This window comes from Lucilia sericata, unplaced genomic scaffold (assembly GCF_015586225.1).
Source record: "Lucilia sericata isolate MDLA Ls3-8-SP2 unplaced genomic scaffold, ASM1558622v1 Contig000638F_arrow, whole genome shotgun sequence".
NCBI lineage: Eukaryota > Metazoa > Arthropoda > Insecta > Diptera > Calliphoridae > Lucilia > Lucilia sericata.
In genome coordinates, this window is record NW_023994644.1 from 7782 (window position 1) to 151960 (window position 144179).

At 32.2% G+C, this 144179-nt stretch overlaps 6 protein-coding genes across 7 annotated transcripts; 4 read left to right on the forward strand and 2 right to left on the reverse strand.

The window, feature by feature from the left end:
• Positions 1 to 3095: 3095 nt before the first annotated feature.
• On the reverse strand, positions 3096 to 4775 carry LOC119606934. The gene is made up of 2 exons (XM_037960607.1): positions 4387 to 4775; positions 3096 to 4315 (listed from the first exon to the last, which is right to left on the reverse strand). Exons 1-2 carry the CDS (start codon positions 4621 to 4623, stop codon positions 3293 to 3295), a joined length of 1260 nt encoding a protein of 419 aa, XP_037816535.1. The 5' UTR covers positions 4624 to 4775; the 3' UTR covers positions 3096 to 3292.
• Positions 4776 to 5698: 923 nt separating this feature from the next.
• Positions 5699 to 8871, reverse strand: LOC119606933 (probable ATP-dependent RNA helicase DDX27). The gene is made up of 4 exons (XM_037960606.1): positions 8609 to 8871; positions 7700 to 8539; positions 6552 to 7284; positions 5699 to 6496 (listed from the first exon to the last, which is right to left on the reverse strand). The coding sequence occupies exons 1-4, from the start codon at positions 8699 to 8701 to the stop codon at positions 5802 to 5804; spliced, it is 2361 nt and encodes a 786-aa protein (XP_037816534.1). The 5' UTR covers positions 8702 to 8871; the 3' UTR covers positions 5699 to 5801.
• Positions 8872 to 9221: 350 nt separating this feature from the next.
• LOC119606932 (serine-rich adhesin for platelets-like) lies at positions 9222 to 28490 on the forward strand. Of its 2 annotated transcripts, XM_037960603.1 has the most exons (14): positions 9222 to 9682; positions 9792 to 10007; positions 11505 to 11582; positions 11660 to 11743; positions 11808 to 12299; positions 12364 to 12585; positions 13102 to 13458; positions 13535 to 20149; positions 20221 to 20421; positions 21227 to 23268; positions 23333 to 23456; positions 23541 to 23678; positions 25530 to 27352; positions 27615 to 28490. In XM_037960603.1, the coding sequence occupies exons 1-14, from the start codon at positions 9634 to 9636 to the stop codon at positions 27867 to 27869; spliced, it is 12696 nt and encodes a 4231-aa protein (XP_037816531.1). In that variant the 5' UTR covers positions 9222 to 9633; the 3' UTR covers positions 27870 to 28490. The 2 variants fall into 2 exon arrangements, with proteins under 2 accessions (XP_037816531.1, XP_037816533.1); XM_037960605.1 differs by lacking the exon at positions 11505 to 11582.
• A 1740-nt stretch (positions 28491 to 30230) lies between these two features.
• LOC119606935 (long-chain-fatty-acid--CoA ligase 4) lies at positions 30231 to 82933 on the forward strand. The gene is given in 14 exon segments (XM_037960608.1): positions 30231 to 30347; positions 58221 to 58601; positions 66639 to 66774; positions 74841 to 75486; positions 75555 to 75714; positions 75780 to 75954; positions 76026 to 76165; positions 78460 to 78479; positions 78482 to 78631; positions 78698 to 78807; positions 78892 to 79045; positions 79116 to 79391; positions 82458 to 82552; positions 82554 to 82933. Coding segments are annotated over 13 exon segments (2145 nt in total). The 5' UTR covers positions 30231 to 30347; positions 58221 to 58578; the 3' UTR covers positions 82614 to 82933.
• A 19897-nt stretch (positions 82934 to 102830) lies between these two features.
• LOC119606936 (sarcotoxin-2A-like) lies at positions 102831 to 104013 on the forward strand. Its single transcript, XM_037960609.1, has 2 exons — positions 102831 to 103249; positions 103313 to 104013. The coding sequence occupies exons 1-2, from the start codon at positions 102930 to 102932 to the stop codon at positions 103908 to 103910; spliced, it is 918 nt and encodes a 305-aa protein (XP_037816537.1). The 5' UTR covers positions 102831 to 102929; the 3' UTR covers positions 103911 to 104013.
• A 3393-nt stretch (positions 104014 to 107406) lies between these two features.
• LOC119606937 (sarcotoxin-2A-like) lies at positions 107407 to 108491 on the forward strand. Its single transcript, XM_037960610.1, has 2 exons — positions 107407 to 107752; positions 107809 to 108491. Exons 1-2 carry the CDS (start codon positions 107460 to 107462, stop codon positions 108404 to 108406), a joined length of 891 nt encoding a protein of 296 aa, XP_037816538.1. The 5' UTR covers positions 107407 to 107459; the 3' UTR covers positions 108407 to 108491.
• Positions 108492 to 144179: the final 35688 nt, after the last annotated feature.

The window sequence follows — 144179 nt, forward strand, 5'->3', positions numbered from 1 at the left end:
AAAATAATCGTTAATTAATCATTAATTTCACCTTTATAATAAAAATAATCTAATTAATAATGATTACGATTATTAATCATTATTTTACAGCTATGCTTTAAATTAATCTTATTCGGCGGGCATGGGTATATTTTGAAATTTAACGGCCTATCATTTCAAAAATGGGCAGTGTCATATATGCAATTTTACTGTTATTTGTATATTTGCCGTAGTGATGCGCTAAATATACCAAATCAGAAGGTCCATTTGTATGGGGGCTAGGTGAAATAATAGAATATCAAGCACATTTAATATTCTTCGTTCTTGTGCCAAAAAACATAAAATCTTGAAAATTCCGGCCTGTTCTTTGCTCACAGATTTTACATGGATAGTCAGCTAGCCGGACAGACTGACGGACATGACTTTGAAGGCTCAAAAAGTGATTTTAAGTCGATCAGTGCCAATATTTTTGTGCCTTATAAACATCATCAGCTCAAACGCATTATACCCTCCCCATATTTAATTAAAGTGAACTTTAGAATCTTTTCGATGTTGAAGTTTACTAGAAAGGGAGGAGGTTTAGAAGCTATCATTAAGCAAATGGTTTATTAAAAAATAAGTATGTACAGAAGGAATAATGAATGTTCATTTATTAAATTCAATTATGGGATAAGCCAACTACTCCAGGAAATCGTTCGTACTAAACATGGTTAAAAATAGGAACTTCTTTTTGAAACATTTCATTTATTGTGTTTTTATCAAAGCCTAGTAAAATAGCCCTTAATTTTCTAAGGCCTTAGCTTGTTGCATTGAATTTTTGTTTACGGTGCCTATTATTACACAAATTTATAAGGCAATGACATCATTTTTTAAATATAACCAATATTTTGAAAACATTTGCTAACTGTTGACACAAAAACTAAAGCAAACCAATTTAAGCCCAAAATCTTCAAAAGAACTTATTAATTGTTTGGACTTGGTTGTTCCAACAATAATAACAATAAATTTTAAACAATAAAACTAAAAATACCGAACCACCATAAAACCAATAACATATTTTACACAACTTTTCTCATTTTCCCTACAGACGCCACAGAAAATCCACTAATTTGTAACTTATCTCTTAATATTAATAATATTCTTAATAATTAATTAATTTTAAACATATTATTTACTAATTTACACAAAAACTTGCATAAATTATATAACTTTTTAATATAAAAGTGAAAATATTTCCAAAAAATCACTTTACCTTCTGCAGTACACGAGACTTTTTTGTACAGGGCAGCCTCACGTTTTTTACAATTTTTTTAATTCGTTAAAAATAATAGCCGCTACAAAAATTGTTTGTGTAACTAAACGCACATTAAAACTTTTAATTTAATACTTTAGTATTTTGTTTAAATTAATTTAAATATGTAAGAAAAACACACAAATATTTTTTTTAGATTTTTTTTTGTTTTTTAGTTATAACACACGCACAACACGAACAAAGTTTTATCGTAAACTGTCAAAAAAATGGAGTCAGCTGTATAAAGAGTTGCCAACTGTGTTGGGTTATACACAGACAAAAAGCTATTTGATTACAATTATCACTGCTGACGTTAAGCGACTATCGACAAAACGGTCTATTTTAATAATACAATATTAAAATTTTTAAAAATTCAATTTTTTACAGTTTATAGCTTTTAAATATAAAAAAATCGAATTGTATATTGTAAAATAAAATATATTTTTATACAAATTAATTTTTTTATTAAAAAATTCTTTATTCTGTTCTCAATTCATTTCATTCCGTAACTAAAACTCCCAGACTTTTATAAAAACAAAAACACGAGTATGGCAAAAAATAAAATCGAGTATGGCAAACAAAAAAAACGTCACTGAAATTTGCATATAAAAACTTTTAAAAATGTTTCCTAGGAAAACATTTCCAATCGAAAATAGATGAAAAGAAAAGTATGAAAATATTCATTGAAACTTGAACTTTTATGAAGTACGAATATGTTAAAAAACATGTCTGCAATAAAACTTACTTACTTAATATTATGTAAAAGAAACTCCGTATTTCGAAAATTACGAAAACTGTTAATTTGGAAAACTCTTTTAAATACTGAGAAATAAAACTGTTCGAAAAATTTTGGATGTCAATTCATGTTTTAGAACTTGAAAACTTATCTATAAAGTTCAAAAATATCACAAGGAAAGAAAATCATTAAAAACTCGTCGAAAACTTTTCTGTGAAAGAATGTTGAAAAAATCCAAAATAATTGGTGAAAATCAAATTTAAAAATCTTCGAAAAGTCAAGTAATGAAAAAAAAAACAAAGCTAACTGTTCAATTCATAAAGCTTGAAACTCATAGAAAAAATACTAGTAAAATGCTAGTATTTATTTTAAGCGTCAAAAATATGTATATTCTATGGAAAACTGATCAAAAATGTTTTTCTCGAAATATTGCTTTTTGAAAACTACTCGAAAATTTCTCAAATTAAAATATATACATTTATTAGGTTAATAATAAAGTTAACTAAAGCCTAGGATTTTATTATTTGTTATTTAAAAGTTACAAAGATTTATGGAAATTTTATTTTAATTATGACTTTTCATACAAAATTTTAATATAAAATTTTCGTCCGAGAAACTGAATAAAGGGGTTAATTTTTGCAAAACTAATAATAAAAAAGTAACTTAGACTTTTTTAGAAGAATTTTTGTAAGAAAATTCTTTAAAAAAAACGCTTTGTGGGGAGCCAAGGCTCAAAAGATTACTTGATAAATGCAACACTAAATCATTATTTCTAAAACATTTTCGAATTTTGTATTCTTTAAATTTGTTAAAGCTCTCATCTTAATTTACAAACCGATTATTTAATTAAGAAAAAACAACTTCTTTTTTTCCTATTTTTCCTAAAAAATAAACAAAGCCATGAATACATTTAAGTTAAGCTTTTTTCCCGCCATTTTCTACAATATAAACAAAGTTTTGGCAACACTTTTTCTTAACTTTGACAAATAAAATGTCAAATTTTGATAACAAAAAAACTTTAGCAAAGAGGAGGCTGCCATATTTGCCAAGGAGGAGCAAGCATTTCTTTAAACATTAAAAGCAGCATGATTAGTTTTTGTTTTGTTTTATATTATTGAGTGACTTATAATTTTGTTTATTGCTTAAATATTAAGCCTTACAATATTTCCGATAACTTTTCGAGTTACTGCAATTGCAAATTTCTTGTGTGTGAGTGAAAAAAACTTAATATAAAGTGTGTTGGAGTTTTGTTGAGAGGTAAGTACAACACAACAGAGATTATTATATTAGTTAACTTTTCTTATAATTAAATTCTTATTTAAATTCTGCTTAATGGCCATATCCGCAGCTGGGTTACGTATGACACTTATGGTTTTTTGGGCAGGATTTGGTACTAGTCCTGTTACTACTGGCTTGGCCATGGTTGCCGTCGCTGTCTGTTGTTGTTTATTTAGAATTTTCACTTTCATGCCTTTCGACTGTAGTTTCTGTAGAATTTCTAAGGTCTTGGTGTCGGTTTTATTAGTTGCCGCCGCATTAGCAGCTGCCGGTGGAGGCATTGTTTGTGTGCGCTTTACTTGAAGGCCTAAATTTTGTAATTTATTTAGTATTTGGGCTGTTTGTTTTTCCTTTGTCGGTTCTTGTTTTATAATGGTAGTGGGTATGGTTGTTGTTGTTGTGATGGTTTTGCGGGCTATGGGATTTAGTACGATATTTGTTGGTATATTAGTGGGGGGTAGGGTGTTTGGTGTATTTTGTGTGTTAATGGGTATAGGAAGTTTATCTGTTGTTTTGTTGGTAAAACCATTTGTTGTTATAGGTTCTGTCTTGCGTTTTTTACAGGCATAGGTTTTGGCAGTATTGTTGGGGGTTGTAGTAACATCTATTTGTTTGTTATCTGTTGTTGAGGCAAGGGTAAAGTGTATTGGCACTGCTTTGGGTAGGCTTAGTTTTCTCTTGGCAGTGGGTCTAACCTTATTGGCCGTCAAATCAAATTGCACACTTTTGGGGCTTTTAAGGCTTTCTTTAGCCTTTAATTCCGTGCTAGATTTAGCATTATTGCTGCCATTATTATTTGTTTTAAGATTTTCTTTAAATTGCACAAATGGAGTTACCGCTTCCACTAATTCGTCATATTGTTTGGCTGATTTCTGTGCTGTGGTTGTGGCACTATTTGCTGTAACATCATTATTTAAATCGGAATACCATTTAGGATCCAACAATTCTTCCTCTATATTTATCAAATCTATAAAATTTTCCTCCGTTTTGGTGTAAGTTACTTCCACATCTGTGTAATCGTATATTAAAAACTGCCCAACAAGAGACAGTGGAATGGTAAAAATCGATTCTTTACTAAAACATAAATACAAAGAAAACTCACCTCCTTGATTCCTTTTAGAGTTTTACCAAATAATTGTGTAGCTTTATCACAATTATATTTGATATTTTGCTGTCCTTTCTGGAAAAGATTCTCCAAGCCATCACATTTTTCCAAATGTTGCCGAAAATCTTGTAAATTTCGCAAGTCTGTGTGACAATTGTTGCAGAGTATAAATAATTGTAGATTTTCATCTAAAAGTACCTCTCCCATACGTATGCAATTTAATGTTTGCAACATTTTTTTGTTATAATTTTGAAAATTTAAAATTTATGTTTAATTATTGTTTAATTTTTCGGTTAGTTTGTTTATGTATTTTTTATGTTGTAGAACTTTGAAAATGTTGATAAAAATTTTGTTTACAAACTAATGGCAGACGCGAAAAATAATTTGACAGCCAGAGGTGTTGCCAGATCAGATTTTTGTTGTGATAGTGGGATATTTTTTTAAAAAAGGATATTTATTTTGGTATTTAAAAGGCGAATTTATAAGAAATGAGGCAAATTCAGTTAATTTCACAATTCAAAGGCGAACTAGTTAAAAGGTGAAAGGGTGAAGGTGAAAAGACAAATTTAATAAGATGCTAGCAATGAAGATGTAAAGAGAACAATTCATTTTTTTTTCATAGGGAATCTAGATATGTTTAAAGATTTATAACTAATCAAAACTAGGATATAACTGTTTGTTCATAGAACAAACAATACTCTAAGGGCGGGTTTCTTACTACTCAGTTAAACTAGGCTTAACTTGCTGTTAGATTAAACTCGAAACAAATTTAGGCGGACTTTAATCGATGATTGTGTTTTTCAGTTATGGATTTATGTTCAGTTAACTTTGTTAGTATTGCCAACTTTTCACTCAAAAACGTAAACAATGAACAGCTGTTTTTTGCAAATAATACTTTTGTAAAATGAAAAATTTTGGAAAATTGTTAAATAAACATTTAAAACAATAATAAATAAAACAAAACAAATCAGAATATTGCAATTTACTTAAAATATTAAGTTTTTGTTCTTCCGAAATCATTGTTTTATTGTTTTTGTTAATTGTGTCTTCTCACTTATAACTTAAGTTTAATTGGCCAATAATACTCAGTTAAACTAAGATAATAAGTAACGTTACTGTTTACTGAAAAACACAAAACATATATTAAACTAGGTTTAAACAAAGAATGTAGATTATCTTTATCTGAAAAACCCGCCCTAATTTAGTGAAATTCTACGTACTTCTCTTCATAATGAAGAATTGTCTAATCATTTGAATTTAGTCTGAACCACCTATACTTTTTTAATAGATAAATATGAAGAAAAAACAATTTTCATTTATTTAAAAACATTTTATTAAACTTTTTTTTTAAATTTTAACTCATAAAAAGTCTTAAAGTCTAAAATCTGTATTTACATTTAAGAAAATCCCATCTATTTCTTTTTATTTTTATCCTTTTTGGCAAATCTGGGACCACCAAAACTCTTGCCCTTGTTGAATTTATTCTTACCCGCCTTGTTAATCAATTTAACATTACTAGTCTTCTTTTTGGCCGAAATCTTAGACATTTTCTGATGACGATTAGCTTCCGAACGCAAACGTAAAGCTCCGCTGCGGCTAACATCGGTTAAATCATTAGTGAAAGCTGAATTACCGCCACGTCTGGGTTTATTTGTATTACCACCTTTCGAGAAGGAGGAGACATCCGAAACGGCTGACAGTTTACCAGGACGTTTACGCAATTTAGAAATTTTAGCTCTTACCAAAGAAACCTTTTCGATTTCTTTCATGGCTCTTTCTTTAGCCAACTGTTCGGGTGTTTTAACTCTTTTAGCCGCTTCTTCCTTCTTTTTCTTTTTGGCACTTAATTCCTTGACGGGGGGACCATCCTCACCATCACCACCATACTCAGGACGTTTACGTTTTTTATTTTTATCTTCCGACTTTTTAGTTTTAGGATCATCAGGGTTAAGTGACAGACGTTGTTTTTCTTCTTCACGTTGTTTTTTAGTTTGGAACCAATCACGATGTTCATTTTTAGCACCCAACAATTTACGTTCAGTTTTCGATAATTGTTGCTCCATTTTGGCTATTTGTCGTTCTGCCTGCTCTTCATCCAAAATGTTTTCTGTAAATACAATTATTAAAACTTGTGCCTATCAGTTAAAGAAAACAAAACTTACGTATTTCCGGTTCTAAGGCTGTTAATTTATTGCGATATTTTTCTATAATCTCGGGGGGAATAATACGATTCTTTACTGAACCCTCAGCATTCTTTATAATATCCTTAACAATCTTTCTTTCCTTTTCACCGGCCAACGACACCGATATACCAGCTCTGCCAGCACGAGCTGTACGACCCACACGATGTATATAATGTTCAGTGGTTATGGGCATAACAAAGTTAATAACTGTCTTAACACCCACAATATCCAAACCTCTGGCAGCTACATCGGTAGCTATGAGAACATCTATTTGCTCTTCCTTAAACTTTTTCAAAGATTCCAAACGTTGTTGTTGCGTTAGATTACCATGCAATTCACCAGCCTTAATGCCCAACAAACCCAAGAGTATGTGAAGGCGATGAGCTTGTTTCTTTGTCTGTACAAAGACCATGCAATGATCATGGAAAGTACGACATATTAAACTAGCCAAAATTGGTTCACGATCACCTTCTTTATCCTCACGAATACGTATAAATTCCTGACGCAAATTAAAGGCTACTTGCTGATTGTTATTAACGAAAACTTTGACGGGTTTATTAAGAGAAACGGCAGCTAAATCTTTAACTTGTTCACTCATGGTGGCCGAGAAAAGCATAGTCTGTCTGGTTTTCGAACAAGAATTAATAATTTCTTTCATTTGTTCGGCAAAGTATTCGTCCAACATACGATCGGCTTCATCGAGTATAAGAACCTGTTACAGGAGTTAATAGATTTCATGAATATTTTGTATTCTATTTGGAAGTTTTTAAATCTGGAACACGTTTTTTAATCAGGTTATATAGACCTCGCTATACAACAGTTTTATATGATTTCCTCTTGAATAAAGGAAAAGTAAAATTTTCCTAAATTTCAGAGCGCAAGGATTAGTCATCATTTTAGGGTTTATATTTTAATAATATTAGCCACTCAAAAATTTTAAACGATCTAGTTTTAACTGACTCGAGTCTATAGACCAGAATAGAGTCTATTCCATACATCAGACTAGAGTCCAGCATGTCCTATAGTTATGAATCAAACCATAACAAAATCGTTCCCATATTTTGGTGGTGAATATATAAAACATCCCACATTGCCGAATAAATAACTTATTCTTTTCATAAACTTACCTCAATTGAATCCAAACTAAAACTGGGTGTATTCTTAATATGATCAATCAAACGACCAGGTGTAGCAATAACAATATCAGGATTTTGACGTAAAACCATTTCTTGAGCCTTAACATCTAAACCACCAATGGCCAGACCCACATCAATAGTAGTAAATTGACACAGCTGTTTAGTGACCTGATAGACCTGAGCACCCAATTCACGAGTGGGTACTAAAACCAACACTCTGGTTACCGTTTTATTATTCATAGGACGATAAAGTAAACGTTCCACGGTAGGTAACATATAAGCAGCCGTTTTACCGGTACCCGTAGCAGCACAACCACAAATATCTCTACCCAAGAGAGCTATAGGTATTGTGGAGGCTTGAATGGGAGTGGGATAGATATAACCCAAAACTCCGATGGCTCTCATTAAAGGTCGGGAAAGATTCATTTGGTAGAAAGAAGTAATGGCTTCATTTGATTCAATGGCCTCATCGAATTGCATTTTTTCACCCTCTTCTTCGGATTCATCATCACTGCCTCCCTTGTTTTTCTTCTTTTTCTTGGACAATTTTTTCTCTCTCAAACGTAAATTGTCATGTTTCAATTCGTCCTCGGACAAATCAATTTCATCACCACTATCCTCATCTTTGGGATTAATAGCTTCACCACTCTCTCCCTCTCTTTGCTTAAGACGTGCTGCAATTTTATCATCGGTCTTTGTGCGTGCCTTACGCTTAACATATTTCATCAAATCATCCCAAGTGTCTTGATTGTATTCCTTCACGGAACTAACAAATTCGAAATTTTTTTCAAACTCGGTTACTTTTTTGTGTTTTAGTTTGGTGGGTTGATACTTTTTCAAGAAAATATAAGAAAATTTATAAATATTTTATAAAATACCAAAAACGAGGTTTCCACTTACCTCCACTTCTGCATCGGAATCTTCTGATAGATTTTCTACTTCCGCATCATCTTCTATAGTGGTAATTAAATCCATATTTCTGACCACTACCATTTTATTTTTCTTTTTTAATAGTTTTATTTATAATTTAATTTATATATCATATATTTTTTAAATAATTTTATCATAAAATTTTAAAGAATATCAAAAACACTTTAACACGTGAAGCAAGAAAGAAAAACAATTTGTTGACAGCTAAAGAGTTGCCACTACACGAAAGCTACACAAAACTTGGTAGCACTTTTTATTTAAACGCAAAGTAAAATCCCAGTATTCTTAATAAGGTGGCCAAACGAAAACAAAGAAAATTTATAAACAAAAATTATTTAAAAATAAACACGATTTTATATAAGAAATAAAAGTCGCGTACAAATTTATAATTATTTATGCCGAAACTAACTATAGTCTTTAAATAAAAACAGTTTTTCTTTTCACTGCTTACAAGAAACCTACATTTCTTGGTAAATTAGTTATTTTCCCAACTCTGCTGTCTTTGCTTATTGTATACACAAATACAACACTGACACCTGTACGGTACTCGGAATTATTGAGTACTCCTCAAAAAACTACGATTACTCTCACAACACTATTTAATATGCATCGGCTAAAAAAATTTGTTCAGAAAAAGCGCGTTAGTGCAAAAAATAATTAATTTTCCTTTAAAAACTCTGCAATTAATGAAGAAAAACTATTAAATTACTTTCTATAAAACATAAGTGAAGTTTTTAAAGTGTCAATTTATAGAAAAAATATAATTTTGAAAGGAAAAAATAGCTAACGCAAAGTTTCTGTAAAATTCCAAAACAACACACACACTTTGCTCGTTCGTTGTGAAAATAACTTGGTACAGCCTTTAGAAAAGTTTGTGTTTTGGGACATTAATGGAAAAAATGCGACAACAACTTTTCTAAAAAAGAACAAAAAAAGTGAAAATTCCCATAAACGACCAAAGTATAAAACTTGACCTTGTGTGTGGATATAAAAAAATGGAAGACATTGAATATCTGGAAGAGTACGAAGATTTAGTGTTACCTGGTAAATTATAATTATTGCAAATGCAATTAATTGCTTTGCTGCCTCTGCGTTCTGACTCGTATGTTAGTAATTTTGTGCTTTTTTCCTACTTCTTGTTTCCCTTTTTAAGCGTTAAATTCAGCGGCTGCAGCTGCGGCCGCCGCATCGTCGGCCTCCACTTCATCAAAATCGAATAATAACAATAATAAAAATTCACAAAATCCAAAAGCTAATAATGACGACGGTGATGATTCTTCATCATCTTTAGATCAGGATATATTTAATTGTTTATTCGATGATAATTCAGAAGATGATGAGGATGATTTGAATGATTATCAAAGAAGTGGTAAGTAAAAGATGTTTATGGGGCGAAAATACATATTGCTATGGGTAGGGCTGAATGAAGTGAACTTATAGGCCTCAACATACTATACTTATTGTCTTGTTAGAGACTGTTAGAGTTGGAGACTCTGAAAGAGACTGATTATAATTTGATTTTACACAATCTGAATCTGTTACTGGTTGGGACTTAAATCCCGATTTTTTTAATCTATTTTTTATTAAATGTTTTAATTTTTAGAAAAAATTTAATTTTGTACTAAGTTTGTGTTTTTAGGAAAAATTTGGAATTTCTTAAAGAAAACTCCCCATTATCCTCTAGAACTGAACTAGAACTGAACTAGAACTGAACTAGAACTGTACTAGAACTGAACTAGAACTGAACTAGAACTGAACTAGAACTGAACTAGAACTGAACTAGAACTGAACTAGAACTGAACTAGAACTGAACTAGAACTGAACTAGAACTGAACTAGAACTGAACTAGAACCGAAATAGAACTGAACTAGAACTGAACTAGAACTGAACTAGAACTGAACTAGAACTGAACTAGAACTGAACTAGAACTGAACTAGAACTGAACTAGAACTGAACTAGAACTGAACTAGAACTGAACTAGAACTGAACTAGAACTGAACTAGAACTGAACTAGAACTGAACTAGAACTGAACTAGAACTGAACTAGAACTGAACTAGAACTGAACTAGAACTGAACTAGAACTGAACTAGAACTGAACTAGAACTGAACTAGAACTGAACTAAAACTGAACTAGAACTGAACTAGAACTGAACTAGAACTGAACTAGAACTGAACTAGAACTGAACTAGAAATGAAATAGAACTGAACTAGAACTGAACTAGAACTGAACTAGAACCGAACTAGAACTGAACTAGAACTGAACTAGAACTGAACTAGAACTGAACTAGAACTGAACTAGAACTGAACTAGAACTGAACTAGAACTGAACTAGAACTGAACTAGAACTGAACTAGAACTGAACTAGAACTGAACTAGAACTGAACTAGAACTGAACTAGAACTGAACTAGAACTGAACTAGAACTGAACTAGAACTGAACTAGAACTGAACTAGAACTGAACTAGAACTGAACTAGAACTGAACTAGAACTGAACTAGAACTGAACTAGAACTGAACTAGAACTGAACTAGAACTGAACTAGAACTGAACTAGAACTGAACTAGAACTGAACTAGAACTGAACTAGAACTGAACTAGAACTGAACTAGAACTGAACTAGATCTGAACTAGAACTGAACTAGAACTGAACTAGAACTGAACTAGAACTGAACTAGAACTGAACTAGAACTGAACTAGGACTGATCTAGAACTGAACTAATACTGAAGTAAAATTTTAAATTCTAATAAAAATAGGTTTATTTAATTTTTAGTGAAATTTTTCATTTCGCATTTGGAAAATTTTTCTTTTTTTTTTGTTTCTTTATTTTTTATTTCATTTACTTTTATTTCTGATTCTTTTCGTCTAGAAAACGAAACTGCTTTAAGAAGAAATTCAGCATCTTTTGATTCCTATGACTCTTTAGATGATAAAATTGATGAACTAGGTATTAATATTAATACATATTTTAAAGTTTTTTTTTAACTTAATTATTAATAAATGTTAATTATATTTATATTCCAGGAGCAAAAATTATACAAAAAGTAGAAATATCAAGACAAGAAATCACAACTAATTTTAATACAGATGAGAAAACAGCTAATAAAAGTAAGTTTTTTTCGGTTAAAATGATTAAAACGATTTTAAAAAGTAAACTTTTACCGTTCTCTAGTAACTTCTTCAACACCCAAACCTAAAACTTTCCCAACAAAAACCAGTGGCGTTAATACGCAAACCACACCTAACCCTAGAACTCAAACAACACTTGCCAATAAACCCAAATCAATAGCTACTGTTAGACCAACAGTACAGAATCAACAACAGAATTTACAAAATAAAACAAATTTATTACAAAGAACAGCAGCAGCACGTTCAACTTCCTCTATATCAACAACCACATCATCATCCATAAGCCAACGACAAAAACCTACCACCTCCACCTCTTCTACATCAGCAGCAACATCTTCACGACCAGTGCAATTGCCAGCATTAGCACGTAAACCTTTAGCATCAGCAGCCAGCACATCAGGATCAGTTAAACAAGCTTCTTCCTCAAACAATCCTAAAGCTACAACCACAGTTGTAAAAAAGGTAACCAAACGTCCTGCTACTATAGTAAGACCTGAGAAGATTATTACAAAAGATCCTGCCAATGATCCTTTAGGTAAAGTTAAAAAAAAAACTTCTTTTTAAACAAATTTCTATTTATAATTACTTGAACTTTCTAGATCTAGACGATCTATCGGAAGCAGGCTCTGATAACTATTCTTTATCAGACATTTCTGGAGAAACTTATAATTCAATTAGTGAGTTTGATGATGATGATAGCAATGATGAATACTATTCCGGTGACGATTACTATGATGATGAAGACGATGAAGATGTCTTAAGTCATAGTTCACAAGTTATAGAATTATCTAATGATTCCAGTGGTACGACTTCTAATTTGGGTAAGTAACAAAAATGTATTTTATCGTATTTTGTAAAACATTTCGAAGCTAGGCTATAGACTAGACTATAGTCCAAACTATGGCCCAGACTACAGACTAGAGTCCAGACTATAAAGTAGAATATAGTCCAGACTATAGATTAGACTACAGTCCAGACTATGGACTATACTATAGTCTTAACTATAGACTATACTACAGTCCAGACTTTAGACTAGGCTATAGTCCAGACTTTAGACTTGTCTATAGACCAGACTATATGCTAAATTAGATTATAGACTAGAATTTTTTGAATTGTATTACAATTGTTAATGTGTTGTCTTGAGAATAAATTTGCGTAATTATAGATTTTGTTTCTTTAAAATCATTAACAATTGTAATGAAATTGTTGTTATTATTGATCGATGTTTATGTCCCACATCGATCAAATGTTTAGTTATTTATTTAAATAAAAAAAATCAAAAAATTTATAAACGTTTGACTTGTAAAACAAAAACATAAAATACAACACATATTTAGAAGATTATCGCGCCTCAACACCTTCACCCGTTATATCAGACGATAGTGCTACACCCAGCAGTTCTTCTGGTTTTAAACTACGCAAAACTAAAGCCATCAAGCCATACGAGCATCCACTAATAATCGAAAGTGTTTTAACAAAGGGAGAAAAACCAAAATTATTGGAACTCCTACAAACATACAATTTACTCGAAGATACTGGAGAAGAGGAAGAAGAAGTTAATATTGTTATTGATATAACAGCCTCCAGAGAAAATTTAGTAGATAGTTTTGAACAAGCACCCACCACCACGGCCACAACCACAACGAACCCGTCATTAACAAATCCAACTACACCAAAGCACTCCAATAAAACGAGTAAGTTGTTAAAGTTTGTTTGTTTTATACTGGAGTTATGCATTAATTATTAATCTTCTATTTTGTCTTTTATTAGATAAGAAAAGAACTAAAAAGAAAAGTGTTAAGAATATGGATTACAGAGGCATAAGTTCGCCCGGAGGTGCATCGACTGATTCGGATTTATCGGCGGTAGAAGAACTGCTGGAAGAATCGTATGCTGAGGCCATGAAACATAAAGTTAAATACAATCCAGAGATAACACTGGCAGATATTGAATTGGAAGGCGAAGAAGAGGTTACAGCGGAGGTGGAAATTATTCAAAAACAGGAGGAAAATAAATATAAATTAGCAAAAACTGGTGTTGTAATTGATTATGACGATAATGCTGTAGAGGAAGTTAGTGAAGATAAAGGAAGTAACGAAAAGCAACAGGAACAGAAAGTTAGGGAAGAAAGTGTCAGGGAAGCAAAGGAAGTGGAAAATAAGGAACAAGAGAAATTAACAAAAGAAACAAAGGAGTTGGAAGAGTCGAAAGAAATGGAAGTTAATAATGAAAAATTAACGGAAGGTGGTTTAGAAACTAAAGAAATACCAGCAACTGCTGCTGAACAGAGTGCTATTATAAGCGAATGCTTTTTGCCTGCAGAAACCCAAGATAGCCAGGAAGCTACAAATTTAAAACAAAATATCACGGACTCACCACAAACACGCAAAAAGAAACGTTTTAGAAATTTAAACACACCAGAAACCAATGAAGAAACGCCTGCACCATTGCTTAGCTTAGATGATGTAGATGATTTTAAAGGCTTTGAAGAGCAACCCACTACTACGGATAACAAAACTGATTTGGAAACAAAAGTCCTGGAGACACCCAAAAAATCTTCAAACACTAGTTCTGTAACAGAAAAAGCTTCTAGCTCCTCCTCAGCTTCATTTAAAAGTCCTACAAATTCTCATAAATCTTTAAAGGATAAAACAAAAGAATCTAGTGAAAAAAGCTCCCGCGATAAAGATACAAAAGATAAAAGTTCCAAACATTCTTCAAGTAAAAGTTCTCGAGACAATTCAAAAGATAAAAGTTCAAGGGAAAGTTCTCGTGATAAAAGTTCACGAGAAAGTTCTAAAGATCGTTCACGCGAAAGCTCTAAAGATCGTTCTAGACATAGTCATGATAAGGAAAGCAAACGTCATCATCATCATAAGGAACATAGAAGATCTAGTGATTCTAAGGATCATAGAAAATCTAGTGATTCTAAAGAATCTTCTAAATCTCGAGAATCTAGCAAATCTAGAGAGCACAAAGAAACAAAAGACACCCACAAAAGTTCAAGTGCTAAAAGAGAACACTCAACAGAGGGAGGGAAAGAAAAGACAAAGGAAAAACAGGATATAAAAGAAACAAAACCTATAAAAACAGAAACAAAAGATTCTAGTAAAAGTTCTGACATTAAAAAAGAAAACTCACAGGAGGGAACGAAAGAAAAGTCTGCAGAAAAGAAGGATATAAAACCGAAAGAAGTGGAAAATGATACAGCTAAAACCAGTAACGACAGCAAGATTCCCAAAGATTCAGATAATAATAAGAAGGAGTCCAAAGATCTCAACAAAACTTTGGAGAAAAAGGATATGGAAAAACCTAAAGAAAAAGTAGCTGAAAAATCCCTTAATACAGCTAAGGATAAAACCAAAGATCCTCCTGCTAAAACAACAACATCTTCAAGCAAAATTACAACTACTTCTTCAACCCCTACTAGTTCACGTGATTCTTCAAAAGAACGTAAAAATTTGAGTAAAACACCCAATTTAAATAAAAGTAGCTCGAGTAGCAGTATTAGTAGTAATAAAACTGATAAGTCTGATTTCTCTAAGAAACCTAAACCTACCGCAGATCTAAATAAATCTTTAAATACTAAAACTGATACAAATAAACCCAATAATCCTACTACAACAACGGCAAATAAATCTACAACCAAGACTGCTTCCCCCGTTAAAGTGTCTAATACAAATGAAAAACCAAAAGTTGAAACTAAAACTTTGTCAGAACAAAAGGAGGGAACTAATACAAAGGAGTTGCCGAAATCTAAGGAATCGGTTAAAGAACAAACATCGGCTATCTCTGCTAAAGAACAGAAATCAGATAAATCTGAAACTAAAACGACGACTGAAACAACTAAAGTTGCAACACAGAATCCAGTTGTTGCTAAAACTCCTAAAGTTGATTTAAATACTTCAAAGACTTCATCAACTGCTGCCTCATCCTCTAAAACTAATACTACTGAAGGACCTAAAAAGGATTCCAGTTCTGACTCTAAAAAAACTAGTGCTGAGACCAACAAAGAGAAAAAAGACTCAAATCAAGCACCATCCAAAGCAGTGGAAGTTAAAAATACTGACAAACCTACTGCTGAGGAAAGCAAAACAACTAAAGAGAAAAAAGAAGATCCTCCTGCAACTAAAGATACTAAAAATACCAACAACCAAACGCCTTTAAAAACAACATCTAAAGAAACTATTGTTACACAAACCAGCAACAAACAAACTCCACTTAAAACGCCGGCTAAAGGAACCAGTATTTCGGGAACCAATACAAAAAACACAGAAACAAAACCTCAAACTTCTGGAATATCGAAAACGCCCATAAAAACACCAGCTAAAGAAACTTCTGTTACACAAACCAGTAATAAACAAACTCCAATTAAAACACCTGCTAAAGGAATTTCGGGCAGCAATACAAAATCCACTGAAACAAAACCTCAAGCTACTGGAAAACCAGAAACTAAGGAAACTAAAGATGTCAATGCTTCGAATGCGGGAAAACCCGAGGATCTCAAAGCTCAAGAAAAGTCGGCAGATTTCAAGAAACCAATACAAAGTTCCAAGAATACTACAGCCACGGAACAAGCAAAAAGTTCGGAAGCTAAGACTAAGGATAATAAAAGCATACCAATGTCACCGAAAGCAAAACCTAAACTGAACCAGGTACAGACACAGAAAACTAAATTAGATGCAACAACAAATAAAAAAGTTGAAACTACAACTGAAAAAGAAAAGCAGGAAGTGGTTAACAAACAGCAAGCTACTAAGACCATCAGTAATGTAAAGTCCGAGAAGCCTAAAGATATAAAAACAATAGAAACTATAACTCCACAAAATCCTAAAACGGAAACTAGCAAAACAAAAGATGCTACAGTTACTGAGAGTACAAGTCAGCCACTAAAGAAATCTCAAAGTGAAAAGGAGATAAAAATGATGACAAGAACTAATACAGACACTTCTAAAGATACTAATAAAGAGATCTCAGTTCCCGAAACTAAAGAAGCAGTCCCACAAGAGACCCCCAGCTCTTCTGCTAAGCAGCCTCTTAAAGAAACTGCAGCAACTAAAACCGATCTAAAAGAGACTGAAAAGGCAACAGACAAAAAACAAGCCATACAATCAAAGACAGACGAATCAAAGGCAGACAAAACTAAACTTCCACAAAATACCAATAAAGAGCAAACGGAAAAAGAGCAGAAAGTTAATGTTAAAGAAACAACTCAAAGCAAACAAAGTATAAATCCCAATGATTCAAAAACTGCAGCAAAAACTCAAACTCCACAAAGCACAAATAAAGATGCAAAACCAATAGCAAAAGATAAACCTACAAATACAAACATAAAATCCACACAATCTCCCAAACCCACTAAAAAAGTCATAAAAGTTGTGAGTAAAACTGTAGAAAATAAAACGCCGCAGATTACAAAGGCCTCCAACATGAAAAAGGAAGATGTTAAGGCTGAAAAAGAAACAAAGGATTCAAAAGAGTCAACAGAAAATGCAAAAGAAGTCACCAGCAAAGATCAGAAAATGGAAGATTCTAACATCAAGGAAGCAACAATAAAAGATGGTCAAAAGGAGGTGGCTACAACCAAGAATGAAGCAAATATAAAAGAGGAAACAATTGGAAAAGTTAAGGAGGCGACAAAGCTCCAGGATGCCATAATAAAAGAGACTGAGACTGCAACAAAGATAGAAGAAAAGGATGTTAAAGATACCAAGGAAACTAAAGTAACTTCAGATGTTTCTTCAACTAAAGAAGTAACAAAAGTTGAATTATCTAAAAAAGAAACAAAAGTTGAATCATCTAAAGAACAAACAAACTCTGAACAAGCTAATGATACTAAACAATCCGTAACGGACACAACAGAAGAAGATAAGAGTGAAGTGGCAATTACACCAAGAATAACTAGAAGTCGTTTGGAAAATATCAAATCAAATGAAGAATCTAAGGAGGGAAAAACTGAAAGAACACAATCACCAAAAGCTAAAAAATCTAGTGAATCTCAAGCAGAAAAATTGGAGAAAAGCAAAGTTGAGAAAACAACTAGTGAAGAAGAGAATTTGCAAAAACTAGAAACAAAAAAGAAGGTGGGATTGAAAGAAGTTGTTAAAACTGAAAGTAAAACTAAAGAGAAAGAAACTGCGGAAAAGTCTCAAAAAACTGAAGAACTTGAGGATAAAACTTTAAAAACTGAAACTACAAAAGAGGAGAAGCTAGAGAAGGAACATGTGGATAAAGCACAAGTTAAAGAAGAGAATAAAACTTCAAAGGCTAAAGCTACAAAACAGGAAGAGGAGGAGCAAAAGTCAACCAGTGAAGTTTTAGAAAGTGAAAAGGAAGAGAAGCACTTTGAACCAAGAAAAACTAGAAGCCATGGTGAACAGAAAACTGAGGTAGACAAAGAAAAAACTGAATCATCCGCCTCAAAGGAAGATTTAACCAAACAAAAGGAAGATAAAGATCATGTTAAACCTAGAATAACCAGAAGTCGTGCAGAACCTAAACAAGAAGATGAAGCGACACAACTTCAAATCGACGAAAAAAGTTTAGATAAAGAGAAAAAAGACTCAAAGGAAACAACTCAACAATCTGAAGAAAAATTGACAAAACAAAAGGATTCTGATAATCAAGTGGAAGAAGAAAAGTCTGAGACAAGAACAACTAGAAAACGAGGAGAACTTAAAGCTGAATTGGGAAAAGATACTAAGGAGACTGAAGCTAAAATTACAGAAGAAACAAGTGCAACACTAGATGATTCTAAAACTCAAACGGATGAAGGAAAATTAGAGACAAGAACTACAAGAAAACATACTGAATTAAAGAAAGAAACAAAGGAAACGCAAGCTGAAGTTACAGAAGAAAATGATGCAACACTTGATGAGACAAAAACACAAACGGATGAAGAACAATTTGAACCGAGAAAAACTAGGAAACGTGGTGAAGTTAAAGCTGAATTAGAAAAAGAAACAAATGCAACTCCAGCTGAAATTATAGAAGAAAAGGCAGCAACACTAGATGAATCAAAAACACAAACAGATGAAGAACAGTTGGAACCCAGAAAAACTAGAAAGCGTGGAGAACTTAAAGAAACAAAGGAACAAACACAAGCTGAACTATCGGATGAAAAAGGTGCAACACTCGATAAAACACAAACGGAGGAAGATATTAATGAATCCAAAAAGACTAGAAAGGGGGGTGAACTTAAAGAAACAAAGGAACAACCACAAGCTGAACTATCTCAAGAAAAAGGTGCAACACAAGAAAAAACTCAAATAGAGGAAGAACTAAGCGAACCCAGGAAAACTAGAAAACGGGGAGCACATAAAGAAACAAATGAAGAGTCTCAAACTGAAGATGAAGAACATTTGGAACCCCGTAAAACTAGAAAACGAGTAGAGCATAATGAAACAAAGAACATAACACAAAGTGAAGTTTCCAAAGAAAAAATTTCATCTCAAGATGATAGTAAAATACTCACAGATGAAGAACATTTTGAGCCGAGAACCACTAGGAAACGTGTGGCCCAAAAAGATGAACAAGTCAAAGAAACAACTAAAACAACACAAATTGAATCTTCTGAGGAGAAATTATCACAGCAAGAACAAACCAAAGAGGAAACTCTTGAACCTAGAAAAACAAGAAGTCGTGCTGAAATTAAAGAAACAGCAGAGAAAGAAACAACTGCTGAAGTTAAAGAACAAGCTGAAAATAAAACAACTGAAAAGATTGCAGCAGCAATACAAGAAGAGAAAGATAATTCTGCAAAACAAACAGAAAAACCAACAAACCATGATGATAATAAAACACAAACAGATGAAGAACATGCCGAACCGAGAAAAACTAGGAGTCGTGCAGATATTAAAGCAACTCAAGCTGTAAACCCAGAAAATGAACTTAAAGAAGGAAAAGAAACAACAAAAATATCTTCGGTTGAACCGTCTACGGAAAAAACTTCAACACAAGATGCGGCAAAACCAGAAAAAGATACCCCAGAAACTTCTACTGTTGAATCGAGTTCAACACTAGAGGATTCAAAACTTTCCACAGAAGAGCAAGATAAAAAGCCCTCGAATACCAAAAAACGTACAGAAATTAAACAAAAACTCTCAAATGCCGATGAAAAAACTGAAATATCTCAATCAGAGGACATAACCTCTAACGTCGACAAAAAACCTGCCGAAGAATCGCAATTGGAAAATGAAGACGTGATCGCAGAACAAGCAGAGTCTTCAATGTTTGATACACTCTCAAAATCCCAACAAGACAGTATCAGTTTAGATGCTGATATGTCTGGCAGTGAATGCTCCTCTATCACATCATCCAACTCGGACAATACAATACGACGAACTTTAAGAAAACGGGCAACGGAAACGCCATTATCGGAAAATGGTGAAGATTTAATTAGTTGTATAATTATATTAACAGAAAGTAATATTATATTTGTTTTCTTACATTTACAGATAAAAAGAAGAAACTTTTTAAAGAGCCACCACCATTGAAGACTACACCAACACCAGTGGCAGCGCAAAAGATTGGTAAATTTGATAAGCCTACGGTTATAGGAAGTACTACTATAAAACGGGTTTTACGTTCACCAGCCTTGGAGGAGAATCAAAGTTCTGGCAAAAAACCAAAATTGGATAATACATCAAAGAAATCAAGTAAGTAACTAGAACTGAATTAGAAGTGAACTAGAACTGAACTAGAAATGAACTAGAAATGAACTAGAACTGAACTAGAACTGAACTAGAACTGAACTAGAACTGAACTAGAACTGAACTAGAACTGAACTAGAACTGAACTAGAACTGAACTAGAACTGAACTAGAACTGAACTAGAACTGAACTAGAACTGAACTAGAACTGAACTAGAACTGAACTAGAACTGAACTAGAACTGAACTAGAACTGAACTAGAACTGAACTAGAACTGAACTAGAAATGAACTAGGACAGAACTAGAACTAGAACTGAACTAGAACTGAACTAGAACTGAACTAGAACTGAACTAGAACTGAACTAGAACTGAACTAGAACTGAACTAGAACTGAACTAGAACTGAACTTGAACTGAACTAGAACTGAACTAGAACTGAACTAGAACTGAACTAGAACTGAACTAGAACTGAACTAGAACTGAATTAGAACTGAACTAGAACTGAACTCGAACTGAACTAGAACTGAACTAGAACTGAACTAGAACTGAACTAGAACTGAACTAGAACTGAACTAGAACTGAACTAGAACTGAACTAGAACTGAACTAGAACTGAACTAGAACTGAACTAGAACTGAACTAGAACTGAACTAGAACTGAACTAGAACTGAACTAGAACTGAACTAGAACTGAACTAGAACTGAACTAGAACTAAACTAGAACTGAACTAAAACTGAACTACTTAACTGGAACAAGAACCGTTCTCTCTAAACTATTTTTTTTTAATTTATTCGTATTTCATTTATAATTTCAGCACGTTTTCGTAATTTAAATGACGATTGTCTGGTAGAAGAAGAGTTGCCCGTTGTTACAGCGGATGTTGTTACAAAAGAACAGGATTATTTGCATGAGCCACAAGAAGTACCAGCAACAAAACAACAACTGCCTGAAACTTCACAAAACAAAAATACTGAATCAAGCAAGGAGCCCTTAAATAATACTGGCGTCCAAGAGAAAAATACAGAAGAGAAACCAAGAAATGCTAAAGGAAAATTCGCACCGATAAAAGAGCCTGAAAAAGTACTTCAGAAGGAAGTATTGGGCTCTAAACAAACAACAAAAACTACTAATAAAGTAGCTTTACAAGTAATAAAACAACAATCAGTTAATAAAGATCCTTTGAGCATAAAGTCGAATGTAAACATCAAGAAAAGTTTACCCACAGAAGCTAAAGCAGTCATTTCAAATGTCTCCAAAGTACAAGAGACACCGGAACGTGTTAAAGGTAATAAAACAAACATTAATGTTTCACCTACTAAAACTCCTGGAGGCGGCTCTACTACGGTGTTAACGGATAAAACTAAAACTATTAAGGGAAAAGTTAATGTTTCCCCTACCAAATCACCAGGCTCTTCTGCGGTGATGTCATTTTCAGATTGGCTAAAAAGTAAGAAACAAAATGTGGAAGTTGAATCAACAGAGACTACTAGCACTACAAAAGATACGACACAAGCAACATCTGTCAACCCAATTAAAGTAAAAGATAAGCCAGTAACAAAAACATCAGAAATAAAGCCTACTGAAGATAAAGACGAAAAGGAAGAAGTAGCTGAGATTACGACAAAGGAAGACAACAATATGATGTGTCAGAATAAGGAAAAAGAATTGCAGCCGGCAGCAAGACGTCCAGGGCGTCCACCTAAAGTCAAGCCAGCAGCGAAAATCTCGGAAACAAAACCAGCAGAAGACAAAGACAAAACGCTAGAAATGGCTGACACCACAACACAAGCAGACAACAAAATATTAAGCCAAATTAAGGAAAAAGACTTGCAGTCAACTGTGCAACCTCAGCAGGATTCTAAAGCTACAGATGACAAAGAAACTTCGGAAAATATAACGGATACCACACAACAGTTGGATAATAGTTTATTACAACCTTCGGATAATCAGTTGCAAAATGTGTTACAGCAGCAGAGCAGAAAAAGTAGTAGTAAAAAAGCTGTAAAACGGCTTTCTAACTCGATTAGAAAATCTACCCAAAAACGAGCCAGTCCAATAGTAATGGGAAAATCAAATACTCCCAAGGTCAGTCCACCCAAATTGAAACCTAAAAAACGAGAAATTGACTTGCTTATAGAGTCCATGTCTAAGGAAATGAAAGAGGGTGGCATAAATGATCTTCTAAACACACCCACACATGTTAAGCGTCAACGCTTATCAGTCAAAAGAAATGTAAATGACAGTATGGAACAATTAAATACCAGCCAAGAGCCATCTATGGCAAATGTCACGGCTGAAATACCCAAAGTTATGGAATTTTCCGAAAATTCAGACACCTCAACAACCACTAACACGCCTACAACTAAAGACATAAACAAATCGCCCACAAAACGTAAGACTCAGCAAATTGCTGCTAAAACTAAAAGATCCTCTTTACTACCCAGAGATATGCTTAAAACTCCTGACATTATGGCAAATACAGAACAAAGAATGTTCTCAACTCCTCCATCCAAAGTATTGTCTACCAAATCACGCAAATCTCTAAACATTAAAGAGTTAGCTGGAACCGAAGCGGCAAAAACCACTGAAATTGTTGCTGCTACTGAAAGCGTAGCAAAATCTAGAAAATCTATGCCTCTTCTCACTCCAAAAGATTCCATGGATAAAGTTGTTATAGCTTCTGCTAGAAAATCTTTAGTAATACCTAAACAACAGCCCGCTATACAAGCAAGTAATGTTGTATTTAAAACACCTAAACAACCGGCGGCAGGACATCCTTCAACTTTACTAAATCTAATACCAAGTGCTGATAATATAAAGAAATTATATGTTGATGATCATAATAAACGTCTTAAGGTAAGTTTTTATAAAGTTTGTATTCCCTCTATTTGAACTAACTTTAACTAACTTTATCTTGCAGATAACTCCCACAGCAAGTACTTTAAAAACTTACAAATGCCGTAAGCTAAGAGTTCGTCTTAATCGTTCCATGGTAAAGAAATATTTCAATGCTTTGAATAAGAATAAAAAGCAAGGTGCTGAAGGTAATTATATATTTTTACTTACTGCTCTTTATAGAATTTCAAATATTAACATTCTAAATTTTATTTTTTTATTTTTATTTTTAGTGCCCGTAGCAACAACCACAAAAGAGTCTTTACCAGTTATACAAAATAATTCTGAAACTAATTTACGTATACAATCGGTAGTTGACGCCGGCACCCTACTAAGTGCAACACCAACTTCCTCTACGGCGGATGTACACGGTAATATTTACTTTTTTTACATATATTTCTACTCATTCCAAGGTTATTTTCTGAAGAAAACTATCCCACGAGTTTCTAGAATAATATTGAATTTCTAGAACTAACTGAACTAGAACTGAACTAGAACTGAACTAACTAGAACTGAAACTAGAACTGAACTAGAACTGAACTAGAACTGAACTAGAACTGAACTAGACTGAACTAGCAACTGAACTAGAACCTGAACTAGAACTGAACTAGAACTGAACTAGAACTGAACTAGAACTGAACTAGAACTGAACTAGACTGAACTAGAACTGAACTAGAACTGAAACTAGAACTGAACTAGAACTGAACTAGAACTGAACTAGAACTGAACTAGAGACTGAACTAGAACTGGAACTAGAACTGAACTAGAACTGAACTAGAACTGAACTAGAACTGAACTAGAACTGAACTAGAACTGACTAGAACTTGAACTAGAACTGAACTAGAACTGAACTAGAATGAAACTAGAACTGAACTAGAATTGAACAAGAACTGAACTAGAACTGAACTAGAACTGAACTAGAATGAACTAGAAATGAACGAAACTAGAACTGAACTAGAACTGAACTAGAACTGAACTAGAACTGAACTAGAACTGAACTAGAACTGACTAGAACTGAACTAGAACTGAACTAGAACTGAACTAGAACTGAACTAGAACTGAACTAGAACTGAACTAGAACTGAACTAGAACTGAACTAGAACTAAACTAGAACTGAACTAGAACTGAACTAGAACTTGAACTAGAATTGAACTAGAACTGAACTAGACTGAACTAGAACTGAACTAGAACTGAACTAGAACTGAACTAGAAACTGAACTAGAACTGAACTAGAACTGAACTAGAAACTGAACTAGAACTGAACTAGAACTGAACTAGAACTGAACTAGAACTGAACTAGAACTGAACTAGAACTGAACTAGAACTGAACTAGAAACTGAACTAGAACTGAACTAGAACTGAACTAGAATTGAACTAGAACTGAACTAGAACTGAACTAGAACTGAACTAGAACTGAACTAGAACTGAACTAGAACTAGAACTAGAACTAGAACTGAACTAGAACTGAACTAGAACTAGAACTGAACTAGAACTGAACTAGAACTGAACTAGAACTGAACTAGAACTGAACTAGAACTGAACTGAACTAGAACTGAACTAGAACTGAACTAGAACTGAACTAGAACTGAACTAGAACTGAACTAGAACTGAACTAGAACTGAACTAGAATTGAACAAGAACTGAACTAGAACTGAACTAGAACTGAACTAGAACTGAACTAGAACTGAACTAGAACTGAACTAGAACTGAACTAGAACTGAACTAGAACTGAACTAGAACTGAACTAGAACTGAACTAGAACTGAACTAGAACTGAACTAGAACTGAACTAGAACTGAACTAGAACTGATCTAGAACTGAACTAGAACTGAACTAGAACTGAACTAGAACTGAACTAGAACTGAACTAGAACTGAACTAGAACTGAACTAGAACTGAACTAAAACTGAACTAGAACTGAACTAGAACTGAACTAGAATTGAACTAGAACTGAACTAAAACTGAACTAGAACTAAACTAGAACTAAACTAGAACTGAACTAGAACTGAACTAGAACTGAACTAGAATTGAACTAGAACTGAACTAGAACTGAACTAGAACTGAACTAGAACTGAACTAGATTAGAATCAGAACTGAACTAGAACTGAACTAGAACTAAAGTAGGTCCTAAACTATAACAGAAATTTATATTTTTAAGGAGTAATCTATTTAAAATTTAATTCTAAAATAATTTTTTTTAATAAATTTTACAATTTAATTTCAGAACCAGCAGCACTTATTGATCAAACTCAACCGCATATGATACCCAATACAAACACCCTGCTAACACCTATGCCAGTCATTGAACCGGTACAACAACCATATATCTTACCGACCACCACCCGCGCGCCATCCACAGTGGCTCCCTTAACTACCACAACCCTAATAAATGTTCCTGACACAAATGAAACTATTGAGCTTAAAAATGAATTTGTAGATGAAAATCCCATGGGATTAATAAATGACGCCATACTACCCGATACACCAACACTATTGGCCCGTGCTCAAACTATAACAGAAGCAGCTCAACATGCTCTCTCCAGTTCTGTTACACCCACAGATATACGTCTATTGACTACAGACTCTAGCAGCAGCAACTATGTGCCGTCGTTTGGAGTAACACCCACGGCTTTGGATAATAGAGGCACCTGTATGTACACTTTCTTGCATCCTGCCAAATATAATCGTAATCACAGCAATGTTTTGCTGGACTATTGTTGTCCAAATTTGGATGGTCCTATGCCGGCCATTGATCCGACACGCATACATGCTCAGGTGCAAGTGCCGATTATAGAATTACCCGCCTCTATAGTTTTGACAACTAAGGTGGTAACGAGAGCCGATTTGGAAAGTGGCAATAGCTCTATACCGGCTATTATACGTAAAAAGGCCGAAAAAATAAGAAAAAATCTTGCTACACATCATAAAATGGCCACGGCTGCCACGACAATAACAGCACCGCCGCCTGCGGTAATACCCACAATGGCACCAACACCCCGACCAGCCTTAACAGCCACCATAAATGCTTTGACCAAACAATTACCACCCACCACAACTATAACGGCGAAAATAAGACACTCACTACCGGCGGAATCACAAATTTTGCCTACCCAGCCACCAGCTCCAACACCGCAAGCAGCACCCTCAGCAGCTACGCTTCCGAGAAACATAATTTCTATTATGCCCAAAGGAGCCGGACATATGACTGCAATGAGTAATGTGCAAAATTCTTCATTACGCTGCAATTTAAGACGCTTTGATGTGCTACTTAAACAGTTGGTACAACCTTTTGAAAGTTTAAGTTTTGTGGATCGACATCGTATAATAGAAGCTTTAATAGGAACAGGCAAGTTTAGCGCTAAAGATTTGGATCAAACGTTAGTGTTAATGGAAGAGTACATAAAACAAACCCTGCTATTGCAAAATGAAACGCTTGATCATCCCACGCAACCACCCACTTCAGCAATTTTAAATACAAACAGTTATATAACAACACAACCAGCTATTGCGGCCGCCAACACCTTGTCCGCCGGGCCCATGCCCCAGCTGCAACCCTCACCCACTATATTGGCTTCCAGTCAACACCATAAAGCGGTGAGAAAAGTACAAACGAGTCGTAATAGAAATACCACATTAACTACAACCGCAACATCAGCAGCAGGAGCTGGTGCTGGAAGTTCTGTTATGGTCAAACAACGTCAAGTGCCTATCTACGATACAGATCGTAATATCATAGGCTATCAAATGCAAATGATGACACCTCTATCAACAATACCAGCTTATACCAAGTCTACCATGTCTACACATACCGGTGCCATAATGTCCACATCCATGGACTCTAGCAATAATAAGATAACCACCACAACGTACAGTGTGAATAAACGACCCATAAAAAGACCGGCACAGGAATCACCGCGTGTCTTTTATACAACCCCGCCTTTGAAAACTTCCACACCGAAAGCCTTAACAAATCCTCATCAGTACCCAACAGCAGCGACTTCAACACAACATGGAAAGAATACCAACACCATAGCGAAGAAAACTCAGGTAAAGGAGTCGAAGAAGTAAGAGAGTTGTTTACTTAGATACATTTTATGCAGTTGCCAACAAAATATTTTAGAACTGTACAAGAACTGAACTAGAACTGACTGTAACTACACTCGAACTAAACTAGAACTGACCTAGAACGAGAACTTAAACAGAACTAGACTATAGTGGGACTACGACAAATCTTTAGATGGAGTTTTATAAAAAAAATTTAAATTTTTAAAATTTTAATAAAAATATTTTCAAAAACTTACCTCATTAGGGTTCCATAGTAACAACTGTACGTTCTGGAGGCTCGTCTGCAAGTGGTAGTTCAGAGACCATAACCACTACCACAATGGCCACAGTGAAACGTGTTACACGCAGTACTGCTACCGGTTCAAAAATCATTATAGTCTCCAAATCGAATCAATCCAGTGAAGAAACCATACTGCCCGACAGTAACAATCAACAGCTGCCGACAGAGCCGCATGCTGAAATTAAAAATGAAGATGATATTGAAGATTACCTAGCCTGACATGAGGTGAAAAAAAGATAAAATTGCTGCAGAAACATGCGTTTAAATACTATTATCTAAAGTAATGAAAAAACTTTTGTTAAATGTATTAAAACACATAATGTCATTTAAATCAGTGGTAGCCGATCCCAATTAATAGGAGCCGAAATCGAGATCCCCCCCCGTGACCTTTCAATTTTTTTGGGAAACATATTCTGCGCTACATTATCTGTACAGAGCCGATCACACTGCTTCAATTTAAAATGTCTTTTATAAATAGATTTTAATTTAAAAAAAGTCTAAGTTTGCATATTTTATCATTTAAAATTAACTAAATTAAAGAAAACATATTATTTTTTTATTAAATTTATTTTTAGTTTTATATCAAGACTAATAATCATTTTTGAATATTTTTTTATTAATTTCTCTCTAACAAAAAAAGAAAACACAACCAACTGTTAATTACAGAAATAATGTATATAATATAACAAAATAAATACGTGTACAATTAATTAATTTTTAATAATTAATAACTCTATACATATAAAACATAAGTTTAGCATTTAAGTTTTTCGTTATATTGGTTACAAAAATTGCTTATTTTTATATAAAATAATTCTTTAACAAAAAAAAAAAAACTCCAAAAAACTACACAACTTCAAAATGAATTTGAAAATAAAAACAATTTTAATAAAATTTATGTGAAAACTACATGTTGATTAATTCTTTGTTTCATTGCAGTGAAATGGGAGTAAAAACAAATTAAATATTTCATTACTGTGGCCTTTAAAAGTGGCTGATGGGAAAAGGGTTTATGTGTGAGAAATTGCCGCTAGCAGTTCTAGTTCAGTTCTAATGCAATTCAGTTTAGTTCTAGTTCAGTTCTAATTCAGCTCTAGTTCAATTTTAGTTCTGGTTCAATTCTAGTTCAGTTCTGGTTAAGATCTAGTTCAGTTCCAGTACAGTTCTATTTCAGTTCTAGTTCAGTTCAGCATTAGTTCAGTTCTAGATCAGTTCTGGTTCAGTTCTAGTTCAGTTCTAGTTTAGTTCAGTTCTAGTCCAGTTCAAGTCTAGTTCAAGTCTAGTTCAGTTCTAGTTCAGTTCTAGTTCTGTTCTAGTTCAGTTCAGTTCTAATTCAGTTCTAGTTCAGTGCTAGTTCAGTTCTAGTTCAGTTCTAGTTCAGTTCTGGTTCAGTTCTAGTTCAGTTCTGGTTCAGTGCTAGTTCAGTTCTAGTTCAGTTCTGGTTCAGTTCTAGTTCAGTTCTGGTTCAGTGCTAGTTCAGTTCTAGTTCAGTTCTGTTCTGGTTCAGTTCTAGTCCAGTTCTGGTTCAGTTCTAGTTCAGTTCTAGTTCAAGTCTAGTTCAGTTCTAGTTCAGTTCTAGTTCAGTTCTAGTTCAGTTCTAGTTCAGTTCTAGTTCTGTTCTAGTTCAGTCCTAGTTCAGTTCTAGTTCAGTTCTAGTTCAGTTCTAGTTCAGTTCTAGTTCAGTTCTAGTTCAGTTCTAGTTCAGTTCTAGTTCAGTTCTAGTTCAGTTCTAGTTCAGTTCTAGTTCAGTTCTAGTTCAGTTCTAGTTCAGTTCTAGTTCAGTTCTAGTTCAGTTCAAGTTCAGTTCTAGTTCAGTTCTAGTTCAGTTCTAGTTCAGTTCTAGTTCAGATCTAGTTCAGTTCTAGTTCAGTTCTAGTTCAGTTCTAGTACAGTTCTAGTTCAGTTCTAGTTCAGTTCTAGTTCAGTTCTAGTTCTGTTCTAGTTCTGTTCTAGTTCAGTTCTAGTTCAGTTCTAGTTCAGTTCTAGTTCAGTTCTAGTTCAGTTCTAGTTCAGTTCTAGTTCAGTTCTAGTTCAGTTCTAGTTCAGTTATAGTTCAGTTATAGTTCAGTTCTAGTTCAGTTCTGGTTCAATTCTAGTTCAATTCTAGTTCAGTTCTAGTTCAGTTCTAGTTCAATTATAGTTCAATTCTAGTTCAGTTCTAGTTCAGTTCTAGTTCAGTTATAGTTCCGTTCTAATCCGCTCAGTTCTAAGTTAAGTCTAGTTCAGTTCGAGTACTATTCCAATTCATGTCCACTTTTAGTATGATTCTTGTTTAGTTCTATTCGATTTTAGTTAAAGTTTCTTCTCTCATTTAACGGTTATTAAAAAGTTACCACCATTTATATATGACATATACCGGAGCTCATGATTTTTTACACCTATTTTCCGTTAGAAATATGGCAACATAGATATCACGCCACCAGCACAATTTGACAACTAGGCTGTATAGAAAGAGTGAACAAAAAGAAACAAGAAAAAAGGAAACTTCAAAAAGAAGCAACAACAACAATGAAAAAACTAGTTCTCCACGTGAGATTTTCAGCTTGTTTAAGAAAATGTAATAAATAGAGAGCAACAAGAGGGGTAAACAAAACTTAAAATAAATGAGATGATGTTTTATGCAAATTAGACGTCATCAAAAAAGAAAGATGAAAATTACAACAGCAATAAGTATCTGAAGTGTAATATAAATAAAAAGTAAATATTAATTAAAAAGAAAACAATAAACTTATTAAAAAAGTGTTTATTAATTAGGAAATTAAAAAAATATTACGGTATTTTTAAGGAAAATAACAAACAAGCATAAAAATGCAATTAGAAAAGAGGGTATAAAAAAGTAAATAACTAGAGAGCTTTTTAAAGAGTAATTTTTTTTTTTGTATTTGTGTGAGAGAGTGTATGTGTAAGTGCTAATGTATGGCAATGCTGTGTGTTGTCTTATGATTAATTTTTATACTGTTGGAAATATCTTTAAAGTTAAATGTGATTTGAGTGCGTTCGTGTTCACAAATCGATGCGGGCGCTTTAAAATTAAAATAAATTATTTATATTAAAACAACAATAAGTTATTATTATAAAAGAAAATATAAGAAATTTGCTTTTGTTTAAAAAAAATTAAATATTTTACTCAAAAGTGTTAAGTTTAACAATAAGAAAAGTTTTTATTTGAAGAAAAAAAGTAAAACAGGTAAAATAAATTTGTTGAAAAAAAGTGCAATAAGAAAAAAAAAAAAAAAATGTGAAAGTTAAACGATTTTTTTTGCGAAAGAGGAGAAATAAAATAAGACCAAATAATACAAGTTTGTGGTGAAAAAATAAGTAGAGAAAAGCATTTATCTAAATTTAGTTTTGTTTTAAATAGAGTCGGAAAAATATGTAGTTTTTCATAAAGAAAGTTTAAAACGTACAAAGTTAAAAATTAAACATTTTCCATAAATTAAACCGGGTGTGTTAAGTGCTTTTTGTTTTTTGAACATAATTAGGGTGTGTTTGCTTAAATTAGTACAGAATAAAGTTTGAAAAAAAAAACTATTTTGTTATTAATTATAAAATTTTTATTCTTTTTCCCTTTTTTTCTGAAAAAATTTCATCTCGTCTGTGTGTCATTTACAAAACACAAATTGCTGTTGAAAAATTCAAAATTTTCATTAATTTCAAAACAGGTATGTTTATTTTTAGTTTTGTAGTTATTTTTATAAATTTTATGAATATAATTTTAGTTTTTTTCTTCTTTTTTTTGTAAATTTCCTTTTTTTTGTGCATTAAACATTCTCCTTTTTGGGCAACTGACATTTGTCATTTCGTATTCGCGCTGCTCTTTAGTTTTTTTCTGTCTGCAAAATCCCTCTCTTCTTATAGTCTTTTAATATTTTATTTTGTTTATTCTCTTTATTTTCTAACTGCCAAAATAAGTATAAATGAAGTTTACTGCAGGGTTGGGTAATGGGGGATTTTGAAATAGTAAAGAAAACTTAAAAAGGGGTAGAAAATAGAAAATTTTCTTTTCAAGACGCATATTTTTTTAGAAACTTACAAATACTTTAATAGAACATTGTCTACGAAAACAGTTTTCTGTAAAAAATATCTTCTCAATTAAAAATGTTATGAAGTTTCATAAAAAACTTAAAAAAATATTGGGCTTAATGACTTCAAGATCTCTAAATTTACTAAATGTTTCACTATTTTGTTTAATATGGCTTTTTCAAAATAAAAATATGATTTTTTTTAGTAAAATCTGTAATGGTTCCTAATATTACAATTCAGTTAAGTAAATCTGTTTCAAAATAGCAATTCAGCAAGTTTTAACTCTAATTTAGCTGAGTAATTTTAAATAGATTAGTAATTATGATCAAATTTTGATTTCAGCTGTCTTTATTTTGAATTCAGCTAAAGTTTTCTGTACTCACGTAAGTCTAAAACATAAAAGAGTTAATAAAAACTTAATTTAGCTTAAGAATTTACAATTCAGCTAAGTAAATTTCTTCAAAAACACGCGAAAATTAAATTTAATTAATAAAATAACCCACGCAGCTAGTTTTTTTTGCTATTCAGCTAAGTATTTAAGTTTTTAAACAAGACAAAAATATGAAAAAATAAATAAAACTTTTATATTTTTTACAACTATTGTATTCAGTTATTTTTATATGCTATTCAGCTAAGTATTTTTTAGGGAAATGTAAAAAAGCTAAATATTTTAATGCTAAAATCATATGAAATTATTAAAAACATAATGCAGCTAAATAAAATTTGCTATTCAGCTAAGTAAACTTCTTAAAAAATGTGTAAAACTACAATTTTATTTACAAATATTAAATTCAGCTATTTTAAATTATCATTCAGCTCAGTAAATATAAAGAAGATTTAAACAAATATTAATATTATTATAAAATTTTTAATTCAGCTAAATATCTAAGTGTTAAAATAAGACAAAATAATGAGAAGTTATTAAAAACTTCGTTAAGCTAAGGAAAATTTGCAATTCAGCTAAGTAAACTTTATAAAACTTTATTTACAAATATCTAATACAGCTTAATTAATTTGCAATTGAGATCAACAAATGTAAATAATATTTAAAGAAATGTTATTATTATTTATAAAAAAATTTACAAATTATTACAAAATTTCATATTCTGTTAAATATTCTAGCATTAAAATAACAAAAAATCATATGAAGTTATAAAAAACCAAATTCAGCTAAAGAAATTTTACAGATAATAACGAAATAACAAATTCAGCTATCATAATATATAATCCTGCTGAGGAATTTTAAAAGAGAATATAAAAATGGTAAATATTAATAAAATATTACAAATTTAACTGCAACAATTAACAATTCAGCTAAAAATTTAAGTGGCAGAATAAGGCAGAATAAGTTATGAAGTTTTGTAATTCCGAATAAAATCTCTTTTAAAAATAAGTTAAAATTTTATTTTGTTACAAAATATAAAATTCAGCTAGCTGAATAGGCAATTCAGCTGTGTTATGTTATAAAGAAGTTGCAAAAATATCAATTTTCAAATTCAGCAGAATTGTTTTTTAAAAAGTATCTACTTTTGACATATTTTTTAAAAAGTATCTTAAATCAATTTTCACATTTCCATTAGCCAACGAATTTTCCATCCCTGCTCTAAGTTCTTTTCAGTTTATGTTTTATTTTATTGTTATTTACCGCTTTTTTTCTTGTTTGATAAATTGTTGTATTTTCAGACATAAACTTCAACAACTTTATATTCATACTCTGTTTTTTTCTTCTTGAACTCATTACTTCAAACTGAAGTTATTGGAGTTGGTCTGCAAGTTTTCTTTTTTCCCTCTACTTTGTTTTTTTTTCTACTTATTCCGACATTCTTTAAATTCATTGTGCCAGACATGCCTTACATGGTATCTCATTAAAGCTGGATTTTTTCTCCAATGCTTTGGAGTTTTCAACGTGGCTTTTTGGTATTTATGTATGTACAGAAAAGTGTGTGTAAATGTACATAAAAAACATTACTTTTAATGCCCCTAAAAAAATGTGCATTTAAAATTCATTAATTTAAGAATTTTTAACTTGAACAATGTGAAAATGCTTTAAACAACAACTTTTCATGACAGTTGTATGGAATGACCTTTAACCGTTAAAAGTTCGCTAAAGACCCTATGAATTTTTTGACACTTTCTATTAAATTTCTAATTTTAAGTATTATTTTAGCTGAATTGAAAAATTCTTTATATGGATTGAGTTTTTATTGATTGCTTGTTATTAAAATCCTTAAATAAGTTAGCTGAATAACAAATCACTGCAGCTGAATATAAATTTTTATTGTAAAATTCATAATTGAATATATTTTTGATAAAATATCTTAGTTGAATGGTATATTAAGCTAGCTGAATTTGCTATTTTGTAATAAAATGTTAATTTTTATACTTTTGAGTATGTTTATTTAGCTGGATTGCAAAATTTTTTAGCTGAATTGCTAAATTTCTTAGCTGAATTATGTATATTTTTGTAAGTATATATTAAGTATGTTTTTGATAAAATATCTTAGTTGAATGGTATATTAAGCTAGCTGAATTTGCTATTTTATAATAAAATGTTAATTTTTTATACTTTTGAGTATATTTATTTAGCTGAATTGCAAAATTTCTTAGCTGAATTGCTAAATTTCTTAGCTGAATTATGTTTTTATTATATAATCATAATTTTCAGAATTAAATATTAAGCTGTATTGTAAATTATTGTAGTTAAATTTAAAATTTTGCAATAAAATTCACGATTTTCCAATTTTTATTTTAAATTACTCAGCTGAATGGCAAAATTATTCAGCTGAATTAGGTTTTTATTCATTATTTAGAAATATTTCTTATAAAAACACTTTAATATTTAGCTAAAATATAAAATACTGCAGCTGAATTAGAAACTTTTGCAAGAATATCCATAGATTTCTAATTTTTATTTAAAATTACTTATAAACTACTGCAGCTAATTTTCAAATTTGTCTATAAAATTTATAATTTTGTGTATTTTCTTTAAAATTACTTAGCTGAATTGTTTATTAGACTAGCTGAATTTGAAAAATTTCCAAAAATATTTATAATTATCTTTTTTACATAAAATTTACTTAGCTGAATTGTAAAATTACTAAGCTAAATTAGGAATTACTGCTGCTGAATCTAAAAATTTTTAAAAAAAATATTATTTTCTATATATTTTTTTCAAAATTATATGGCTGAATTGCTTATTAATCCAGCTGAATTGCAAAATTTTGGAAAAAAATATAATTTTGAAAATTTCTAAAGAGATAACTTAGCTGAATAGCTATATTCTTTAGCTGAATAGAGTATTTAAACATTTCTACTTTTAATATGGTAAATTTCTGATGGCATTAAACCAGTTGAATTTGCGAAAAATTTTATTCAAAGGAAATGTATCAAAAGAAAACTTTATTTTCATGTGCTTCAAAACTATTATTGTTCCCATTTATTTGAACACCTCTGTACAAAGTCCATTTTATTTAAAACGACCTTAAAAGATTAATACGTTCAGTTCCAAACACACTTGTTTATTTATTGTCATCATTGTTTGTTGTTGCTTCAGTTTTTCTTGTATTTTTTCAACATTCTATTCAGTGTGCGACCTCATTTCTTTCTCTATCTCTAGTACGAAGAAGAAGAAATTGTATTCTTTAAGTACATTTGAACTTAAAAATGTTTATATTGTCTGTTGTCGGATGGACTGTATGACTAAGTGACTGACTGACTACTGAGTGTGAATGACTGCATGAACAGACGCTTGTTGCATTACGCAATGTATTGTCAACGGCGGTAACCAGGCAACATTTTATTTTATTTCATTTTTTTTTGTATTTTTTCGCATACATATTATATTAGACCTCGTCGTATGTTTTACAAATTTCATTTTAAATTTACATTTTATTGATTTGTATACAAATGTTTTTTTTTTCTACTAATTCATGGTAAAGTTTTTGAGTTAGAGCTAAAAAAGAAAGGTGTGTCTCAAGTTCAAATTTAAAAGTTGATATCAAACTTAAACAAATTGTTTAAAATCAAGTACATAATTAATAATTTTTGTCATTGATATTTAACATCAAAATTATTATCTTTCATCTGGCTTTTGTCACAGCTTCTCTCTTTTTACATTGTGTTTTCGCAAGTAAAGTTATTTACAAAAAAATTAAAAAATCATTGAATGAAACTGACCTTCAACAAAAAATCTGTAAATTCTTTTTGAAATTCTCTTTTTTCATAGAGTTTTGTTGTTTTTGTGAAGCTGTTTCATTAGTTGCACTTCTCTTTTATACGGATTTCTTTCACTACTTTCTCTTATGAAAATCCTCTAGGGTATTTTACTGAAAAATGTTAAAGCGCACGTGCTAACACGTGTTTCTTTACAATTGACATTTTCATTAGCTACAGAGTTGCCATGAGATTCAAGCGAAATAGAGACAATTCTAGACTGTAGACTAGAATATTTACTATACAATATACCAAACTTAGAATACAGACTAGTCTAGTCTATAATAGACTATAAACTAGACTATAGACTAGACTATAGACTAGACTAGACTATAGACTAGACTATAGACTAGACTATAGACTAGACTATAGACTAGACTAGACTAGACTATAGACTAGACTAGACATAGACTAGACTATAGACTAGACTATAGACTAGACTACTAGACTATAGACTAGACTATAGACTAGACTATAGACTAGACTATAGACTAGACTATAGACTAGACTATAGACTAGACTATAGACTAGACTATAGACTAGACTATAGACTAGACCTATAGACTAGACTATAGACTAGACTATAGACTAATTAGACTATAGACTACACTATAGACTAGACTATAGACTAGACTATAGACTAGACTATAGACTAGACTATAGACTAGACTATAGACTAGACTATAGACTAGACTATAGACTAGACTATAGACTAGACTATAGACTAGACTATAGACTAGACTATAGACTAGACTATAGACTAGACTATAGACTAGACTATAGACTAGACTATAGACTAGACTATAGACTAGACTATAGACTAGACTATAGACTAGACTATAGACTAGAACTATAGACTAGACTATAGACTAGACTATAGACTAGACTAATAGACTAGACTATAGACTAGACTATAGACGACTAGACTACTAGACTATAGACTAGACTAGAACTAGACTATAGACTAGACTATAGACTAGACTATAGACTGACTATAGACTAGACTATAGACTAGACTATAGACTAGACTATAGACTAGACTATAGACTAGATATAGACTAGATAGACTAGACTAGAGACTAGACTATAGACTAGACTATAGACTAAGACTCATAGACTAGACTATAGACTAGACTATAGACTAGACTATAGACTAGACTATAGACTAGACTATAGACTAGACTATAGACTAGACTATAGACTAGACTATAGACTAGACTATAGACTAGACTATAGACTAGACTATAGACTAGACTATAGACTAGACTATAGACTAGACTATAGACTAGACTATAGACTAGACTATAGACTAGACTATAGACTAGACTATAGACTAGACTATAGACTAGACTATAGACTAGACTATAGAACTAGAACTATAGACTAGACTATAGACTAGACTATAGACTAGACTATAGACTAGACTATAGACTAGATAGAGACTAGACTAGACTATAGACTAGACTATAGACTAGACTATAGACTAGACTATAGACTAGACTATAGACTAGACTATAGACTAGACTATAGACTAGACTATAGACTAGACTAGACTAGACTATAGACTAGACTATAGACTAGACTATAGACTAGACTATAGACTAGACTATAGACTAGACTATAGACTAGACTATAGACTAGACTATAGACTAGACTATAGACTAGACTATAGACTAGACTATAGACTAGACTATAGACTAGACTATAGACTAGACTATAGACTAGACTATAGACTAGACTATAGACTAGACTATAGACTAGACTATAGACTAGACTATAGACTAGACTATAGACTAGACTATAGACTAGACTATAGACTAGACTATAGACTAGACTATAGACTAGACTATAGACTAGACTATAGACTAGACTATAGACTAGACTATAGACTAGACTATAGACTAGACTATAGACTAGACTATAGACTAGACTATAGACTAGACTATAGACTAGACTATAGACTAGACTATAGACTAGACTATAGACTAGACTATAGACTAGACTATAGACTAGACTATAGACTAGACTATAGACTAGACTATAGACTAGACTATAGACTAGACTATAGACTAGACTATAGACTAGACTATGGGCTATACTATAATCCAAACTATGGGCTATAGTGTAGTCAATGGGCTAGACTGTAGACTAGAAAGTCCGTTCTTGTTATGTACATGTATAAAATGTTTATGGCAACTCTTTTCAGTAAACAATATAAACATGCAACACCTCAATAAAAATTTATACCAACTAAAAATCAGGCGAGCAAAATTTCTGCAACAGCCAACAAACGACCAACCAAACCACCCTTTTAGTTTATATAGAAAGAAATTAACAAAAGGCAACAAGCACAACAAGACTCACAGATAAATGACATTTTGTGAATTCAATTGAAAAAAAAAAAAAAATAATAACAAAACCACTCCTTACTTAAAAAAACTAACCCTTATACTTTTTGAAAAAGAACAAAAGTAACGTTTTAATTTACAATTACAATTAATTTTTTACTTTTTATCACAAATTCATTATTCATTCATAAAATTTTTTTGTTTTGTTTTTATTAAAACAAATCAAAATCACAAAATATTTACAAAGCCAACCTAACACCCTAACACCCACTCTTTTTGTCTTACAACTCTTACATTTTAACTGTAAACACTATGTCTCCCTTTAAAATATTCTCTTTAAAAGTTTCATTACATCTTTTTATTCTTCTTTGTTTTTGTTTCTATATATATACTTTTTTTGGTTCATCATGTTTCCCCTCAATCTCATACGATTTCTAGCTTGTACACTAAAATATTGTAAATACAAAATTTCCAAATGAAAATAAAAAATGTTTTGTACCCGAGGTATTTTTCTTTCAAAGTCGTTTTACCACGTTTTCTTCTCTATTGTTTGGTTTTGTTGTTGCTACTCTTTGTCTAGCTTTTAAATGGTAAAAGGTAACAACTCCGTTAGTAAAGGTGGGGAGAGGTCTAGGGTGGTAGAATTTGTGGTTTGTTTTTAAAACACGCGACTCAATTTCCATGAATGGTTTTTCGAGAAAAAATACCAAAACACACATGTATAAAATAGTTTTTTTGCTTTATTATGGTCATTACAGCCGGCTTTTTGTGTCATACTCCCCTATTGAAAACAAAAAGACAAAGAGACTTTGTTGGGTATGTTTTCCCAATGCGAAACCATTCATTGTTAAAATATATAAGTTAAATGGAAAAATTTTTATTTGAATTTTCGAAAATTAAAATTAATTAAAATAGTCTGGACTATAGTCTACTCCATACTCTGGACTAAAGTCTAGTCTATAGTCTGGACTATAGTCTAGTCTATAGTCTGGACTATAGTCTAGTCTATAGTCTGGACTATAGTCTAGTCTATAGTCTATTCTGTAGTCTGGACTAAATTTAGTCTATAGTTCAGTTCTAGTTCAGTTCTAGTTCAGTTCGAGTTCAGTTCTAGTTCAGTTCTAGTTCAGTTCTAGTTCAGTTCTAGTTCAGTTCTAGTTCAGTTCTAGTTTCAGTCGTTCAGTTCTAGTTCAGTTCTAGTTCAGTTCTAGTTCAGTTTCTAGTTCAGTTCTAGTTCAGTTCTAGTTCAGTTCTAGTTCAGTTCTAGTTCAGTTCTGTTCAGTTCTAGTTCAGTTCTAGTTCAGTTCTAGTTTCAGTTTCTAGTTCAGTTCTGTTCAGTTCTAGTTCAGTTCTAGTTCAGTTCTAGTTCAGTTCTAGTTCAGTTCTAGTTCAGTTCTAGTTCAGTTCTAGTTCAGTTCTAGTTCAGTTCTAGTTCAGTTCTAGTTCAGTTCTAGTTCAGTTTCTAGTTCAGTTCTATTCAGTTTCTAGTCAGTTCTAGTTCTAGTTCAGTTCTAGTTCAGTTCTAGTTCAGTTCTAGTTCAGTTCTCGTTCAGTCTAGTTCAGTTTCTAGTTCAGTTCTAGTTCCGTTCTAGTTCAGTTCTAGTTCAGTTCTAGTTCAGTTCTAGTTCAGTTCTAGTTCAGTTCTAGTTCAGTTCTAGTTCAGTTCTAGTTCAGTTCAGTTCTAGTTCAGTTCTAGTTCAGTTCTAGTTCAGTTCTAGTTCAGTTCTAGTTCAGTTCTAGTTCAGTTCTAGTTCAGTTCTAGTTCAGTTCTAGTTCAGTTCTAGTTCAGTTCTAGTTCAGTTCTAGTTCAGTTCTAGTTCAGTTCTAGTTCAGTTCTAGTTCAGTTCTAGTTCAGTTCTAGTTCAGTTCTAGTTCAGTTCTAGTTCAGTTCTAGTTCAGTTCTAGTTCAGTTTAGTTCAGTTCTAGTTCAGTTCTAGTTCAGTTCTAGTTCAGTTCTAGTTCAGTTCTAGTTCAGTTCTAGTTCAGTTCTAGTTCAGTTCTAGTTCAGTTCTAGTTCAGTTCTAGTTCAGTTCTAGTTCAGTTCTAGTTCAGTTCTAGTTCAGTTCTAGTTCAGTTCTAGTTCAGTTCTAGTTCAGTTCTAGTTCAGTTCTAGTTCAGTTCTAGTTCAGTTCTAGTTCAGTTCTAGTTTCAGTTCTTAGTTCAGTTCTAGTCAGTTCTAGTTCAGTTCTAGTTCCAGTTTCTAGTTCAGTTCTAGTTCAGTTCTAGTTCAGTTCTAGTTAGTTCTAGTTCGTTCTAGTTCAGTTCTAGTCAGTTCTAGTTCCGTTCTAGTTCAGTTCTAGTTCAGTTCTAGTTCAGTTCTAGTTCAGTTCTAGTTCAGTTCTAGTTCAGTTCTAGTTCAGTTCTAGTTCAGTTCTAGTTCAGTTCTCTAGTCAGTTCTAGTTCAGTTAGTTCAGTTCTAGTTTCAGTTCTAGTTCATTTCTAGTTCAGTTCTAGTTCAGTTCTAGTCAGTTCTAGTTCCGTTTCTAGTTCAGTCTGTTCAGTCTAGTTCAGTTCTAGTTCAGTTCTAGTTCAGTTCTAGTTCAGTTCTAGTTTCAGTCTAGTCAGTTCTAGTTCAGTTCTAGTTCAGTTCTAGTTCAGTTCTAGTTCAGTTCTAGTCTAGTTCTAGTTCAGTTCTAGTTCAGTTCTTCTAGTTCAGTTCTAGTTCAATTCTAGTTCTAGTTCAGTTCAGTTCTAGTTTCAGTTCTAGTTCAGTTCTAGTTCAGTTCTAGTTCAGTTCTGTCAGTTCTAGTTCAGTTCTAGTTCAGTTCTAGTTCAGTTCTAGTTCAGTTCTAGTTCAGTTCTAGTTCAGTTCTAGTTCAGTTCTGGTTCAGTTCTAGTTCAGTTCTAGTTCAGTTCTAGTTCAGTTCTAGTTCAGTTCTAGTTCAGTTCTAGTTCAGTTCTAGTTCAGTTCTAGTTCAGTTCTAGTTCAGTTCTAGTTCAGTTCTAGTTCAGTTCTAGTTCAGTTCTAGTTCAGTTCTAGTTCAGTTCTAGTTCAGTTCTAGTTCAGTTCTAGTTCAGTTCTGGTTCAGTTCTAGTTCAGTTCTAGTTCAGTTCTAGTTCAGTTCTAGTTCAGTTCTGGTTCAGTTCTAGTTCAGTTCTAGTTCAGTTCTAGTTCAGTTCTAGTTCAGTTCTAGTTCAGTTCTAGTTCAGTTCTAGTTCAGTTCTAGTTCAGTTCTAGTTCAGTTCTAGTTCAGTTCTAGTTCAGTTCTAGTTCAGTTCTAGTTCAGTTCTAGTTCAGTTCTAGTTCAGTTCTAGTTCAGTTCTAGTTCAGTTCTAGTTCAGTTCTAGTTCAGTTCTAGTTCAGTTCTAGTTCAGTTCTAGTTCAGTTCTAGTTCAGTTCTAGTTCAGTTCTAGTTCAGTTCTAGTTCAGTTCTAGTTCAGTTCTAGTTCAGTTCTAGTTCAGTTCTAGTTCAGTTCTAGTTCAGTTCTAGTTCAGTTCTAGTTCAGTTCTAGTTCAGTTCTAGTTCAGTTCTAGTTCAGTTCTAGTTCAGTTCTAGTTCAGTTCTGGTTCAGTTCTAGTTCAGTTCTAGTTCAGTTCTAGTTCAGTTCTAGTTCAGTTCTAGTTCAGTTCTAGTTCAGTTCTAGTTCAGTTCTAGTTCAGTTCGAGTTCAGTTCTAGTTCAGTTCTAGTTCAGTTCTAGTTCAGTTCTAGTTCAGTTCTAGTTCAGTTCTAGTTCAGTTCTAGTTCAGTTCTAGTTCAGTTCTAGTTCAGTTCTAGTTCAGTTCTAGTTCAGTTCTAGTTCAGTTCTAGTTCAGTTCTAGTTCAGTTCTAGTTCAGTTCTAGTTCAGTTCTAGTTCAGTTCTAGTTCAGTTCTAGTTCAGTTCTAGTTCAGTTCTAGTTCAGTTCTAGTTCAGTTCTAGTTCAGTTCTAGTTCAGTTCTAGTTCAGTTCTAGTTCAGTTCTAGTTCAGTTCTAGTTCAGTTCTAGTTCAGTTCTAGTTCAGTTCTAGTTCAGTTCTAGTTCAGTTCTAGTTCAGTTCTAGTTCAGTTCTAGTTCAGTTCTAGTTCAGTTCTAGTTAATTTCTAGTTCAGATCTAGTTCAGTTCAGTTCTAGCATAGTTTATATTGTCTAGGCTATAATCTGGACTATAGTGTAGTCTTGACTATAGTCTAGTCCATAGTCTGGACTATAGTCTAGTCTCGACTTTAGTCTAGTCTAGTCTATAGTCGAGTCTATAATATGAACTATTGTCGAGTCTATAGTCTGGACTATAGTAGAGACAATAGTTCTAGTTCAGTTTTAGCTCAGTTTGTATTCAGTTTATAATCAGGGATATAATTGGTCTATAGTTGAAACTACAATCTAATATCTGGTCTTGAGTTTAGTTTTCTAGTCTATAGTATAGACTATAGTCCAGTTTATAGTGTAGTTAATATTCTGGACTATAGTTTACAGTATTGTTCGTGGCATACTGTTTACTATTAACCCTGCTCTTGAACTTTATAGTTCTACATATTGTACATTTCTTAAAAAGAAATTAAAAATTGTAAACATATCGTTTACAGAAAAGAAAAAAAAATGAATGAAAAAAAAAATCTATTTGAACTTATAACTCTATAGCGCACATGATCATCTATACAAGCGTGATTGTTTAATCAAAACAATAATCATGATTTCACCTTCAGATAGAGATAGAGGGAGAGAGTAATATACACTAAGTGAGATTTTTATTATAAAGGGGTTGACTCTACTAAAAAGAGCTACACACAAAGTGAAAATTCAGCAAAAAAAAAAATAATCAAAACACAACAAAATTGCAATAAACAATATATTTTTGTGTTCAACATGGTGAATGAACATTGTGTTTTTTTGTTGTGTCTGTTATTTAGTTAAAAAAATATATATAAATTAAATATAAAAAATACACGAGAAAAAAAGTAATGTGTTTATAAAAAACATTAAACGAGTGTTTGAATGTTGGTTTTTGTGGCTGCTGTATGTTTAAATGTATTTTATTTATTTTTTGTTATTATTTTTCTTCATGTGTGGACTTTGACTATAGTCATACGATGTTTTGATTTCAATATTACAAATATTTTTTTCTCCTTCTCTCTTACTCTTTCTTTTTTTTTTGATTTGTTTCACAATAACCCATATACTTGGTTTTTTTTACAGCAATTGGCCAAATTCAAGTGATGTCTATAAGCAAATTTCAGACAGAAAGACAGACAGTTGGTTTTTTGTTTTGTTTTAATTTCTATTTGTCAAATATTTTACAAACACACTAATAAATGTATACATTTGTTTGTGTGAATGTTTGTTTTGTTTTTGAGTATTTTATTACTCACAGAGTTGTTATTATTAGGAATTACCGTTGTTTTAGCTTATTTGTCATTTATAATACCAATTTTAATCATTTTTTTTTTAAATTTATATTTCTTTAAAACACTTGTGTGTAATAATAAATAAAAAAAGTCCATTTCAGTTTTGAAATGAAAAGTCTAAAGTATATTTAATTAAATTGCGTTGAGTTGTAAAACATTTCAACAATTTGTTTTATAATTTATTATTAAAATGAGTATTTATTTTTTGAGTTTATTTAAATTTTTTTTAAACAATTAAGCAACCTTTTTTCCAATTAATATTAAACTTTACAACGCAATTAAGGAATATAAATTGAAATGGTTGAAGAAGAAAAAAATATTTAAATTAATAAACAGCTGATTTCTCAGTGAAAAGACAAAACAGTTGGGGCAACAATTATAGTAAGGGTAGTTAGAAAATGTGATTTCAAAGAATTTTATAAGTCAACTATCGAAGAATCGAAAAAAAAGTCTAAAAGAAACTGTATAACAGTTGTTCCTAAATTAAAAGTTGTATTTTTCTCAAAGAAAGTTTTTTGTATAACAATTTTTCTTCAAGAATATTGGTTTTATAAAGAAAGAAAACATTGTGTATAACAGTTTTCTTAAAAAAATTCTGAGTATAACAGTCATTTCTGAAGAAAATTTTCTCTATACCTGTTTTTCTTAATGAAAATAGTGTTCTTACGAATTTTTGTGTTTAGTATGCTTAGTATAACAGTTTTCATTCAGAATTTGTTTTGTGTTTTAGTTTTTATTAAAGAAATTGTAAATATAATAGTTATTCTTAAAAAAATTGTGTATAACAGTTGTTCCTAAATAACAAGTTGTTTATAAGAGTTTTTGTTAAAGAACATTGGTTGTATAACAATTTTTCATAAAGAAAATTGTTTGTATAACAGTTTTTCTTAAAGAAAATTCTGTGCATAAGAGTTGTTTGTAAAGTAAATTTTGTGTATAACAGTATTTACAATGAAAATTGTGTTCATACTAAATTTTCTTACAAAAGTTGTTGTTATAACAGTTTTTCTTAATGAAATGTGTTTTGTAACAGTATTTCTTAAAGAACATTTTGTTTCTAACAGTTTTTTAATAAAATGATGCATATAACATAATTTATATTATGTATATAACAGTTTTTTCTAACTTTATATTGTTCAGTTGTTAGTACTTTTATTTCGTCCGCTACTGTTTCTATTAATGTTTTAAATTCCTAAGTTTACACTGTTTCCCTAAAGAATGTTATCGTTCTAAATTCAATTAAAAAATCTTTATAATTACTAATATTTTTTATACAAAATTACAAATTTTTAATTATTTTGCTTTAAATTGATTACTACCACTCTTTATTATAAATCCTTTCTCAGCCTTAATACTTCAAGATATGGCAACTCTTTGTTACTTTGTTTACAAACATGAAAAGCTGTTAGAAAACAACTCGGGTTACAAAATGTCTGGCACTTTTTTCTTTATTTTAAGGGAACTTTTGGAAATTATTATTATTTTTTAAATTCTAATGGATATAGTGTATTAAATAAATTAATAATTCAATATTCTTACGTGTTTAATAAAAAATGTAAGGGGTAAACAGGTTATATACGTATAGAACAATAAAAACATATTAATACTCATATCAACACACAGTGATTGTTTCTGGATGTCAACAAATGTTGTGTTTTGTTATTGTTGTGTTTATTGAAGGAAATTTAGTATGACGTGTTATTGGCTGTTTGTAGTTGTTGTTTCTTTTTATTTCAAATACCTATTTCAACAGTTTTGTTTTTTTTTATTTATATTATTTTTTTTTGCATTAATATTGCCATACATTGCAAATTGCGTTTTTATATTTGCTCAATTGTTGTTTTTGCTGTTTTTACTATTTCATTGTTGTTTATATGTATGAAATACTCATATAGTATGGAGTATAACAGAGAAAAAAAAAACGTCATAGATTTCACGTGCCTTTGTTTAAGTGTTTCTAGATTTCATTTTAATAACTAATTTAACTTAAAAATAAATTAAAAACAATAGAAAATTATAAATCATTTAAAAAATCATTTAACATTTAATATTAGATTCATTAAATTGTTTTTAAATTTTAATTATTTATTTATTATGTATTTTTTCACAATTTTCCCCTTTTCATTTATTTATTAAACAAATTACCAAACAATTTATTTTCAATTGTTGTCATATTAATAAGTAATGGTAATTTCTAATTAATTAACTTATGGTCGAGATCAATGAACATTTAATATAATTAAGTGTAAATTTTTTATTTTTTCTAAATTCTCTTATTATTGTAAAAATGTAGAACAAAACGTGCATAAAATTTTTAATTTTTTAATATGTTGTTGTTATAACAAAATTGGAGTATTTCCTACATTATAATTTGCATATTGATTGCATACCTATTATTAAAAAAATAGAAAGTGAATTCAAATCTGAAATTAAATGATTTGAATTTATGCAAAATTGTGTTTAAAATGTAACCAAATCAATAGTTTGACAGTAATTATGACATTTAAGTAGAGAAGTCTCTCAAATATGTTAAATAGTAAGCGAAATGAGAGAAAGTGATAGAAAGTTGTAAAAACAACTGTAATTTAAAATCAGTGATGCTTACTGTTTGGAAGGCAAAAGAGCAAAAAAAAAGTTAAAGACTATAGAGTGGACTACAGACTAGATTATAGAATAGACTAGAGACTAGACTATAGACTAGACTATAGACTAGACTATAGACTAGACTATAGACTAGACTATAGACTAGACTATAGACTAGATTATAGACTAGACTATAGACTAGACTATAGACTAGACTATAGACTAGACTATAGACTAGACTATAGACTAGACTATAGACTAGACTATAGACTAGACTATAGACTAGACTATAGACTAGACTATAGACTAGACTATATACTAGACTATAGACTAGACTATAGACTAGACTATAGACTAGACTATAGACTAGACTATAGACTAGACTATAGACTAGACTATAGACTAGACTATAGACTAGACTATAGACTAGACTATAGACTAGACTATAGACTAGACTATAGACTAGACTATAGACTAGACTATAGACTAGACTATAGACTATACTATAGACTAGACTATAGACTAGACTATAGACTAGACTATAGACTAGACTATAGACTAGACTATAGACTAGACTATAGACTAGACTATAGACTAGACTATAGACTAGACTATAGACTAGACTATAGACTAGACTATAGACTAGACTATAGACTAGACTATAGACTAGACTATAGACTAGACTATAGACTAGACTATAGACTAGACTATAGACTAGACTATAGACTAGACTATAGACTAGACTATAGACTAGACTATAGACTAGACTATAGACTAGACTATAGACTAGACTATAGACTAGACTATAGACTAGACTATAGACTAGACTATAGACTAGACTATAGACTAGACTATAGACTAGACTATAGACTAGACTATAGACTAGACTATAGACTAGACTATGACTAGACTATAGACTAGGACTATAGACTAGACTATAGACTAGAACTATAGACTAGACTATAGACTAGACTATAGACTAGACTATAGACTAGACTATAGACTAGACTATAGACTAGACTATAGACTAGACTATAGACTAGACTATAGACTAGACTATAGACTAGACTATAGACTAGACTATAGACTAGACTATAGACTAGACTATAGACTAGACTATAGACTAGACTATAGACTAGACTATAGGACTAGACTATAGACTAGACTATAGACTAGACTATAGACTAGACTATAGACTAGACTATAGACTAGACTATAGACTAGACTATAGACTAGACTATAGACTAGACTATAGACTAGACTATAGACTAGGACTATAGACTAGACTATAGACTAGACTATAGACTAGACTATAGACTAGACTATAGACTAGACTATAGACTAGACTATAGACTAGACTATAGACTAGACTATAGACAGACTATAGACTATAGACTAGACTATAGACTAGACTATAGACTAGACTATAGACTAGACTATAGACTAGACTATAGACTAGACTATAGACTAGACTATAGACTAGACTATAGACTAGACTATAGACTAGACTATAGACTAGACTATAGACTAGACTATAGACTAGACTAGACTATAGACTAGACTATAGACTAGACTATAGACTAGACTATAGACTAGACTATAGACTAGACTATAGACTAGACTATAGTCTAGACTATAGACTAGACTATAGACTAGACTATAGACTAGACTATAGACTAGACTATAGACTAGACTATAGACTAGACTATAGACTAGACTATAGACTAGACTATAGACTAGACTATAGACTAGACTATAGACTAGACTATAGACTAGACTATAGACTAGACTATAGACTAGACTATAGACTAGACTATAGACTAGACTATAGACTAGACTATAGACTAGACTATAGACTAGACTATAGACTAGACTATAGACTACTATAGACTATAGACTAGACTATAGACTAGACTATAGACTAGACTATAGACTAGACTATAGACTAGACTATAGACTAGACTATAGACTAGACTATAGACTAGACTATAGACTAGACTATAGACTAGACTATAGACTAGACTATAGACTAGACTATAGACTAGACTATAGACTAGACTATAGACTAGACTATAGACTAGACTAGACTAGACTAGACTAGACTAGACTATAGACCTAGACTAGACTATAGACTAGACTAGACTAGACTATAGACTAGACTATAGACTAGACTATAGACTAGACTAGACTAGACTATAGACTAGACTAGACTAGACTATAGACTAGACAATAATGTAGACTGTCATGTGTATAAACAGTTCATTTTAGTTTTCTAGAATATGTGTATAATATAATTATCAAAAAAAAAAATATTTCAGTTTAATTTCTTAAAAATTTCTATCAGAAGAAATTCTGCTTCCAACAGGCTTCAAGTCTCAATAAATTAAGAACTTTTAAAACATTTAAATACATATTTCTCCCTCTTTGTTGTTTTTTAACATTTCATCTTTAGACTTCGACCTTAATATTTTTTAAAAATATATTCTTGTCTACACCTACAACATTTCTTCTCAAAATGAATTATTTTGTTTTTCTTTTTTAATTTATAAATAAAAATAGCTTTATTTTGTTGTAAAAATCTTGTATTTTGAATACTTTGCCAAAAAACAACAAATTAAAAAAAAAAAAACAAATTTATAAACGTCACAAATAAAAATTTTTATGTATAATACGAAATTATACTATGTATATCCATCTCTGTAGTTATTAAGCCAAAAGCTAGCAAAGAAATCTTGCATAATATTTAAAAAATTCCTAAACATTGAAAATAAATTTAAAATTAAAGATAAACTAAAATTAGACAAAATTTCTAAAATATTTTGTTGGTGTTTTTGTTTTTTAATTATAGTCCTAGGTCGTGGTTAAAAAAATTAAATTGAAATTTAAATATTTACAAAAACAAATACATTTTTATTGTTGTTTATCTATCAATCATTAATAGTAAACATTGGAAAACTATGTTTTTCGAATTTAAAATTTACTAAAATTTGGTTTAAATAAATTTAAATATTCATCTTGTTTTTCTTCTTTGAGTTTTTAGAAACTTTAAATGTTTGTATAAATTATTTAAAAAAATACTTCCTTGTTTATTTAATAATTTAAATTTGGCAATGTTTTTAAATGCTGTAAAAACCACAGCTGGCTGCTTTTAAGCAGCAAGAGATATCAAAACAAAACTAAAAAGAGTTACCAGATGTTTATAACCAAGCACCAAAACAAATAGTTTTAAAACCCTTGGCATCACTGTAATTACCGCTATACAGCAGCAAGAGTAGAAAGGACACAATAAAATAATAACAAACAATAATGCCAAAATGTCTTAGTTTTAATATTGTTTTCAATCAACATAACGAAACACCTACATATTTAATTTCAATTAATATTTAATTGAAACAAATTATATTTGATTTTAGTTTTCTACGACAACTAGATAAAAAGTAACTGTTAATTTATTTAAAACACATGCCATTATAAAAAAAAAAACTATATATACACAAAGCTTTACCGTTTGGTTAAATTAATATAAAAAAATCCAACAATTTTAATACAATTCCGCAGTATTAGTAGTAGTAGTTTCAAAACTACCGGATAAAAACAATTGACAATTGTTTTAAAATCATTCATTTACATACAGACAAATGAACGTCTGTCCAAGAGTCATTACTTGATTCACTTATGGTGACGATAAGTATGTATAATAATTTTACCGCCTGCCTGTGTTTCTTGTTATCGCCAATTTGCATATGAACAACATTGAAAATTATCTTTGAAAATCATATTTATTTTGTTTCTTTCTTTTGTTCATAATTTATTTGAAAATTTCTGGGTAAATTTAAAGTGAAATATCAGATGATAGTGCTCAAAGTACAAATTAGTTAGTTTAGAAAATTTTATTTGAAAATGATAGATGATCGTGTAATACAAATGTGGGATTTTTCTTTAATTTTTTCCTTAAAGTGATTTGATAAATGTTCTAGGGTCTATAGTATAGTTTTAGGTAAATTTCAGTTTAGTTCTAGTTCAGTTGTAGTTCACTTCAAGTTCTGTTCTAGTTCTGTTCTAGTTCTGTTCTAGTTCTGTTCTAGTTCTGTTCTAGTTCTGTTCTAGTTCTGTTCTAGTTCTGTTCTAGTTCTGTTCTAGTTCTGTTCTAGTTCTGTTCTAGTTCTGTTCTAGTTCTGTTATAGTTCTGTTCTAGTTCTGTTCTAGTTCTGTTCTAGTTTGTTCTAGTTCTGTTCTAGTTCTGTTCTAGTTCTGTTCTAGTTCTGTTCTAGTTCTGTTCTAGTTCTGTTCTAGTTCTGTTCTAGTTCTGTTCTAGTTCTGTTCTAGTTCTGTTCTAGTTCTGTTCTAGTTCTGTTCTAGTTCTGTTCTAGTTCTGTTCTAGTTCTAGTTCTTTCTAGTTCTGTTCTAGTTCTGTTCTAGTTCTGTTCTAGTTCTGTTCTAGTTCTGTTCTAGTTCTGTTCTAGTTCTGTTCTAGTTCTGGTTCTAGTTCTGTTCTAGTTCTGTTCTAGTTCTGTTCTAGTTCTGTTCTAGTTCTGTTCTAGTTCTTTCTAGTTCTGTTCTAGTTCTGTTCTAGTTCTGTTCTAGTTCTGTTCTAGTTCTGTTCTAGTTCTGTTCTAGTTCTGTTCTAGTTCTGTTCTAGTTCTGTTCTAGTTCTGTTCTAGTTCTGTTCTAGTTCTTTCTAGTTCTGTTCTAGTTCTGTTTCTAGTTCTGTTCTAGTTCTGTTTCTAGTTCTGTTCTAGTTCTGTTCTAGTTCTGTTCTAGTTCTGTTCTAGTTCTGTTCTAGTTCTGTTCTAGTTCTGTTCTAGTTCTGTTCTGGTTCTAATCTAGTTCTATTCTAGTTTTGTTCTAGTTCTGTTCTAGTTCTATTCTAGTTCTGTTCTAGTTCTAGTTCTGTTCTAGTTCTAGTTCTGTTCTAGTTCTAGTTCTGTTCTAGTTCTAGTTCTAGTTCTAGTTCTAGTTCTAGTTCTAGTTCTGTTCTAGTTCTAGTTCTGTTCTAGTTCAGCTCTAGTTCTGTTCTAGTTCTGTTCTAGTTCTGTTCTAGTTCTGTTCTAGTTCTGTTCTAGTTCTGTTCTAGTTCTGTTCTAGTTCTGTTCTAGTTCTGTTCTAGTTCTGTTCTAGTTCTGTTCTAGTTTCTAGTTCTGTTCTAGTTCTGTTCTAGTTCTGTTCTAGTTCTGTTCTAGTTCTGTTCTAGTTCTGTTCTAGTTCTGTTCTAGTTCTGTTCTAGTTCTGTTCTAGTTCTGTTCTAGTTCTGTTCTAGTTCTGTTCTAGTTCTGTTCTAGTTCTGTTCTAGTTCTGTTCTAGTTCTGTTCTAGTTCTGTTCTAGTTCTGTTCTAGTTCTGTTCTAGTTCTGTTCTAGTCTGTTCTAGTTCTTCTAGTTCTGTTCTAGTTCTGTTCTAGTTCTGTTCTAGTTCTGTTCTAGTTCTAGTTCTGTTCTAGTTCTGTTCTAGTTCTGTTCTAGTTCTGTTCTAGTTCTGTTCTAGTTCTGTTCTAGTTCTGTTCTAGTTCTGTTCTAGTTCTGTTCTAGTTCTGTTCTAGTTCTGTTCTAGTTCTGTTCTAGTTCTGTTCTAGTTCTGTTCTAGTTCTGTTCTAGTTCTGTTCTAGTTCTGTTCTAGTTCTGTTCTAGTTCTGTTCTAGTTCTGTTCTAGTTCTGTTCTAGTTTTGTTCTAGTTCTGTTCTAGTTCTGTTCTAGTTCTGTTCTAGTTCTGTTCTAGTTCTGTTCTAGTTCTGTTCTAATTCTGTTCTAGTTCTGTTCTAAGTCTGTTCTAGTTCTGTTCTAGTTCTGTTTTGCTTCTATTCTACTTCTTTTGTAGTTCTGAAAACTTTTGCCACTAACTGTAAACGCAGATATAATTGAAATGACCTTGTATAGTTTTTCTTTCAGGGCCAGGCTTTTCGATAATGTCATTAATAGTTCGAAATAATAAAATATGCCTTAAAATGATTACTATTACTAAAGGCTTTATCATTATTTGAGTAGTTTTTTTATTCAAACCAGTAATTTTCCTTCTCTTTTTAAGATAAAACCAAAACAAGAAATTGAATTTCTTATCAAACCGGCATTTTTTTTTAAATTTTGTGATTATTTTTTTTTTAACAAAACAATAAATATAACTATATAGTGATAAAAAAGCATAAGTTGTATAATCATATCAATTTTCTTTTCATTATACTAGAAAACTTTACGATACCGTAAATTGAACTTTGCCTTTTAAAAAGTAACCAGAGATATTTTGCACTTTGTAATGGTAATTTTTATATAAATTACAATTGTAAAAAGATATTTGTAGCTGTGAACATTGAAATTATTTTTGACTTTGGACTTTGTCATTGAAATCAGTTTACACTATTAAAGATAAATCTGTGAAAAAAATCCACTTTAAATGACATTGATTTTTTTATATTAGAGGGAAACTAAAAAAAAAAATTATACACAAATAAACAAAAACAATGTGGAGGAGTCAAATTGCTGGTCTTGGTAGATAAATAAATAAAAATTAAAAAAAAAAAAAATAAAAAAAAAAAAAATAAAACAAATAATAAAAAGAAACGCGACCACCAAATTATACACGTAAATTGCCAAAGAACAAAGTCCGCCACACAACTCAGGCACTACTTAATAAAAAATAAACAGAAAAATAGACCTCATTAACCTAAAAGTAAAAGTAGAACGACAAAAAAATAAAAATTTCCTACCAGAAATTAAAAAATAAAATTTTTGGCAATAAGTTGTTGATTTTAAATAAAATGTGCGAGCATTTAATCAGTTGTTTTCCTCATACATACTACATACGTAAAGGTCATAGTTTGAAACAAATAAATTTTATTAGATTTAATTGAATTTTATTGTAATTTTTAAATTAAAATAAATTGCTACTAAGACAATATAAATTATAAGGGCAATAAAAATACTTAGTTGTAATAACTATAAAGAAAATTGTGTAAATTTATGTCTTTTGTAACAAATTATAAGGTTTTAATTAAATTAATATTTTTTTTTATTTTTTTGTTAAAAAAGTCTAATTATTTTTGACAGTTTGCTATATTAATTTTGCAGAAAGTTGGCATCACCTTTTGCTTATGCCTCCCACTTAATAGCAATGTAAACATAATAAAAACTAACGGTTACCTTAACATTCGGTGATGCCATATGATAATAAACAAAATTGTATCTATAAGAGTGATGCCAACTATTAAATCAAAAACCAAAATAATCAGCTGTTTTATTCTTGATACTTTGTACTTTTCTCTTTAAGATTATCAATAAGAAAAAACCAAAATTATATTAAAAACTTTTTATATAAATATTTATAAGTACAAGTACTTAAACCTTTCATCCCTCTTCAATCACACTTTTGTACTTTGTATCGTGAAATTATGATACATAGTTTAACAAAAATATTACCGGCATTGTATAATGTTGTTCCACAACTTATAAAACAAATAAATATGATACTCTGCTAGTAATACAATGAAAAATATACCATGTGTATATTTAACTTGTTTAATAAATAATTATCGTATATCTGACGATAACACGCAATATTTAATTTACACACTCGATCTCATCAAACAGCTATTTAAAATATTTTCTAAACAAGTTTAATTTTTAATCGATGTGAGGGTATATGATTATTAAACGAATTGAAAACGAATACAATACGATTTAATTCAAATTGTAGTCTCTAGATTTAAAATACTTAAGACCCTACTATAGACTGAATTACAGACTAGGCAATAGACTAGACTATGTATTAAAAACTAGATTATAGACTGGACTATATATAGACTATACCATAGATTAGACTTTAGATATGAATATAGGCTAGACTCTAGGCTGTAGACTAGTATAAAGGCTAAACTATAGACTAGATTCTAGATTTGACTATACGTAGACTATTGACTATATGCTAGACTAGACTATAGACTAGGGTAGATTGTAGAGTACACATTAGACTTGACTATATACTCGACTATATACTTGACTATAGACAAGACTTAGACTAGACTATAGACTAAACTATAGACTAGACTAGACTAGACTAGACTATAGTCTAGACTATAGTCTAGTCTATAGTCTAGTCTATAGTCTAGGTCTATAGTCTAGTCTATAGTCTAGTCTATAGTCTAGTCTTAGTCTAGTCTAGTCTATAGTTAGTCTATAGTCTAGTCTATAGTCTAGTCTATAGTCTAGTCTATAGTCTAGTCTAGTCTAGTCTATAGTCTAGTCTATAGTCTAGTCTATAGTCTAGTCTATAGTCTAGTCTATAGTCTAGTCTATAGTCTAGTCTATAGTCTAGTCTATAGTCTAGTCTATAGTCTAGTCTATAGTCTAGTCTATAGTCTAGTCTATAGTCTAGTCTATAGTCTAGTCTATAGTCTATCTATAGTCTAGTCTATAGTCTAGTCTATAGTCTAGTCTATAGTCTAGTCTATAGTCTAGTCTATAGTCTAGTCTATAGTCTAGTCTATAGTCTAGTCTATAGTCTAGTCTATAGTCTAGTCTATAGTCTAGTCTATAGTCTAGTCTATAGTCTAGTCTATAGTCTAGTCTATAGTCTAGTCTATAGTCTAGTCTATAGTCTAGTCTATAGTCTAGTCTATAGTCTAGTCTATAGTCTAGTCTATAGTCTAGTCTATAGTCTAGTCTATAGTCTAGTCTATAGTCTAGTCTATAGTCTAGTCTATAGTCTAGTCTATAGTCTAGTCTATAGTCTAGTCTATAGTCTAGTCTATAGTCTAGTCTATAGTCTAGTCTATAGTCTAGTCTATAGTCTAGTCTATAGTCTAGTCTATAGTCTAGTCTATAGTATAGTCTATAGTCTAGTCTATAGTCTAGTCTATAGTCTAGTCTATAGTCTAGTCTATAGTCTAGTCTATAGTCTAGTCTATAGTCTAGTCTATAGTCTAGTCTATAGTCTAGTCTATAGTCTAGTCTATAGTCTAGTCTATAGTCTAGTCTATAGTCTAGTCTATAGTCTGTCTATAGTCTAGTCTATAGTCTAGTCTATAGTTAGTCTATAGTCTAGTCTATAGTCTAGTCTATAGTCTAGTCTCTAGTCTAGTCATAGTCTAGTCTATAGTCTAGTCTATAGTCTAGTCTATAGTCTAGTCTATAGTCTAGTCTATAGTCTAGTCTATAGTCTAGTCTATGTCTAGTCTATAGTCTAGTCTATAGTCTAGTCTATAGTCTTAGTCTATAGTCTAGTCTATAGTCTAGTCTATTAGTCTAGTCTATAGTCTAGTCTATAGTCTAGTCTATAGTCTAGTCTATAGTCTAGTCTATAGTCTAGTCTATAGTCTAGTCTATAGTCTAGTCTATAGTCTATTATAGTCTAGTCTATAGTCTAGTCTATAGTCTAGTCTATAGTCTAGTCTATAGTCTAGTCTATAGTCTAGTCTATAGTCTAGTCTATATCTAGTCTATAGTCTAGTCTATAGTCTAGTCTATAGTCTAGTCTATAGTCTAGTCTATAGTCTAGTCTATAGTCTAGTCTATAGTCTAGTCTATAGTCTAGTCTATAGTCTAGTCTATAGTCTAGTCTAAGTCTAGTCTAGTCTAGTCTATAGTCTAGTCTATAGTCTAGTCTATAGTCTAGTCTATAGTCTAGTCTATAGTCTAGTCTATAGTCTAGTCTATAGTCTAGTCTATAGTCTAGTCTATAGTCTAGTCTATAGTCTAGTCTATAGTCTAGTCTATAGTCTAGTCTATAGTCTAGTCTATAGTCTAGTCTATAGTCTAGTCTTAGTCTAGTCTATAGTCTAGTCTATAGTCTAGTCTATAGTCTAGTCTATAGTCTAGTCTATAGTCTAGTCTATAGTCTAGTCTATAGTCTAGTCTATAGTCTAGTCTATAGTCTAGTCTATAGTCTAGTCTATAGTCTAGTCTATAGTCTAGTCTAAAGTCTAGTCTATAGTCTAGTCTATAGTCTAGTCTATAGTCTAGTCTATAGTCTAGTCTATAGTCTAGTCTAGTCTATTAGTCTAGCCTATAGTCTAGTCTATAGTCTAGCCTATAGTCTAGTCTATAGTCTAGTCTATAGTCTAGCCTATTGTCTAGTCTATAGTCTAGTCTATAGACTAGACAATAAATATAAATATTATAAATATTTATATAGACTATAGTCTATAGTCTAGTCTATAGTCTAGTCTATAGTCTAGTCTATAGTATAGTCTATAGTCTAGTCTATAGTCTAGTCTATAGTCTAGTCTATAGTCTAGTCTATAGTCTAGTCTATAGTCTAGTCTATAGTCTAGTCTATTGTCTAGTCTATAGTCTAGTCTATAGTCTAGTCTATAGTCTTGTCTATAGTCTAGTCTATAGTCTAGTCTATAGTCTAGTCTATAGTCTAGTCTATAGTCTAGTCTATAGTCTAGTCTAGACTAGACTATAATCTAGGACTATAGACTAGACTATAATCTAGACTATAGACTAGACAATAGGCTAGACTATAGACTAGACTATAGACTAGACTATAGACTAGACAATAGGCTAGACTATAGACTAGACTATAGACTAGTCTAGACTAGACTATAATCTAGACTATAGACTAGACTATAATCTAGACTATAGACTAGACAATAGGCTAGACTATAGACTAGACTATAGACTAGACTATAGACTAGACAATAGGCTAGACTATAGACTAGACTATAGACTAGACTATAGGCTAGACTATAGACTAGACTATAGGCTAGACTGTAGGCTAGACTATAGACTAGACTATAGGCTAGACTAGTAGAAACTATAGACTAGACTATAGACTAGATAGACTATAGACTAGACTATAGACTAGACTATAGACTAGACTATAGACTAGACTATAGACTAGACTATAGACTAGACTATAGACTAGACTATAGACTAGACTATAGACTAGACTATAGACTAGACTATAGACTAGACTATAGACTAGACTAGACTATAGACTAGACTATAGACTAGACTATAGACTAGACTATAGACTAGACTATAGACTAGACTATAGACTAGACTATAGACTAGACTATAGACTAGACTATAGACTAGACTATAGACTAGACTATAGACTAGACTATAGACTAGACTATAGACTAGACTATAGACTAGACTTAGACTAGACTATAGACTAGATATAGACTAGCTATAGACTAACTATGACTAGACTATAGACTAGACTAGAGCTAGACTATAGACTAGACTATAGACTAGACTATAGACTAGACTATAGGACTAGACTATAGACTAGACTATAGACTAGACTATAGACTAGACTATAGTCTGGACTATAGAATAAACTAAACTAGTCCAGACTATATATTAAACTAAAGTCCATACTATAGACTTAACTATAGTCCATACTATAGACTTAACTATAGTCCAGACTATAGACTTAACTATAGTCCAGACTATAGAATTAACCATAGTCCAGACTATAGACTTAACTATAGTCCAGACTATAGACTTAACTATAGTCCAGACTATAGACTTAACTATAGTCCAGACTATAGACTTAACTATAGTCCAGACTATAGACTTAACTATAGTCCAGACTATAGACTTAACTATAGTCCAGACTATAGACTAATCTCTAGTCCAGACTATAGACTAATCTCTAGACCAGACTATAGACTAAACTATAGTCGAGACTATAGACTAGACTATAGTCCAGACTATAGACTAGACTATAGTCCAGACTATAAACTAAACTGTTGCTCAGACTATAGGCTAAACTATAGTCCAGACTATAAACCAGATTTTATCATAATATTGACATCTTTCCAATTTTGATATTTTTCTCATTTCATACTTATCATCTAAATTTTTTTAGTTTGTTTCGTAGTACTGCTGTAGAATTGTCAAGCCCATTTTTGTTTTTGTTAAAAAATTAGATATGTTTAAATTTTAAACGCTTTTATTTTGTAATTTGTTAATAATTTTCACATGCATTCTGTCATTAAAGCTTTTTTTATCGCAAACATTTTAGAACAATGTATATAATTCTCTCTTTTATATATAAATATCTGTCTAATCAAACTCTCATTACATGAATTCATTACTTTATGTGTTTTTTTGTTTGTCTTTTTTTTTATAAATTTTTTTAGATTTAAAACTAAAACTTTCTACCAGAGTAATAGACCTCTCTCACTCTCTCTAAAAAGAAAGAAAAACTCACAAAATACAACAAATCATTTATCACGGTTGTTGGCCCAAAGGAGTAACAAAACAAACATCAAATCACCTAGAAAAAAATCACCTTAGTCATCATTTTTTTACAACACGACCCAGTGTGCTGCTTGCTAAAACGTTTTTACTCATTAAAGGATAAAATAAACATAATAAGAGAGAGAGTAATCGGGAGTAGTTGCTTATTAGAGTTGCCATACTCTTTAAAACGCTTTTAAACCAGTTGAATTAAACCCAGCTTAACTACAAGTTAAACGCAAGTAAAACTTTTACAAAATGTTTATCGAAGATGATGCACAGTAAGTATTAATAATTGTTTATTAATTTATAATTTATTAAATGTTTTTAGTAGTTTAGCTTTGTAAAAAATATCACATATTTTTATTTGTAACAAAATGTGCTTAAATTTTTATTTATTTATTTATGTTTGTTTTTTTTTTTCAAAATTCATAAAATTTGTTACATAAAAATCATTAAGCTTTTAAAGGATTAAGGCAATTCAGGTGGCGGCGATTAGTTAAGATCATAGAGTTGAGTCGAAACTAGTCTATAGTCTAGATTATAACCTAGACTAAAGACCAGACTATAAACTAGTCTATAGTCCAGACTATAGTCCATATTATACACCAGACTACAGTCCAGACTATAGTCCAGACTATAGACCAGACTATAGTCCAGACTATAGTCCAGACTATAGACCAGACTATAGTCCAGTCTATAGGCCCCGACTATAGTCCAGACTATAGACCCGACTATAGTCCAGACTATAGACCCGACTATAGACCATAGTCCAGACTATAGACCATAGTCCAGACTATAGACTATAGTCCAGACTATAGACCATAGTCCAGACTATAGACTATAGTCCAGACTATAGACTATAGTCCAGACTATAGACTATAGTCCAGACTATAGACTATAGTCCAGACTATAGACTATAGTCCAGACTACAGACTATAGTCCAGATCATCATTAAGCCAGACAATCATTAAACTTTTAAAGGATTAAGGCAATTCAGGTGGCGGAGATTAGTTAAGATCATAGAGTTTAGTCGAACTAGTCTATAGTCTAGACTGTAACCTAGACTAAAGACCAGACTATAGACTAGACTATAGACTAGACTATAGACTAGACTATAGACTAGACTATAGACTAGACTATAGACTAGACTATAGACTAGACTATAGACTAGACTAGGCTAGACTATAGACTAGACTAAGAAGACTAGACTATAGACTAGACTATAGACTAGACTATAGACTAGACTATAGACTAGACTATAATAGACTAGACTATAGACTAGACTATAGACTAGACTATAGACTAGACTATAGACTAGAATATAGACTAGACTATAGACTAGACTATAGACTAGACTATAGACTAGACTATAGACTAGACTATAGACTAGACTATAGACTAGACTATAGACTAGACTATAGACTAGACTATAGACTAGACTATAGACTAGACTATAGAGTAGACTATAGACTAGACTATAGACTAGACTATAGACTAGACTATAGACTAGACTATAGACTAGACTATAGACTAGACTATAGACTAGACTATAGACTAGACTATAGACTAGACTATAGACTAGACTATAGACTAGACTATAGACTAGACTATAGACTAGACTATAGACTAGACTATAGACTAGACTATAGACTAGACTATAGACTAGACTATAGACTAGACTATAGACTAGACTATAGACTAGACTATAGACTAGACTATAGACTAGACTATAGACTAGATTAGACTAGACTATAGACTAGACTATAGACTAGACTATAGACTAGACTATAGACTATACTATGACTAGACTATAGACTAGACTATAGACTAGACTATAGACTAGACTATAGACTAGACTATAGACTAGACTATAGACTAGACTATAGACTAGACTATAGACTAGACTATAGACTAGACTATAGACTAGACTAGACTATAGACTAGACTATAGACTAGACTATACTAGACTATAGACTAGACTATAGACTAGACTATAGACTAGACTATAGACTAGACTATAGACTAGACTGTAGACTAGACTAGACTAGACTATAGACTAGACTATAGACTAGACTATAGACTAGACTATAGACTAGACTATAGACTAGACTATAGACTAGACTATAGACTAGACTATAGACTAGACTATAGACTAGACTATAGACTAGACTATAGACTAGACTATAGACTAGACTATAGACTAGACTATAGACTAGACTATAGACTAGACTATAGACTAGACTATAGACTAGACTATAGACTAGACTATAGACTAGACTATAGACTAGACTATAGACTAGACTATAGACTAGACTATAGACTAGACTATAGACTAGACTATAGACTAGACTATAGACTAGACTATAGACTAGACTATAGACTAGACTATAGACTAGACTATAGACTAGACTATAGACTAGACTATAGACTAGACTATAGACTAGACTATAGACTAGACTATAGACTAGACTATAGACTAGACTATAGACTAGACTAGACTAGACTATAGACTAGACTATAGACTAGACTATAGACTAGACTATAGACTAGACTATAGACTAGACTATAGACTAGACTATAGACTAGACTATAGACTAGACTATAGACTAGACTATAGACTAGACTATAGACTAGACTATAGACTAGACTATAGACTAGACTATAGACTAGACTATAGACTAGACTATAGACTAGACTATAGACTAGACTATAGACTAGACTATAGACTAGACTATAGACTAGACTATAGACTAGACTATAGACTAGACTATATATTAGACTTAGACTAGACTATAGACTAGTATAGACTAGACTATAGACTAGACTATAGACTAGACTATAGAATAGACTATAGACTAGACTATAGACTAGACTATAGACTAGACTATAGACTAGACTATAGACTAGACTATAGACTAGACCATAGACTAGACTATAGACTAGACTATAGACTAGACTATAGACTAGACTATAGACTAGACTATAGACTAGACTATAGACTAGACTATAGACTAGACTATAGACTAGACTATAGACTAGACTATAGACTAGACTATAGACTAGACTATAGACTAGACTATAGACTAGACTATAGACTAGACTATAGACTAGACTATAGACTACTATAGACTAGACTATAGACTAGACTATAGACTAGACTATAGACTAGACTATAGACTAGACTATAGACTAGACTATAGACTAGACTATAGACTAGACTATAGACTAGACTATAGACTAGACTATAGACTAGACTATAGACTAGACTATAGACTAGACTATAGACTAGACTAGACTAGACTATAGACTAGACTATAGACTAGACTATAGACTAGACTATAGACTAGACTATAGACTAGACTATAGACTAGACTATAGACTAGACTATAGACTAGACTATAGACTAGACTATAGACTAGACTATAGACTAGACTATAGACTAGACTATAGACTAGACTATAGACTAGACTATAGACTAGACTATAGACTAGACTATAGACTAGACTATAGACTAGACTATAGACTAGACTATAGACTAGACTATAGACTAGACTATAGACTAGACTATAGACTAGACTATAGACTAGACTATAGACTAGAGACTAGACTATAGACTAGACTATAGACTAGACTATAGACTAGACTATAGACTAGACTATAGACTAGACTATAGACAGACTATAGTCCTGACTATAGACAGACTATAGTCCTGACTATAGACAGACTATAGTCCTGACTATAGACAGACTATAGTCCTGACTATAGACTAGACTATAGTCCAGACTATATACCAGACTATAGTCCAGACTATAGATCAGACTATAGACCAGACTATAGACCAGACTATAGACAAGACTATAGACCAGACTATAGTCCAGACTTTAGTCCAGACTATAGTCCAGACTATGGTCCAGAAATAACTAATGTGAACTTTTTAATTAAATTGCTTTTGGATTTCAGTCTGGTCTATACTCCAGACTATAGACCAGACTATAGTCCAGACTATAGACCAGACTATAGTCCAGACTATAGTCCAGACTATAGTCCAGATTGTAGTCCAGACTATAGTCCAGACTATAGTCCAGACTATAGACCAGACTGAAGTCCAAAAGCAATTTAATTAAAAAGTTCACATAGTTATTATAGCCGCAATTTCATTGTAATCTTTTAAATTATAAAACAAATAATTTTTTGTTGTAAAACTATCGTGTTTGTTTTTCTCACAACACGCCAATAACAATTTAACGTTTTAATAATATTAATCACGAAATTGTTTACATTTGCTTTTTTTAACTAAAAAACACACAATTTTCAAAATTTTACGGAGTCCAAGTCCAAAGTTCATCACATAGTTTCTGCGTAAATTAACTAGAAAAATCATGACAAACATCACAATATAAAAACCGTCCATTATCGGTTGGGTACTCGTAAAACAACTTCAAAAGAATTCAAAATTTCATAAAACATTTCAAACAAAATTTTAACAGAAAAGTGATCAATAACACATGAGCTGGTTGAGTGTTTTCAATGCATCGCATGTTTTAAAAATTTAAAGAAATTATCTTTAAAACAAGTGTATAATAATAAAATAAAAAAATGATTATATATGTGGAACTCTACATGACAACCTATCAAATATGACAAATCTTTAATAAATTTCTTTTTATTTTTTGCGAAAAAAATCTCAGTTTTCTATCAATAAAGTTTAAGGTTTTTATTAAAATAAAAATAATTTTTTTTATAAAAAATACAATGGGGGGAAATTTTTTTTTTGATAATGTGAGCCAAGCGCAATGTTATAATTAAATATTCCAATAAAAATGTTAGCATTTTATTATTATTATATTTTTTCATTTCCATAATTATTTTAAGTGATAATAAACTTGTTTTAACTGGGGGTCCTATAAAAAGTTTCCAGCGATTAATATAATATTATTTGACAAATTAAATGATCATTGTATAAAATTATTTTAAGAGATTTTAACAAAACTTCTATAAAGTCTATAGTCCAGACTATAGTCGAGGCTATAGACCAGGCTATAGTCGAGTGTATAGACCAGACTATAGTCGTGTCTATAGACCAGACTATAGTCGAGTCTATAGACCAGACTATAGTCGAGTCTATAGACCAGACTATAGTAGAGTCTATAGTCCAGACTATAGTCGAGTCTATAGACCAGACTATAGTCGAGTCTATAGTCCAGACTATATTCGAGTCTATAGACCAGACTATTGTCGAGTCTATAGACCAGACTATAGTCGAGTCTATAGACCAGACTAGTCGAGTCTATAGACCAGACTGTAGTCGAGTCTATAGAAAGACTATAGTCGAGTCTATAGACCAGACTATAGTCGAGTCTATAGACCAGACTATAGTCGAGTCTATAGACCAGACTATAGTCGAGTCTATAGACCAGACTATAGTCGAGTCTATAGACCAGACTATAGTCGAGTCTATAGACCAGACTATAGTCGAGTCTATAGACCAGACTATAGTCGAGTCTATAGACCAGACTATAGTCGAGTCTATAGACCAGACTATAGTCGAGTCTATAGCCAGACATAGTCGAGTCTATTAGACCAGACTATAGTCGAGTCTATAGACCAGACTATAGTCGAGTCTATAGACCAGACTATAGTCGAGTCTATAGACCAGACTATAGTCGAGTCTATAGACCAGGACTATAGTCGAGTCTATAGACCAGACTATAGTCGAGTCTATAGACCAGACTAGTCGAGTCTATAGACCAGACTATAGTCGAGTCTATAGACCAGACTATAGGAGTAGACCAGACTATAGTCGAGTCTATAGACTAGACTATAGTCGAGTCTATAGACCAGACTACGTCGAGTCTATAGACCAGACTATAGTCGAGTCTATAGACCAGGACTATAGTCGAGTCTATAGACTAGACTATAGTCGAGTCTATAGACTAGACTATAGTCGAGTCTATTAGACCAGACTATAGTCGAGTCTATAGACCAGACTATAGTCGAGTCTATAGACCAGACTATAGTCCAGGCTGTAGTCCAGACTATAGTCAAGTCTATAGTCCAAGACTATAGTCAAGTCTATAGTCCAGACTATAGTCGAGTCTATAGTCCAGTCTATAGTCCAGACTATAGTCGAGTCTATAGTCCAGACTATAGTCGAGTCTATAGTCCACACTATAGTCGAGTCTATTGTCCAGCCTATAGTCGAGTCTAGTGTCCAGACTATAGACTAGACTATTGTCCAGACTATAGACTAGACTATAGTCCAGACTATAGACTAGACTATAGTCCAGACTATAGACTAGACTATAGTCCAGACTATAGACTAGACTATAGTCCAGACTATAGACTAGACTATAGTCCAGACTATAGACTAGACTATAGTCCAGACTATAGACTAGACTATAGTCCAGACTATAGACTAGACTATAGTCCAGACTATAGACTAGACTATAGTCCAGACTATAGACTAGATGATAGTTCAGACTATAGAGTAGATGATAGTCCAGACTATAGAGTAGATGATAGTCCAGACTATAGACTAGACTATAGTCCAGACTATAGACTAGACTATATCCAGACTATAGACTAGACTATAGTCCAGACTATAGACTAGACTATAGTCCAGACTATAGACTAGACTATAGTCCAGACTATAGAATAGACTATAGTCCAGACTATAGAATAGACTATAGTCCAGACTATAGAATAGACTATAGCCCAGACTATAGACAAGACTATAGTCCAGACTATAGACTAGACTATAGTCCAGACTATAGACTATAGTCCAGACTATAGACTAGACTATAGTCCAGACTATAGACTAGACTATAGTCCAGACTATATACTAGACTATAGTCCAGACTATAGCTAGACTATAGTCCAGACTATAGACTAGACTATAGTCCAGACTATAGACTAAACTATAGTCCAGACTATAGACTAGACTATAGTCCAGACTATAGACTAGACTATAGTCCAGACGATAGACTAGACTATAGCCCCAGACTATAGACTAGACTATAGTCCAGACTATAGACTAGACTATAGTCCAGACTATAGACTATAGTCCAGACTATAGACTAGACTATAGTCCAGACTATAGACTAGACCTATAGTCCAGACTATAGACTATAGTCCAGACTATAGACTAGACTATAGTCCAGACTATAGACTAGACTATAGTCCAGACTATAGACTAGACTATAGTCCAGACTATAGACTAAACTATAGTCCAGACTATAGACTAAACTATAGTCCAGATTATAGACTAAACTATAGTCCAGATTATAGACTAAACTATAGTCCAGACTATAGACTACTATATTTTTTTTTCAAATTGTATTTTAAAATCTATTTTGACCTACTTTTACTATTATAAACTGATTTCTTAACATTTTTATGACATTTTGACATTTGAAATAAAAAATGTTTTGACATAAAACCTTAAACAGTTAAAGTACAAAGTTAAAAGGTCTTAATAAAAGTGCATGTTTTGAAATCTTTTGGAATAAAAAAAAAAAAAAACGCAAAAAATTATAAAATAAATCATCTCATTTTGAACAAAGTTCATTCATAATACAAAAACTAAATGTAGTTGGTACTCATAACATTATCACTAGTATAATTACAATAAAAATTAATTAGCAAGTATTTAAAAAAAAGTTGTAAATCACAAAAAATTTAAATTCGCTCCCATTAAATGAGAGCTAAAAACACGCTCATTTTTCAAATTGTCAACAAATATTGAAAAACAATAAAAATTACATTTAAAATTTCTGTGAATTTTTAATCATTTATTTTTGTTTTTTTCGCTGTGACTGATAAGAAAATCATTTTATTATGACGATTATTTTACAACAAAAGTTTTATTTGAAGTGAACATATTATCTTTTGTTCACATTTCTCACACACACTCTCTCTCTATATCACGTTATCTACTGTAATCTTTTAAATTGATTTGATTTTCTACACTTTACTCTCAAAAGTTCTAAAAAAAATATGAGTAATTTAGATTAAAAAAGTTTTAAAATAAAATGTTTTAACAAATTTTAAATTGTTTAAACAGTTATTTTTTAGTAGTGTTTTGTTAAGGGTTTAAGTAACAGGTGAATAGAAAATAAATCAAAATCAGACAATTGGAAATATTTATAATTTTTTCAACTAATTATAGTGTTGTAATAGTTTTTAAAATAAATTATAGTTTTAAAAAGATTTCAACAATATTTTATAATTAATTATTTTATTTGTTTAAATTTGTTATTAATTTTTTTTCTTTAAATTTAAACTATTTTATTAAACAATTTTCTTTTCTCTTCTAGAATGGAAAGCTTCTGGATACAGAGCGCTATTGGGGCCATTAAGGCCATTGCATTTGTCTGTGATATAATCACTTTACCGGTATATTTGGTTTTACAAAGACCCTGGAAACGAAGACAAGAATCTAAACGTGTTAAGGTTAGTATGCAGTTTGTTTTCTTATATAAATTAAAATTTAATTAAAATGAGAAAATTCACTTTCTTTTATAACGCAAGTAAACAGTATCGAAAAATAGTTTTTGACTCATATTTCTTACGATTAGAAAGAAAGGGAAATATATTTAAAAAAAAAGACTAAAGACACGTTTTTAATAATTTCTTAAGAATTTAAAAAAAAAAATATGCATAAAACATATATTGTGCAATATTTTTTTTATTAATTATTCATTATAAAGTTAAATGGAAATTACGCTAAATATAATTTTGATAATCATTGCGTTAATTAAAAAAATAATATAAAGAAAATTGTGTGTCAATTTTATATCAGTTCGAATCTAGTCCACTTATAGTTCAGTTGTAGTAGAGTTGTAGTTCAGTTCTAGTTAAGTTCTAGTTGAGTTCTAGTTGAGTTCTAGTTGAGTTCTTGTTGAGTTCTAGTTGAGTTCTAGTTGAGTTCTAGTTGAGTTCTAGTTGAGTTCTAGTTGAGTTCTAGTTGAGTTCTAGTTGAGTTCTAGTTGAGTTCTAGTTGAGTTCTAGTTGAGTTCTAGTTGAGTTCTAGTTGAGTTCTACTTGAGTTCTAGTTGAGTTCTAGTTGAGTTCTAGTTGAGTTCTTGTTGAGTTCTTGTTGAGTTCTAGTTGAGTTCTAGTTGAGTTCTAGTTGAGTTCTAGTTGAGTTCTAGTTGAGTTCTTGTTGAGTTCTAATTGAGTTCTAGTTGAGTTCTAGTTGAGTTCTAGTTGAGTTCTAGTTGAGTTCTAGTTGAGTTCTAGTTGAGTTCTAGTTGAGTTCTAGTTGAGTTTCTAGTTGAGTTCTAGTTGAGTTCATTGAGTTTGAGTTCTAGTCGAGTTCTAGTCGAGTTCTAGTTGAGTTCTAGTTGAGTTCTATTAAGTTCTAGTTGAGTTCTAGTTATGTTCTAGTTCTGTTTCTAGTTCTGTCTAGTTCTGTTCGAGTTCTGTTCTAGTTCTTTCTAATTCTGTTCTAATTCTGTTCTAGTTCTGTTCTAATTCGTTCTAGTTCTGTTCTAGTTCTTTTCTAGTTCTGTTCTAGTTCTGTTCTAGTTCGTTTCTAGTTCTGTTCTAGTTCTGTTCTAGTTCTGTTCTAGTTCTGTTCTAGTTCTGTTCTAGTTCTGTTCTAGTTCTGTTCTAGTTTCTGTTCTAGTTCTGTTCTAATTCTGTTCTAGTTCTGTTCTAGTTCTGTTCTAGTTCTGTTCTTGTTCTGTTCTAGTTCTGTTCTAGTCTGTTCTAGTTCTGTTCTAGTTCTGTTCTAGTTCTGTTCTAGTTCTGTTCTAGTTCTGTTCTAGTTCTGTTCTAGTTCTGTTCTAGTTCTGTTCTAGTTCTGTTCTAGTTCTGTTCTAGTTCTGTTCTAGTTCTGTTCTAGTTCTGTTCTAGTTCTGTTCTAGTTCTGTTCTAGTTCTGTTCTAGTTCTGTTCTGTTCTGTTCTGTTCTGTTCTGTTCTGTTCTGTTCTGTTCTGTTCTAGTTCTGTTCTGTTCTAGTTCTGTTCTGTTCTAGTTCTGTTCTAGTTCTGTTCTAGTTCTGTTCTAGTTCTGTTCTAGTTCTGTTCTAGTTCTGTTCTAGTTCTGTTCTAGTTCTGTTCTAGTTCTGTTCTAGTTCTGTTCTAGTTCTGTTCTAGTTCTGTTCTAGTTCTGTTCTAGTTCTGTTCTAGTTCTGTTCTAGTTCTGTTCTAGTTCTGTTCTAGTTCTGTTCTAGTTCTGTTCTAGTTCTGTTCTAGTTCTGTTCTAGTTCCTGTTCTAGTTCTGTTCTAGTTCTGTTCTAGTTCTGTTCTAGTTCTGTTCTAGTTCTGTTCTAGTTCTGTTCTAGTTCTGTTCTAGTTCTGTTCTAGTTCTGTTCTAGTTCTGTTCTAGTTCTGTTCTAGTTCTGTTCTAGTTCTGTTCTAGTTCTGTTCTAGTGTCTGTTCTAGTTCTGTTCTAGTTCTGTTCTAGTTCTGTTCTAGTTCTGTTCTAGTTCTGTTCTAGTTCTGTTCTAGTTCTGTTCTAGTTCTGTTCTAGTTCTGTTCTAGTTCTGTTCTAGTCTGTTCTAGTTCTGTTCTAGTTCTGTTCTAGTTCTGTTCTAGTTCTGTTCTAGTTCTGTTCTAGTTCTGTTTCTAGTTCTGTTCTAGTTCTGTTCTAGTTCTGTTCTATTTCTGTTCTAGTTCTGTTTCTAGTTCTGTTCTAGTTTCTGTTTCTAGTTCTGTTCTAGTTCTGTTCTAGTTCTGTTCTAGTTCTGTTCTAGTGCTGTTCTAGTTCTGTTCTAGTCTGTTCTAGTTCTGTTCTAGTTCTGTTCTAGTTCTGTTCTAGTTCTGTTCTAGTTCTGTTCTAGTTCTGTTCTAGTTCTGTTCTAGTTCTGTTCTAGTTCTGTTCTAGTTCTGTTCTAGTTCTGTTCTAGTTCTGTTCTAGTTCTGTTCTAGTTCTGTTCTAGTTCTGTTCTAGTTCTGTTCTAGTTCTGTTCTAGTTCTGTTCTAGTTCTGTTCTAGTTCTGTTCTAGTTCTGTTCTAGTTCTGTTCTAGTTCTGTTCTAGTTCTGTTCTAGTTCTGTTCTAGTTCTGTTCTAGTTCTGTTCTAGTTCTGTTCTAGTTCTGTTCTAGTTCTGTTCTAGTTCTAGTTCTGTTCTAGTTCTGTTCTAGTTCTGTTCTAGTTCTGTTCTAGTTCTGTTCTAGTTCTGTTCTAGTTCTGTTCTAGTCTGTTCTAGTTCTGTTCTAGTTCTGTTCTAGTTCTGTTCTAGTTCTGTTCTAGTTCTGTTCTAGTTCTGTTCTAGTTCTGTTCTAGTTCTGTTCTAGTTCTGTTCTAGTTCTGTTCTAGTTCTGTTCTAGTTCTGTTCTAGTTCTGTCTAGTTCTGTTCTAGTTCTGTTCTAGTTCTGTTCTAGTTCTGTTCTAGTTCTGTTCTAGTTCTGTTCTAGTTCTGTTCTAGTTCGGTTCTAGTTCGTTCTAGTTCTATTCTAGTTCTGTTCTAGTTCTGTTCTAGTTCTGTTCTAGTTCTGTTCTAGTTTCTGTTCTAGTTTCTGTTCTAGTTCTGTTCTAGTTCTGTTCTAGTTCTGTTCTAGTTCTGTTCTAGTTCTGTTCTAGTTCTGTTCCTAGCTCTGTTCTAGTTCTGTTCTAGTTCTGTTCTAGTTCTGTTCTAGTTCTGTTCTAGTTCTTTTCTAGTTCTGTTCTAGTTCTGTTCTAGTTCTGTTCTAGTTCTGTTCTAGTTCTGTTCTAGTTCTGTTCTAGTTCTGTTCTAGTTCTGTTCTAGTTCTAGTTCTGTTCTAGTTCTGTTCTAGTTCTGTTCTAGTTCTGTTCCAGTTCTGTTCCAGTTCTGTTTCTAGTTCTGTTCTAGTGCTCTTCTAGTTCTGTTCTAGTTATGAATCGGATCTAGTTATTCCTATCCATGGCTCGTCAGTTTTATTATTATTTTATAGTTACAAACAAGGTGACATTTTTAAATTTCTCGACATATTGTTTATTAAAATAGAAAAATGTTATCTGTTGTGTAAGCTAAATGAGTTTACTAGGTCTCTCTCTGTTTACATTGTTCAGATAATAAATTCGTTTTATTTTGATGTTCATTTTAACCAAAACTATTTGAAACTGTTATTCTTCCAATTTACCTCTAATAAACTCTTGTAGTTAGCTCTAAACACAACTCTTTGCTACCACTAATCTTTGCTAGCCGAAAGGTTTGGAAGTCGTATAGTAATAGTCAGAAGTGAGAGAGCTGTTACTTTCTCCCTGATTTCTCAACTGAATTCAAATAGCGGGGAAATTACAAAATTAAATTTTTAATTATAATTTTGTATTTAATCTTCTCTAAGTAGGTGTGATATTTATTTTTATAATGTTTTCTCTATACACATTTAACGAAATATGTCGTACAGTGTAAAATTATTTTGCTTTTAATATTTACAACAAATAATTAGCGTGAAAACATGTTAAGTACTTAATTTGTTCTGTCAATATCTTTCGTACATATCTAACATATCGATAATTTTCAAATTAAATAGTTTGGGTCAATAAAAAAAATATTGATAATGAAGAAAAAAAATTGTAATTGAAGGTTTTTTGTGGGTTGTGTTTTCTTAATAATATAGTAGAAGAATTGTAAACACGATAAACATATGATTACAAAATCAATGTTGTTTTGAAATATAATTTCTTATAAAAATTTAATAAAATTTGAAACTTTATTACTTTCTAAATTGACTTATTTGTCCAAAAATTTCCTTACCTACTTCAAAAAATTTATATTTAGCCAAGGTCTTTATTTATTTTTGTCACCAACTTGCGATCGTGTGATTCTAATAATCAAAACTTCTTATCAATTGCATTTTTTTTGTGTTTCTAAAAATTCAATTTTATTATTATGCGTACATTTGTGTATAAGAAATTTGACAATTTGGGAAAAACACATGCTTGTCCGATAAAGTTTTATTGGAAAAATATGTTGTTTTCTTTGAAATGAAATAAAGATTAAATTTCTTAGATAAAAATATACATGATGCCATAAGTGTTATTTGTGGACAATTAGGAACTCTTTCTGAAATGATTATAATGAAAAAAGTACTCAATAAATCTAAGCTCAATTCGGTATCAATTCTGAATCAGTTTTAGTTCTGTTCTAGTTCTGTTCTAGTTCAGTTCTAGTTCAGTTCTAGTTCAGTTCTAGTTCAGTTCTAGTTCAGTTCTAGTTCAGTTCTAGTTCAGTTCTATTTCAGTTCTATTTCAGTTCTAGTTTAGTTCGAGTTCAGTTCGAGTTCAGTTCTAGTTCAGTTCTAGTTCAGTTCTAGTTCTTTTCTAGTTCCCTTCTAGTTCCGTTCTATTTCTGTTATATTTCAGTTCTATTTCAGTTCTAGTTCAGTTCTAGTTCAGTTCTAGTTCAGTTCTAGTTGAGTTCTAGTTGAGTTCTAGTTGAGTTCTAGTTCAGTTCTAGTTCAGTTCTAGTTGAGTTCTAGTTCAGTTCTAGTTCAGTTCTAGTTCAGTTCTAGTTCAGTTCTAGTTCAGTTCTAGTTTAGTTCTAGTTCAGTTCTAGTTCAGTTCTAGTTCTGTTCTGTTCTAGTTCTGTTCTAGTTCTGTTTTAGTTCTGTTTTAGTTCGTTCTAGTTCTGTTCTAGTTCTGTTCTAGTTCTGTTCTAGTTCTGTTCTAGTTCTGTTCTAGTTCTGTTCTAGTTCTGTTCTAGTTCTGTTCTAGTTCTGTTCTAGTTCTGTTCTAGTTCTGTTCTAGTTCTGTTCTAGTTCTGTTCTAGTTCTGTTCTAGTTCTGTTCTAGTTCTGTTTCTAGTTCTGTTCTAGTTCTGTTCTAGTTTCTAGTTCTGTTCTAGTTCTGTTCTAGTTCTGTTCTAGTTCTGTTCTAGTTCTGTTCTAGTTCTGTTCTAGTTCTGTTTTAGTTCTGTTCTAGTTCTGTTCTGTTCTGTTCTAGTTCTGTTCTAGTTCTGTTCTAGTTCTGTTCTAGTTCTGTTCTAGTTCTGTTCTAGTTCTAGTTCTGTTCTAGTTCTGTTCTAGTTCTGTTCTAGTTCTGTTCTAGTTCTGTTCTAGTTCTGTTCTAGTTCTGTTCTAGTTCTGTTCTAGTTCTGTTCTAATTCTGTTCTAGTTCTGTTCTAGTTCTGTTCTAGTTCTGTTCTAGTTCTGTTCTAGTTCTGTTCTAGTTCTGTTCTAGTTCTGTTCTAGTTCTGTTCTAGTTCTGTTCTAGTTCTGTTCTAGTTCTGTTCTAGTTCTGTTCTAGTTCTGTTCTAGTTCTGTTCTAGTTCTGTTCTGTTTCTAGTTCTGTTCTGTTCTGTTCTGTTCTGTTCTGTTCTAGTTCTGTTTTTTCTGTTCTGTTTCTAGTTCTGTTCTAGTTCTGTTCTAGTTCTGTTCTTGTTTCTGTTCTAGTTCTGTTCTAGTTCTGTTCTAGTTCTGTTCTAGTTCTGTTCTAAGTTCTGTTCTAGTTCTGTTCTAGTTCTGTTCTAGTTCTGTTCTAGTTCTGTTCTAGTTCTGTGTCTAGTTCTGTTCTAGTTCTGTTCTAGTTCTGTTCTAGTTCTGTTCTAGTTCTGTTCTAGTTCTGTTCTAGTTCTGTTCTAGTTCTGTTCTAGTTCTGTTCTAGTTCTGTTCTAGTTCTCTGTTCTAGTTCTGTTCTAGTTCTGTTCTAGTTCTGTTCTAAGTTCTGTTCTAGTTCTGTTCTAGTTCTGTTCTAGTTCTGTTCTAGTTCTGTCTAGTTCTGTTCTAGTTCTGTTCTAGTTCTGTTCTAGTTCTGTTCTAGTCTGTTCTAGTTCTGTTCTAGTTCTAATTCTGTTCTAGTTCTAGTTATGTTCTAGTTCTAGTTCAGTTCTAGTTCAGTTCTAGTTCAGTTCTAGTTCAGTTCTATTCATGTTCTAGTTCTGTTCTAGTTCTGTTCTAGTTCTGTTCTAAGTTCGTTCTAGTTCTGTTCTAGTTCTGTTCTAGTTCTGTTCTAGTTCTGTTCTAGTTCAGTTCTAGTTCTGTTCTAGTTCTGTTCTAGTTCTGTTCTAGTTCTGTTCTAGTTCTGTTCTAGTTCTGTTCTAGTTCTGTTCTAGTCATGTTCTAGTTATGTTCTAGTTCTGTTCTAGTTCTGTTCTAGTTCTGTTCTAGTTCTGTTCTAGTTCTGTTCTAGTCATGTTCTAGTTATGTTCTAGTTCTGTTCTAGTTCTGTTCTAGTTCTGTTCTAGTTCTGTTCTAGTTCTGTTCTAGTTCTGTTCTAGTTCTATTCTAGTTCTGTTCTAGTTCTGTTCTAGTTCTGTTCTAGTTCTGTTCTAGTTCTGTTCTAGTTCTGTTCTAGTTCTGTCTAGTCATGTTCTAGTTATGTTCTAGTTCTGTTCTAGTTCTGTTCTAGTTCTGTTCTAGTCATGTTCTAGTTATGTTCTAGTTCTGTTCTAGTTCTGTTCTAGTTCTAGTTCTGTTCTAGTTCTGTTCTAGTTCTGTTCTAGTTCTGTTCTAGTTCTGTTCTAGTTCTGTTCTAGTTCTGTTCTAGTTCTGTTCTAGTTCTGTTCTAGTTCTGTTCTAGTTCTGTTCTAGTTCTGTTCTAGTTCTGTTCTAGTTCTGTTCTAGTTCTGTTCTAGTTCTGTTCTAGTTCTGTTCTAGTTCTGTTCTAGTTCTGTTCTGTTCTGTCTGTTCTAGTTCTGTTCTGTTCTAGTTCTGTTCTGTTCTGTTCTAGTTCTGTTCTAGTTCTGTTCTAGTTCTGTTCTAGTTCTGTTCTAGTTCTGTTCTAGTTCTGTTCTAGTTCTGTTCTAGTTCTGTTCTAGTTCTGTTCTAGTTCTGTTCTAGTTCTGTTCTAGTTCTGTTCTAGTTCTGTTCTAGTTCTGTTCTAGTTCTGTTCTAGTTCTGTTCTAGTTCTGTTCTAGTTCTGTTCTAGTTCTGTAAGTATTGATAACTCCCTATTTTAATGTTGAATTGGTTTAAAAATTTATTTAACTAAACACTAATTTAGCTAAATTTAATTTAATTAAAATTTATTAATTATTTATAAAAAACTTTTATAATAAAAAATCCATTAATTCTGCGTTCTATCTAAATGAATATATTTTTTAATATATTTAAAACAGGCTTTACCCATTAATAAGGCCACAATTGAGGAAAGATCTAAATATAACGAGGATGATATAGAGGTTTTGTTAATTTAAATATAAATTGTTGTATTTGATTTCATTACTCTAAATAATATAAAATACTTCTTGATTTTTACTATAAAAACTTTGTTTTTTCCTTAAATGGCGGAAACTAACAAGGTGTTGGTTACTTTTATTCTATTAAAAAAAATAATAATAAAAACAAAAACTTTGTATAAAATTTAGTTTAAAGAAAAAGCACTCATTATTAATATGAATAACAGGGGGTGGCAAAAAAAATTTATAAAAAGAGACCCCAAAACGGTGAAAGCTCCCTTTATTTTAAAGCAAGAAATTTAAAAGGAAAAACACCTTCTATAGTTTTCCAAACAAAAAAAACTATAATTTACACTTTTATTTTTAATTAATTTAATAAAAAAATTTGTAATTAAATGTGTTTTTTTTTTAAATTATGGGTTTAAATTTTATTAATTTATTTAAAGTAATTGTAAAATAATAATATTTGTTTTAATTATTGATAATTTTTAGGCAAAAATTGTTAGCAATGATGAGGCGGCTCTAAATTATCGCACAACCGAACCACCCAGAGAGACACATATCAAAATGCTGCAGGACAACATAGATACTCTCGAAAAGGTTTTCAATTATGTGGCTAAAACTCATTCATCGAAACGTTGCCTGGGCACTCGTCAAATTCTCAGCGAGGAGGATGAGCTACAGCCCAATGGTCGTGTTTTCAAGAAATACAATATGGGCGAATACAAATGGAAGAATTTCATAGAGGCTGAACGCATGGCAGCGGCTTTTGGTCGTGGTCTGCGTGAGTGTGGTCAGGAACCCCGTAGAAATATTGTTATCTTTGCCGAGACACGTGCCGAATGGATGATTGCCGCTCATGGTTGTTTCAAACAATCCATGTCAATTGTTACCGTCTATGCCACTTTGGGTGATGAGGGTGTGGCTCATTGTATTAGTGAAACTGAAGTTACCACTGTCATTACTTCTCACGATTTGTTGCCCAAGTTTAAGGTCTTGTTGGATAAATGTCCCCAGGTTGATACCATCATTTATATGGAAGATCAATTGCATAAAACTGATACTACTGGTTTTAAGGAAGGTGTTAAGATTTTGCCTTTCTCTGAGGTCGTACGCAATGGTCAAGATAGTAAATTTGGTAAGTAAACTCTTATTTAACTCTTCTTAAACAAATTTCGAATTAAATTTAAAAATTTCCTTTTGCAGAAAATGTTCCTCCCAAGGGTGATGATATTGCTATTATTATGTACACTTCTGGCTCAACTGGCACACCCAAAGGTGTCTGTTTGTCACACAAAAATTGTATTGCCACCATGAAAGGTTTCGTTGATGTGGTACCCATCTATCCCGATGATGTTTTAATAGGGTAGTAAATAGATTTTCATCATATACTAAACAGATCTTATACGTTTTTGTTATTTCCTCTAACAGCTTCCTTCCCTTGGCCCATGTCTTTGAATTGGTGGCCGAAAGTGTTTGTCTAATGACTGGTGTTCCCATTGGTTATTCTACCCCCTTGACTTTAATCGATACTAGTAGTAAGATCATGAGAGGCTGCAAAGGTGATGCTACTGTTTTGAAACCCACTTGCATGACCACAGTACCGGTTAGTATTTGAAATTAGGACTTATTTTGTGAATAATTTAATAATAACATTTTGTTATTGTTATTTTACAGCTTATTTTGGATCGTATCTCTAAGGGTATTAACGATAAAGTCAATTCCGGTTCGGCCTTTAAGAAAGCTCTATTCCAATTTTTATATCAATACAAAGTTAAATGGTTCCAAAGAGGTTATGAGACACCTTTAATTGACAAGTAAGTTTAAACATTAATTTTAATACCTCTTACTTGAAATCAAGATCTGTTGTAGATCCGATCTAGTTCGGATATAGTTCAGATCTGGTTCAGTTTTATATTAGTTCTAGATTAGTTATAGATCAGTTCAAGATCAATTATAGATATAGTTCTAGTTCAGTTCTAGTTCAGTTCTAGTTCTAGTTAGATTCTAGTTCTAGTTCAGTTCTAGTTCAGTTCTAGTTCTAGTTCAGTTCTAGTTCAGTTCTAGTTCAGTTCTAGTTTCAGTTCTAGTTCAGTTCTAGTTCAGTTCTATTTCAGTTCTAGTTCAGTAGTCAGTTAGTCAGTTCTAGTTCAGTTCTAGTTCAGTTCTAGTTCAGTTCTAGTTCAGTTCTAGTTCAGTTCTAGTTCAGTTCTAGTTCAGTTCTAGTTCAGTTCTAGTTCAGTTCTAGTTCAGTTCTAGTCAGTTCTAGTTCAGTTAGTTCAGTTCTAGTTCAGTTCTAGTCAGTTCTAGTTCAGTTCTGTTCATTCAGTTCTAGTTCAGTTCTAGTTCAGTTCTAGTTCAGTTCTAGTTCAGTTCTAGTTCAGTTCTAGTTCAGTTCTAGTTCAGTTCTAGTTCAGTTCTAGTTCAGTTCTAGTTCAGTTCTAGTTCAGTTCTAGTTCAGTTCTAGTTCAGTTCTAGTTCAGTTCTAGTTCAGTTCTAGTTCAGTTCTAGTTCAGTTCTAGTTCAGTTCTAGTTCAGTTCTAGTTCAGTTTAGTTCTAGTTCAGTTCTAGTTCAGTTCTAGTTCAGTTCTAGTTCAGTTCTAGTTCAGTTCTAGTTCAGTTCTAGTTCAGTTCTAGTTCAGTTCTAGTTCAGTTCTAGTTCAGTTCTAGTTCAGTTCTAGTTCAGTTCTAGTTCAGTTCTAGTTCAGTTCTAGTTCAGTTCTAGTTCAGTTCTAGTTCAGTTCTAGTTCAGTTCTAGTTCAGTTCTAGTTCAGTTCTAGTTCAGTTCTAGTTCAGTTCTAGTTCAGTTCTAGTTCAGTTCTAGTTCAGTTCTAGTTCAGTTCTAGTTCAGTTCTAGTTCAGTTCTAGTTCAGTTCTAGTTCAGTTCTAGTTCAGTTCTAGTTCAGTTCTAGTTCAGTTCTAGTTCAGTTCTAGTTCAGTTCTAGTTCAGTTCTAGTTCAGTTCTAGTTCAGTTCTAGTTCAGTTCTAGTTCAGTTCTAGTTCAGTTCTAGTTCAGTTCTAGTTCAGTTCTAGTTCAGTTCTAGTTCAGTTCTAGTTCAGTTCTAGTTCAGTTCTAGTTCAGTTCTAGTTCAGTTCTAGTTCAGTTCTAGTTCAGTTCTAGTTCAGTTCTAGTTCAGTCTAGTTCAGTTCTAGTTCAGTTCTAGTTCAGTTCTAGTTCAGTTCTAGTTCAGTTCTAGTTCAGTTCTAGTTCAGTTCTAGTTCAGTTCTAGTTCAGTTCTAGTTCAGTTCTAGTTCAGTTCTAGTTCAGTTCTAGTTCAGTTCTAGTTCAGTTCTAGTTCAGTTCTAGTTCAGTTCTAGTTCAGTTCTAGTTCAGTTCTAGTTCAGTTCTAGTTCAGTTCTAGTTCAGTTCTAGTTCAGTTCTAGTTCAGTTCTGGTTCAGTTCTGGTTCAGTTCTAGTTCAGTTCTAGTTCAGTTCTAGTTCAGTTCTAGTTCAGTTCTAGTTCAGTTCTAGTTCAGTTCTAGTTCAGTTCTAGTTCAGTTCTAGTTCAGTTCTAGTTCAGTTTCAGTTCTAGTTCAGTTCTAGTTCAGTTCTAGTTCAGTTCTAGTTCAGTTCTAGTTCTAGTTCAGTTCTAGTTCAGTTCTAGTTCAGTTCTAGTTCAGTTCTAGTTCAGTTCTAGTTCAGTTCTAGTTCAGTTCTAGTTCAGTTCTAGTTCAGTTCTAGTTCAGTTCTAGTTCAGTTCTAGTTCAGTTCTAGTTCAGTTCTAGTTCAGTTCTAGTTCAGTTCTAGTTCAGTTCTAGTTCAGTTCTAGTTCAGTTCTAGTTCAGTTCTAGTTCAGTTCTAGTTCAGTTCTAGTTCAGTTCTAGTTCAGTTCTAGTTCAGTTCTAGTTCAGTTCTAGTTCAGTTCTAGTTCAGTTCTAGTTCAGTTCTAGTTCAGTTCTAGTTCAGTTCTAGTTCAGTTCTAGTTCAGTTCTAGTTCAGTTTAGTTCAGTTCTAGTTCTAGTTCAGTTCTAGTTCAGTTCTAGTTCAGTTCTAGTTCAGTTCTAGTTCAGTTCTAGTTTAGTTCTAGCTCAGTTCTAGTTCAATTCTAGTTCTATTCAATGTATTTCTAAATATCTTATTAATCTCATTATTTATTTTCTTTTTTTCCAGAATGGTTTTCAAAAAGGTTGCCAACTTATGGGTGGTCGTGTTCGCATTATGATGTCTGGTGGTGCTCCTCTCTCACCCGATACCCACGAACAAATTAAGACCTGTTTGTGTGTGGATTTGATACAAGGTTACGGCTTAACTGAAACTACTTCCGGTGCCACTGTTATGGATTGTAAGTTTTATTTTATAAAAAAAATTTAATTTTTTTATTAAACTTTTATTTTCCTAAAATTTTTAGACCGTGATACCCAGTATGGACGCGTTGGTGCTCCTTTAACTGTTTCCGAAATTCGTTTAGTCAATTGGGAAGAAGGTGGCTATAGAATAACCAATAAACCCTATCCTCAAGTAAGTGTTTATTAAAATCGTTTAGAGTTATTTAGTTTTAATTGCATTTTATTAACATCGTTTATTTTATATTGTCTTTTACAGGGTGAAGTTCTTGTTGGTGGCGAATGTGTTTCCCTGGGCTATTATAAATTGCCCTCAAAAACCGCTGAAGAATTCTTTGAAGAGGATGGCAAACGCTGGTTCAAAACCGGTGATATTGGTGAAATGCATCCCGATGGCGTACTTAAAATCATTGGTAAGAGCTTTTGTTGTTATTTACAATTTTAAGATTATTGTTTTGAAACAATTTTTGTATCCTCATTTAGATCGTAAAAAGGATTTGGTTAAATTGCAAGCTGGCGAATATGTTTCCTTGGGCAAGGTGGAATCTGAATTGAAGACCTGTCCCTTGATTGAAAATATTTGCGTCTATGGTGATCCTACAAAACAATTTACTGTAGCTTTGGTGGTGCCCAATCAAAAGCATTTGGAAGAATTAGCACAACGTCAGGGTTTGGAAAGCAAATCATTCGAAGACCTCTGCTCTAATCCAGTAATGGAAAAGGCGGTCATTAAGGAAATGGCCGAACATGCTAGAAAATGTAGGTTTTCGAACTGAAGTAAAACTGATTTCAAATAACTAGAACAAAAATAGACAGAACTAGAACAGAACTAGAACAGAACTAGAACAGAACAGAACTAGAACAGAACTAGAATAGAACTAGAACAGAACTAGAACAGAACTAGAACAGAACTAGAACAGAACTAGAACAGAACTAGAACAGAGCTAGAACAGAACTAGAACAGAACTAGAACAGAACTAGAACAGAACTAGAACAGAACTAGAACAGAACTAGAACAGAAGAGAACAGAACTAGAACAGAACTAGAACAGAACTAGAACAGAACTAGAACAGAACTAGAACAGAACTAGAACAGAACTAGAACAGAACTAGAACAGAACTAACAGCTAGAACAGAACTAGAACAGAACTAGAACAGAACTAGAACAGAACTAGAACAGAACTAGAACAGAACTAGAACAGAACTAGAACAGAACTAGAACAGAACTAGAACAGAACTAGAACAGAACTAGAAAAGAACTAGAACAGAACAAGAACGAACTAGAACAGAACTAGAACAGAACTAGAACAGAACTAGAACAGACTAGAACAGAACTAGAACAGAACTAGAACAGAACTAGAACAGAACTAGAACAGAACTAGAACAGAACTAGAACAGAACTAGAACAGAACTAGAACTGAACTAGAACAGAACTAGAACAGAACTAGAACAGAACTAGAACGAACTAGAACAGACTAGAACAGAACTAGAACAAACTAGAACAGACTAGAACAGAACTAGAACAGAACTAGAACAGAACTAGAAACAGAACTAGAACAGAACTAGAACTAGAACAGAACTAGAACAGAACTAGAACAGAACTAGAACAGAACTAGAACAGACTAGAACGAACTAGAACAGAACTAGAACGAACTAAACAGAACTAGAACAGAACTAGAACAGAACTAGAACAGAACTAGAACAGAACTAGAACAGAACTAGAACAGAACTAGAACAGAACTAGAACAGAACTAGAACAGAACTAGAACAGAACTAGAACAGAACTAGAACAGAACTAGAACAGAACTAGAACTGAACTAGAACAGAACTAGAACAGAACTAGAACAGAACTAGAACAGAACTAGAACGAACTAGAACAGAACTAGAACAGAACTAGAACAGAACTAGAACAGAACTAGAACAGAACTAGAACAGAACTAGAACAGAACTAGAACAGAACTAGAACAGAACTAGAACAGAACTAGAACAGACTAGAACAGAACTAGAACAGAACTAGAACAGAACTAGAACAGAACTAGAACAGAACTAGAACAGAACTAGAACGAACTAGAACAGAACTAGAACAGAACTAGAACAGAACTAGAACAGAACTAGAACAGAACTAGAACAGAACTAGAACAGAACTAGAACAGAACTAGAACAGAACTAGAACAGAACTAGAACAGAACTAGAACAGAACTAGAACAGAACTAGAACAGAACTAGAATAACAGAACTAGAACAGAACTAGAACAGAACTAGAACAGAACTAGAACAGAACTAGAACAGAACTAGAACAGAACTAGAACAGAACTAGAACAGAACTAGAACAAACTAGAACTGAACTAGAACAGAACTAGAACAGAACTAGAACAGAACTAGAACAGAACTAGAACAGAACTAGAACAGAACTAGACAGAACTAGAACAGAACTAGAACAGAACTAGAACAGAACTAGAACAGAACTAGAACGAACTAACAGAACTAGAACAGAACTAGAACAGAACTAGAACAAACTAGAACAGAACTAGAACAGAACTAGAACAGAACTAGAACAGAACTAGAACAGAACTAGAACAGAACTAGAACAGAACTAGAACAGAACTAGAACAGAACTAGAACAGAACTAGAACAGAACTAGAACAGAACAGAACAGAACTAGAACAGAACTAGAACAGAACTAGAACAGAACTAGAACAGAACTAGAACAGAACTAGAACAGAACTAGAACAGAACTAGAACAGAACTAGAACAGAACTAGAACAGAACTAGAACAGAACTAGAACAGAACTAGAACGAACTAGAACAGAACTAGAACAGAACTAGAACAGAACTAGAACAGAACTAGAACAGAACTAGAACAAACAGAACAGAACTAGAACAGAACTAGAACAGAACTAGAACAGAACTAGAACAGAACTAGAACAAACTAGAACAACTAGAACAGAACTAGAACAGAACTAGAACAGAACTAGAACGAAACTAGAACAGAACTAGAACAAACTAGAACAGAACTAGAACAGAACATAACTAGAACAGAACTAGAACAGAACTAGAACAGAACTAGAACAACTAACAGACTAGAACAAACTAGAACAGAACTAGAACAGAACTAGACGAACTAGAACAGAACTAGAACGAACTAGAACAGAACTAGAACAGAACTAGAACAGAACTAGAACAGAACTAGAACAGAACTAGAACAGAACTAGAACAGAACAGAACTAGAACAGAACTAGAACAACTAGAACAGAACTAGAACAGAACTAGAACAGAACTAGAACAGAACTAGAACAGAACTAGACAAACTAGAACTGAACTAGAACAACTAGAACAGAACTAGAACAGAACTAGAACAGAACTAGAACAGAACTAGAACAGAACTAGAACAGAACTAGAACAACTAGAACGAACTAGAACAGACTAGAACAGAACTAGAACGAACTAGAACAAACTAGAACTCAACTAGAACTCAACTAGAACTCAACTAGAACTCAACTAGAACTCAACTAGAACTCATAACTCAACTAGAACTCAACTAGAACTCAACTAGAACTCAACTAGAACTCACTAGACTCCAGAAACTCAACTAGAACTCACTAGAAACTCAACTAGAACTCAACTAGAACTCAACTAAAACTCAACTAAAACTCAACTAAACTCAACTAAAACTCAACTAGAACTCAACTAGAACTCAACTAGAACTCAACTAGAACTCAAGTAGAACTCAACTAGAACTCAACTAGAACTCAACTTGAACTTAACTAGAATTGAACTATTTATTTCCAACAACAATGATGTTTAATTTGTTTCCTTTTTGTGTTTAGGCAAATTACAAAAATACGAAGTCCCCGCCGCCATTACATTGTGCAAAGAAGTTTGGTCTCCCGATATGGGTCTGGTAACCGCTGCCTTTAAACTGAAAACGCAAAGATATTCAAGATAAATATCAACACGATATCAATCGCATGTATGCCTCATGAAAGTGACTAAATCATAGTTTTAGTTTTACTAAACAAAACAACAAAACAAACAGCATCTAAATGAAAGCTAAAAATCTTTATTTGAAATATAAATAACAAAGAAATTTTTTATTCTTCATTTACACAATTTAATTAAAAAAAAAACACAAACAAAAACTTCTCATAATCAAACTCCTTTCCTACAAAGACCCTCTCCCTCTTAACCCCCTCCTTACCACCTTGACCTTAATAACAATTCTTTCTTAAACCAGCAATATTTCAACAAAAACTAACTGCATACTAAAAACAATTAAATAACTTATTATTTAAAATAAAAAGTAAAAACAAAAAAACTACACAAATAAACGTAAATTTAAAATTTAAAAAATTACTGAAAAAAAGAGAACTAGAAAAAACATCATTAGCTAAGAAAGAGCAAAGAAAAAACCAGTAAAAAATTAAACTTACAAATTAATAGAAATTAAAAACAATAAATTAAAATTAGTTTGTTTTAATTTAAAAGAAAAAAAAACAACAAAACAAAAAAAAAAAAATAACTGTAAAATATTGATCTTTAAACATTTATTATTATTAATTAATATTTTATAAAACAAAAACAAGTTCTAAAGTTTTTATTTTTATTAAAAAAAAAAATGCGAAAAAATTAAAAAAAATTTTGAAATTGAATTTTTATTTAAATTTTGTTAAATGAATTATTTTATTTTCCTTTTCCTAAGGCTTTAAAGTAAATTTATTAATTATATAAAAATGAATATTTTAATAATTATTTTTTTGTTGCAAGAAACTTTCTTTTAAAATTTCCTTTTTTTGTTAAAAAAAGTAATAAAAAAAATTATTGTAAATTTTTATTATACCAGAATTATTAAATTACTATTATTATTTTTATTTTATTTGAAATTAGCCTTTAGTACTAATTACAAATTGATTATTAAGTGTATTAAGTACTTTTTTTTTAAATAGTAAAGCTAAATTTAAGATTTAGTACTAAACATGTAAAATGTTTAAAAACATTTTATTGTTTATTATTATTTTCTTTTTAGAGAAGACTTAAGAAAGAGCCAGTAATTTTTAATAAAACCAAGAGAAAAACATACAAAAAATAAAATGAATAAATTATATAAAAAAATAAACAAAAAATATTAAAAAATAAATGGTGTTTTTATTTAGTGAAGGAAAAAGGGCGTCGTAAAAAGTGAAACTTTGAAAAACCTCTTCTAAGTTCAGAATTTATTGTATGTCAGTTTCAGTTCTAGTTCTGTTCTAGTTCTGTTCTAGTTTTGTTCTAGTTCTGTTCTAGTTCTGTTCTAGTTCTGTTTAGTTCTGTTCTAGTTCTGTTCTAGTTCTGTCTAGTTCTGTTCTAGTTCAGTTCTAGTTCAGTTCTAGTTCAGTTCTAGTTCAGTTCTAGTTCAGTTCTAGTTCAGTTCTAGTTCAGTTCTAGTCAGTTCTAGTTCAGTTCTAGTTCAGTTCTAGTTCAGTTCTAGTTCAGTTCTAGTTCAGTTCTAGTTCAGTTCTAGTTCAGTTCTAGTTCAGTTCTAGTTCAGTTCTAGTTCAGTTCTAGTTCAGTTCTAGTTCAGTTCTAGTTCAGTTCTAGTTCAGTCTGGTTCAGTTCTAGTTCTGTTCTAGTTCTGTTCTAGTTCTGTTCTAGTTCTGTTCTAGTTCTGTTCTATTTCTGTTCTATTTCTGTTCTGTTTGTTCTAGTTCTGTTCTAGTTCTGTTCTAGTTCTGTTCTAGTTCTGTTCTAGTCTGTTCTAGTTCTGTTCTAGTTCTGTTCTAGTTCTGTTCTAGTTCTGTTCTAGTTCTGTTCTAGTTCTGTCTAGTTCTGTTCTAGTTCTGTTCTAGTTCTGTTCTAGTTCTATTCTAGTTCTGTTCCAGTTTGTTCTAGTTTTGTTCTAGTTCTGTTCTAGTTCTGTTCTAGTTCTGTTCTAGTTCTGTTCTAGTTCTGTTCTAGTTCTGTTCTAGTTCTGTTCTAGTTCTGTTCTAGTTCTGTTCTAGTTCTGTTCTAGTTCTGTTCTGTTAGTTCTGTTCTAGTTCTGTTCTAGTTCTGTTCTAGTTCTGTTCTAGTTCTGTTCTAGTTCTGTTCTAGTTCTGTTCTAGTTCTGTTCTGTTCTAGTTCTGTTCTAGTCTGTTCTAGTTCTGTTCTAGTTCTGTTCTAGTTCTGTTCTAGTTCTGTTCTAGTTCTGTTCTAGTTCTGTTCTAGTTCTGTTCTAGTTCTGTTCTAGTTCTGTTCTAGTTCTGTTCTAGTTCTGTTCTAGTTCTGTTCTAGTTCTGTTCTAGTTCTGTTCTAGTTCTGTTCTAGTTCTGTTCTAGTTCTGTTCTAGTTCTGTTCTAGTTCTGTTCTAGTTCTGTTCTAGTTTTTCTAGTTCTGTTCTAGTTCTGTTCTAGTTCTGTTCTAGTTCTGTTCTAGTTCTGTTCTAGTTCTGTTCTAGTTCTGTTCTAGTTCTGTTCTAGTTCTGTTCTAGTTCTGTTCTAGTTCTGTTCTAGTTCTGTTCTAGTTCTGTTCTAGTTCTGTTCTAGTTCTGTTCTAGTTCTGTTCTAGTTCTGTTCTAGTTCTGTTCTTTCAGTTTAGTTCAGTTCTAGTTCAGTTCTAGTTCAGTTCTAGTTCAGTTCTAGTTCAGTTCTAGTTCAGTTCTAGTTCGTTCTAGTTCAGCTCTAATTCAGTTCTAGTTCAGTTCTAGTTCATTTCTATTTCAGTTCTAGTTCAGTTCTAGTTCAGTTCTAGTTCAGTTCTAGTTCAGTTCTAGTTCAGTTCTAGTTCAGTTCTAGTTCAGTTCTAGTTCAGTTCTAGTTCAGTTCTAGTTCAGTTCTAGTTCAGTTCTAGTTCTAGTTCAGTCAGTTCTAGTTCAGTTCTAGTTCAGTTCTAGTTCAGTTCTAGTTCAGTTCTAGTTCAGTTCTAGTTCAGTTCTAGTTCAATTCTAGTTCAGTTCTAGTTCAGTTCTAGTTCAGTTCTAGTTCAGTTTATAGTTCAGTTCTAGTTCAGTTCTAGTTCAGTTCTAGTTCAGTTCTAGTTCAGTTCTAGTTCAGTTTCAGTTTAGTTCAGTTCTAGTTCAGTTCTAGTTCAGTTCTAGTTCAGTTCTAGTTCAGTTCTAGTTCAGTTCTAGTTCAGTTCTAGTTCAGTTCTAGTTCAGTTCTAGTTCAGTTCTAGTTCAGTTCTAGTTCAGTTCTAGTTCAGTTCTAGTTCAGTTCTAGTTCAGTTCTAGTTCAGTTCTAGTTCAGTTCTAGTTCAGTTCTAGTTCAGTTCTAGTTCAGTTCTAGTTCTGTTCTAGTCTGTTCTAGTTCTGTTCTAGTTCTGTTCTAGTTCTGTTCTATTTCTGTTCTATTTCTGTTCTAGTTCTGTTCTAGTTCTGTTCTAGTTCTGTTCTAGTTATGTTCTAGTTCTGTTCTAGTTTGTTCTAGTTCTGTTCTAGTTCTGTTCTAGTTCTGTTCTAGTTCTGTTCTAGTTCTGTTCTAGTTCTGTTCTAGTTCTGTTCTAGTTTGTTCTAGTTCTGTTCTAGTATTCTTGTTCTGTTCCAGTTTGTTCTAGTTTGTTCTAGTTCTGTTCTAGTTCTGTTCTAGTTCTGTTCTAGTTCTGTTCTAGTTCTGTTCTAGTTCTGTTTCTAGTTCTGTTCTAGTTCTGTTCTAGTTCTGTTCTAGTTCTGTTCTAGTCTGTTCTGTTCTAGTTCTGTTCTAGTTCTGTTCTAGTTCTGTTCTAGTTCTGTTCTAGTTCTGTTCTAGTTCTGTTCTGTTCTAGTTCTGTTCTAGTTCTGTTCTAGTTCTGTTCTAGTTCTGTTCTAGTTCTGTTCTAGTTCTGTTCTAGTTCTGTTCTAGTTCTGTTCTAGTTCGTCTAGTTCTGTTCTAGTTCTGTTCTAGTTCTGTTCTAGTTCTGTTCTAGTTCTGTTCTAGTTCTGTTCTAGTTCTGTTCTAGTTCTGTTCTAGTTCTGTTCTAGTTCTGTTCTAGTTCTGTTCTAGTCTGTTCTAGTTCTGTTCTAGTTCTGTTCTAGTTCTGTTCTAGTTTCTTTAGTGTTCTAGTTCTGTTCTAGTTTCTGTTCTAGTTCTGTTCTAGTTCTGTCTAGTTCTGTTCTAGTTCTGTTCTAGTTCTGTTCTAGTTCTGTTCTAGTTCTGTTCTAGTTCAGTTCTAGTTCAGTTCTAGTTCCGTTCTAGTTCAGTTCTAGTTCAGTTCTAGTTCAGTTCTAGTTCAGTTCTAGTTCAGTTCTAGTTCAGTTCTAGTTCAGCTCTAATTCAGTTCTAGTTCAGTTCTAGTTCAGTTCTATTTCAGTTCTAGTTCAGTTCTAGTTCAGTTCTAGTTCAGTTCTAGTTCAGTTCTAGTTCAGTTCTAGTTCAGTTCTAGTCAGTTCTAGTTCAGTTCTAGTTCAGTTCAGTTCTAGTTCAGTTCTAGTTCAGTTCTAGTTCAGTTCTAGTTCAGTTCTAGTTCAGTTCTAGTTCAGTTCTAGTTCAATTCTAGTTCAGTTCTAGTTCAGTTCTAGTTCAGTTCTAGTTCAGTTCTAGTTCAGTTCTAGTTCAGTTCTAGTTCAGTTCTAGTTCAGTTCTAGTTCAGTTCTAGTTCAGTTCTAGTTCAGTTCTAGTTCAGTTCTAGTTCAGTTCTAGTTCAGTTCTAGTTCAGTTCTAGTTCTAGTTCAGTTCTAGTTCAGTTCTAGTTCAGTTCTAGTTCAGTTCTAGTTCAGTTCAGTTCTAGTTCAGTTTCTAGTTCAGTTCTAGTTCAGTTCTAGTTCAGTTCTAGTTCAGTTCTAGTTCAGTTCTAGTTCAGTTCTAGTTCAGTTCTAGTTCAGTTCTAGTTCAGTTCTAGTTCAGTTCAGTTCTAGTTCAGTTCTAGTTCAGTTCTAGTTCAGTTCTAGTTCAGTTCTAGTTCAGTTCTAGTTCAGTTCTAGTTCAGTTCTAGTTCAGTTCTAGTTCAGTTCTAGTTCAGTTCTAGTTCAGTTCTAGTTCAGCTCTAATTCAATTCTAGTTCAGTTCTAGTTCAGTTCTATTCAGTTCTAGTTCAGTTCTAGTTCAGTTCTAGTTCAGTTCTAGTTCTAGTTCAGTTCTAGTTCAGTTCTAGTTCAGTTCTAGTTCAGTTCTAGTTCAGTTCTAGTTCAGTTCTAGTTCAGTTCTAGTTCAGTTCTAGTTCAGTTTAGTTCAGTTCTAGTTCAGTTCTAGTTCAGTTCTAGTTCAGTTCTAGTTCAGTTCTAGTTCAGTTCTAGTTCAGTTCTAGTTCAGTTCTAGTTCAGTTCTAGTTCAGTTCTAGTTCAGTTCTAGTTCAGTTCTAGTTCTAGTTCAGTTCTAGTTCAGTTCTAGTTCAGTTCTAGTTCAGTTCTAGTTCAGTTCTAGTTCAGTTCTAGTTCAGTTCTAGTTCAGTTCTAGTTCAGTTCTAGTTCAGTTCTAGTTCAGTTCTAGTTCAGTTCTAGTTCAGTTCTAGTTCAGTTCTAGTTCAGTTCTAGTTCAGTTCTAGTTCAGTTCTAGTTCAGTTAGTTCAGTTCTAGTTCAGTTCTAGTTCAGTTCTAGTTCAGTTCTAGTTCAGTTCTAGTTCAGTTCTAGTTCAGTTCTAGTTCAGTTCTAGTTCAGTTCTAGTTCTAGTTCAGTTCTAGTTCAGTTCTAGTTCAGTTCTAGTTCAGTTCTAGTTCAGTTCTAGTTCAGTTCTAGTTCAGTTCTAGTTCAGTTCTAGTTCAGTTCTAGTTCAGTTCTAGTTCAGTTCTAGTTCAGTTCTAGTTCAGTTCTAGTTCAGTTCTAGTTCAGTTCTAGTTCAGTTCTAGTTCAGTTCTAGTTCAGTTCTAGTTCAGTTCTAGTTCAGTTCTAGTTCAGTTCTAGTTCAGTTCTAGTTCAGTTCTAGTTCAGTTCTAGTTCAGTTCTAGTTCAGTTCTAGTTCTGTTCCAGTTCAGTTCTAATATCCTGATTTTTTCTAAATTATTTTCTATGCTGTTACCCATTTTATTTCAATATCATGTAACTAAAAAAATAAAAGTTTCAATTTTTGTTCGACAGCAATATCCGTTTTTGTTTATATTTATTGTAGTTTTTCCTATTTTGTTATTAAAAGTATTTTTTTTCACAATTTGTGTCTAGTTTTCAATTTTCATATTTTGTTTTATTGCATCATGACATTTGATGGATTGATGTCCTACATAAAAATTATATAAAAGTACAATGTATTTGTGTACTTACACCAATATGCAACAATATGACAACAATAAAGTCATGTAAATAGAGAAAAAAGTTTGTAAATATATTTAAAGTACATAAACATACAAATAACTTGTATAAATAATTGCAAATATGTGTACTCATATGAAAATTGTTACAGTATGTGATATAGTAAACAAGTGAATTAGAGAATTTAAACTGAACTAGAGGCCTAACTAGAACATAACTAGAGTTAACTGGAAAATTATTTGACATAACTAGAATTTGAAGTGAACTGAAGATAGAACTGAACGTTTTTATCATATTTTTTTATAAATCGTAAGTTATTCCCAAATTCCTTATAAATTAAGACTTTTTCATATATTTTCTATAAATATATTTTTTTCACTTTTAGCCCACTGTCTCTATATGCAAGTACTATTTATGTCAATGTCTGTTCTTACCATTTCAATTACTTTGACTGACAATCATTTAATGGCGCTTATAGTTGTACAAAGTTGTAAACTAGACATAAAATATACTACAATACAAGGTGGCCTTCAAAGAAAACTGAAAGTGAAATTATTTAGATAAATAAAATGAAATTAATAAAACAACATATAAAGATTTTTGCACAAAACAGAGAAAATTATATTTCAACCTAAATAGAGCCCAGTCAACTCAGTTATTAAATCGTACCCACTACCTCTAGGGTCTAGATTAACTCTTACATCATCAGATGATTACTTTTGAAACAGCTTTCGTATATAATTTATTTTCCTAAACTTTTACTATATAGTCTGTTGAATGGAAATTAGTAACATCTAATTATTATCAGCATTATTTGCCTTTTCCCTTTGACATCGTGTAGGAGGAGTATGTTTGAGTTGATGCAGGAAAAAAACCTTTTCAGTTGGCTGCACTTGAGAACAGCAACAATATTATTAAATAAACAATATTAATACAGAGAGAGATAAGTGTGTCAGTAATGTATACAAACGCACAGCATGGAACACATGCCCAACAGATTTATGGTCGTCCAGGGACAAACTTTGTTCTATAAGTAACAAAATATTTTCAGAGAACTGAACTAGGAATGAAATTAGTACAGAACTAGAACAGAACTAGAATAGAACTAGAACAGAATTAGAACAGAACTAGAACAGAACTAGAACAGAACTAGAACAGAACTAGAACAGAACTAGAACAGAACTAGAACCGAACTAGAACAGAACTAGAACAGAACTAGAACAGAACTAGAACAGAACTAGAACAGAACTAGAACAGAACTAGAACAGAACTAGAACAGAACTAGAACAGAACAGAACTAGAACTAGAACAGAACTAGAACAGAACTAGAACAGAACTAGAACAGAACTAGAACAGAACTACACAGCATGGAACACATGCCCAACAGATTTATGGTCGTCCAGGGACAAACTTTGTTCTATAAGTAACAAAATATTTTCAGAGAACTGAACTAGGAATGAAATTAGTACAGAACAGAACAGAACTAGAACAGAACTAGAAAAGAACTAGAACAGAACTAGAACAGAACTAGAACCGAACTAGAACAGAACTAGAACAGAACTAGAACAGAACTGGAACAGAACTAGAACAGAACTAGAACAGAACTAGAACAGAACCAAAACAGAACTAAAACCGAACTAGAACAGAACTAGAACAGAACTAGAACAGAACTAGAACAGAACTAGAACAGAACTAGAACAGAAATAGAACAGAACTAGAACAGAACTAGAACAGAACTAGAACAGAACTAGAACAGAACAAGAACAGAACTAGAACAGAACTAGAACAGAACTAGAACAGAACTAGAACAGAACTAGAACAGAACTAGAACAGAACTAGAACAGAACTAGAACAGAACTAGAACAGAACTAGAACAGAACTAGAACAGAACTAGAACAGAACTAGAACAGAACTAGAACAGAACTAGAACAGAACTAGAACAGAACTAGAACACAGAACTAGAACAGAACTAGAACAGAACTAGAACAGAACTAGAACAGAACTAGAACAGAACTAGAACAGAACTAGAACAGAACTAGAACAGAACTAGAACATAACTAGAACATAACTAGAACAGAACTAGAACAGAACTAGAACAGAACTAGAACAGAACTAGAACAGAACTAGAACAGAACTAGAACAGAACTAGAACAGAACTAGAACAGAACTAGAACAGAACTAGAACAGAACTAGAACAGAACTAGAACAGAACTAGAACAGAACTAGAACCGAACTAGAACAGAACTAGAACAGAACTAGAACAGAACTAGAACAGAACTAGAACAGAACTAGAACAGAACTAGAACAGAACTAGAACAGAACTATAACAGAACTAGAACAGAACTAGAACAGACAGAACTAGAACAGAACTAGAACAGAACTAGAACAGAACTAGAACAGAACTAGAACAGAACTAGAACAGAACTAGAACAGAACTAGAACAGAACTAGAACAGAACTAGAACAGAACTAGAACAGAACTAGAACAGAACTAGAACAGAACTAGAACAGAACTAGAACAGAACTAGAACAGAACTAGAACAGAACTAGAACAGAACTAGAACAGAACTAGAACAGAACTAGAACAGAACTAGAACAGAACTAGAACAGAACTAGAACAGAACTAGAACAGAACTAGAACAGAACTAGAACAGAACTAGAACAGAACTAGAACAGAACTAGAACAGAACTAGAACAGAACTAGAACAGAACTAGAACAGAACTAGAACAGAACTAGAACAGAACTACAGAACTAGAACAGAACTAGAACAGAACTAGAACAGAACTAGAACAGAACTAGAACAGAACTAGAACAGAACTAGAACAGAACTAGAACAGAACTAGAACAGAACTAGAACAGAACTAGAACAGAACTAGAACAGAACTAGAACAGAACTAGAACAGAACTAGAACAGAACTAGAACAGAACTAGAACAGAACTAAAAACTTTAAACAAAATGTAAAACTAACATGTCTTTTATTCCGAAGGGTTTAATACATCCTAGAAGAGGAGTTCTAGTAATAACGATGCTTGCAACTAGAGTAAGTACACTTGATTATGGAGGACTTGCACACATACTTAAGTGAGTACATGTATGTGTGAAAATATCCTTTTATGTGTGTTCTATTATGTTTATTTTCCTCATTTTTATCTCTTTTTATCCTCATAAATGACTGACTCCTGCAGCTTTAAGTAGTTTTTTTTCATTCATTCAGGCAACAACCTCAAGTATTGGAACAAGTTAAAGCTTTTCATGTCACTTAATGTCTCAAGTTTTGTTCGAAAGCAAGTGTATAAGTATTCCATAAGTGGTTGTTGTATGTGACTCTGCTGTGTTCAGATGTCTGTATTCTTTTGGCTAAAACTATCAAACAATGTTTAGCTACTAAATAAACACAAGCTATAAACTGATCAATATTGACATTAGAAATACAATCATAATAATGGTTTATTAACAGTAAAAATATTATGACTTTATTGCTTAAAAACACAGCAGGTCATGTTATCCTTTGTCAATTGTAATAAAATGTAAAGCATAATTTTAGGCTACAAAATAGATATTAATAATGAAGTCTATTTCTAAGGTTTAAATAAACTAATAAAGATAAACAAATGTTTTTAAAATCTCTAGACTACTTTATTGAGCTTCTATTCTGCTTTTCAAAAGTATAGTCTACTTTTAGGTTGCATAAATATTTCATAAATTCATAGCTATTTTATTGATCCTTATTTGCGATATTTTTTTGATATTTATTTCTTATAAAATATTTATGTTCTTAAAATTACTTACTAAAAAGTGTTGTTATATTGATGCTGAAGTATGACTAATATATATTTGTTGTAGTTGTGTTATTGTTACAACGAAACAGAGACTTTCTTGTTGTTATTGGTTACTAGCAACTTTAGGTTTAGTGTTTCAGATAATAAAACTAATAGACTGTGACAGACTGACATACAGCGATAATACAAATAAAAAAATATAAATCTCTAAAGTAGCAATAAAGTCACATACCACGACAGAAAAACAGTCCCAATAGGAAATAAAGGAAATCAGAAATGATCTAAAACTGAACTGGAAACTAACCTAGAGATGAACTTGAACTAGAACTGCACTAGAACTGAACTAGACTGAACAACTGAACTAGAACAGAACTAGAACTGAACTAGAACTGAACTAGAACTGAACTAGAACTGAACTAGAACTGAAATAGAACTGAACTAGAACTGAACTAGAACTGAACTAGAACTGAACTAGAACTGAACTAGAACTGAACTACAACTGAACTAGAACTGAACTAGAACTGAACTAGAACTGAACTAGAACTGAACTAGAACTGAACTAGAACTGAACTAGAACTGAACTAGAACTGAACTAGAACTGAACTAGAACTGAACTAGAACTGAACTAGAACTGAACTAGAACTGAACTAGAACTGAACTAGAACTGAACTAGAACTGAACTAGAACTGAACTAGAACTGAACTAGAACTGAACTAGAACTGAACTAGAACTGAACTAGAACTGAACTAGAACTGAACTAGAACTGAACTAGAATGAACTAGAACTGAACTAGAACTGAACTAGAACTGAACTAGAACTGAACTAGAACTGAACTAGAACTGAACTAGAACTGAACTAGAACTGAACTAGAACTGAACTAGAACTGAACTAGAACTGAACTAGAACTGAACTAGAACTGAACTAGAACTGAACTAGAACTGAACTAGAACTGAACTAGAACTGAACTAGAACTGAACTAGAACTGAACTAGAACTGAACTAGAACTGAACTAGAACTGAACTAGAACTGAACTAGAACTGAACTAGAACTGAACTAGAACTGAACTAGAACTGAACTAGAACTGAACTAGAACTGAACTGAACTAGAACTGAACTAGAACTGAACTAGAACTGAACTAGAACTGAACTAGAACTGAACTAGAACTGAACTAGAACTGAACTAGAACTGAACTAGAACTGAACTGAAACTAGAACTAGAACTGATAACTAGAAACTAGACGGAACTAGAACTGAACTAGACTGAACATAAACTGAACTAGAACTGAACTAGAACTGACTAGAACTGAACTAGAACTGAACTAGAAACTGAACTAGAACTGAACTAGAACGAACTAGAACTGAAACTAGACGAACTAGAACTGAAGATGACTAGAACTGAACTAGAACTGAACTAGAACTGAACTAGAACTGAACTAGAACTGAACTAGAACTGAACTAGAACTGAACTAGAACTGAACTAGAACTGAAACTAGAACTGAACTAGAACTGAACTAGAAACTGAACTAGAACTGAACTAGAACTGAACTAGAACTGAACTAGAACTGAACTAGAACTGAACTAGAACTGAAGTAGTATGAACTAGAACTGAACTAAACTGAAACAAACTAAACTAAACTAGAACTGAACTAAAACTGAACTAATACTAACTAGAACTGATTAAGAATTTATTTTTCTGTTTTTGTTTTGTTTGAAATTCCTATTGACTCTTCATTTTTATGATATTTTCGTATTCTGTCTTTATGACTTATGACTTTTGCAAATATACTTTGGAATAATTTATACTTAATCCTCTCTCAGTCAATGGTTTATGGATAGATTTTTATTGGCAAATAAAGTGCAATAGTAGAGATATAAAAAGAAAATTTATATAAAATCGAATTAATATTTATTTGATAAAAAAAAGAAACTGCAAAGGACAAGCAAGACTAAGCTCTGCAACTAGTAAGAAAATATTTCTCTAATACCCTTAAAGTATGCTCATATTTTGTCAACTCTTAGCCTAAAAATAGTCCACAAAATCTATTTTTTTTTCTTATTAGAACAATAATTTTATGCTTAAATATTAAACAAATTCCTTAAGCGTTTGATTTAAAAACGAAGTCTTTATCTTGCCATCAAAAACAATAAAATGTCTAGCATACTTTTTGATGCTCAACATATAACAAAAGCAAAGTGTATTCATATTAATTGAATGAAATCTTTTATGAAATTCAAACTTAGTGCCAAACAAAAGAAAATTTTATAAATTTAATATGAGAAATATGCCATAAAAATACCTTGTAAATAAAACACATACAAATTTATATTGTTGTATTTTGGCACAAAAAAGACAAAATCATAAAACATAAATTATATGCTTCACAAAAATATGTCCTTGTTACCCCCATCATCATCATCATATTATTCGAATACACTCGAAGAATGAGTAAGACGTAAGTCCATCTTGAGTTCTAGCTCAGTTCGATTTATTTTACCAACATCATTCTTTGAGTGATATTTTTCCTAAAGAGCACACACTGCATTGGACAGTTTGTACAATTTAAGAGTTCAAGAATGCCAAAAAACCCTAAAAGCAGTTCTTTTAGCATGCAAGTGTTGTTGGTTTTTTGGGCTATTTAAAAAGACGCCAAACATAAATCCCGCTAAAAAGGTATAATTCATAATAAACACTCATATGTGCTAAAGTTCTTTCAAAAATATACGTTATTTCCCTTTATATGAACCAAAGTGGAGTATACATTTTTCAACTACAATATAAAAATTCTTACACATAAAGTTACTGAACCCGAATTATGTTATTTTATGTTTAAAAATTGTTATTTTATTGTTGTTGTGCGAAAAACAGCTTAATAAAATTGAACATTTTGTTGGAAAATTTATTAGCTGCATTAAAAATAAATTTTGAAAATAACTAACATTTATGAGTATTTTTTATGGTCCTAACACACAACAAAAGGTTAGAACATTAATATTGTTCTTGTGAAGCCTAAAGGTATGCTACAATTTATAGACAATAACTATAGGTAAGTGAGAAAGTGTCTAATAACTCAACTTCTAATTAAGGAATATATAGAAGGATGTATATAAACTCATTCAGGACTGTCTGTTAGAACAGAACTAGAACATAGCTAGAACCGAACTAGAACAGAACTAGAACCGAACTAGAACCGAACTAGAACCGAACTAGAACAGAACTAGAACAGAACTAGAACAGAACTAGAACAGAACTAGAACAGAACTAGAACAGAACTAGAACAGAAATAGAACAGACCTAGAACAGAACTAGAACAGAACTAGAACAGAACTAGAACAGAACTAGAACAGAACTAGAACAGAACTAGAACAGGAACTAGAACAGAACTAGAACAGAACTAGAACAGAACTAGAACAGAACTAGAACAGAACTAGAACAGAACTAGAACAGAACTAGAACAGAACTAGAACAGAACTAGAACAGAACTAGAACAGAACTAGAACAGACCTAGAACAGAACTAGAACAAACTAGAACAGAACTAGAACAGAACTAGAACAGAACTAGAACAGAACTAGAACAGAACTAGAACAGAACTAGACAGAACTAGAAGACAAGACTAGACTAGAACTAGAACAAACTAGAACAGAACCAGAACAGAATTAGAATAGAACTAGAACAGAATTAGACAGAACTAGAACAGAACTAGAACAGAACTAGAACAGAACTAGAACAGAACTAGAACAGAACTAGAACAGAACTAGAACAGAACTAGAACAGAACTAGAACAGAACTAGAACAGAACTAGAACAGAATTAGAACAGAACTAGAACACAACTAGAACAGAACTAGAACAGAACGAGTCTAGTTATAGTCTAGTCTATAGTCTAGTCTATAGTAGTCTATAGTCTATAGTCTAGTCTATAGTCTAGTCTAAGTCTAGTATATAGTCTAGTCTAGTCTATAGTCTAGTCTAGTTAGTCTAGTCTATAGTCTAGTCTATAGTCTAGTCTATAGTCTAGTCTATAGTCTAGTCTATAGTCTAGTCTATAGTCTAGTCTATAGTCTAGTCTATAGTCTAGTATATAGTCTAGTCTATGTCTAGTCTATAGTCTAGTCTATAGTCTAGTCTATAGTCTAGTCTATAGTCTAGTCTATAGTCTAGTCTATAGTCTAGTCTATAGTCTAGTCTATAGTCTAGTCTATAGTCTAGTCTATAGTCTAGTCTATAGTCTAGTCTATAGTCTAGTCTATAGTCTAGTCTATAGTCTAGTCTATAGGTCTAGTCTATAGTCTAGTCTATAGTCTAGTCTATAGTCTAGTCTATAGTCTAGTCTATAGTCTAGTCTATAGTCTAGTCTATAGTCTAGTCTATAGTCTAGTCTATAGTCTAGTCTATAGTCTAGTCTATTAGTTAGTCTATAGTCTAGTCTATAGTCTAGTCTATAGTTAGTCTATAGTCTAGTCTATAGTCTAGTCTATGTCTAGTCTATAGTCTAGTCTATAGTCTAGTCTATAGTCTAGTCTATAGTCTAGTCTATAGTCTAGTCTATATCTAGTTTAGTCTAGCCTATATAGTCTAGTCTATAGTCTAGTCTATAGTCTAGTCTATAGTCTGTCTATAGTCTAGTCTATAGTTCTAGTCTATAGTCTAGTCTATAGTCTAGTCCTATAGTCTAGTCTATAGTCTAGTCTATAGTCTAGTCTATAGTCTAGTCTATAGTCTAGTTCTATAGTTAGTCTATAGTCTAGTCTATAGTCTAGTCTATAGTCTAGTCTATTACAGTCTAGTCTAGAGTCTAGTCTATTATAGTCTAGTCTATTAAAGTCTATAGTCTATAGTCTAGTCTAGAGTCTAGTCTAGAGTCTAGTCTAGAGCCTAGTCTATAGTCTAGTCTAGAGTCTAGTCTATAGTCTAGTCTATAGTCTAGTCTATAGTCTAGTCTATAGTCTAGTCTATAGTCTAGTCTATAGTCTAGTCTATAGTCTAGTCTATAGTCTAGTCTATAATCTAGTCTATAGTCTAGTCTATAATCTAGTCTATAGTCTAGTCTATAGTCTAGTCTATAGTCTAGTCTATGTCTAGTCTATAGTCTAGTCTATAGTCTAGTCTATAGTCTAGTCTATAGTCTAGTCTATAGTCTAGTCTATAGTCTAGTCTATAGTCTATCTATAGTCTAGTCTATAGTCTAGTCTATAGTCTAGTCTATAGTCTAGTCTGTAGTCAAGTCTATAGTCTAGTCTATAGTCTAGTCTATAGTCTAGTCTATAGTCTAGTCTATAGTCTAGTCTACAGTCTAGTCAATAGTCTAGTCTAGTCTATAGTCTAGTCTATAGTCTAGTCTATAGTCTAGTCTATAGTCTAGTCTATAGTCTAGTCTATAGTCTAGTCTATAGTCTAGTCTATAGTCTAGTCTATAGTCTAGTCTATAGTCTAGTCTATAGTCTAGTCTATAGTCTAGTCTATAGTCTAGTCTATAGTCTAGTCTATAGTCTAGTCTATAGTCTAGTCTATAGTCTAGTCTATAGTCTAGTCTATAGTCTAGTCTATAGTCTAGTCTATAGTCTAGTCTATAGTCTAGTCTATAGTCTAGTCTATAGTCTAGTCTATAGTCTAGTCTATAGTCTAGTCTATAGTCTAGTCTATAGTCTATTCTATAGTCTAGTCTATAGTCTAGTCTATAGTCTAGTCTATAGTCTAGTCTATAGTCTATGTCAAGTCAAAATTATAGAAAAATTCTTCTTATAAACATGTTCGTTGAAAATGACTATTGCTTTTTAAGAAAAAAATAGATATTATATGTGTATCCTTCCTTAAGGATTTTTAACAGAGAAATATTTGAATTAACTTTCCATATTTTTCCATTTTTTTTTTTGCATATTTAGAATTCTCTATAATAGTACCATTTCTTTATAAACTAGACATTTATTTCGAATTCTAACATACTCCAATAACAAATAATAAATATCGTTAGAAAAATATAAAATAAAATATTTTACTTACCGAAGGAAATTGAGTGCAAGGACACATATTAATATTTATTATTGTTTTTTGTTCGACGAATATAATCAATGGTCTGTAAAGAAAAAAATAAAAAATATTTTTAAAAATATGCAAATACATAAAGAAATATTAGTATTAAACTGAACTTAATGTTTTAATAAAAAAAATCGAATATTAAATTGCAATATTTTTCATTATAGAAACATTTTGTATAAAAAACTTTGAATGAGAGTTGTGTGCTTTTTTTTTGCAAAATAAATCAACAATCTAAAGTCAATAAACATTCCTAGAAATACAGAAAATATTGATATTTCTGAGGTACAACGATACAAGCATTTCAGATACATTCATATGTACATAAGTATGTATGTATGTGTGTATATGTGTATGTTTATATAAGTTTGTTTATTTTGCGTTTATTGTTGTTTAGAACATGCAAATATGTATTTTTATACATTTATATGTCAATTTTCATATACAGTACCGAGAAGTATCTATGTATGTATGTGTATGTACTTAGATTTGTATTTTTATGTACAAAACTGTTTGTATATTTACACACATTTCCATCTATGTATGTATATGTATATATCAATTGAAAACTGATTGTTTTTTCTTTACTCTGAAGGACATTGTATTGCAACAGCAATTGTGTCCAACATTTAGCAGGCTTTAGATATTAGAGGGGGTTTTTGGTATATTAAAATGTATGTAGTCTAAATTTAAATAAAAGCTTTCAACAATAGCATAAGTATCTTACAAATGACACAATAAACAAAATGTATTTCAATGTACAGATTTTAATATTTGAAATTGAAATTCCAAGCGTAAATATAACGATATTTTATGAATTTATAAATAAAATGTTATAAGATTTCTGTTTAGATTTCTATAAATTCAATTAATTACTAACAAAAAGAGGCAGTTCTAGAACAGATCTAGATTAGATCTAATTCAGTTCTAGTCCAATTCAAGTTTTGTTTTCTAGTTCAGTTCTAGTTCAGTTCTAGTTCGGTTCTAGTTCAGTTCTAGTTCAGTTCTAGTTCAGTTCTAGTTCAGTTCTAGTTCAGTTCTAGTTCAGTTCTAGTTCAGTTCTAGTTCAGTTCTAGTTTAGTTCTAGTTCAGTTCTAATTCAGTTCTAGTTCAGTTCAAATTCAGTTCTAGTTCAGTTCTAGTTCTGTTCTAGTTCTGTTCTAGTTCTGTTCTAGTTCTGTTCTAGTTCTGTTCTAGTTCTGTTCTAGTTCTGTTCTAGTTCTGTTCTAGTTCTGTTCTAGTTCTGTTCTAGTTCTGTTCTAGTTCTGTTCTAGTTCTGTTCTAGTTCTGTTCTAGTTCAGTTCTAGTTCTAGTTTCTAGTTCTGTTCTAGTTCTGTTCTAGTTCTGTTCTAGTTCTGTTCTAGTTCTGTTCTAGTTCTGTTCTAGTTCTGTTCTAGTTCTGTTCTAGTTCTGTTCTAGTTCAGTTTCTAGTTCTGTTTTAGTTCTGTTTTAGGTTCTGTTCTAGTTCTGTCTAGTTCTGTTCTAGTTCTGTTCTAGTTCTGTTCTAGTTCTTTCTAGTTCTGTTCTAGTTCTAGTTCTGTTCTAGTTCAGTTCTAGTTCAGTTCTAGTTCAGTTCTAGTTTCTATTCTAGTTCTATTCTAGTTCTGTTCTAGTTCTGTTCTAGTTCTGTTCTAGTTCTGTTCTAGTTCTTTCTAGTCTGTTCTAGTTCTGTTCTAGTTTTGTTCCAGTTCTGTTCTAGTCTGTTCTAGTTCTGTTCTAGTTCTGTTCTAGTTCATGTTCTAGTTCAGTTCTAGTTCAAGTTCTGTTCTAGTTCTGTTCTAGTTCTGTCTAGTTCTGTTCTAGTTCTGTTCTAGTTCTGTTCTAGTTCTGTTCTAGTTCTGTTCTAGTTCTGTTCTAGTTCTGTTCTAGTTCTGTTCTAGTTCTGTTCTAGTTCTGTTCTAGTTCTGTTCTAGTTCTGTTCTAGTTCTGTTCTAGTTCTGTTCTAGTTTCTGTTCTAGTTTTGTTCTAGTTTTGTTCCAGTTTTGTTCTAGTTCTGTTCTAGTTCTGTTCTAGTTTCTGTTCTAGTTCTGTTCTAGTTCTGTTCTAGTTCTGTTCTAGTTCTGTTCTAGTTCTGTTCTAGTTCTGTTCTAGTTCTGTTCTAGTTCTAGTTCTGTTCTAGTTCTGTTCTAGTTCAGTTCTAGTTCAGTTCTAGTTCAGTTCTAGTTCTATTCTAGTTCTGTTCTAGTTCTGTTCTAGTTCTGTTCTAGTTCTGTTCTAGTTCTGTTCTAGTTCTGTTCTAGTTCAGTTCTAGTTCTGTTGTTATGTTCTTTTAGTTCTGTTCTAGTTCTGTTCTAGTTCTGTTCTAGTTCTGTTCTAGTTCTGTTCTAGTTTGTTCTAGTTCTAGTTCTGTTCTAGTTCTGTTCTAGTTCAGTTCTAGTTCAGTTCTAGTTCAGTTCTAGTTCTATCTAGTTTCTGTTCTAGTTCTGTTCTAGTTCTGTTCTAGTTCTGTTCTAGTTCTGTTCTAGTTCTGTTCTAGTTCTGTTCTAGTTCTGTTCTAGTTCTGTTCTAGTTCTGTTCTAGTTCTGTTCTAGTTCGTTCTAGTTCTGTTCTAGTTCTGTTCTAGTTCTGTTCTAGTTCTGTTCTAGTTTTGTTAGTTTGTCTAGTTCTGTTCTAGTTCTGTTCTAGTTCTGTTCTAGTTCTGTTCTAGTTCTGTTCTAGTTTGTTCTAGTTCTGTTCTAGTTCTGTTCTAGTTCTGTCTAGTTCTGTTCTAGTTCTGTTCTAGTTCTGTTCTAGTTCTGTTCTAGTTCTGTTCTAGTTCTGTTCTAGTCTGTTCTAGTTCTGTTCTAGTTCTGTTCTAGTTCTGTTTCTAGTTCTGTTCTAGTTCTGTTCTAGTTCTGTTCGAGTTCTGTTCTAGTTCTGTTCTAGTTCTGTTCTAGTTCTGTTCTAGTTCTGTTCTAGTTTCTGTTCAGTTCTGTTCTAAGTTCTGTTCTAGTTCTGTTCTAGTTCTGTCTAGTTCTGTTCTAGTTCTGTTCTAGTTCTGTTCTAGTTCTGTTCTAGTTCTGTTCTTAGTTCTGTTCTAGTTCTGTTTCTAGTTCTGTTCTAGTTCTGTTTCTAGTTCTGTTCTAGTTCTGTTCTAGTTCTTTCTAGTTCTTGTTCTAGTTCTGTTCTAGTTCTGGTCTAGTTCTGTTCGAGTTCTGTTCTAGGTCTGTTCTAGTTTCTGGTTCTAGTTTCTGTTCTTCTAGTTCTGTTCTAGTTCTGTTCTAGTTCTGTTCTAGTTCTGTTCTAGTTCTAGTTCTGTTCTAGTTCTGTTCTAGTTCTGTTCTAGTTCTGTTCTAGTTTCTAGTTGTCTAGTTCTGGTTCTAGTTCTGTTCTAGTTCTGTTCTAGTTCTGTTCTAGTTCTGTTCTAGTTCTGTTCTAGTTCTGTTCTAGTTCTGTTCGAGTTCCTGGGTTTCTAGTTTCCTGTTCTAGTTCTAGTTAGTTCTGTTCTAGTTCAGTTCTATTTCAGTTCTAGTTCAGTTCTAGTTCAGTTCTAGTTCAGTTCTAGTTCAGTTCTAAGTTCAGTGCTAGCTTTCGGGGAGTTCTAAGTTCTAGTTCTACAGTTCAGTTCTAAGTTCTGTTCTAGTTCTGTTCTAGTTCGGTTCTAGTTCTGTTCTAGTTCTGTTCTAGTTCTGTTCTAGTTCTGTTCTAGTTCTGTTTCTAGGTTCTGTTCTAGTTCTGTTCAGTTCTTTCAGTTCCTGTTCTAGTTCTGTTCTAGTTCTGTTCTAGTTCTGTTCTAGTTCTGTTCTAGTTCTGTTCTATGTCTTGTTCTAGTTCTGTTCGAGTTCTGTTCTAGTTCTGTTCTAGTTCTAGTTCTGTTCTAGTTCTGTTCTAGTTCTGTTCTAGTTCTGTTCTAGTTCTGTTCTAGTTCTGTTCTAGTCTGTTCTAGTTCTGTTCTAGTTATGTTCTAGTTCTGTTCTAGTTCAGTTCTAGTTCAGTTCTAGTTAAGTTCTTGTTCAGTTCTTGTTCAGTTCTGGTTCAGTTCTAGTTCAGTTTTAGTTCAGGCAATTGACTACAGTCCTTACTATATTACACACTCTAGATACTATATTTAGTTATGTTGTCATATATTTTATTCTTAATTGATACATATTAATTTCTTTATAACCCTTCAATTTGATTCTCTTTTGTACAGGGGATTCCTCTTTTCATCAAAGAAATTATTCTTGTAGATAATACAATCTGTATAACTAAAGGCTAGAAAAATCCCCTTATCCCAAAAATATAAATAATATTGGGGCATTCATACACAATTTAGTGCTGCAGCCCGTTACTGATAAGAAACATTTTAAATGAATATAAAAGCTGCAACTGCTTCATACTTAAGCATCAGTTAGAACATCGAAGTTAAAAAGAATACATCAAATTTTTAATTATATAATTTACTAATTGTAACTAAAAATCTGTTAGGATGAAGTGCATATTATTATTGGCATCCTGTTTGGGTTTAGTGGCCCTGGTCTCAGTAGCACAAGCTTATCCTCAACGAGTATATGTGCAAAAGTTGCCCTATTATCCACCTCCTACTAGACGACCACAAATGATTCGTGTAAGACGTGATACGAAATTTGAACAAGCTATCTCTACAAATCCTCAGGGTGGTCAGGATGTAGGACTTAAAGCTACAAAAGTAGTAGGCAGTGGAGATGTTGCCGGTTATGGTTCAGCTTTTGTTATGGGCAATACTAAGGGCGGTGATGCTGTAAGAGGAGTAAGCGTTGGTGTAGCAAGGTAAATATATTTTTACATTTAGAAACAAATGGTCAAAAATTAATAAAATATTTCTATTTGTAGTCCTAACGCTGGAGTTTCTGTTACCAAAGTTCAAAACTCTATAGCAGATGCCTTCGTAAAACAAGCTGAGGCCAACTTAAGATTGGATAGTCTCAATAGTATTAATGCCAAAGCATCACAAATAGATACCCGTATTAAGGGACTCGATATGAAACCACAACAGACCAGCGGCAGTTTGACTTGGAAAAATGATTTGGGTCTTTCGGCCGGCATAAGTCGCGACATTAATAAGGGAGTCAGTGATACCATAACTAAGTCCGTTTCAGCTAATCTATTCTCAAATGATAAACATAGAGTAGATGGTACCTTCTTTAAATCCAATGTTGCTTTGGATAATGGTTTCAAATTTGACAAAACTGGTGGACTTCTCAACTACGCTCATGCTAATGGTCATGGTTTGAATGCTGGTCTAACACGCTTCTCGGGTATTGGCAAACAGGCTTCGGTGGGTGGATACTCCAACTTGTTTACCTCAAATGATGGTCTGACAACATTGAATGCTAATGCTGGTGCCTCCAAATGGCTAAATGGTCCATTTGGTGGTCAGAAGGATTATAGTTTCGGTTTGGGTTTAACTCATAATGGTTGGAGAGGTTAAATATTTCATCATTGTTTAAGATGAGATAATAAAGTATTTTTTTTGTTTCAAAGTTAATAAATAAAATAAATTTGATTAAAAAACGTATATTTTTCATTAACTGCCTAAACATATGCCATATTTATTAAGCTTTAATTACTCCTAAAATACCTTTTCATATACTTCATTCCACATTTACAATACTTTAACTAAAATATTGATTATTTACAACATTCCTAACGATCCTGTTACAAATACTACTAAAACTAAGTTTCCCTATTCAAGCTTAAATATTTAAAACATGTTATAACTCCTAAAAGTATACCAAATAAAAACAAATATATTAAAACTATACTTTTAGCAAAATTTAAAAGTGTTAGTAACGAGCGTTTTAACACGCCATATGATAGTTTTTATACCAACAGTTATACCACTCCTCTTCTTCTTCTTCACCCAACACCCCGGATTTATTTGCTTAAAGCAAATCCAGCATTACTAATAGAACTCCATGTAAGAACATTTTTGTTTTTCATCTTTCCTCTTAAAGGAAACAACAGCATTGCTAGAACAACTTGCAACAGCTCAAACTATACTGTAGCAGCACTTAAGCTAAACATACAAAGTTACAAGTAGTTGGAAGATAAGACAAGTTTAAACTTGTTCAAGTTTTGTATTCCAGCAAGTTGTGGCCTTAAAAAGTTTATAGAAATCGTGTTTTGTTTACGAAACATATAAATAATAACAAAAATCTAAAGAAAATAATTTTATTTGCCAAGTGCGTTTGTGTGGAATGTTGAAAGCTTAAAATAATTTAAACCAAAACTAATTTAGAGTTTAAATGAAAAATGGCGGATATAAAATATTGAAAATTATAAAATAAATTTCGAAGTAAAATAAAACTTACAAAATAACTGAATTAGAAATGAACTGGAACAGAACTAGGAAAGAACTAGAAAAGAAGTAGATCAGAACTAGAACAGAACTAGAACAGAACGGGAACAGAACTAGAACAGAACTAGAACAGAACTAGAACAGAACTAGAACAGAACTAGAACAGAACTAGAATAGAACTAGAACAGAACTAGAACAGAACTAGAACATAACTAGAACAAAACTAGAACAGAACTAGAACAGAGCTAGAACAGAACTAGAACAGAACTAGAACAGAAATAGAACAGAACTAGAACAGAAATAGAACAGAACTAGAACAGAACTAGAACAGAACTAGAACAGAACTAGAACAGAACTAGAACAGAACTAGAACAGAACTAGAACAGAACTAGAACAGAACTAGAACAGAACTAGAACAGAACTAGAATAGAACTAGAACAGAACTAGAACAGAACTAGAACATAACTGGAACAGAACTAGAACAGAACTAGAACAGAACTAGAACAGAACTAGAATAGAACTAGAACAGAACTAGAACAGAACTAGAACAGAACTAGAACAGAACTAGAACAGAACTAGAACAGAACTAGAACAGAACTAGAACAGAACTAGAACAGAACTAGAACAGAACTAGAACAGAACTAGAACAGAACTAGAACAGAACTAGAACAGAACTAGAACAGAACTAGAACAGAACTAGAACAGAACTAGAACAGAACTAGAACAGAACTAGAACAGAACTAGAACAGAACTAGAACAGAACTAGAACAGAACTAGAACAGAACTAGAACAGAACTAGAACAGAACTAGAACAGAACTAGAACAGAACTAGAACAGAACTAGAACAGAACTAGAACAGAACTAGAACAGAACTAGAACAGAACTAGAACAGAACTAGAACAGAAATAGAACAGAACTAGAACAGAACTAAAACAGAACTAGAACAGAACTAGAACAGAACTGGAACAGAACTAGAACAGAACTAGAACAGAACTAGAACAGAACTAGAACAGAACTAGAACAGAACTAGAACAGAACTAGAACAGAACTAGAACTGAACTAGAACAGAACTAGAACTGAACTAGAACTGAACTAGAACTGAACTAGAACTGAACTAGAACTGAACTAGAACTGAACTAGAACTGAACTAGAACTGACCTAGAACTGAACTAGAACTGAACTAGAACTGAACTAGAACTGAACTAGAACTGAACTAGAACTGAACTAGAACTGAACTAGAACTGAACTAGAACTGAACTAGAACTGAACTAGAACTGAACTAGAACTGAACTAGAACTGAACTAGAACTGAACTAGAACTGAACTAGAACTGAACTAGAACTGAACTAGAACTGAACTAGAACTGAACTAGAACTGAACTAGAACTGAACTAGAACTGAACTAGAACTGAACTAGAACTGAACTAGAACTGAACTAGAACTGAACTAGAACTGAACTAGAACTGAACTAGAACTGAACTAGAACTGAACTAGAACTGAACTAGAACTGAACTAGAACTGAACTAGAACTGAACTAGAACTGAACTAGAACTGAACTAGAACTGAACTAGAACTGAACTAGAACTGAACTAGAACTGAACTAGAACTGAAACTGAACTAGAACTAAACTAGAACTGAACTGAACTAGAACTAAACTAGAACGGAACTGAACTAGAACTGAACTAGAACTGAACTAGAACTGTACTAGACCTGAACTAGAACTGAATAGAACTGAACTAGAACTGAACTAGAACTGAACTAGAACTGAACTAGAACTGAACTAGAACTGAACTAGAACTGATCTAATGAACTGAACTAGAACTGAACTAGAACTGAACTAGAACTGAACTAGAACTGAACTAGAACTGAACTAGAACTGAGACTAGAACTGAACTAGAACTGAACTAGAACTGAACTAGAACTGAACTAGAACTGAACTAGAACTGAACTAGAACTGAACTAGAACTGAACTAGAACTGAACTAGAAACTGAACTAGAACTGAACTAGAACTGAACTAGAACTGAACTAGAAACTGAACTAGAACTGAACTAGAAACTGAACTAGAACTGAACTAGAACTGAACTAGAACTGAACTAGAACTGAACTAGAACTGAACTAGAACTGAACTAGAACTGAACTAGAACTAGAACTGAACTAGAACTGAACTAGAACTGAACTAGAACTGAACTAGAACTGAACTAGAACTGAACTAGAACTGAACTAGAACTGAACTAGAACTGAACTAGAACTGAAATAGAATTGAACTAGAACTGAACTAGTACTAGAAATGGAGCTGAAATAGGACTGGAAAATTTACTAGATCTAATGTGGAACAGACACGGTGTTTTTTGCATTTAAGGGGGATTCCTCTTTAAGAATGATCCCAAAGAATTTACATTACAGATTGGAATAATAGTTGAACTTTGTGTTTTTATGCATTTAAGGGGGATTCCTCTTTAATAATAATCCAAAAGTATTTACATTTTTGGTTCTTTGCAAAAATTATGTTTAAAAGAAAAATCCCCTTATCCCAGTCTATTAAAAGATGCTTGGGTATTTCCAGGTTACTGATAACAAAACAAATTTATTCAATATAAAAGCTACAAGATTTTCATGATCTGAACGCAGTAGCAAAAACTTATTCAAATAGAAAACATAATTAAATTTAAATTATTTAAAAATGAAAAGTATTTTTATATTGGCAGCCTGCTTGGCTTTTATGGCTGTGGTTTCAGCTTATCCCCAAATAGTCTATCCACCTTCCATGCAGCATTCAGCACAACCTATACGAGTTAGAAGAGAAGTCATTACAGGACATACAGTGGCGAAAAATCCTAATGGTGGTCATGATGTTTCTGTGTCAGCTACTAAAGTTATAGGAAATGAACATGGCACAGCTTTTGGTAAAGCTTTTGCTCAGGGAAATACCGAAGGAGGAAATACTTTAAGAGGGATTACCATAGGAGGGGGAAGGTAAGGTTTAAGAAAAAATTAAAAAAAAAATGAATTAATTTTTATATTTTTTTCAGCAATGGTCTTAGTGCCTCGGTTACCAAAACCCAAACTGACATTAGCGATTCATTTATTAAACAGGCACAAGCAAATCTAAAATTGGATAATTCAAATGCTATTTCGGCCCATGTCGGACAAATGAATACCAAAATAAAAGGCCCTAATTTTAATTCTAGCCCCGAACTTAAATTTGTAACTTTTAAATGGAGTAATGCCAATGGCCATGGAGCTTCCTTCAGTCGCGAAAATAACAAAGGCATCAGTGAAACTGAAACAAAAGCAGCCATAGCCAATCTCTTCCATAACAGGAAACACAATTTAGATGCCAGTTTCTTTGATACGAATGTTGCTTATAATAATGGTTATAATTTTGGTAAAACTGGTGGTCTATTGGATTATACACATGCTGATGGTCATGGTTTAAATGCTGGTCTAACACGCTACTCGGGTATAGGCAAGAAGGCTGAAGTGAATGGTTATACAAATCTGTTTACCTCTCAGGATGGTCGTGCTACATTGAATGCAAATGCTGGGGCCTCTAGATGGTTTAATGGACCCTATGGGGGTCAAAATGATTATGGTTTTGGGTTGGGTTTTAGATATAATGACTGGTGATTTGGGATTAAGGTTTAAAATTTTATTATATAGTTATTAAGTATTTAATAAATTGCTTTTTAATAAGGTATAAGTATTTAAGAAAAAAAACATTAATCAAAATTTGTGTTTTTTATGCAAAATAAATATTGAATATAATTTTTTTGCACAAAAGTTCAATCATTTTTTTAAATTTAAATATACTGAGTAATATATACAAAGTGTTTAGGTCAAGTTTAATTCTTTTATAAATATTTAAAAACTGGGGGGTTCCCTTGCCATTATCTCTGTTTTGCTACTGCTGCTTCCCAATGAATCACTTTAACAATGAGCTGGAATTATCAGTTTGTCTTGTATTAAATAGATGTCTTGAAAGTACATCCCCTTAGAAAATATGTTAAACTGATAACAATTTTAATAATTTGCTAAATATAGTTTTTTCATCTTAATTATAGAATTATGTGTAGAGTTACCATGACATTAGCTCAGTTCACAACCGAATAAAGATTTGTTTGAGAAATTGAACTGAACTAAGTAGGACTGTACTATAACAGAACTAGAATAGCACTAGAACAAATAGACCAGAGCTAGTACAGAACTAGTACAGAAACTAGAACAGACAGAACCAGAACTAGAAAACAGAACTAGAAGAACAAGAACAGAACTAGAACAGAACTAGAAACAGAACTAGAACAGAACTAGAACAGAACTAGCAACAGAACTAGAACAGAACTAGACCAGACTAGAACAGAACTAGGAACAGAACTAGAACAGAACTAGAAACAGAACTAGAACAGAACCTAGAACAGAACTAGAACAGTACTAGAACAGTAACTAGAAACAGAACTAGAACAGAACTAGACAGAACTAGAACAGGAACTGAACAGAACTAGAACAGACCTAGGACAGAACTAGAACAGAACTAGAACAGAAACTAGAACAGAACTAGAACAGAACTTAGAAAAGAACTAGAACAGAACTAGACAGAACTAGACAGAACTAGAACCAGAACTAGAACAGAACTAGAACAGAACTAGAACAAGAACTAGAACAGACTAGAACAGAACTAGAACAGAACTAGAACAGAACTAGAACAGAACTAGAACAGAACTAGAAACAGAACTAGAACAGAACTAGAACAGAACTGAACAGAACAGAACAGAACTAGAAACAGAACTAGAACAGAACTAGAACAGAACTAGAACAGAACTAGAACAGAAACTAGAACAGAACTAGAACAGAACTAGAACAGAACTAGAACAGAACTAGAACAGACTAGAACAGAACTAGAACAGAAACTAGAACAGAACTAGAACAGAACTAGAACAGAACTAGAACAGAACTAGAAACAGAACTAGAACAGAACTAGAACAGAACATAGAACAGGAACTAGAACAGAACTAGAACAGAACTAGAACAGAACTAGAACAGAACTAGAACAGAACTAGAACAGAACTAGACAGAACTAGAACAGACTAGAAAAACTAGACAGAACTAGAACAGAACTAGAACAGAACTAGAACAGAACTAGAACAGAACTAGAACAGAACTAAACAGAACTAGAACAGAACTAGAACTAGAACTAGAACGTAACTAGACTAGAACTAGAACAGAACTAGAAAGAACTAAACAGAAACTAGAACAGAACTAGAACAGAACTAAGAACTTAGAACAGAACCTAGAACAACTAGAACAGAACTAGAACAGAACTAGAACAGAACTAGAACAGAACTAGAACAGAACTAGAACAGAACTAGAACAGAACTAGAACAGAACTAGAACAGAACTAGAACAGAATAGAACAGAACTAGAACATGAACTAGAACTGAACTAGAAACGACCTAGAACAGAACTAGAACAGAACTAGAACAGAACTAGAAAGAACTAGAACAGAACTAGAACCGAACTAGAACAGAACTAGAACAGAACTAGAACCGAACTAGAACAAGAACTAGAACAGAACAGAACTAGAACAGAACTAGAACCAAGAACTAGAACAGAACTAGAACAGAACTAGACAACAGACCTAGAACTAACAGAACTAGAACAGAACTAGACGGAACTAGAACAGAACTAAGAACAGAACTACAACAGAAAACAGAACTGACAGAACTAGAACCGAACTAGAACAGAACTAGAACAGAACTAGAACAGAACTAGAACAGAACTAGAACAGAACTAGAACAGAACTAGAACTAAACTAGAACAGTTATTTCGAAATCTGCTCCCTTAAGGGGTAGTTGTTTACATTTTTGTGTTGGATTGCCGTTAACCTATAGTTTTTGTCATGAAGTTAAAGAAGGGTTATACCGATTAAGGGGCAATTTTTCTATACGTAAAGTACCAAACAAATATCATCCCTTCTTAAGGGGCAATTGTTTACACTTTTGATAACCGTTGACTAAAGGGGTGGTTTTTTGACAAACGGTTATTTTGGGACAACAATGTACTTAAAGAAGAGTTGGAAAACAATGTCCGTTAAACTCTCCTAAAAAGCTTTTAACTCAAAAAGCTTATTTGCTAAAATACTTGTACTCTAAGCTTTTAGAGCATAAAAAGAGCGAAACGGTTTGAATTAAAAGTTTCCTAAGGTTACAAAACCTGAAAAGGACGAACAAAAAACTGACACAAAGGACAACAATAACAACAAAGAAAAACAGTAATGAAAAAATACCGCACAATAACAAATTCAATGTGTCAGGAATTCATTTAGCTACACGTGTATTTATTTGCTCTATAGAATGAGTTTTTTTTTTTTGCTCGTATTTCGTCTTTTTCTTCTTTTTGCCAAATCACATTGTATGAAATAAATTGAAGTTCATTGATTGTTGAAAATTTGTTTTTCGCAGCGTTTGGTTATTTTTATAAAATTTGTTTTATTGTTGTTGTTGTTGTTTTTGTAGTTCGCATATAGAAACAATAGTAAAAATAAGATACTTACACACAGACACATACATAAGTAAATAGAGAATTGTTGAGAGAAATTTTAAAGTTTAAATTTTTAAGGCATACTTTCAGGATTGCTGTAAAAATTAATATGTTAAGTAGGCTTTTAGGTGTAAGTTTTTTTTATTTATTATTTTAAATTCATTTCAATTAAATGTTTTCGATAAAAGATGTCAAATATTTTGTTGTTTCTTTTGCTATATTTATATTATTGTGGCTGTTTGTGTACAGAGAATTTGAAATTTTTATTCAATTATGCATACAATTTGCATTCATTAAATATGATCTTTTGGTTTGAATATATACATATATTAAACTTTCTCTATTTCTATGTGTGTGTATGTATTTTTCTAGTTATATTTTATATATTTTTTGACCATGACCTAAAATTTATATATATTTTTTGTATTGTTGTATACTTGTATAGTTTAAATACAAGTGTGTGTACGTACATTTAAAAATATTTTGTAGATTGTAGTCTATTTTTTGAACACTTACTATATTTTCAGCTTAAAATTTTATTTTTCATGTCATTTCTATAGTATTAAATAGACTTTTTTTTGGTTGCTATGAAAAATCATCTTTTATTTTCATAGTTGGTTGCAGTGGTTATGCTGCAGTTATAGTCATTTACTCTATCAACATACTAGATGTATAGATAGAAACAAACAAATGTATTTAGTATATAAAATGATTTTACATATTCGAGTATGAGTTTCGATGAAATTGAAAACAATATTGAGTGTTTGAAAATGCAGTAAATAGTTCACATACTTCAGAGTAGTTATCTCACAGTCACATTTGAAGTATCAGACACTTCACATCATGACACTAAGAAAAACTTATTATAGTGATGATGATAGACATTATTGGCAGAATGTGCGCCATCATAATCATACTACGTCACTGATAAATTGTATTTATTTTCATCTGATAAGGAATATTTAGAGCATAATTTGTTCTAGCTGAATTCTAGTTCAGTTCTAGTTCAGATCTAGTTCAGTTCTAGTTCAGTTCTAGTTCAGTTCTAGTTCAGTTCTAGTTCAGTTCTAGTTCAGTTCTAGTTCAGTTCTAGTTCAGTTCTACTTCAGTTCTAGTTCAGTTCTAGTTTAGTTCTTGTTCAGTTCTTGTTCAGTTCTAGTTCAGTTCTGTCTATTGTCTAATCTATAGTCTATAGTTTAGTCTATAGTCTAGTCTATAGTTAGTCTATAGTCTATAGTCTAGTCTATAGTCTAGTCTATAGTCTAGTCTATAGTCTAGTCTATAGTCCAGTCTATAGTCTAGTCTATAGTCTAGTCTATAGTCTAGTCTATAGTCTAGTCTATAGTCTAGTCTATAGTCTAGTCTATAGTCTAGTCTATAGTCTAGTCTATAGTCTAGTCTATAGTCTAGTCTATAGTCTAGTCTATAGTCTAGTCTATAGTCTAGTCTATAGTCCAGTCTATAGTCTAGTCTATAGTCTAGTCTATAGTCTAGTCTATAGTCTAGTCTATAGTCTAGTCTATAGTCTAGTCCATAGTCTAGTCTTTAGTCTAGTCTATAGACTAGTTCAGTTCTAGTTCAGTTCTAGTTCAGTCTAGTTCTAGTTCAGTTCTAGTTCAGTTCTAGTTCTAGTTCAGTTCTAGTTCAGTTCTAGTTCAGTTCTAGTTCAGTTCTAGTTCAGTTCTAGTTCAGTTCTAGTTCAGTTCTAGTTCAGTTCTAGTTCAGTTCTAGTTCAGTTCTAGTTCAGTTCTAGTTCAGTTCTAGTTCAGTTCTAGTTCAGTTCTAGTTCAGTTCTAGTTCAGTTCTAGTTCAGTTTCAGTTCTAGTTCATTCTAGTTCAGTTCTAGTTCAGTTATAGTTCAGTTCTAGTTCAGTTCTAGTTCAGTTCTAGTTCAGTTCTAGTTCAGTTCTAGTTCAGTTCTAGTTCAGTTCTAGTTCAGTTCTAGTTCAGTTCTAGTTCAGTTCTAGTTCAGTTCTAGTTCAGTTCTAGTTCAGTTCTAGTTCAGTTCTAGTTCAGTTCTAGTTCAGTTCTAGTTCAGTTCTAGTTCAGTTCTAGTTTAGTTCTTGTTCAGTTCTAGTTCAGTTCTGTCTATTGTCTAATCTATAGTCTAGTCTATAGTCTAGTCTATAGTCTATTCTATAGTCTAGTCTATAGTCTAGTCTATAGTCTAGTCTATAGTCTAGTCTATAGTCTATTCTATATATAGTCTATAGTCTAGTCTATAGTCTAGTCTATAGTCTATTCTATAATATAGTCTATAGTCTAGTCTATAGTCTAGTCTATAGTCTAGTCTATAGTCTAGTCTATAGTCTAGTCTATAGTCTAGTCTATAGTCTAGTCTATAGTCTAGTCTATAGTCTAGTCTATAGTCTAGCCTATAGTCTAGTCTATAGTCTAGTCTATAGTCTAGTCTATAGTCTAGTCTATAGTCTAGTCTATAGTCTAGTCTATAGTCTAGTCTATAGTCTAGTCTATAGTCTAGTCTATAGTCTAGTCTATAGTCTAGTCTATAGTCTAGTCTATAGTCTAGTCTATAGTCTAGTCTATAGTCTAGTCTATAGTCTAGTCTATAGTCTAGTCTATAGTCTAGTCTATAGTCTAGTCTATAGTCTAGTCTATAGTCTAGTCTATAGTCTAGTCTATAGTCTAGTCTATAGTCTAGTCTATAGTCTAGTCTATAGTCTAGTCTATACTCTTGTCTATAGTCAAGTCTATGGTCTAGTGTAGAAAAATGTTGGTCTCATCAATATGATTTTCCTTGAACATGTTTGCGGTTTGAGTGTACATGTGTATGTGTACGAGTAATTTTCAATACAATTTTCAACTTCAACAAATATTCTGGTATGTGTTTTGTTGTTGTGTATCTGAATGTGATAATGTTGTGGTAGTAATAGTTATTAGTGATCATAACCATTTAGTTGCAATATACAAAACAAATCTATATGATTGGCCGGATGTTACCTGTTTTAGCTTTTCGTATTGTCATGTTCCCATTATAGAAAATCCAATATTACTAAAGGTATAAAAATCCCTATAGTTACGAGTAGTTATCAATTTATATATGGATGTATGTATATAGTTTTTGTGGGTTTTGTGTGCGGAAAAAATTCTGTTATTAAAACCTTAAATCTGATTTTATGAACATTGCCAATGATACACAATATTTTAATGTCACATTATTACATACTTACTTGCAATACCGACGCATTTATACAAATGTCCTGTTTGTATGTGTGTGTATAAATGAATAGGTAATGTAAAACGTACGTGTTGGTATTATCCTGCTGTTTTGTCTGTGAGTATTTGTGTGTGGGTGTGTTCGTGCGTTTGGAGTATTTTAATGTTTTCTTATTTTTAATATGTTTTGTGGGAATGTTAACGATTTGTAGACTATTTAAATTATTGTTTTTATACGACTGCATATTTTACCAATGAGAACAACAAGTGGTAGCTGATGCAGCCACATAATTATATCCACAATATGTTGGTTGTGGAGGTTTGCATGGTTGAATGACGTTTCCCTTATTACCCACTAAATGTTGTGACAGTCATGCTTGTGTCACGCACAGAAAATATAATAAAATGCATTTTCAATAAGCATTTTTTGAAACTAAGACAGATTGACAATTTTTGAGTTTTAGCTGATGTGTATAGACTAGACTATAGACTAGACTATAGACTAGACTATAGACTAGACTAGACTATAGACTAGACTAGACTATAGACTAGACTAGACTATAGACTAGACTATAGACTAGACTATAGACTAGACTAGACTATAGACTAGACTATAGACTAGACTATAGACTAGACTATAGACTAGACTATAGACTAGACTAGACTATAGACTAGACTATAGACTAGACTATAGACTAGACTAGACTATAGACTAGACTATAGACTAGACTATAGACTAGACTATAGACTAGACTATAGACTAGACTATAGACTAGACTATAGACTAGACTATAGACTAGACTATAGACTAGACTATAGACTAGACTAAGACTAGACTAAAGACTAGACTATAGACTAGACTATAGACTAGACTATAGACTAGACTAAAGACTAGACTAAAGACTAGACTATAGACTAGACTATAGACTAGACTATAGACTAGACTATAGACTAGACTATAGACTAGACTATAGACTAGACTATAGACTAGACTATAGACTAGACTATAGACTAGACTATAGACTAGACTATAGACTAGACTATAGACTAGACTATAGACTAGACTATAGACTAGACTATAGACTAGACTATAGACTAGACTATAGACTAGACTATAGACTAGACTATAGACTAGACTATAGACTAGACATAGACTAGACTATAGACTAGACTATAGACTAACTATAGACTAGACTATAGACTAGACTATAGACTAGACTATAGACTAGACTATAGACTAGACTATAGACTAGACTATAGACTAGACTATAGACTAGACTATAGGACTAGACTATAGACTAGACTATAGACTAGACTATAGACTAGACTATAGACTAGACTATAGACTAGACTATAGACTAGACTATAGACTAGACTATAGACTAGACTATAGACTAGACTATAGACTAGACTATAGACTAGACTATAGACTAGACTATAGACTAGACTATAGACTAGACTATAGAACTAGAGCTATAGACTAGACTATAGACTAGACTATGACTAGACTATAGACTAGACTATAGACTAGACTATAGACTAACTATAGACTAGACTAGACTAGACTATAGACTAGACTATAGACTAGACTAGACTAGGACTAGACTATAGACTAGAACTATAGACTAGACTATAGACTAGACTATAACTAGACTAGTAGACTAGACTATAGACTAGACTATAGACTAGACTATAGACTAGACTATAGACTAGACTATAGACTAGACTATAGACTAGACTATAGACTAGACTATAGACTAGACTATAGACTAGACTATAGACTAGACGATAGACTAGACTATAGACAGACTATAGACCTAGACTATAGACTAGACTATAGACTAGACTATAGACTAGACTATAGACTAGACTATAGACTAGACTATAGACTAGACTATAGACTAGACTATAGACTAGACTATAGACTAGACTATAGACTAGACTATAGACTAGACTATAGACTAGACTATAGACTAGACTATAGACTAGACTATAGACTAGACTATAGACTAGACTATAGACTAGACTATAGACTAGACTATAGACTAGACTATAGACTAGACTATAGACTAGACTATAGACTAGACTATAGATAGACTATAGACTAGACTATAGACTAGACTATAGATAGACTAGACTATAGACTAGACTATAGACTAGACTATAGACTAGACTATAGACTAGACTATAGACTAGACTATAGACTAGACTATAGACTAGACCTATAGACTAGACTATAGACTAGACTATAGACTAGACTATAGACTAGACTATAGACTAGACTATAGACTAGACTATAGACTAGACTATAGACTAGACTATAGACTAGACTATAGACTAGACTATAGACTAGACTATAGACTAGACTATAGACTAGACTATAGACTAGACTATAGACTAGACTATAGACTAGACTATAGACTAGACTATAGACTAGACTATAGACTAGACTATAGACTAGACTATAGACTAGACTATAGACTAGACTATAGACTAGACTATAGACTAGACTATAGACTAGACTATAGACTAGACTATAGACTAGACTATAGACTAGACTATAGACTAGACTATAGACTAGACTATAGACTAGACTATAGACTAGACTATAGACTAGACTATAGACTAGACTATAGACTAGACTATAGACTAGACTATAGACTAGACTATAGACTAGACTATAGACTAGACTATAGACTAGACTATAGACTAGACTATAGACTAGACTATAGACTAGACTATAGACTAGACTATAGACTAGACTATAGACTAGACTATAGACTAGACTATAGACTAGACTATAGACTAGACTACTAGACTAGACTAGACTAGACTAGACTATAGACTAGACTATAGACTAGACTATAGACTAGACTATAGACTAGACTATGACTAGACTATAGACTAGACTATAGACTAGACTATAGACTAGACTATAGACTAGACTATAGACTAGACTATAGACTAGACTATAGACTAGACTATAGACTAGACTATAGACTAGACTATAGACTAGACTATAGACTAGACTATAGACTAGACTATAGACTAGACTATAGACTAGACTATAGACTAGACTATAGACTAGACTATAGACTAGACTATAGACTATAGACTAGACTTAGACTATAGACTAGACTATAGACTAGACTATAGACTAGACTATAGACTAGACTATAGACTAGACTATAGACTAGACTATAGACTAGACTATAGACTAGACTATAGACTAGACTATAGACTAGACTATAGACTAGACTATAGACTAGACTATGACTAGACTATAGACTAGACTATAGACTAGACTATAGACTAGACTATAGACTAGACTATAGACTAGACTATAGACTAGACTATAGACTAGACTATAGACTAGACTATAGACTAGACTATAGACTAGACTATAGACTAGACTATAGACTAGACTATAGACGACTATAGACTACTATAGACTAGACTATAGACTAGACTATAGACTAGACTATAGACTAGACTATAGACTAGACTATAGACTAGACTATAGACTAGACTATAGACTAGACTATAGACTAGACTATAGACTAGACTAGACTATAGACTAGACTATAGACTAGACTATAGACTAGACTAGACTATAGACTAGACTATAGACTAGACTATAGACTATACTATAGACTAGACTATAGACTAGACTATAGACTAGACTATAGACTAGATTATAATTCAATCTATAGATGGGACTATAGTTTAGTTTATAGTAAAATTTTAGTAAATTTCATGTAAAATCTCACAATATCTCTAGTTTTCTTTAAAGAAATTTTGTCAAGTCTTTTACACAGAAATATGACCCTAAAAGGAACAAAACAGCAGCGAGCAAACGACAAAATGTCACAGAAGATGAAAATTAAATTTAACCATCATCTGTCAACTACATTTGTTTACTTCACAAAAATTCTCTTACTTCTTAAGAAACACACATCAACAAACTTTAAATTTAACCCGCCTTCTTGTCCTACACCCGCCCTAAAACTCTCTACAGTTTGCTTGAAAAACATTTGCATGCGTTGTATACGACAACATTTGAAATAAGTCTTGTTGCTGCTGTTCACTGAAACTTAACATAAAGTTGAGTTGAAAGTGTAAAGCAGTAATGGGGGAGTTTCACAAATTAAATGTATAAATGCAAAGGTAAGGGAATACGTCCTACTGTAGTAAGTTTGATAAATTAAATCTAAACTGTGCTGTTAAGTTACTTCACACTTTTACCCTTTTTGTATGAGTTTGTGCCCCTCACTGTTGTATACCAATAAATGACGACAACATATATCACAAGAGTTTTAAAGAGCAACAGAAAGAAAAGAGAAGTAAAGAAAGAACTTTTTTTAATCCAAAATGACGACAACTTTGCTGAAGTTGTTGTTGTTGTTGAAGTTTATGGTTCCCCGGCGATTACATTTACACTATTATATGCGTCGAGACTTTTGTCAGCCCAGTGTTGTTGTAAGTTAACTAAGAGTAATGCTAAAGAATGAGGAAAAAAATAGCTACTAAAAATGAAAGAGCAGCAGCTTTATTTGAAGGAAAACTGTAAATAAGTACAGCATACTTACAGGCTGTTGTTAAATTTTTGAAAATAAAGCATAAAGTGAAGGAGTAAAGTTATAATTTGTTTGTTGCTGTTGTTGGCTAACAAATGAAGTACTTTTAACTAAACAAAGGAAACTAAGGGAAAAATATGTAGTTTTAAGTTTAAGTAATTTTTATCAAACAAAATTTCTTTTGTTGAGCCGTTAGCTAAAGGAACCAACTTATCATGAATGAGGCATATATACTTAAATTAAGTATATGATAAATGCGAAATATAGTTAAAGGCAATGGGAAGTATTTTTTTTTTTTGGAATAAATTATACGAAATACACATCATTATCAAACATGATGAACATTTTTAGTTTTCTGTTTAGAAAAAGCCTCATTTTGGTTTTGTTTTTTTGGAAACTCTAGTTAAAAAGTAATGTCTCGAAAACTACAACTCCATATATATAGTCATTAAAACTATTACTTACTCTCAGTCTAGCAGGGAGTACATGCAGTTTGTCTGCCTTAAAGTTTCGTGGGTTTTGTTGAGTGTATGTGTGAGTATGTGTACTCACTGGTTTACCACATCCGCCGCAAACAAAGTATGTATAACGGAAGTGCAGTTCCCATATGTAATTTCTACTAATTTGCATATAGATTAAGTGAAGCTAAAGCCCCATTGAGGTTGTTTGGTTTTCGGAGCACAAAAAAAACGGAGCTTTTTTTCTATTACTGTTTATATTATTATTACTGCTACTAGACTCTACTACACGCTTTAAGCAAGCACACTGGTTTATAGTACACAGGAAGTGGCAGGAAGAAAAAAAAAACTAGATTAAAAAAACTCAGTATGTGAATCCTTAGGTTTTCAAAAACAACATCATAATATATATGGTATATATGAAAATACATACACACAGGAAGATATATTGTTTTCTGTCTCTCTATCTCTGAACATCCGTTTTATACTTAAGTGAATCAAAGTTAGAGTTGGGAACCCAGAGATATGAAAAATATAAAACAAAATAATATTATTAAAACAAACAAAACATAGAGAGTTAAGTGGGAAGACATAAATTGCAGGTAAGTTGCAAAATGCAATATATACTATAGACTAAACTATAGTTCCGACCATGGACTAGTAAAGACTATAGACTAGACTATAGACTATACTATGCTCCAGACTATAGACTAGACTATAGTCCAGACTATAGACTAGAATATAATACAGACTATAGTCAAGAATATACTTCAGACATAGACTATACTATAGTCCAGGCTAAAGACTATAGTACGAACTATAGACCAGCCTATAGTGCAGACTATTGACTAAACTATAGCTCCGCCTCTAAACTAGACTATAGTCCAGACTATTGACTAGACTATAACACAGACTATAGTCAAGAATATACTCCAGACTATAGACTATACTATAGTCTAGGCTAAAGACTATACTCTACAGTCTAGTCCAGAATATAGACTAGACTATAGTGAAGACTATAGACTAGACTATAGTCCAGACTATAGTCCAGACTATAGACTAGACTAGACTATAGACTAGACTATAGTCCAGACTATAGACTAGACTATAGTCCAGACTATAGACTAGACTATAGTCCAGACTATAGACTAGACTATAGTCCAGACTATAGACTAGACTATAGTCCAGACTATAGACTAGACTATAGTCCAGACTATAGACTAGACTATAGTCCAGACTATAGACTAGACTATAGTCCAGACTATAGACTAGACTATAGTCCAGACTATAGACTAGACTATAGTCCAGACTATAGACTAGACTATAGTCCAGACTATAGACTAGACTATAGTCCAGACTATAGACTAGACTATAGTCCAGACTATAGACTAGACTATAGTCCAGACTATAGACTAGACTATAGTCCAGACTATAGACTAGACTATATTCCAGACTATAGACTAGACTATATTCCAGACTATAGACTAGACTATATTCCAGACTATAGTCCAGACTATAGACTAGACTATAGTCCTTACTATAGACTAGACTATAGTCCTTACTATAGACTAAACTATAGTCCAGACTATAGACTAGACTATAGTCCAGACTATAGACAAGACTATAGTCCAGACTATAGACTAGACTATAGTCCAGACTATAGACTAGACTATAGTCCAGACTATAGACTAGACTATAGTCCAGACTATAGACTAGATTATAGTCCAGACTATAGACTAGACTATATTCCAGACTATAGACTAGACTATAGTCTTGACTATAGACTAGACTATAGTCTTGACTATAGACTAGACTATAGTCTTGACTATAGACTAGACTATAGTCTTGACTATAGACTAGACTATAGTCTTGACTATAGACTAGACTATATTCTTGACTATAGACTAGACTATATTCTTGACTATAGACTAGACTATAGTCCAGACTATAGACTAGACTATAGTCCAGACTATAGTCCAGACTATAGACTAGACTATAGTCCAGACTATAGACTAGACTATAGTCCAGACTATAGACTAGACTATAGTCCAGACTATAGACTAGACTATAGTCCAGACTATAGACTAGACTATAGTCCAGACTATAGACTAGACTATAGTCCAGACTATAGACTAGACTATAGTCCAGACTATAGACTAGACTATAGTCCAGACTATAGACTAGACTATAGTCCAGACTATAGACTAGACTATAGTTCAGACTATAGACTAGACTATAGTCCAGACTATAGACTAGACTATAGTCCAGACTATAGACTAGACTATAGTCCAGACTATAGACTAGACTATAGTCCAGACTATAGACTAGACTATAGTCCAGACTATAGACTAGACTATAGTCCAGACTATAGACTAGACTATAGTCCAGACTATAGACTAGACTATAGTCCAGACTATAGACTAGACTATAGTCCAGACTATAGACTAGACTATAGTCCAGACTATAGACTAGACTATAGTCCAGACTATAGACTGGACTATAGTCCAGACTATAGACTAGACTATAGTCCAGACTTTAGACTAGACTATAGTCCTGAATATACACTAGGTCATAGTTCAGACTATAGACTAGACTATAGCAAGATAATAGACTAGACTTTATTCTATACCATGATCCAGACTATAGACTAGACTACAGTTAATACAATAGCTCAGACTGTGGACTAGTCTTGACTATAGTCCCAGACTTCAGTCAAGGCTATAGATTACAGTCAAGACTATAGACTATACTAGACTATAGTCAAGACTACAGGCTAGACTACAGCGTTTCTCTGATCTCTTCTTACGCAAGTTTTACATTTGTGCTTGAGTGTAGGTTTCTGCCACAGCGATAAGTACACTTTTAGATATAATTTAATAATATAATGCATACTTCAAGGTGCAAGCATTTTATTATACTGGCCTTATATTATAAAGCATACAGTTTAGGCCATTTAGTTGTGATAACTAACGTTAAGGGGTTTTTGTGAAATTAAATAAAACAAAAGTTTTACATTTAGTAATTACGATAACACAGACATTTTTATAAATAAAAGAGAATTAAAATTTAAAGAATAAAGAAGAAATCTTTAAAAAAATTATTTAAATTCTCTATATTAACTATAACTATTTATGAAAATTTTGTTTAAATAATTCTCTTAAAATTCTTATAATTTTGTATTTGTTTGCCTCTACAAAAAAAGGGATTATTTTATTACACAACTTGCTCTAAATATAGTATTTTCTGTAACCAGTAGTTTAGCTAGACTCTTATATTTTTCATAATTTAAATTATATCGTTGACTAGATGACTGCCCTAGACTCTTCAACTTGTTCAACATCTTTCACTACAACTTCTTTTCATTTTACTATACAAAAAAAATTTACAAGAAAATTGTTTTTGTAACAGTAGTTTTTCTTTATTCATGCTTTCATTCATTGAAGTTTTCATCATTTCATTGCAAGATGCTATTTCTCAAGTCTTTTTTGCTTTTTTCTCAATTTCTTTATTTTTAATCTCATAAAGACTAGTAAAAGCTTGAAATCCCAAATAACCCTCGGGCATGTTGTTGAGTTGTTTTCTTACTTATTTTGATAGAATTTTTTTGTTTCTTTTAGCTGCTTGTTGTTCATCATCATGATTCTTAAGAAATCCGGCAATTGTTGAGCATAAAAAGATGTAGAAGTTTTTGCTTCTTTCTGCTTTTTTTTTTTGTATAGTACTTAGTCTAAGGAAATTTTTGAATTATTATGGTGTTAAGAAAAATATGTAAATATCAAATCAAAATAAGATTGATAAGAAATGTTTGGAGAAAAGAAAACTTTTTTTTTGGGGAAATATATCTTGTTAAAAAGCAGATTAAATTATGTAAAAGGAAATTATTTAATAAGAAAATTGCAAGACATTGACAAGATAAAGAATAACAAAATTTCTTAAGAAAAAAATATGATCACAGATTTTCATTGTTTTGGCCCTAGCTCTTCTAGTTTAGCCAGAAAATGGACTTTTATGTTTTCACTCAAAAATCGAGTTTTGGTAGGAAATAAAAATTATCACAGATTTTCATTGTTTTGGCCCTAGCTCTTCTAGTTTAGCCAGAAAATGGACTTTTATGTTTTCACTCAAAAATCGAGTTTTAGTAAGAAATAAAAGTGATCACAGATTTTCATTGTTTTGGCCCTAGCTCTTCTAGTTAAGCCAGAAAATAGACTTCTATGTTTTCACTCAAAAATCGAGTTTAGCCAGAAAATGGACTTTTATGTTTTTACTCACAAAATCGAGTTTTACTAAGAAATAAAAGTGATCACAGATTTTCATTGTTTTGGCCCTAGCTCTTCTAGTTTAGCCAGAAAATAGACTTTTATGTTTTCACTCAAAAATCGAGTTTAGCCAGAAAATGGACTTTTATGTTTTCACTCAAAAATCGAGTTTTCGTAGGAAATAAAAGTGATCACAGATTTTCATTGTTTTGGCCCTAGCTCTTCTAGTTTAGCCAGAAAATGGACTTTTATGTTTTTACTCACAAAATCGAGTTTTACTAAGAAATAAAAGTGATCACGGATTTTCATTGTTTTGGCCCTAGCTCTTCTAGTTTAGCCAGAAAATGGACTTTTATGTTTTCACTAAAAAATCGAGTTTTAGTAAGAAATAAAAGTGATCACAGATTTTCATTGTTTTGGCCCTAGCTCTTCTAGTTTAGCCAGAAAATGGACTTTTATGTTTTCACTCAAAAATCGAGTTTTGGTAGGAAATAAAAGTGATCACAGATTTCATTGTTTTGGCCCTAGCTCTTCTAGTTTAGCCAGAAAAGGGACATTTATGTTTTCACTCAAAAATCGAGTTTTGGTAGGAAATAAAAGTGATCACAGATTTTCATTGTTTTGGCCCTAGCTCTTTTAGTTTAGCCAGAAAATGGACTTTTATGTTCTCACTCAAAAATTTGGCCCTAGCTCTTCTAGTTTAGCCAAAAAATGGACTTTTATGTTTTCAGTCAAAAGTCGAGTTTTAATAGGAAATATAAGTGATCACAGATTTTCTTTGTTTTGGCCCTAGCTCTTCTAGTTTAGCCAGAAAATGGACTTTTATGTTTTTACTCACAAAATCGAGCTTTAGTAAGAAATAAAAGTGATCACAGATTTTCATTGTTTTGGCCCTAGCTCTTCTAGTTTAGCCAGAAAATGGACTTTTATGTTTTCACTCAAAAATCGAGTTTTACTAAGAAATAAAAGTGATCACAGATTTTCATTGTTTTGGCCCTAGCTCTTCTAGTTTAGCCAGAAAATGGACTTTTATGTTTTCACTCAAAAATCGAGTTTTGGTAAGAAATAAAGGTGATCACAGATTTTCATTGTTTTGGCCCTGGCTCTTCTAGTTTAGCCAGAAAATGGACTTTTATGTTTTCACTCAAAAATCGTGTTTTACTAAGAAATGAAAGTGACCACAGATTTTCATTGTTTTGGCCCTAGCTCTTCTAGTTTAGCCAGAAAATGGACTTTTATGTTTTCACTCAAAAATCGAGTTTTGGTAGGAATTAAAAGTGATCACGGATTTTCATTGTGTTGGCCCTAGCTCTTCTAGTTTAGCCAGAAAATGGACTTTTATGTTTTCAACCAAAAATCGAGTTTTAGTAGGAAATAAAAGTGATCACAGATTTTCACTATTTTGGCCCTAGCTCTTCTAGTTTAGCCAGAAAATGGACTTTTATGTCCATTTTCTTTTATGTTTTCACTCAAAAATCGAGTTTTGGTAGGAAATAAAAGTGATCACAGATTTTCATTGTTTTGGCCCTAGCTCTTCTAGTTTAGCCAGAAAATGGACTTTTATGTTTTCACTCTAAAATCAAGTTTTAGTAAGAAATAAAGGTGATCACAGATTTTCACTGTTTTGGCCCTAGCTCTTCTAGTTTAGCCAGAAAATGGACTTTTATGTTTTCACTCAAAAATCGTGTTTTACTAAGAAATGAAAGTGATCACAGATTTTCATTGTTTTGGCCCTAGCTCTTCTAGTTTAGCCAGAAAATGGACTTTTATGTTTTCAGACAGAAGTCGAGTTTTAGTAAGAAATAAAAGTGATCACAGATTTTCATTGTTTTGGCCCTAGCTCTTCTAGTTTAGCCAGAAAATGGACTTTTATGTTTTCACTCAAAAATCGAGTTCTAGAAGGAATGAAAGTGATCACAGATTTTCTTTGTTTTGGCCCTAGCTCTTCTAGTTTAGCCAGAATATGGATTTTTATGTTTTCACTCAAAAATCGAGTTTTGGTAGGAAATAAAAGTGATCACAGATTTTCGTTGTTTTGGCTCTTCTAGTTTAGCCAGAAAATGGACTTCTATGTTTTCAGTCAAAAAATGAGTTTTGGTAGGAAATAAAAGTGATCACAGATTTTCATTGTTTTGGCCCTAGCTCTTCTAGTTTAGCCAGAAAATGGACTTTTATGTTTTCACTCAAAAGTCGTCTTTTACTAAGAAATGAAAGTGATCACAGATTTTCATTGTTTTGGCCCTAGCTCTTCTAGTTTAGCCAGAAAATGGACTTTTATGTTTTCAGTCAAAAGTCGAGTTTTAGAAGGAAATAAATGTGATCACAGATTTTCATTGTTTTGGCCCTAGCTCTTCTAGTTTAGCCAGAAAATGGACTTTTATGTTTTCACTCAAAAATTGAGTTTTGGTAGGAAATAAAAGTGATCACAGATTTTCATTGTTTTGGCCCTAGCTCTTTTAGTTTAGCCAGAAAATGGACTTTTATGTTTTCACTCTAAAATCAAGTTTTAGTAAGAAATAAAAGTGATCACAGATTTTCATTGTTTTGGCTCTAGCTCTTCTAGTTTAGCCAGAAAATGGACTTTTATGTTTTCACTAAAAAATCGAGTTTTAGTAGGAAATAAAAGTGATCACAGATTTTCACTATTTTGGCCCTAGCTCTTCTAGTTTAGCCAGAAAATGGACTTTTATATTTTCACTCAAAAATCGAGTTTTAGTAGAAAATAAAAGTGATCACAGATTTTCACTATTTTGGCCCTAGCTCTTCTAGTTTAGCCAGAAAATGGACTTTTATGTTTTCACTCAAAAATTGAGTTTTGGTAGGAAATAAAAGTGATCACAGATTTTCATTGTTTTGGCCCTAGCTCTTTTAGTTTAGCCAGAAAATGGACTTTTATGTTTTCACTCTAAAATCAAGTTTTAGTAAGAAATAAAAGTGATCACAGATTTTCATTGTTTTGGCCCTAGCTCTTCTAGTTTAGCCAGAAAATGGACTTTTATGTTTTCACTCAAAAATCGAGTTTTACTAAGAAATAAGAGTGATCACAGATTTTCATTGTTTTGGCCCTAGCTCTTTTAGTTTAGCCAGAAAATGGACTTTTATGTTTTCACTCAAAAATTGAGTTTTGGTAGGAAATAAAAGTGATCACAGATTTTCATTGTTTTGGCCCTAGCTCTTTTAGTTTAGCCAGAAAATGGACTTTTATGTTTTCACTCAAAAATCGTGTTTTACTAAGAAATGAAAGTGATCACAGATTTTCATTGTTTTGGCCCTAGCTCTTCTAGTTTAGCCAGAAAATGGACTTTTATGTTTTCACTCAAAAATCGTGTTTTACTAAGAAATGAAAGTGATCACAGATTTTCATTGTTTTGGCCCTAGCTCTTCTAGTTTAGCCAGAAAATGGACTTTTATGTTTTCACTAAAAAATCGAGTTTTAGTAGGAAATAAAAGTGATCACAGATTTTCAATATTTTGGCCCTAGCTCTTCTAGTTTAGCCAGAAAATGGACTTTTATGTTTTCACTCAAAAATTGAGTTTTGGTAGGAAATAAAAGTGATCACAGATTTTCATTGTTTTGGCCCTAGCTCTTTTAGTTTAGCCAGAAAATGGACTTTTATGTTTTCACTCAAAAATCGTGTTTTACTAAGAAATGAAAGTGATCACAGATTTTCATTGTTTTGGCCCTAGCTCTTCTAGTTTAGCCAGAAAATGGACTTTTATGTTTTCACTCAAAAATCGTGTTTTACTAAGAAATGAAAGTGATCACAGATTTTCATTGTTTTGGCCCTAGCTCTTCTAGTTTAGCCAGAAAATGGACTTCTATGTTTTCAGTCAAAAAATGAGTTTTGGTAGGAAATAAAAGTGATCACAGATTTTCATTGTTTTGGCCCTAGCTCTTCTAGTTTAGCCAGAAAATGGACTTTTATGTTTTCACTCAAAAATTGAGTTTTGGTAGGAAATAAAAGTGATCACAGATTTTCATTGTTTTGGCCCTAGCTCTTTTAGTTTAGCCAGAAAATGGACTTTTATGTTTTCACTCTAAAATCAAGTTTTAGTAAGAAATAAAAGTGATCACAGATTTTCATTGTTTTGGCCCTAGCTCTTCTAGTTTAGCCAGAAAATGGACTTTTATGTTTTCAGTCAAAAGTCGAGTTTTAGAAGGAAATAAATGTGATCACAGATTTTCATTGTTTTGGCCCTAGCTCTTCTAGTTTAGCCAGAAAATGGACTTTTATGTTTTCACTCAAAAATTGAGTTTTGGTAGGAAATAAAAGTGATCACAGATTTTCATTGTTTTGGCCCTAGCTCTTTTAGTTTAGCCAGAAAATGGACTTTTATGTTTTCACTCTAAAATCAAGTTTTAGTAAGAAATAAAAGTGATCACAGATTTTCATTGTTTTGGCTCTAGCTCTTCTAGTTTAGCCAGAAAATGGACTTTTATGTTTTCACTCAAAAATCGTGTTTTACTAAGAAATGAAAGTGATCACAGATTTTCATTGTTTTGGCCCTAGCTCTTTTAGTTTAGCCAGAAAATGGACTTTTATGTTTTCACTCTAAAATCAAGTTTTAGTAAGAAATAAAAGTGATCACAGATTTTCATTGTTTTGGCTCTAGCTCTTCTAGTTTAACCAGAAAATGGACTTTTATGTTTTCACTAAAAAATCGAGTTTTAGTAGGAAATAAAAGTGATCACAGATTTTCATTGTTTTGGCTCTAGCTCTTCTAGTTTAGCCAGAAAATGGACTTTTATGTTTTCACTCAAAAATCGTGTTTTACTAAGAAATGAAAGTGATCACAGATTTTCATTGTTTTGGCCCTAGCTCTTTTAGTTTAGCCAGAAAATGGACTTTTATGTTTTCACTCTAAAATCAAGTTTTAGTAAGAAATAAAAGTGATCACAGATTTTCACTATTTTGGCCCTAGCTCTTCTAGTTTAGCCAGAAAATGGACTTTTATGTTTTCACTCAAAAATTGAGTTTTGGTAGGAAATAAAAGTGATCACAGATTTTCATTGTTTTGGCCCTAGCTCTTTTAGTTTAGCCAGAAAATGGACTTTTATGTTTTCACTCTAAAATCAAGTTTTAGTAAGAAATAAAAGTGATCACAGATTTTCATTGTTTTGGCCCTAGCTCTTCTAGTTTAGCCAGAAAATGGACTTTTATGTTTTCACTCAAAAATCGAGTTTTACTAAGAAATAAGAGTGATCACAGATTTTCATTGTTTTGGCCCTAGCTCTTTTAGTTTAGCCAGAAAATGGACTTTTATGTTTTCACTCAAAAATTGAGTTTTGGTAGGAAATAAAAGTGATCACAGATTTTTCCAGCCAGAAAATGGACTTTTATGTTTTCACTCAAAAATCGTGTTTTACTAAGAAATGAAAGTGATCACAGATTTTCATTGTTTTGGCCCTAGCTCTTCTAGTTTAGCCAGAAAATGGACTTTTATGTTTTCACTCAAAAATCGTGTTTTACTAAGAAATGAAAGTGATCACAGATTTTCATTGTTTTGGCCCTAGCTCTTCTAGTTTAGCCAGAAAATGGACTTTTATGTTTTCACTAAAAAATCGAGTTTTAGTAGGAAATAAAAGTGATCACAGATTTTCAATATTTTGGCCCTAGCTCTTCTAGTTTAGCCAGAAAATGGACTTTTATGTTTTCACTCAAAAATTGAGTTTTGGTAGGAAATAAAAGTGATCACAGATTTTCATTGTTTTGGCCCTAGCTCTTTTAGTTTAGCCAGAAAATGGACTTTTATGTTTTCACTCTAAAATCAAGTTTTAGTAAGAAATAAAAGTGATCACAGATTTTCATTGTTTTGGCTCTAGCTCTTCTAGTTTAGCCAGAAAATGGACTTTTATGTTTTCACTCAAAAATCGTGTTTTACTAAGAAATGAAAGTGATCACAGATTTTCATTGTTTTGGCCCTAGCTCTTCTAGTTTAGCCAGAAAATGGACTTTTATGTTTTCAGTCAAAAATTATGTTTTCACTCAAAAATCGAATTTTACTAGGAAATAAAAGTGATCACAGATTTTCATTGTTTTGGCCCTAGCTCTTCTAGTTTAGCCAGAAAATGGACTATTATGTTTTCAAATCGAGTTTTGGTAGGAAATAAAAGTGATCACAGATTTTCATTGTTTTGGCCCTAGCTCTTCTAGTTTAGCCAGAAAATGGACTTTTATGTTTTCACTCAAAAATCGAGTTTTGGTAGGAAATAAAAGTGATCACAGATTTTCATTGTTTTGGCCCTAGCTCTTGTAGTTTAGCCAGAAAATGGACCTTTATGTTTTCACTCAAAAATCGAGTTTTGGTAGGAAATAAAAGTGATCACAGATTTTCATTGTTTTGGCCCTAGCTCTTCTAGTTTAGCCAGAAAATGGACTTTTATGTTTTCACTCAAAAATCGAGTTTTGGTAGGAAATAAAAGTGATCACAGATTTTCATTGTTTTGGCCCTAGCTCTTCTAGTTTAGCCAGAAAATGGACTTTTATGTTTTCAGTCAAAAAATGAGTTTTGGTAGGGAATAAAAGTGATCACAGATTTTCATTGTTTTGGCCCTAGCTCTTCTAGTTTAGCCAGAAAATGGATTTTTATGTTTTCACTCAAAAATCGAGTTTTGGTAGGAAATAAAAGTGATCACAGATTTTCATTGTTTTGGCCCTAGCTCTTCTAGTTTAGCCAGAAAATGGACTTTTATGTTTTCAGTCAAAAAATGAGTTTTAGTAAGAAATAAAAGTGATCACAGATTTTCATTGTTTTGGCTCTAGCTCTTTTAGTTTAGCCAGAAAATGGACTTTTATGTTTTCAGTCAAAAAATGAGTTTTGGTAGGGAATAAAAGTGATCACAAATTTTCATTGTTTTGGCCCTAGCTCTTTTAGTTTAGCCAGAAAATGGATTTTTATGTTTTCACTCAAAAATCGAGTTTTGGTAGGAAATAAAAGTGATCACAGATTTTCATTGTTTTGGCCCTAGCTCTTCTAGTTTAGCCAGCAAATGGACTTTTATGTTTTCAATCAACAGTCGAGATTTGGTAGGAAATAAAAGTGATCACAGATTTTCATTGTTTTGGCCCTAGCTCTTCTAATTTAGCCAGAAAATGGATTTTTATGTTTTCACTCAAAAATCGAGTTTTGGTAGGAAATAAAAGTGATCACAGATTTTCATTGTTTTGGCCCTAGCTCTTCTAGTTTAGCCAGAAAATGGACTTTTATGTTTTCAGTCAAAAAATGAGTTTTGGTAGGGAATAAAAGTGATCACAGATTTTCATTGTTTTGGCCCTAGCTCTTCTAGTTTAGCCAGAAAATGGATTTTTATGTTTTCACTCAAAAATCGAGTTTTGGTAGGAAATAAAAGTGATCACAGATTTTCATTGTTTTGGCCCTAGCTCTTCTAGTTTAGCCAGAAAATGGACTTTTATGTTTTCACTCAAAAATCAAGTTTTGGTAGGAAATGAAAGTGATCACAGATTTTCATTGTTTTGGCCCTAGCTCTTCTAGTTTAGCCAGAAAATGGATTTTTATGTTTTCACTCAAAAATCGAGTTTTGGTAGGAAATAAAAGTGATCACAGATTTTCATTGTTTTGGTCCTAGCTCTTCTAGTTTAGCCAGAAAATGGACTTTTATGTTTTCAATCAACAGTCGAGATTTGGTAGAAAATAAAAGTGATCACAGATTTTCATTGTTTTGGCCCTAGCTCTTCTAATTTAGCCAGAAAATGGATTTTTATGTTTTCACTCAAAAATCGAGTTTTGGTAGGAAATAAAAGTGATCACAGATTTTCATTGTTTTGGCCCTAGCTCTTCTAGTTTGGCCAGAAAATGGACTTTTATGTTTTCACTCAAAAATCGAGTTTTTGTAAGAAATAAAAGTGATCACAGATTTTCAATGTTTTGGCCCTAGCTCTTCTAGTTTAGCCAGAAAATGGACTTTTATGTTTTCAGTCAAAAAATTAGTTTTGGTAGGGAATAAAAGTGATCACAGATTTTCATTGTTTTGGCCTTAGCTCTTCTAGTTTAGCCAGAAAATGGATTTTTATGTTTTCACTCAAAAATCGAGTTTTGGTAGGAAATAAAAGCGATCACAGATTTTCATTGTTTTGGCCCTAGCTCTTCTAGTTTGGCCAGAAAATGGACTTTTATGTTTTCACTCAAAAATCGAGTTTTAGTAAGAAATAAAAGTGATCACAGAATTTCAATGTTTTGGCCCTAGCTCTTCTAGTTTAGCCAGAAAATGGACTTTTATGTTTTCACTCAAAAATCGAGTTTTGGTAGGAAATAAAAGTGATCACAGATTTTCATTGTTTTGGCCCTAGCTCTTCTAGTTTAGCCAGAAAATGGACTTTTATGTTTTCAGTTAAAAATCAAGTTTTGGTAGGAAATAAAAGTGATCACAGATTTTCACTGTTTTGGCCCTAGCTCTTCTAGTTTAGCCAGAAAATGGACTTTTATGTTTTCACTCAAAAATCGAGTTTTGGTAGGAAATAAAAGTGATCACAGATTTTCATTGTTTTGGCCCTAGCTCTTCTAGTTTAGCCAGAAAATCGACTTTTATGTTTTCAGTCAAAAGTCGAGTTTTGGTAGGAAATGAAAGTGATCACAGATTTTCATTGTTTTGGCCCTAGCTCTTCTAGTTTAGCCAGAAAATGGACTTTTATGTTTTCAGTCAAAAATTATGTTTTCACTCAAAAATCGAATTTTACTAGGAAATAAAAGTGATCACAGATTTTCATTGTTTTGGCCCTAGCTCTTCTAGTTTAGCCAGAAAATAGACTATTATGTTTTCAAATCGAGTTTTGGTAGGAAATAAAAGTGATCATAGATTTTCATTGTTTTGGCCCTAGCTCTTGTAGTTTAGCCAGAAAATGGACTTTTATGTTTTCACTCAAAAATCGAGTTTTGGTAGGAAATGAAAGTGATCACAGATTTTCATTGTTTTGGCCCTAGCTCTTCTAGTTTAGCCAGAAAATGGACTTTTATGTTTTCAGTCAAAAATTATGTTTTCACTCAAAAATCGAATTTTACTAGGAAATAAAAGTGATCACAGATTTTCATTGTTTTGGCCCTAGCTCTTCTAGTTTAGCCAGAAAATGGACTTTTATGTTTTCACTCAAAAATCGAGTTTTGGTAGGAAATAAAAGTGATCACAGATTTTCATTGTTTTGGCCCTAGCTCTTGTAGTTTAGCCAGAAAATGGACTTTTATGTTTTCACTCAAAAATCGAGTTTTGGTAGGAAATGAAAGTGATCACAGATTTTCATTGTTTTGGCCCTAGCTCTTCTAGTTTAGCCAGAAAATGGACTTTTATGTTTTCAGTCAAAAATTATGTTTTCACTCAAAAATCGAATTTTACTAGGAAATAAAAGTGATCACAGATTTTCATTGTTTTGGCCCTAGCTCTTCTAGTTTAGCCAGAAAATGGACTATTATGTTTTCAAATCGAGTTTTGGTAGGAAATAAAAGTGATCACAGATTTTCATTGTTTTGGCCCTAGCTCTTCTAGTTTAGCCAGAAAATGGACTTTTATGTTTTCACTCAAAAATCGAGTTTTGGTAGGAAATAAAAGTGATCACAGATTTTCATTGTTTTGGCCCTAGCTCTTGTAGTTTAGCCAGAAAATGGACCTTTATGTTTTCACTCAAAAATCGAGTTTTGGTAGGAAATAAAAGTGATCACAGATTTTCATTGTTTTGGCCCTAGCTCTTCTAGTTTAGCCAGAAAATGGACTTTTATGTTTTCACTCAAAAATCGAGTTTTGGTAGGAAATAAAAGTGATCACAGATTTTCATTGTTTTGGCCCTAGCTCTTCTAGTTTAGCCAGAAAATGGACTTTTATGTTTTCACTCAAAAATCAAGTTTTGGTAGGAAATGAAAGTGATCACAGATTTTCATTGTTTTAGCCCTAGCTCTTCTAGTTTAGCCAGAAAATGGACTTTTATGTTTTCACTCATAAATCGAGTTTTGGTAGGAAATTAAAGTGATCACAGATTTTCATTGTTTTGGCCCTAGCTCTTCTAGTTTAGCCAGAAAATGTTTTCACTCAAAAATCGAGTTTTAGTAAGAAATAAAAGTGATCACAGATTTTCATTATTTTGGCCCTAGCTCTTCTAGTTTAGCGAGAAAATGGACTTTTATGTTTTCACTCAAAAATCGGGTTTTAGTAAGAAATAAAAGTGATCACAGATTTTCATTGTTTTGGCCCTAGCTCTAGTTTAGTAGGAATTTATAGTGATAACATATTTCTATTATTTTGAGGCTAGTGGCTCTGGTTTAGCCAGAAAATTTTACATTTTAAAACTTTTCCTATAAATCTGTAACAAGTAACAATTAAGTTTTAATTCAACACTGACCTTTTGACCTCCTCCTCCATTAATATTAAACGGCAAACTACTATTGTTGTTGCAACAACTACTCTGAATACCATTCAACATAAAAAAAAACTTAAAATTAATGTGCGGTATGTAGACACACAACAACACAACTGAAAATGAAACGTACAAGAAAAAAATACTTGCAACATATTTCATGAGGCAAGGTCTGTTGGTGAATTGTTATAATAATGTTACTGCGAAACATAAAAGGATACAAGGCAAACATTATGGCTCCATTATATGTTGCAAGTAACGGTGTCCATGAATTTTGCATAAATATGTTTGTCTAGATATTGGCGTGGATGCATTTGTTAGTGTCGTGGTAACAGCAGGTGTAAATTGTACAGGTACACATGCAGCAAAGCTTTTGTTGTTGTTGTTTTCTGTGAGTGTGTGTGGGTTTGTTTCAAATAGTTTAAAATTCATGTTGGTTCTGCAATTCAGAAATTTGTTTGGTTATGGCGTTACCCAGCCATACATTAAAGTCTTTAGCAAGGCCACTCACTACTCGCATTTACAGGCAAGAATATTAATTGGAGGCCAACTGAAAAAACACGAGAAATTCTAACTATTGCAGAACAGAACAGGACAGAATAGAACTGAAAACAAGGAGAAACCAACATACTTTGGTATAATCATTTTAAAGTGCAATTTTCGCTATTTACACTTTAATGGGGGCTAACTATACAACTACGTAGGTCGTTAGAAAAGTTTTGAAATACACTAATAAACCACTGTATTCCTTGGCAAATATTGCTCTTACAACCCTCGCATATTGTTTTCATTGTTGTAAATATGTTAGCACTTTTATTTTAGTACTTATTACAACTATTTGTTAAAGTAATTACCTGCTACCGAATTGAGTATAAAAGTGAGCCTTAATAAATACATTTGCCGGAACTTAAAAGGACTACACATACACATCTCCTGTTAACAGTAGTTTGTTGCCGCCGCCCTCCCTCTCTCTCCTTCTCTCGTAAACATTTTACCGCTTTTACGTTTGGTTAATTACAAATCGCATCATTGTGGTTTTCGTTAGTTCTACATAGTTTAGTTCTCGTTTTCCACCTAAAACGGAAACGTACTATAATTTTTTCCTTTTATACATGCACACAGCCACCTACACTTACATGCATGCCTGCCGTCCAGGTTTTAATGCATTTTATATACATGTGGGAACGTGTTAGTAGTAATATTTGTTGTGATATCATGCTCACGTATTTTGTTGTAATTTTACAATTGTGTTTTTAGGCGTTATTTTCTCTGTTATGGTCTTTGTTTGGTGTTTTACATTTAACAAATGTAATAAATAAAAAATAAAGGTTTAATAAGAAATGTATACTAGAAGTTAGTCAAGATTTACTGAAGATCATAGTAGTCTATAGTCTAGATAATAGTCAACTGCCTGGACTGTAGCCTGGACTATAGTCTAGGCTGTTGTCTAGCCTTTAGTCTGGACTACAGTCTAGTCTATAGTCTGGGCTATAGTCTAGTCTGTAGTCTGGGCTATACTCTAGTCTATAGTCTGTGCTATAGTCTAGTCTATAGTCTGGGCTATGGTCCAGTCTGTAGTCTGGGATATGATCCAGTCTGTAGTCTGGGCTATAGTTTAGTATATAATCTGCACTATTGTTTACACTATAGTCTAGTATAAAGTCTGAGCTATAGTCTAGTCTATAGTCTAGTCTATAGTCTAGTCTATAGTCTAGTCTATAGTCTAGTCTATAGTCTAGTCTATAGTCTAGTCTATAGTCTAGTCTATAGTCTAGTCTATAGTCTAGTCTATAGTCTAGTCTATAGTCTAGTCTATAGTCTAGTCTATAGTCTAGTCTATAGTCTAGTCTATAGTCTAGTCTATAGTCTAGTCTATAGTCTAGTCTATAGTCTAGTCTATAGTCTAGTCTATAGTCTAGTCTATAGTCTAGTCTATAGTCTAGTCTAGTCTAGTCTATAGTCTAGTCTATAGTCTAGTCTATAGTCTAGTCTATAGTCTAGTCTATAGTCTAGTCTATAGTCTAGTCTATAGTCTAGTCTATAGTCTAGTCTATAGTCTAGTCTATAGTCTAGTCTATAGTCTAGTCTATAGTCTAGTCTATAGTCTAGTCTATAGTCTAGTCTATAGTCTAGTCTATAGTCTAGTCTATAGTCTAGTCTATAGTCTAGTCTATAGTCTAGTCTATAGTCTAGTCTATAGTCTAGTCTATAGTCTAGTCTATAGTCTAGTCTATAGTCTAGTCTAGTCTAGTCTATAGTCTAGTCTATAGTCTAGTCTATAGTCTAGTCTATAGTCTAGTCTATAGTCTAGTCTATAGTCTAGTCTATAGTCTAGTCTATAGTCTAGTCTATAGTCTAGTCTATAGTCTATAGTAGTCCATAGTCTCGTCTATAGTCTTGTCTATAGTCTCGTCTATAGTCTAGTCTATAGTCTAGTCTATAGTCTAGTCTATAGTCTAGTCTAGTTTTTAGTTTGGACTGTTTTTTGTCATACGTTTTGTGCTTTTCCCTTTTTGTGTTCCTTTCTACCACTGCTAGACCGTGTCCCTTTAATGATTTTAGGTTTTTGGGGTAAAATTGTCTGTATGTGTGTGTAAGCACAATTAGAAACCATTGACCGCATTAGTACAAATTGCATTATCATTAAATCATGCGTTATGAACAATTCCTATATGTAATACTTATGCTCGTACTAGTTTCTTGCTATGCCAATAGTGAACGGATACTAATGGTTGGAGCGTAATAAAAGGAACAACTATAACAGGATCTACTACATATATTTGGGGCTAAACAACTAAATGTAATATATTTAAAATGGGGGGAAATTGTTTTGCAAAAATCAGGGTGAATTAAAGGCAAATGAAATTAATTGTTTAAAATAAATGGTGGTACCATCAGTTAAAAAGGGGAGTTCAGTATTTTAAGGTAATGGAAAGCAGCACTGTAGATCAAAGTATTGTTTTTACTCAAAAAAGAAAGTTCTTTAAAATCATTAAATTGTTTATAAAAATTCGTTTTAGGCAACATATGGGGTTTATTACAACTCTATAAGCCGGCTTAAGCTTTCAAGGCTCAAGGTTGATAGTCAAATTTAACAATTGTAACAAAATTGCACTTTAAAGTAAATGCTAAAAAATTTGTCCCCCAGTTCAACGAGGCGTATTAGTAATAATAATTTTATATTTAGATGAATTGCTTTCAAAAGTAGCAGCAACTTCTGTGCTTTTTCTCTATAGCACCCTTGAGATTTTATTAAAAAATTTCATTTTATACAACATTCTGCTCTCTTTTAACTAAAAAATTTATTTAGAATACTTAAAGTAAAAAAACATTTAAAATCCATTTAAATTATTTATACCTGTCTGAGTATTTTGTTTAACAAAAGACCTCCCCCTCCACTCAAACAAGTTAAAATACAGAGAATTTAATTTCCCAACCTTGAGGTAGGACTGAGTCCCTTTTGAAATATGATTTAAAATTGCTTTGGCTTTTCTTATTACACGAACAACAATTCTTAACAGCTTTATATTATAAGTGGGCGTTTTGTTTTATGTCGTTCATCCAGACGAAAATTTGCATTTTTTTGTTGAATTTGAATTTTGAACGAAACCCCCAAAAGAAAATTGTCTTGTACAAATTATGCCAATTCATTACCTTGAATTATTTGTGTTTTTGGGGTTATATTGTTTTAGTGCAGGGGAGTTGTGTTTTGTTAACTTTAGTAAGCATTTATTGTTGTTTTCTTAAGGATATTGGTTGTAACATTTTTTTTTATGTCAGTGTTTGAAAATGTTATTAAAGTAGCTAGCAGCAGCTGGTAAAACAAATAAATTTTCTGGAAAACACAATTAAATAAATAAATTTGCATTTTTTTAAAACATTACTTTTGTGAACAAGCAGGTTTTCGAATTTTTGAAGAAAAGTATTTTTTAAGGCAGTTTCAGTTCTAGTTGTGTTCTAGTTCTGTTTTAGTTCTGTTCTAGTTCTGTTCTAGTTCTGTTCTAGTTCTGTTCTAGTTCTGTTCTAGTTCTGTTCTAGTTCTGTTCTAGTTCTGTTCTAGTTCTGTTCTAGTTCTGTTCTAGTTCTGTTCTAGTTCTGTTCTAGTTCTGTTCTAGTTCTGTTCTAGTTCTGTTCTAGTTCTGTTCTAGTTCTGTTCTAGTTCTGTTCTAGTCTGTTCTAGTTCTGTTCTAGTTCTGTTCTAGTTCTGTTCTAGTTCTGTTCTAGTTCTGTTCTAGTTCTGTTCTAGTTCTGTTCTAGTTCTGTTCTAGTTCTGTTCTAGTTCTGTTCTAGTTCTGTTCTAGTTCTGTTCTAGTTCTGTTCTAGTTCTGTTCTAGTTCTGTTCTAGTTCTGTTCTAGTTCTGTTCTAGTTCTGTTCTAGTTCTGTTCTAGTTCTGTTCTAGTTCTGTTCTAGTTCTGTTCTAGTTCTGTTCTAGTTCTGTTCTAGTTCTGTTCTAGTTCTGTTCTAGTTCTGTTCTAGTTCTGTTCTAGTTCTGTTCTAGTTCTGTTCTAGTTCTGTTCTAGTTCTGTTCTAGTTCTGTTCTAGTTCTGTTCTAGTTCTGTTCTAGTTCTGTTCTAGTTCTGTTCTAGTTCTGTTCTAGTTCTGTTCTAGTTCTGTTCTAGTTCTGTTCTAGTTCTGTTCTAGTTCTGTTCTAGTTCTGTTCTAGTTCTGTTCTAGTTCTGTTCTAGTTCTGTTCTAGTTCTGTTCTAGTTCTGTTCTAGTTCTGTTCTAGTTCTGTTTTAGTTCTGTTCTAGTTCTGTTCTAGTTCAGTTCTAGTTCTGTTCTAGTTCTGTTCTAGTTCTGTTTGAGTTCTGTTCCAGTTCTGTTCCAGTTCTGTTCTAGTTCTGTTCCAGTTCTGTTCTAGTTCTGTTTAAGTTCAATTCTAGTTCAGTTCTAGTTCAGTTCTAGTTCAGTTCTAGTTCAGTTCTAGTTCAGTTCTAGTTCAGTTCTAGTTCAGTTCTAGTTCAGTTCTAGTTCAGTTCTAGTTCAGTTCTAGTTCAGTCTAGTTCTTCTAGTTCAGTTCTAGTTCAGTTCTAGTTCAGTTCTAGTTCAGTTCTAGTTCAGTTCTAGTTCAGTTCTAGTTCAGTTTCTAGTTCAGTTCTAGTTCAGTTCTAGTTCAGTTCTAGTTCAGTTCTAGTTCAGTTCTAGTTCAGTTCTAGTTCAGTCTAGTTCAGTTCTAGTTCAGTTCTAGTTCAGTTCTAGTTCAGTTCTAGTTCAGTTCTAGTTCAGTTCTAGTTCAGTTCTAGTTCAGTTCTAGTTCAGTTCTAGTTCAGTTCTAGTTCAGTTCTAGTTCAGTTCTAGTTCAGTTCTAGTTCAGTTCTAGTTCAGTTCTAGTTCAGTTCTAGTTCAGTTCTAGTTCAGTTCTAGTTCAGTTCTAGTTCAGTCTAGTTCAGTTCTAGTTCAGTTCTAGTTCAGTTCTAGTTCAGTTCTAGTTCAGTTCTAGTTCAGTTCTAGTTCAGTTCTAGTTCAGTTCTAGTTCAGTTCTAGTTCAGTTCTAGTTCAGTTCTAGTTCAGTTCTAGTTTCAGTTCTAGTTCAGTTCTAGTTCAGTTCTAGTTCAGTTCTAGTTCAGTTCTAGTTCAGTTCTAGTTCAGTTTTAGTTCAGTTTTAGTTCAGTTCTAATTCAGTTCTAGTTCAGTTCTAGTTCAGTTCTAGTTCAGTTCTAGTTCAGTTTAGTTCAGTTTCTAGTTCAGTTCTAGTTCCGTTCTAGTTCAGTTCTAGTTCAGTTCTAGTTGTCATGACAGTTTTCTTTAGAATAGTCTCTTGTCAAGAAGTTTTTCTTTAGCACAACGTTTCTTTAAAATAGTTTGTTTCTTTAGAAAGCATTCTGATTTAAAATTATTTTTCATAAATAATTCATTGCTAATCAACTTACGTTTTGTCTCGTACATATTATATTAAATAAATGTTGAAGAATTATTTGTATTTAAATCCCCCCTCAGAGTTTTGCTAAGTAGAAATTTAATATTTTCATTGAAGAAACTGTAATATATTTGTTATCAGATACATTTAGATACATAAGTATATAGGTATCTATACTTCTATGTCTTCGCATATTTAGTAAGTTTCTTAAATATTTAATAAGTAACTAATCATAAACTTTGTGTACAGACAATAAACGAAGACATATGGAAATTTCTAATAACATATTTTATCATAAATAAATTCGGAAAATTAATACAAACATACAACATAATTCAAGATTATGTTGCACACAACACATACTTATACGTATTCGCACCCACACATGAACGAGGGTAGGAGGAAAAGTGTGTTTCTCTTCATTCAATTTCCTTGCAGAATTGAATTCTAATGGTACCATGGAACCTTGTTGGAAAAAGAGTTAATTTACAAAATTGGATAAATAGTACTTTTTCAAGAGCACTGAAAAGCTATAGAGGGCAGCTTTTAATTCTAAAGAATTAGTTTTTCTTGAAAGTTTTACTTTAGTTCTTCAAAGAAAACTTTTTAAATTGCTCTCCTTTAGGCAGACATTTACACTCAGTTCCGTTAGTTATTGTACTTCTCGTGATGCAAAACTAATAAGACAAATCAATTTATTAATATTATACAGATTTCATACTACATTTCAATAGATAGAACGTGAATGTGTATAACTGTTCTGTGTTTGGGCATAAACTGACAAATAAATTCTATATAAATGTATTATTTAGTATGGATGAGTGCTATGCATCAGTGTGTGTGTGTGTGTCTATGTGTTTAAGCATGTGTATTGGCTACGTGTTGTATAATGCATGCTATAGAAATCACACAAACACAGCGATACATATGTTAATCCCAGCATGAAATGTAAGTGATAGAGAAGCAGTTAATCTAAAAAGCTTATTTAATAGCTTCTAATCAATTTGTAGATTTTTAAAAAAATGTGTTTATTTTAAATTTAAGATTTTTCTTTAGAATTTTTGAAGGTAAAATTTTAACAATATTCTTTGCTGGGTTATAAGTACTAGAGATTTCAGTAAGATGACTCTCCACATCACTGAAGCTTTATTTAATATGCCAATAGTATTGCATGTTCTTTGTATGCGTGATTTTAGTGAATACATGTACATATGTATGTATGGGGATGCGAATCCTTATTTGTTTAGAAGTATGTTTGTATTAGGAGGGCTCTAAAATATACTTTTATTTAAAGACTTCCTTAAGAAAATTGCCTGAAGAAGGCAGAGAACTGTTTTTCCAAAGAAAACTGCTTACAAAAGTAACTTTTCTAGAGAAAATTGCCATTAGAAGACACTTTTTTGAACAAAACTGTTTTAAGAAGAAAATTTCATAAAGAAAACTGCCTTAAGCCACTTTGTGGCCTCCGATAGGTTAGTGGTTAAAGTTCTAGTCTGGTATTATTCCTTCCTAAGGCACTGGTTAAGGAGCGCACAATAGGAAAGAAAACTGTCTTCACAAGACACTGTTCTAAAGAAAACTGTGTTCACAAGACACTGTTTTGAAGAAAACTGTCTTCACATAACACTGTTCTAAAGAAAACTGTCTTCACATAACACTGTTCTAAAGAAAACTGTCTTCATATGGCACTGTTTTAATTAAAACTGTGTTCACAAGACAGTGTTCTAAAGAAAACTGTTTTCACAAGACACTGCTCTCAAGAAAACTGTCATCACAAGACACTATTCTAAAGAAAACTGTTTTCTTTAGAACAGTTTCACAAGACACTGTTTCAAAGAAAACTGTCTTTACAAGACATAGTTCTAAAGAAAACTGTCTTGAAAAGACAATGTTCTAAAGAAAACTTTCTTCACAAGACACAGTTCTAAAGAAAACTGACTTCACAAGACACTGTTTTAAAGAAAACTGTATTCACAAGACACTGTTCTGAAGAAAACTGTGTTCACTAAAGACACTGTTCAAAAGAAAAAGGTCTTCACAAGACACAGTTCTAAAGAAAACTGACTTCACAAGACACTGTTCTTAAGAGAACTGTGTTCACAAGACATTGTTCGAAAGAAAACGGTCTTCACAACACGTTGTTCTAAAGAAAATTGTCTTCACAAAACACTGTTCTAAAGAAAACTGTCTTCAAAAGACATTGTTCTTAAGAAAACTGTGTTCACAAGACACTGTTCTAAAGAAAACTGTCTTCAAAATACATTATCCTAAAGGAAACTGTTCTAAAGAAAACTGTCTTCTCAAGACACTGTTCTGAAGAAAACTGTGTTCACAAGAGACACTGTTCGAAAGAAAACTGTCTTAAAAACACATTGTCCTAAAGAAAACTGACTTCACAAGAAACTGTTCTAAAGAAAATTGTCTTCACATAACACTGTTATAAAGAAAAATGGCTTCACAAGACACTCTTCTGAAGAAAACTGTGTTCACAAGAGACACTGTTCGAAAGAAAACGTTCTTCACAAGACACAGTTCTAACTGTTTTAAAGAAAGCTGTCTTCAAAAGACATTGATCTTAAGAAAACTATGTTCACAATATACTGTTCGAAAGAAAGCGGTCTTCACAAGACACTGTTCTCAAGAAAACTGTCTTTACAAGACACTGTTCTAAAGAAAACTGTCTTCAAAAGACATTGTTCTTAAGAAAACTGTGTTCACAAGACATTGTTCGAAAGAAAACGGTCTTCACAAGACGTTGTTCTAAAGAAACTTGTCTTCACAAAACACTGTTCTAAAGAAAACTGTCTTCAAAAGACATTGTCAGACACTGCCTTCAAAAGACATTTTTCTAAAGATAACTGTCTTAAAAAGACATTGTTCTAAAGAAAACTGACATCACAAGACACTATTCTAAAGAAAATTGTCTTCACAAGACACAGTTCTAGGGACACTGTTCCAAAGAAAACTGTCTTCAAAAGACACTGTTCTTAAGAAAACTGTGTTCACAAGACACTATTCTAAAGAAAACTGTCTTCACAGGACACTGTTCTAAAGAAAACTGTCTTTAAAAGACATTGTTTTTAAGCAAAGAAAACTGTCTTCAAAAGACAACTAAAGAAAACTGTCCTAAAAAGACATTGTTCTAAAGAAAACTGACTTCACAAGACACTGTTCTAAAGAAAATTGTCTTCAAAAAATACTATTCTAAAGAAAACGGTCTTCACAAGACACAGTTCTAGGGACACTGTTCTAAAGAAAACTGTCTTCAAAAGACACTGTTCTTAAGAAAACAGTGTTCACAAAACACTATTCTAAAGAAAACTGTATTCACAAGACATTGTTCTAAAGAAAACTGACTTCACAAGATACTGTTCTAAAGAAAATTGTCTTCACAAGACTTTGTTCTAAAGAAAACTGTCGTCACAATACACTGTTCTAAAGAAAACTGTCATCGCTAGACTCTTCTCTAAAGAAAACTGTCTTCACAATATATTGTTCTAAAGAAAACTGCCTTCACAAGACACTGTTCTAAAAAAAACTGCCTTCACAAGACACTGTCCTGAAGAAAACTGTCTTCTCAAAACACTGTTCTAAAGAAAACTCGTTTAGAAAAAGACTCAGTTAGTTTCTAGGTTCCGTTCCGTGATGGCCTTGTATAAGATGTAAGTTTGATCGTGAGGTTTCAGTTAGACTTTTATATGAAAAACACGAATCATATTTTGTTTCATACAATGGACGCCAGCCTATTATTTAGTAACTGTTTATATTGATAATTTCTTAGCATGCAAATACAAAATATATACTTTAATATAAAAGGGAAATTTGTAACGGCATGGAAAATATACAGAATACATGTGTTGAAATTACGTGTTTGTTGAAATACTAATTTATCCATAAGCTTGAATCCAATGCAATAAGAAAATTAGCTAAACACATACATACATACAAATGTATTTATCTAGATAGCTACCAGGAAAATTTAAAGATTTAACTTAGAAAAAAAGAGATAAGTTTAAATTTAAAATTCAAATAAAATCTCCAAAAGCTATAGAATCTATAACATAACAAAATATTATTTAAATTTATTTTATTCATAATGTATATTATCTTTTTTATAAAAAGCCAATTTCCCTTTATTATTTCCTTAATTGCACGTAATTTAATTTTAATATAATTTAT

Bases quoted from the DNA above. Each gene is read 5' to 3' on its own strand.
- LOC119606934 (XM_037960607.1), bottom strand. From the start codon at position 4,623: ATGTTGCAAACATTAAATTGCATACGTATGGGAGAGGTACTTTTAGAT. The intron at 4,316-4,386 runs GTGAGTTTTCTT...CTTGTTGGGCAG, and splicing joins CTCTAAAAGGAATCAAGGAG to TTTTTAATATACGATTACAC.
- LOC119606933 (XM_037960606.1), bottom strand. From the start codon at position 8,701: ATGGTAGTGGTCAGAAATATGGATTTAATTACCACTATAGAAGATGAT. The intron at 8,540-8,608 runs GTAAGTGGAAAC...TTCTTGAAAAAG, and splicing joins ATTCCGATGCAGAAGTGGAG to TATCAACCCACCAAACTAAA. The intron at 7,285-7,699 runs GTAAGTTTATGA...CTCCTGTAACAG, and splicing joins TTAGTTTGGATTCAATTGAG to GTTCTTATACTCGATGAAGC.
- LOC119606932 (XM_037960603.1), top strand. From the start codon at position 9,634: ATGGAAGACATTGAATATCTGGAAGAGTACGAAGATTTAGTGTTACCT. The intron at 13,459-13,534 runs GTAAGTTGTTAA...GTCTTTTATTAG, and splicing joins AAAGCACTCCAATAAAACGA to ATAAGAAAAGAACTAAAAAG. The intron at 23,457-23,540 runs GTAATTATATAT...TTTTATTTTTAG, and splicing joins TAAAAAGCAAGGTGCTGAAG to TGCCCGTAGCAACAACCACA.
- LOC119606936 (XM_037960609.1), top strand. From the start codon at position 102,930: ATGAAGTGCATATTATTATTGGCATCCTGTTTGGGTTTAGTGGCCCTG. The intron at 103,250-103,312 runs GTAAATATATTT...TTCTATTTGTAG, and splicing joins GTAAGCGTTGGTGTAGCAAG to TCCTAACGCTGGAGTTTCTG.
- LOC119606937 (XM_037960610.1), top strand. From the start codon at position 107,460: ATGAAAAGTATTTTTATATTGGCAGCCTGCTTGGCTTTTATGGCTGTG. The intron at 107,753-107,808 runs GTAAGGTTTAAG...TATTTTTTTCAG, and splicing joins ATTACCATAGGAGGGGGAAG to CAATGGTCTTAGTGCCTCGG.